Consider the following 144,179-nt stretch of genomic DNA (forward strand, 5'->3'; position numbering starts at 1 on the left):
TAGCATCTATCAATATGTTGTCTGTCTCTGATAGTTAAATGTTCACGCACTGTCTTGTCTGTAACTTTACATCTTAAATACTGATAGCCATATAGTTCTATCATATTGCTCTTTTATTTGGTTTTGACTATAAGAAGGCCAAACAGTATTTAATGAGAGGTCAGTTTGTTCATTCTACTTGGCAGAACAAGTACTGCTAAACATGTACTATCTACCAGACCCTACACTGAATGCCTTAGCTACATTCTCACTGAATTTACCCTTCCATGACCTTCAATAGACTTTATTAATAACATTTTCCAATAACCTACATAATGTCAGAGAGAGAGCTAATTCGAGTATGGTCTGTTGACAGCAGAACCTATACTTTTATTAGCAATTGTTAAAGGCTTGATTCCCAGGTCTCTCTCCAGGTTTCTTTCCTGAGGACCAGAGCAGCAGCCACAAACTGATAGGTTCTTTAATATGTCCTCATAGAAAACTGTGAACTAATGGACTTTATTGCAAATCTTCCATTATGTTCTATCATATTGAATAACAAATTCGACCAAGCCCTACAAATTAGGTTTAAAATTATCCTGTCCTCACATCTTCACCTCATTCCCATCCTATCCTTTAATTACCAGCTACCACATACGCAAACTTACTTCTAAGCTTTTGGCCAATACTCCTTTTCATGTATTCTTGTATGTAAGGATAATCTCTTGTGTACTATATGGAAGCATCACCTGTCAATAAAAATCTGATGGCCTGTCAGCAAAAGGCAGGAAATAGAAGGCGGGGGTTCTGGTGGAGAGATTGGAACTCTGGAAGATAATCAGAGTTGAGAGATTTGCCCCAGACTTGGAGGAAGTCAGATGAATGAAACTGACGAGAGGTAACTAACCAGTCATGTAGCAGGCATAGAACAGTTTAAATGGCTTAAATGAGTTAAGAGTTAGCTGGGGAGCAAGCATAGCTTATGGTCTAGGCATTTTTAGTAAATAACAAGCTGTTATTCAAGAATCAGGGTGCAGGTAGAAAGGTCGCAGTTACATTTATACCCCACTTCAAGCATTGATAAATACTTAACTAGACCCCTTGGTTTTGGTCTTCATGCACACCAGAAGAGCGCATCTAATCCCATTACAGATGGTTATGAGCCCTGTGCTTGCTGGGAATTGAACTCAGGACCTCTGGAGGAGCAATCAGTTCTCTTAACTGCTGAGCCATCTCTCCAGCCCCAATCTTTGGTTCTTGTTCACTGACTCTCCTGATACATAGAAATTTTATATGCCAATAAAATTTTCCTTTTGAAAGTGATAGTGATATTAAATGACAGATATACATTCAATATTAGTGTCACGTTTCCCAGAAAAAAAAACACATTATATTTAAAAATAGTTTAAATATACTTCTATATTACTACTCCTATATACTACTCCTTCAAAAGTACATACTAAGAATCTACAAATTTGAACATATTGATTTTGTTTGTTTGTTTTTATATTTTGTTATTTTGAGACAGGGTTTCTCTGTGTAATAGCCCTGGCTGTTCTGAACTCACTTTGTAACCTTGCTGGTCTCCAACTTATACAGATGCACCTGCCTCTGCTTCTTGAGTGCTGGGACTAAAGGCATGCACCACCATGACCAGTTCAAGCATGTTGTTCTTCATTAAAAGTATATTTAGTTTTTAAAAGTTAACATTTTTCCTTGGAAAAATAACTTGATTTCTAGAAAAATTTTGATTTTAGTTTTATGGGTTAATGAAACAAATGAATCATTACTTTGTGGACAATGAAAGAGCAACTAAGAGATGATTTGCTTATGTTTAAGAGATGACATGTTTGTATATTGTGGTGGTTTGAGTATGCTTGGCCCAGGGAGTGGGTGCTATTAGGAGGTGTGGCCTTGTTGGAGTAGGTGTTGCCTTATTGGAGGAAGTGTATCATTGTGGGCTTGAGATCTTCCTCCTAGCCACGTGGGAGACACGTGGGAGTACTGTTTGCCTTAGGAACAAGATGTAGAACTCTTCTTCGGTTCATTCAGTGCCATGTCTGCCTGGATGCTGCTATGCTTCCTGCCTTGATGATAACGGACTGAACCTCTGAACCTGTAAGGCAGCCCCAGTTAAATGTTGTCCTGATAAGAGTTGCCTTGGTCATGGTGTCTTTTTACAGCAATGGAACCCCTAAAGCATATATGCTATTTGTTTATTTTCTAAGTTAAGCTGAGGCAGGAAAAGAAGGGCCATATCATTATAAATCAAGCAAAAACTGACAATATACAAGTACATATTAGAGCTTTTTGTAAATCAAGGGTTTAAATGACATCAGATGTTACACAGAAAATTCATTGCCTTTCATAACACCAGATATATGTCATGATAGAAAAAGAGACTTATGGTCTGTTATTTTAATACTACCCCCTTAATTTGCTTCTTAATTTACATGAATTTCTCAGAAATAATGTCTGCTAATAAAATAACCTATCCATTCAAAATTAAAACAACGTAAGGCAAATGTTTGTTTAGTAAAAGAAAATATATGTTTATATAGTTCACTTACAGGAAGGTTGGAATCAAAGAGTGACTGCTTTTGTGAAGGGTCTATCTATAGTCAACATTTCTTGAACCATTTCATAACTCCAACAGTACAGGCCTTTCTCTTGATAATCACATTTATTTAAATCAAAACTGTGGGTAAACCTATCTTATATCTAAAAGTAGCAAACAATGCATTCTTTCTGCTTCCTGCATAAACAGACATTGGCCCAAGGACATGGGACCTTGAGCTATGTTCACTCTAACACATCCTGTAACTCTTTTATGTTACTTAGATTTTATTTGCTCTTTCTCTTCCTTAACTTATTTTAATTTCCTTCCAAAGATATTCCTTACAAGGTCAACTCCTGATTGTTCCCTCTCTTGCCTCTTGCTGTGGTTCCCTCAAATAACTTACTCTTTTGTAATAACCAGATTTTTATTATCCCCCTTTCCAATGCTTCCTATAATTCCTAGTTGAAAAGATCCACTGCACACTGCTTTCTAACAACTTATGTTCTGTTCTAAAGGACATTATGTTCATATTCTACTTAATAGAATAGAAAAGGCTCATGACTACAGGACTCTTAGAGCTGACAAAAATAAATTTTTCTTATCTTCAGTAATAGTTGGTTTTGGTCTCTTGATTTCTAAAACACACGTATCTGTCCTCAATTACCAATATAGAATAACAGCATTCCAAGACTGCCATAAACAGCAACCCCCTAATTATGCCCTATTTAGCTACTTTCAAAACCCAGTAAGAGATGAAGCATTTACAAAAGTTGTCAATGGAAGTGCTCTCTACTGGATCCCCTATGTAACCAAAGTTTATTCATTGAATTACATCCTTGGAAGGCTACATGGTTGTACCATATTAACTTACATCTCTTATAGAAGCAACTGCACTAAGGTACAATTTAAACACCCTGGCCTTCAATAGATAATTGCTGTAAGAAGAAAAGAAATCAGAAAATTTAATAATAGCAGTGTAGAGGATTTTCTGGAGTAAGTCTCCCTGTAAATGCGCAAAATAAGACTCTTGTTTTTAAATTAAGTTGCAGAAAGTGGATGGATCTTCCAGAAGCACTGGAGTACTCTTTTTCTGTTAATAGTCAGAAAGTATTGTATCTCTCCCCTATTGATGGCTTATTAATGTCTGCCAGGATGCTAACAGCAAAATCTGATACACAGTGACATGAGCACTTTCAAAAGTTTGATCACTTATATAATGCCTTCATAAATGGAGAGAGTTTTCTAAAGGGAAGGAAGGCTTTGACTAACAGTAAGGAAAATGAATGCTACACAATAAAAAGTGTTATGTGTGGTGGCATTTAGTCTAGGCTCTGCCCACAGTTACCTGGCAACAGCCAGACATGCCTGACTCACTATAAAAGAGGCTGATTGCGTCCCCACCACTCTTGCTCTGTCCTCTTCCCCATCTCTCCCCATTTCCCACCCCCATCTCTATGTGTTCATGGCTGGCTTCTCCTCCTCTCTCTCTGTCTGTCTCTGTTTCTTTCTGTGTCTCTGTGTCTGTGTCTGTCTCTGTCTGTCTGTCTCTGTCTCTCTCTCTGCCTCTCTCTGTCTCTCTCTCTGTCTCTCTCTCTGTCTCTGTCTCTCTCTGTGTCTCTGTCTGTCTGTCTCTCCTCCACTCCCCATGCCCTGAATACTATTCTATACTATACCATTGTATGGCTGGTCGCTCAGGGGGAAGGGATGCCTCAGCATGGGCCCACAGTGACACTCCCTTTCCCCACACCATACCCTACCCCTTCCACTAAACATATTTCTTCTCTCTTTATCTTTTTATAAAACACAACAATGTGTGTATCATAAAACAGGGGTGCCATTGAGAAGAAGAAATCAGGACGCCTAATTTGAATTTCAAATAGACAACAATATAGTCTTTAATATGAAGCATGTCCCCTGCATTGTTTGGGAGAGTGTATACTAAAAAATCATTTTCTATTTATCTGGAATTAAAATTTAATTGGATATTGTATACTTTATGTGGTAGCTCCAAAACTAAGTATATAAGTAAATTCAGTAAGCAAGTTAGAGTAGGTAATTTTTTTCTTTTTAGGCAGCCACCTGGTTCACAGAATTATGACATACAAATATACTCTTGCAATAAAAACAAGTGTTATGTTTATGATTAAAATTCCCATAATCAAAACCAAGAAGTCTGAACTCAATAATTTAAGCAAGTTTTTGGTTGCTAAAATTTAAGTATCTCTGTTTTCTGTCTTTTAGTTTGTCCATCCAATAAAAACCTATTGTAGGAAGACAGGTTCACTACTTTACCACTGGTTATTACATGACACTGTGTAGAGCTCAGGTTACCTTGCCTGGGTACCAGCTTCTATGATGCTGCCTTGATTCATTCTGAGAGCAAGCATCTTGGAATGTTGTTAGGACTCTCGGGATGTCCTTTGCTCATGTCACCTGACAAACTTGCGTAAGGCAGGAGGATTCATCAGTGTGTACCTGCACCACCCTAATCTTATTAGGAACACCGCAGCTGCCTTTGAGGAACTACACTCTCTATTGCATGTAGTTTGTATAGAGGGGACTTTCATCTTTAAATAGGTGGGCATGTGACCTAAGTCAGCCAAGGAGATAACGCTCTATGAAAGTTGGGTTTTACAAAGAGACATTAGTCCATTATCAAAGGAGAAAATGTTTAATTTCAGTGGTAGTTCTCTGGAGATATTGGAGCTCCTTGTGGTTATGATACCAAACAAAGAAAGGAATCCTTATTTCTATTCTAAGGTTTGTATAAAGTTTCCAAGTCTTTTACGAGTTTCCTTTTTATAAACTAGAGTGTTTTTTTTCTTGGCTCATAAGTCTTTCTAAGTATATGCCATATCATTTTGACATTTTAAATTATATGTCAGTATATAAATCCAACAATAACAATCAAGCAATGGTACAGGAGAATTGCTATGACACAGTCACAATGGGGACACTCAATGAAGTTTTAAACCCACATTTGTTTAGTCTGTTTTTTTTTCCCTTGAGGAGAACCATGGGTTCAAGTAAGAGTCTATTCTTTTGTTAGTCTCTCTCACTGAAAAAAGTGTCTACTATGTTTAAACTACAATGTAATGGTTTGGGGAGTATATAATGATTAAGAACATGTTTTTGAACTTCAAAAAGTTAACATAGCAGGTTATATTCCCTAGAAAGTCAATTCTGAGATGGAGTTTCATGGTTAGGCCATCATAGAAAGTGGCTATAAAATCTACACTGTGGAAGAGGCAGAGGTTGAAGCAGGAGGAGGCCAGAGTCAGGCTTGTGTAATGAAGCAGGTGCAACAGTAGTTTTGGCCCATCCAGGGAAATCTCTGAAGACATGATGGTCCTTCACAGCATTCTCAAGACAGTTGCTGTCATTAATGCCTGCTACCAAGACGGGTACAGCTTTGATCAAGGTGGCTGTCTGCAACCTGAAAGATCCTGAAGTTGCTGGCAACTGAAACCTGATTGCTAGTGGTTCTTTAAACAGCTGGAGCAACCAGTTCTCCTGCAGAGAAGAGCTGAGTATGAGTTCCTGTGTCCACTGCAGTTAATCATCTCCTACAAGACGTTCTGAGCTACAGACATCTGACTATACTACAGTTCATAACAGTCCCTTTGCAAATAACCTCCTAGATTACTAGGCCCTACCTATTCTGCCTTCAAATTTTAGTTGAATATTGCATATTTTATCTGGCAGCTCCAACACCAAGTATATAAATATGTTTAGTAAGTCTTAGGACCTCAGCCTTAAGTCCTGAGACCGGGAGGTGGGTACCTCAAATGCATCTAAGAAAAAAGTCTGAAAATGACCAACATAGTCATTAAAGAGACAAGGCTTTGCTAGTAGTATGGAGTGCTTGGGAGGTTGATGCAGGCTACATAGTGATGGAGCAAACACCATCACACCTGCAAACCGCTGTCTTAGAGGTATATTTGAGTAAACAAATAAATCAATCTTTGCTACATGAAACCAAACACAATAAAACAACCCACAAAAGGCTTATTAGAAGAGATGACAATCGGGCTAGACTATTCTGGAAAGAGAGGTAGCATAGTGAGTCAGGGGTTTCTGGGTGAGAGAGGAATGTAGGTAAGGCATAGGGAGCGAGGTGAGCAGGATGTAATGACACAGAGCAGTGTAGCAACCCTGATCACGAGGAACGTAAGTCACGATGTGGTGACTAATGAGTAACTAACAATTGATACTAGAGATCAGGAGGTTCAGGAAACTCAGCACACAATACAGTAGAAGCAGAGACTTTTGAGCAAACACCATTATACACGCTTTAATAAACGTGGTCAATCTTATAGGAAATAATCCACAGGCATCCATTCATTCACCAAACCATTTGTCTCAGACTTGCTGTACGTGCCAATCTGCCAGGAAGTGTGGTAAATAGAGGGTGAACAGCACCCTCCCTCAAAAACCTAGTTCTTGCTCTTATGTTGTGTTCAGGGCTCCCTTGTTTGGACCTCAGTAACTGCTTCCTACACATGTTGGCACTTCCTAGTGGCTTGTGAGCCTTTGTTACCAACAACTGTATTAGATTCCTAACTCTTGTTTTTGGAATACTGCAGCTATTAATTAATGCATCGTTCCTCTTCCCCTGAATCCTACCTAATAGATTCTACAGTCAAAGGAACTGTCTGAGATGCCAATCAGATGGTATCACAGACACTTCAGTATCTTCCATTCCTTTCATGATGAAGCCCAATTCATGGGCATCCCTCAAGTCTTAACTTGTCTTAACTCAGCTCATTTTCCTGATCTGTCTCATCCACACATCACCCTCATACATGCAACACTCTTTCCTCCCACAAACTCTTCAATTCCTTGAACAAGTTTTCTTTTACTTCTGGGTCTTCAGAGGTCCTTTCCTCTGGCTCTTCACTTCACCATTACGGGACTCCTGCTTCCTTTTTCATCCTTTGCTTCAGTGGACTCCAGATAAAACTTAATGTCTTGCCTTAGGTATCTTTGCTTCCAGGAAGCTGTTCCTAGGTTAGATTTCTTATCTTTGTGTATTTCTGCATTAGCATGTCTCTTATTGGTTCCCAAATCTCTCTCTTGAGCATCTTGAGAACAGGAAAGTCTGTATTCCTGGAGTCAAGCTTCCTTCTTGGTACATTGTAGGTGCTAAGGAACTTCAGAGGTGACAGAAGGAAAGAACACATCATGGAGTATTTACGGAAAGTTCCGGTACAAAGCTGGGTGTGGTGGTGCATACCTGTAATCCCAGTATCTCGGAGGTTGGGGCTGGCTGACCTGGAGTTCAAGGCTGTCTTTAGCTGCATAATGGAGTTCAAGGTCAGATCGGCTTACAGGAATTCCTGTCTCAAAATGAAACAAGAACCCACAAAAACCCCAAATAGAAAAACAAAAATAAAACACTTCTATGTCTTTTTAAAATGTCACAAAAGACCATGTTCTCAGAAGTAAAGATTCAAAGTAACCAATGGCTTTATTTTCATTCCTCATTCACGTCTTCAACGATACAAAATATACCAGGCTTATTCTGCTCTGTTTGTACAATTCTGAGAGCAACCAACCTGCACAGGGGCTTAGCTTCAGATTCCTCTATTCAAATCTCAGGGATTTGGTGTGTGTGTGTGTGTGTGTGTGTGTGTGTGTGTGTGTGTGGTGTGTGTCATGTGAGGTGTATGTGTGTGTGTGGTGTGTGTGTCAGTGTGGCGTGTGTGTGGTGTGTGTATGTGGTGTGTGTGTGGTGTGTGTGTGGTGTGTGTGTCAGTGTGGTGTGTGTCAGTGTGGTGTGTGTGGTGTGTGTGCAGTGTGTGTATGCATGTGTTTCCTCTCCACTAACCAAAAAACCAAAAAAAAAAAAAAAATCCAAGACAACAACAACAACAACAACAACAAAACAAACAAAACCCTTACCATGGTAAGCCTTCGAGAACAAGAGATGGAAGAGCTGCTGCTCTGAGGAGTCAGACAGGCCACCATATCTCTTTGGGAAATGAAAGAAATGAAATCAGAGGCCTTCTCCCAGGTGTATCCAGTACTTAATAACCAACAACACATTTTCATAGGTATCGATTTAGACCCTTTCAATTTCTGTAAACTTTTCAAGAAAATGATATACAGTAAGATAAGTGCTACGTGTCTGTATTTTTGTTGCCTCCGCTTAGTCTATTTCCCTGATGGGTCTCTTTAGCAAATTTGTTATTTGACAATTTTAAACCTGCTTCCCTCCTTTAAGTCTTCCCCCTCTCCGAGTTGTGGTGGCTTGAATAGAAATGGCCCCTATAGACAATGCCTTTGAATGCTTGACTCTTAGGGAGTGGCACTATTAGGAGATGTGACCTTGTTGGAATAGGCCTGACCTTGTTATCACTGTGGAGGGGGGCTTTGAGCTCTCCTATGCTGACGCTAAGCCTTCTGTTGCCTGCACATCAGAGAGAGGAACTCCCAGTTCCTTCTGCAGCACCATGCCTTCCCGCATGCCACCACACTTCAAGCCACGATAATGGACTAAACCTGTAAGCCAGCACCAGTGAAATGGTTTCCTTTATAAGAGTTGGTTGTGGAATCTGTGATGGTTTGTATATGCTCTGTCCAGGGAGTGGCACTATTAAAAGTTGTGGCCCTGTTGGAGTAGGTGTGTCACTGTGGGTGTGGGCTATAAAACCCCCATCCTAACTGCCTGGAAGTCAGTATTCTGCTAGCAGTCTTCAGATGAAGATGTAGAACTCTCAGCTCCTCCTGTATCATATCTACCTACATGCTGCCATGGTCCCACCTTAGTGATAATGGACTGAACCTCTGAACCTGTAAGCCAGCCCCAATTAAATGTTGTCCTTTATAAGACTTGCCTTGGTCATGGTGTCTGTTCACAGCAGTAAAACCCTAACTAAGACAGTATCTTTTCACAGCAATAAAACCTGAACTAAGAGACCAACTAATTATCCTGCTTCCTACCAGTCCTTTCTCAACCCATCCAGTTTAATCAGGAACATTCATGCCACTGTTGGACTGGATCTATCCAGTGGGGGACTATTGAGGCCAGCAGAGAACACATTGAATATAATGCTTCCCTATTTACATGAATTTATCAGTGGAAATAGTTCAGCAGTGAGGGGTGGGACCCCTGAGGACCTCCTCCATCCTGGCTATTAACAGGCCCATTCTTGCTCAGGTCCAGTATAGGCCTCTGCAGTTGGTGGGTTTGTGATGCCCAGAAGATGCCATTTCACAGCCCTACTCCCTGTCCTCTGGGTCTAACCTTCCTTCTCAGGCTTCATCTACAGTGTTTCTTGAGCATTGGAGGGAGCAGTCTAAATGTCTTCTTTAGGCTGAACCTTACTTATCCTCAGCACCTTGTTCAGCCATGTGTCCCATGAGTCCTCAGTGCATAAGTGGAAAGATATGCATCTCTGAGTAAGGCCGAAAGCAGATTTGTTTCTGTTGGTAGAACTATGCATATTTAGAAGGCAGTTTGATACTACATCAGTACAGCTAAGCAACACTATTCGGTTCCTTCTATAATCTACCCTGCTATGGAACTCTGACCAGGTTTATAGTAACAAATGATTTTCCCTCCCGAGAGTAGGCCTCAGATCTCTCCAGAGAACAGCTGGCCATTCCTAATAGCAGTAGAGCCACTGTTGTACGTTTTTTCACTGTTGTTGGTCTTGAAGATTACAGGATTCAGAGCTGGGGAAGACCATGATGCCCGTTCTTTCCCAGCAGCCTGCTTACTACCTTCTGGGACTGCGGAAGCTAACCAGTAAGTAGAGATGTCTTGCTCAGTTCAAGCTGAAGTCTCTGTCATGCAATCAAGGCATTTTATAACAGCAAGGTCTTCTTTAGTTCTCTCGGGAAACCAAGGGAAGCCACAAGTGATAGTCTTGTTGAGGGGGCCTATGGGACGTCTCTGACTAATAACCCGAGGGAAGTATTCTACTTTTGGCACTGGGATGTTTGTTCAATAACCCCCAGCTTCCTCGAGCCATTTCTTCTAGCCATACAGGGTATTAGTTTTTGTATTATAAGTTATAATATTAACTTTGGTTACATGATAGTTGGTCTTCACACAGCTTTTCCATACCCACTTCGTTTATCATCTTCCTTCAACTACTTCATCTCCCATTCCCCATTTTACTTAAAGGTTTCCAACCCAGTACTCACAATCTCCACTTTTCTATTACCTACCTGCTATTATTCCTCCTCTGTTACTACATTTCCCTCTCAGTGGCCTCTTTCTACATTTCCTCTTCTACAAGCACTCTGAATTGACCTATATAAAAATAAAGGTTTGAACCCAGGGCCTACATATGAATGAGAACATGCAATATTTGTTTTTCTGTGCCTAGGTTACCTTACTCAGTATAATGTTTTTCCAATTCTCCCTATCTACCTGCAAATTTTACAGTTTTATTTCTCTTTACAGTTGAGTGAAATCCCATTGTGTATTAGGCTATATAGCCAGTTAATGGCTATATAGGGTGGTTCTATCTTACAGTTCTTGTGCTTGGAGTGGCAATGAACACAGATGAGCAAATATCTTTCTAGTAGGATCTGCAGTCCTTTGTGTGTACAGTTACTGGACCATTTTTTGAAAAGTGGCAGGGTATGCCTAGGAGGATAATTTTTGTGGAATAGGTGGAATAAAGATTTTTGTTTGGTCTACAAAATGGCTACGGAGGCTTTGTGCATGGTATCCTGAGATTTAGACATAATTGTGACAGAAGATGACGATGACGTTAGTTCTTCCCTGACCTCATATCAAATCAGAGAGCTTTGGAGAGGTATTTTGGGTAGAAGTGGATGTCAGAGGGCAGGGCCATTGCTCCGTTTGGATCTATGTGTTCTGATGGTATAGAAAGTTGTGACATCTTGTACCGTTTTTGATCCTTAGGATGTCCTCGAGACATAATTTTTATCAGTGATGATGTATGCCTTCAAGGGGCTTTTCAACCATAGTTAATAAAAGGATTGGTTTTATTCACAAGAAAGATCCACAGGAAATTCTGAAAGTGTAATTGTGGTAAGGGAAAATTTTGCAACAGAAATTCCCATAAGATATATTTCTGATGAAATATAAAGGAGCCCATTACATTCTAAGCAACATCTAAATCTCATTTGTATCCATCCGGCAGATAGTTAGACCCTGGGGAATTTGGATTAAATTTATAAAAGGCTGTATGGGTTCAGTTTCTATGACATACACTGTTGTTGTGGAATTTCATGGGAGAATTTTTCTTGTCATTATTCACACTTAATAACTGTAAAATAGTAGGCCCTGGCCACATGTACTTGTGAATACTGAAGATGTGTTTCTTCTGAATAAAGTATAAAGTATAAGTCAGAACTTCAAGTCAGCATAAACATCATGTAAAATAGGAATATTTCTGTATGTATTCAATTTTAAAATAATATTTTTGATATCTTAGTTTATATAAACATACAAATAAATTACTTCAGATGTTTCTTTAGTTTATTTCAATGTGGCTATTAGAAAAATAGAAATTACACATGTGACCTGTGTTAGACGCTTCCATTGGATGAAGCTGATCAATACTCAGTATTTAGGCATCAAATTGTACACACTTATTTTATTTTTAATTAATTAATATAAAATTCTGACTTGCTAATATGAAAATTGTCTTAAGGAAAGGTCCTATGTTTTTATTTTTTTGTTGCTTAAGTGACTGGTAGAGCCTGGTAGATTTCAGCATTTTTATGCTAACTTGAACTTATTTCTATATACCTGGGAGCTACTTTTAGCTTGTGCTTAGCTTTGATTGTAAGTCAAATTTATATTGTTATAAAAAGAATTTAGTTCAGGGAAGGTGCTAATGAGTAACAGAATTATTTTCATTCTACTTTGGGCTCATATTTCCATCTCCTTGTTTTACATTTTTAAAATGGAAAATTGTAGAAAGACAGATGTAGTCAATAATGTTTGCATTTGTTTCTTTAAGTCTTTATCATTTTAATAATAAGGTAAAGTATTAGCTGATTGCTAAAATTACCAATTATTGTTTAGGTATTTTTTAACATATATAGGTTATATATTTAAAAATATATAAGTGTGCATGTATATTTAGGGTCTAGGACCTTATTCTGTAACTCATATGCGGCAGGCTCCTCGTGTCAGCTTCTCAAATAGTGGATCACTGACATAAGCTACTACACCTGGCTTGAAGTAAAATTTCTACTGAAGGCTTAATTTATTACACTATTATTATTACATTAATGTGACAATGGCAAGAAGTTCTTGTAAACTTTTCAAGAAAAAATACCAATTAATCTCTTCTGGACAAATATGCTTTTTTTTTTTTTGCCCCTTCTTTCTTCCTCTCTTTCTTCTTATTGAGCTACCTTCATATTTATGTTTTTGTGAACCACTTGAAAAATAGCTGTGAGTATATACTTCTTTACCTAAAAAAAAAATCAACATTTGCTAAACATAAGAGTCTTCTCTACCAAGTCATTATACTGTGACAAATTCACAAAGCTTAACCCTAACTTAATTAACTATCTGCTGTGGACCACACAGTCAACACTTAACCAAGTGTCTGGCTCTGTCTCAGGAGCACACCAGGCAACACATTCCCTCCAGCTCTCCCAGCTTTCTCTAATCTACACTGGCTTCTGGTCTTCCTTTTCTATTATCCTTCACAACGATACTGATGTTTTTATGTCTAGAACAATGGCTTTACATATCTTTTGAGGCCACTTTGTGAGTGATAAGGTGGCAGTAAGGAGCCTTTTGACAGGATAGCAAAAGCGACGCTGTGACCTCAGTGTGAAGATCACACGGGTGCATGGATCACAGTGTCTTTTTGTCGATGTCTATTTTGGGAAGGTGGAATACACTGGGTTTTGGCAAATAAATGCACCATTTTTTCATTGTAATGAGTCAACAACCAACAGAGAAAACCTGTGTGTCTAATTCCTCATCAAACATGGGCCAATGCTTTCAGCCTGTATATTGATGATGTTTTCTTGAAATTACTCCTTCTCAGTTTTAACAGTATATTCTAACAGATTAAATGCCATGGATACTCCAAAAAAAAAAAAATTGTACTAAGTAAACATTAATGACATTTGAAGAAGTACAAACCAGTTCTATTCAGGAACTTGCTTTTATATTCACAATAAAAGCTATTTATATACAAATATATTATTTATATTAATTTGTACCTGGTTTATGTAAGATTTTGCATTCCATATTTCAACTATGGAATTATTATTATTTAAAAAATGAAACAAGCCGGGCGTGGTGGCGCACACCTTTAATCCCAGCACTCGGGAGGCAGAGGCAGGCGGATTTCTGAGTTCGAGGCCAGCCTGGTCTACAAAGTGAGCTCCAGGACAGCCAGGGCTATACAGAGAAACCCTGTGTCAAACAAACAAACAAGAAACAAAAAATGAAAGAAAATCATTAGCATTAATTTCAGTTTAAAAATAAATATCAGTAGGTATAAACTGTATCAGCCCAACTGAGTGAGCCTCTCAATCAATTTGAGAGCTAAGGTGGGCTGTGGATGTAGCTCTGCAAGAGAGCACTTGCCTACCAAGTACAAGGACCCAAGCTTCAGATCCAGGGCTGCAAACAGAATCTGAGAACAATTTTTTAAGGTCAAATGCAATGCTGACATTTTTATAACCTAGAAATATCTCGGGACAATGGTAATGGAGAAGAACTAAGACTGAGGCTCACAAATTAAGTCAAAGACAAAGCATTGTTTTTCTAGGTTTGAGGTTTTTCCTGGCTATTCCTGTGTTTTAAAAACCAAAATTATAATATTCAGTCATGAGATAATAAAAGAACTTAAATTTGCTTTAAAGTATTTCAGTTGGATGAGGCAGCATAAAAAATGAAATGTCATTTTCCTTTTAATTTTGATGCTACATGGTTCAAATGATCCTTGTTTTGAGTATTAAATGGTTTTAAAGTAAAATTGCTTTATAAGGCTTTATCATTTTTTAATACTATGGAATGAGGAGACAAACAAGCTTTTTTGTTAAAAATTTAAATTAGTCTGTGTTAGACATCATCATGATATTTTTAAAGAAAGTGTGCTCTAATAATGTCAATCAATCTTAACTGCCTGAACTGTCATAATTACCTAAAGCCTGTATTAATTACAGTCCTTTATAGTTTATGTAATGATCTTCTACTGAGTTTAAACTCATTTATCTTGGCTTATTTATCTGAAGTGTGAATACCCACTGTTTATTGATTTGGCCTTTGGGAGAATCTTACAGAAGTTTTCAAAGTGAAAGCAGAGCTAATAAACACACTGATTTATTTAGCTCATTTGTGATGGGTTTCTTGGGAGATTGTTACATTAACTTATTTACCATATTGTTACATTGATGTGATCAGTTGCTCTTGTTAAACAAACAAGCTGCCAAACATTATTTCCACAGTGGATTTGAGCAAGCCAATTGCAGCCAAGAGCCCAGCTTCACTATTCTTCCTCTTACCAACTGCACAGGCTTGCTCTATCTATCTGTGCAGCTATTTGCCCAGGACAAGTTATTGAATCTCTTGAAGCCTTAGATCCCAATTTTACAAGACAGGGAAGAGCACTGCCTCAAAAACATGAGAATCGTATCAAAAGAGGGTTACTGAGGCTAGTAGCTCAGTGGTGCAGGTTTTAAAATGAAAGAACTATATAAAGCAGTGTTTGAGAAACACTCAGTATAGTGACTGTCACTTGGAAAATAAGAAATGTCAGCTATTGTGGGCTTCCTTTTTTTTAAGTTACTAGTAAAAGTTTCCTGAGATTACTGAATAAGAACAAATGAAATCATCTTGATGGCCAGCAGAAAGTATCAAAGGGACTTTCTTTTGAAGACGGTAACCAGGAGACAGGCAGCCAGAACTGTGATGTGCTATACGTGTAAAACGCACACCAAGTTTCACAAGTGTGTCTGAAAAAGAACCTCAAACAGCTCATTAATATTTTTGTGCTGCCTTGTGTCGAAATAATAACACTATGGCGTGCTGATTTAGCTGTTGTTAAAGTAAACTCTCTTTGTTTAAAGAACTTAAGGCGTCTATTGAACATACACTGTTGAGTTGTGCCGCTCCTGGGGTTTCTAGGGACAGTGACTAGCCTGGAACGTGGGTTACCTTTTAAGTGGTGGTTCTGTCATGAGACTTCTTGCACTTCACATCAAAACCTGAGAACTGTTATCATTCCCTCCTTGGACTCATTTACCATGTGCTCTATCCTCAAAACATAAGAGAAAGAAACCATCGTTGATCTTGTAGTCTCAATGTTTTGAGTGGGATGTCTTTCGGGCAAGAAGATAGCATTCTTTATTTATCATCTGAACTGCTAAATGAGTAATTCCATTGTGTGCTATTCTCCCCAGCAGGATAATCTTATCATTCAAATTAAACAGATGAAAGAAAAGAGCTGTATAAATATTGAGGACCCTTGAGTTAAAGTTAAAAAACATACAGCATTAAGTCTAATGTTCTCACGACCATAGCTGTTGCTGTTATTATCACCACAAATACAGATATCGGATATGGATTAGCATAAGTTTTATAACTTGATTACTTTAGTGTGGCTTTTCATAGTCTATTCCAAAGTAAACAGATCTCTTAAGAGCAGAGTTATCTCACATCCTGGTTTCCCTTGCACAGTCTCAGTGTGAAACCGTCTGTCTATCATAATTCATAAGAGTTTTCCCTCTCTCTTAAAATTGTACTAGTATGGACAATAAATTATATTAACATCCTTCACAAGAACCCTCTAGGTAAAAGGACACTGTCAAAAACATCAGGAAATACAACATATTCCACTTACATTCTAGAAATGGGTATGTATTGGCATCAAAGAATTGATAGGCTTGCTTAATTTAGGTTGAGTCTGTGTTTCCTAAGTTTATTTCATGGTGTGATTCTTCTTTCATATAATATTTATTAGTATTCCATAGAACACATTTACAACAGTGCAGAATAAATGTTCTTTAGCTAATGGATTTCTAGTTTAGGCATAGAAGAGCCATATATGAGCCTTTTATAATTAACCTCTCACTTTTTCTAGGGTATGACAATGAGATAAACGTTTACCTGCTTAATAAAAGATCATGGACTTCGAGTTTATCTCTGATATCTAGATTATATTTTTTTTTCAGTAAAAATGTGGTGGTTTGAATGAAAATGGTCCCCCATAGGCCCATAGAGAGTGGTACTTTTAGGAGGTGTGGCCTTGTTGGAGGAAGTGTGTCACTGGGGGTGAGCTTTGAGGTTTCAGAAGACCAAGTCAAGCCACATGTCACTCTTTCTTTCTGGTGCCTGCAGATTAAGATGTAGAACTCTCAACTCCTTCTCCAGCACCATGTCTGCTTGCTTGCCACCCTGTTTCCTGCTATGATGATAATGGAGTGACTCTGTGAATTATAAAGCCAGCCCTAATTAAATGTTTCCCTTTATAAGAGTTTCCTTGGCCACAGTGTCTCTTCACAGCAACAGAAACTCTAAGACACATACCAAACTGAGGGTTGTAAAGAAATCTCTCTCTCTCTCTCCATACACACACACACACACACACACACACACACACACACACACACACACATATATATATATAATGACCTTTATCCTAACTGTGAATTAATAAGAGGGTTGGTTTGCCTCTACTGTGTAATGTCTGTTTCTTATATTTTTTTAATCTTTTTTTTTTTTTTTTGGTTGATTGTTTTCATGGTTGGAATTCTAGACCTCATCAGATTACCAAGTGGCAGAGTGCTAACTAGTAGAGCAGACTGGTAAGGCACACGCTGTGAGGACACGGAATTCTTTGCCATCTGGACCCTCAGGTACGAGAATGTGGACATCAGAAAAGGCTTGCCTTTGGGTCTTCTGGGTGGTGTAAAAGAAAGATTCTGTTTGAATTGCAGTGAGACTGACGAAATCACCAGCTTCAAGTTCTATCAGCAGCCAATTTGGAATCTCATCAGGGATGGGCCAAACCTGTACAAGCCTCTGGCGGTCTATTTCTGGGTTCCACTAAGGACAGGCATGCAGGCTTAGATAAGCAAGGATAACATGCCTGGAAGGAAGATGTGGCTCTCGGTAGGCTAATCAGAGGATACTGAAGGGCTATGACTTACCAGTACCTGTGCCTGAAGGGAAATGACTTCACAAACAAGACAACTGGAGCGTTTTATGGAACACAGCCACAGGCTGAAGGTATATAAGGAGGCTGAAGTTCCTGGCTAACCAGGTGGACACTCCAAGCATCTAAAATCCAGCCACATGGTGAGGAGCCTGTGTCAGTCCCTGAGTCTGAATTACTGTGACTACTAAGTATTTGGGATTAAACAAGCTTAAGGGGAAGAAAGCTTGCCTCACAGTTCATATGGTTTCGGGCCATAGTCACTGAGATCCACTGATTTGGGAAATGAGGTAAAAGAGAACCATAGTGGGGACACTTGATGGAGCAGAGCTGGGTTAGCTAATGGTGGATAAGGCGTGGGGGGGGGGTGGCTTGGGACAATTTATATTCCTTAAAGGAATGTCTCAGTGATCTACTTCTTCCTCTGAGCTCTACCTCCTCATTGTAGCCCATTCAGCTATGAATCCACCAATGAAATTCATGGATGATTCATTGATGTATCTAGCACTCTCACCATCTCATCACTTTGATTCTAATCTAGCTTTAAATACATGGCCTTTGGCAAGAATACTATTGCATACCATAACAGAAGCCTTTGAGGCTAAGAAGGAGAAGAGGAGGCAGAGACCCCGTCTCCTGAGTCTGCACATCATGGCCTTTGTGGTTAGGTAAAGTCAATCGTGAGAAACAGAATAAAACCAACGAACAAAAATAACATTGCATCTGCTAAAATTCAATGCCAAGGCACAGAGATGGGATTATTCTACTAGCTCCAGGATCATTGTGAAATATTTTTTTCTCAGGGGAATGCTAGGTGACAAAAGCCTTGTAGAAAATTAAAATGTCAGCTAACTGAGGTGTTTGTGTCTTCACGAAGAGAACTGTATAGAGCAGCAACCTAAGATAAGTGTGGATAAGCCGTGAGCTGCTGGGGGCAGGTTAAGGAGACAGAGAAACAAAAGGAGACTAAAATCTGACCTCTGGTTTTAACTACTCTGACTATAAGATAGCAGGCAGTCAGTCCATCGTGATATAACACAAAGGGCAGCAAAACCTTTAACAGCTTGAAGAGAAACTTCCTTAGGTGTGCTAACCCTGCACCCGAGAAATAGTGACTCACCACCATGAGCAACAGCCCTTGGACACACCCTTTCAATAAAAGGAGTAGGAGTCTCATAAACTATTTTAGCAAGAACTTCCTCAAGTACAAACTTGGCCACTCTGTGGAGTGTGTGTGTGTGTGTGTGTGTGTGTGTATACGCTCGTGCATTTACATTATAGCAACATGATATTTCTCTAAATAAAAATTCAGTTCTGGCCTTTGAATATCATTTACTTTTCATCAGTAGAATAAGAAATTTTACTGTAGTTTTAGTTCTTTGAAGTTTATCTTTAGAAAATGCTTTCATTTCAGGCTATTTATGACAATAAGTTGTCAGACGCCCTAGTCCAAACTACAAGGTAGCCAGGGCCCCAGTGCAGACATTTTAGCTAGCAGTGACATCACAATTAGGCTTATATACCTTGCTGTGAGGCTCATATAGAACCTTACATTTTTCACTAGCAGGGACACCACTCACTTGGCTCAACTAGAACATGTGCCACAGGCCTCAGTGTGACCTCACTACAGGGCTGGTCAGGGGAAAACAGAAGTTTCGAGGTTTCACAGCTGCTGACAGAGTCCCTGGAAAGGATTATTTTGGAATATTTCTATTTTGCTAAAGAAGGGAAAGAGACCAGTCGGAAATAGGAAACCAACAAGAAAACAAGACTGTCAGCATTCAAAACTGATTACTGTGGAGTTACTTTGTGTCAAGGAAAAAAACAAACAAACCACAGAGTTCCAGAAACTTCTTTAGTGAGGATTCTTTTAAAGAGCTTTTGTTGAGTGTATTTTGCTACAAATGAATATACTTACCTTAACTCTGTAATGAGCCTTGATTTGTTCTTGCCAGTTTTCACTGTGGCTGCCAACTCCATGGGACATAAGGACCATGTTTCCAGGAAACTCTCGCAGTGGCAAGGCAGGGTTATGTGGCCATCATTCTTTAGTGCTGTAAATACTTTAGAATGGAGTCAGCAGCTCCCGAGCTGTGACATCCTCCAATCTGGCGACTAGCAGGCTGTTAATTATGCCCGACTCCCTGAGTTCAGGAAAGGAAGCGTTCTTCTCCTTAGTCCAAACCAGTGGGTGCTTTACTCTCAGTCTATCATTCGCTTAAACAGTTGTGGCGTGAGCATCTATTACATATTAAATGTGTTGGTTTTTTTTTTAGAGTGCACAAAACAAAACAACCTCTCACTGGGATTAGACAGCCACAGTGCCTATTTTATGGGATTGTAGGCAATATGTAAATTGTAATTCAGAAGATTGGCATTCAATTTTCTACTTATTTAGCATTTGATGGCTAACCTACCTTGAGCTGGATAAACTCCTTAGTCTTAGCTTCCCCATCTTTAAAATGGGAACGATGATACTTATATCATAATGATCTGAAGATTGCAAGAGAATGTGGGGCAAAGTATCTCACTGAGGCAACAAGGAGTCCAACTTCTCTTTCCCAAACATACCTCTGCCTCCCCTTGGTCTTTGTAGGTTCTTGACCTCTGAGCTGAATGAAAGTGTGGGGCCATGAAGTACAGAATGCTGACCTACCAAAGTGCTGTGCAGTAGATTAAACTGAAAACGTTGCCAGTATGTGCAGCCTCCGACTGTTATCCTCCAGAAAGCAAAAACTTTCAGTCCCTTGTTTCCAAAAGAGTCAAGTGCTTGCACAGAAATAAAAAGACAAAACAAAGCCATCCTTGCAAGAATCACCTACCTTTTCTAAGCTTTCTTGTATACAAGCAGTTACATAATAGTCCTAATCCCAGGATCTGAAATTCTGTCCTGCAATACTCCTTAACAGGGACAGGTCTCATTTAAACCTTTTTTGAATGAATTTTAACTTATTATTTGACGTTTCCACACATGTGTACAATGTAGCTTGATAATATCCATCCATATTCCTTTTCTCCATCTTAACTTCTCCTGCCTATGCCAATATTTCTTTCTTCCAACTTAATATCCCACACCCCCTTTTAAAAAATAATTCATTGAGTCCAATTCCTGCTGCCCATAGGCATATGGGTGTGGAACCATACACTGGGGTAGGGAAAGTCTACCAGAATTTAAAATTTTAATTTTGGAATATGCTTCTCAATGGTCATACTCCAAACTTGACTATTCCTTGACCAAGAAGAGTCAGGCAGTAAGCGTCTTGGTTTCAAAGCCAATCATCGATTACTGACACTTTGTTTTATATCTGATAGTGCCTATAACCCATGATGGTCTAGATGTCTCTGAGCAGCCAAGGATTTCTTTGTACACTTGATCTTTTGCCTCGGTTCCTGAAGAATATATTACACACATACACCAATATGCCTACTAAATGGGAAATGGGATATGGTCATATATTCTACCGACTTAGCTATAGCCTCAGCTCCTAGAATTTTTATTATGATTTTTATATCCTCTAAATGCTCAACAACTGCTTTGGTTCAATTAGATGCCAGCTTATGTTTACCAACAATGCCCAGGGTTTCTTGTATTCATTATGATTGATTCCATGCGTGCCCACCTCCACACATGCAGGCCTTACTGTGTTTACGATACTTTTCACACAATTAAAAAACCCTCAGCTCTTCTATGATACTACCTTTTCCTCCTATTCAATACAATGAACTATAAAACTATCTGCTTCTACAATAGCAGCCAAGCAAAATAAATAGAATGTTAAATATATGCGTTAGTTTTTTTTTCCTTTACTGTTCAAACTTACATTTTATAAATTGTTTTATTTACATACATTTCAAATATTATTCCTCTTTCCGTTGCCCCCTCCAAGAGTTCTTTATCTCATCCCCTCTCCCCTTTGATCTGAGAAGGTGTTAGCCCTCCACCCCCACCTCCTCAACCCCACACCCACCCCACCCACTTCCATCTCAGACTCCTATTCCCCTACCTGGGGTATCAAATTTCTACAGGATTAGTCATCCTCTCCCACTGAGGCGAGGGCCACAGACCAACTCATGTTTGTTCTTTGGTTAGTGGTTTAGTTTCTGGGAGCTCCCAGGGGTCTGGGTTAGTTGATACTGTTCCGTCTTTCCATGGGGTTGCCATCTCCTTTAGCTTCTTCAGTTCTTCCCCCTAACTCTTCTGTAGGGGTCCCTGATTGCTGTCTAATGGTTGGCTGTAAGTATCCGCATCTGTCTCAGTCAGCTGCTGGTAGAGCCTCTCAGATGTGCTAGGATCCTGTCTGCAAGCACAACATGGCTTCAGCAACAGTGTCAGGGTTCGGTGTCACTCATGGGTTGGATCCAAAGTTGGGCTGGACATTGTATGGACTTTCCTTGGATCTGCTTCATTTTTGTCCCTGCAATTTTTTTTTAAATTTTTTAAATTTTTTTTTATTTTTTAGGCAGGAACAATTCTGGGTCAAAAATTTTGAAGGTAGATTGGTGACCCCATCCCTCCAGTGGGGGCCCTGTCTATCTACTGGAGGTGGTCTCTTCAGGTTCCATCTCCCCACTGTTGGGCATTTTGGCTAAGGTCATCCCCATTGAGTCCTGGGAGCTACTCATTTCCTCGGTCTCTAGGACTCTCTAGAGGTTCTCCCTGTCCCCTACTACTGCAGACTTCTATTTATTCTTCTGGCTCTCTGGGCTTCTCTCCTGTCTCATCCCCCATACCTGACCCTGTCCCTCTTCCCCTCTCTCTCCGCTCTCCCACTCAGATGCTTCCCTCCCTCTGCCTCCTGTGATTATTTTCTTCCCCCTTCTAAGTGAGATTGAAGCATCCTCACGTGGGCCTTCCTTCTTGTTTAACTTCTTAGGGTCTGTGGGGTATATCCTGGGTAGTCTGTACTTTTTGGCTAATATACACTTATCAGTGAATACATACCATGCATGTCCTTTTTTTTCCCCTCTGGGTTTTGTCTGCATGTCTCATTCAGAATGATACTTTCTATTTCCATTCATTTGCCTGTAAAATTCATGATACCCTCATTTCTTTAAAATTTATTTATTTATTTCAGGTATTTGAGGAATACATTGTTGCTATCAGAAGAGGGCATCGGATCCCTGTTACAGATGGTTGTGAGCAACCATGTGGTTGCTGGGAATTGAACTCAGGACCTCTGGAAGAGCAGTCAGTGCTCTTAACCACTGAGCTATCTCTCCAGCCCGATGCCCTCATTTTTAATAGCTGAATAAATAGTATTCCATTGTATAAATGAAGCACATTTTCTATATCTATTCTTTGTTTGAGGGACATCTGGGTTGTTTCCAGCTTCTGGTTATTATGAATAAAGCTGCTACGAACATACTAGAGCATGTGTCCTTGTGGTATGGTGAAATATCTTTTGGTATATGCCCGGTACAGAACTAAACAGAGAATTCTCAACAGAGGAGACTTGAAAGGTTGAGAAGAACTTAAAGAAATGTTCAATATCCTTAGCAATCAGAGAAATGCAAATCAAAACGACCCTGAGATTCCACCTCACACCAATCAGAATGGCTAAGATAAAAAACAGCAGATGCTGGCAAGGATGTGGAGAAAGAGGAACACTCTTCCATTGCTGACGGGATTGCAAACTGGTATGACCACTCTGGAAATCAGTCTGGGGGGGTCTCAGAAAATTGGAAATAGTTCTACTATATGCATTAGTTTTTAAGACATGTTCTAATTATGAAACACTAACATGACCAAATACACCTTACTATGTATATGGAATGATTTTTCTTGTGAGAAATTCTAGCACACAGTATCTTTTCTATTTTAGTATTTATTACAACTATATCCGTATTTACAGATCTAAATCTAATCTAAGTATAAAGGTCATGAATTTGCTACAGTAGGTAATAGTGAAATAGAGATTATTATCACTTTATTTGATAGTATCACAACATGCTGCTTTGAATTCTTTGCTATACTTCCTTAAAATTACTTGATGGAACAGGCAGGCATGGCTCATTCTATATCACCATGGAGAAAGGGTTTTTGAGCTTTTTCCCCTCATTGCTCAGGGACTATACCAACTGCACAAGCCCTATATCCTATTTGGAGACTGGCTGTTTCACTCCTGCACACCTTACCCAGTCCTGGGAGCCTTCATCAGAGCTCATAAAGCTAACACAATTGGGACTCCATAACTAATACATTTCTTTTCATCATTTTACCATGAGTTGGCTCTCTTTTCTTTTAATTTTGTTTTGACTTAGTTTACATAGTATCAAGTTTCCTTATGGCTTTCCCCCTGTAATTTGGGGGACCCAATTCCCTCTTTCTCTTCTTTGCTACTTTCCTGTTTCCAGCCACTTAAACCTCAGAGTGGGGATAGGACTCACCAGTAACAATCCCAGGAACTCCCCTCTAGGACAAGTCAGACCCTACCCGATTCAATTACAAACAGTAACTTCTCTCCACTCCCAGATGAGGAAGTATATAATCTTCAGTGAGGCTGAACAACTTTGTATTTATTGACTAAGTACTGGGGGTAATTGTCAGAAAGACAATGAACTTGATCTTTTTACAGAAGAGGCAGGCAAAGATCGAAGAGCAGGGAAACCAAAATAGCAAGTAGGGAACAGTGATGACATCATAACCGAGTAAGTGTATGTGCCCACTCTTAATAGACAGTCTTGAGCAAGAAGGTGTATTTCTTTATGAATAAGTCCCCAACACATAATACAGTACACACCACACATAATACAGTATACACCACACATAGTACAGTACACACCACACATAATACAGTACACACCACACATAATACAGTATACACCACACATAGTACAGTACACACCACACATAATACAGTACACACCACACATAATACAGTACACACCACACATAGTACAGTACACACCACACATAATACAGTACACACCACACATAATACAGTACACACCACACATAATACAGTACACACCACACATAATACAGTACACACCACACATAATACAGGACACACCATTTACATAATAACTCAAAGAACTGACAGTGCAGCAGGTTATTATTATTCTCTAATAAACTTTTCACAGGAATGTTTAGACTAATTAAAATCTGTAATTAGTTGAACTGAGCTCAAGAACACTTATGCTCTCTTTCTATAACATTTTAGTGCATCCCCCCCACCCCCAGAAGTACAAGGCAAACGTCAAATTGCAACTTTAAAATTCTGAGGTCTAAAATAGCTCTGCTTTTTACCCTGGGAAGATGTTCTATCTTTTGTGCCACATATTGTGAAGTGTTCTGAATTTAGATGACAAGTACACACTGTTCATTTGGGACACAGAAATATCGTTGAAGTTAAATGTTTGGTGGGTACACAGCTCTCGTATTCTGCTTTCGTTACATTTTTAGCAGCCAGTTTCTATCACTGATTAATATCAAGAACATTTCATGTGAGAACCAGGAAGTTCCCTGATTAATGTGGAGTTACCAGTGTACATTTCAAAGCTTGTACTTTAAAAAAATCTACCTCTATTCATAAAATTCCCCCATTTACAATACTCATTTTATTTTTAAATGAGTCAAGCTCATTTTAAGATAGACAAAGTCCTGGGCTACTGATTTCATCATGCCAGTATCTAATCAATAGTCTCCACCAGACTATAATGTATAAAAAATGGCAGTCACTTTAATAGGAATTATGTATAGGATCTACTGTAGCACTGACTAAAGAACACAGCTAAAACTCTGGAGACTTATAAGATCCACCAGCGCTTTCTTACTCAGTACAGGATTATCTGGACATCTTCAACAAAAAGTTGTGGTGGGTTATAATGAGAACTATGATTTATTAGTAAATACTGCCTTCAAGGGGATTGTTATTTCTATGAGTGGAATAATACAAACACACAAATAACTATAATTTAAATTTGAGACAGGAAGTGTTGAATAGTATTACAGGAATAGAGCACAGGAAAGGAAGGAATCATGTTCAGACAGGAATTGGGCATTTTCTTCTTGAAGGGTCGCTGAACTGTGCCTTAGAGAATGGACTACAGCATATTTGGACAAGCACATGACTATGAGGGAAGGTATTGTGATTCAAGGAACACCTTAAACAGATACTCAGACTTAACATGAAAATCAACTACCCCCAATGATGGTAAACAGTCTTCGGTCATCATATTGCCTACATAAAGGAACACCAGATGTGCATTTTTCATTGGGACAATAGAAGTCATCCTTACAAAACATACAGTCTATTATTTTTTATTTATTTATTTTTTTGATGTAAAAGCATAAGGTAGTTTAATGACGGAGCTCCGGGCCAACACATATCTCCCACAGGAGACAGAGGTGTCAACCACATGGTGGAGCCATAATGGCAGAGCTCCGGGTCGAACCGTATCTCACGCAGGAGACAGTGGATTCGACCCCAAGGCTTGGAAGCTAGGGGCTTTTATAGAAAAGGTGTGGGGCTGGGGGAGGAATTGGCGCGGTTTCACACGATTGGTCCATTTAAACATCAACAGACTGTCAGAAGGGCAGGAGATAGGGAGGCACCTGGCCAGTCAGGACATGTAACGATGGGCCTGCCCGGGCATGTCCTGGCCTGTTTTGCTATGTTCTCAGCCCCTGGTTTCAAAGCTCACAAACAACTCTTTGGGCTATTTGACATACATTACATGAATCACAGGTCTCAAGTTTTATTTCCTTTCATTCCCCTCTTCTTCTACTAAGTAATTCTAATCTTAGAATTTCAGAAGTATATATCTCTATGTGGAGAATAGAAATAATAACATGGGCCAAAGGTTAAGAACAAAAACAGAATAAGAAGGGATAGTAAACAGAACTAGGCAGGGACCCTTCTAGTGAGGCTTGAGGGTCTGGGCATGATGTAGGTGTACGTGGATCAGATCTCTGGCTGGAACTGGTGAGATGTCTTTTGTGGTACCTGGCTCATTTGCTGTAGCCAATTGTGACCAGCTTTCGTTTTGCACCACCTGCAAGCCTTTTAACTTAGCATACAGATTATTATTACAATAACATGTAGTTTAAACACATCATTTAAGACAATGATGGGCATGGGGGAGGAGCACCAAGTCTGCACCAGTCTCTTTTAGAATTTTATTTGTCTTTTCTACCCGTCCTGAGCTTTGGAGCCTGTATGCACAATGTAACTTCTAACCAATCTCTAATATCTTGGCCAGTCCCTGATTTACCTGGGCAACAAAGGCAGGTCCATTACCTTGGGAAGATCTTCTTGGCTATCACATTGGTCGTCTCAGTCCTGGTAGGAAAAGCTTCTATCCATCTTGAAAAGGTGTCTATAAACACTAATAAGTACTTGTTTCCATATCTAGCTGACTTAATTTCTGTAAATTCTACCTCGTCATAGCACAGGCCTTGCATCTTTTGACTATTTCTTCTGCCAAGCCAGAGTCCTGTAACATAGTAGTCAAAAGACCTAACCACACCTTTTAATTTCTTGGCCCCCAGGTGAGTCAAATAATGTCCATAACTTGATAGTGTTCAGGGGTGTATCTAAAGCTGGTCTCTCTGACATCATAATAATCTTTAGGCTCCTTGACTGCCAGGATCATTGCTTTTTGGGCCACATGTTTGGCGGTTAGATTTGCCATCTGATTTCCTTTAGCCACAGCATCTTAGGTCCTTCTCTGCAGATGTCAACAGCCCTCTTTGTATCAAAGTCATAAGTTTAGCTTTTTGGGCCAACGTCCCTTCAGGGAGGCTGCTGGCCTAGATCACTTGCTTTCTGTCCACCACTGTACTGCTGTCCCTGCCTCCTGCTTACCTTTAACCACGAGGCTACTGCCATTGGTGTACCAGCTCAAACTCTCAGGCCAAGGCTGATCTGATCCTTCAGATCATTTTAAGTACCAGTTTCTTCTGGCAGAATGTCAGCATAGTGATGAATAGGTGAAGTCGCAGGCAGTAGTGTAGTGAGATTGAGGACAGCAGGTGGAGCGAAGGTCACTCGTTCAGTCAACAAAAAGCTCTGATGTGTCACAGGAGTGTTGGTCGTCATCCATCAGTCAGGGGGCTTTCAGATAATGCTTTCAAGAGTGTGGGATGCCACTACAGTTATTTGCTGTCCCAGAGTGAGCTTATTAGCATCCTTGACAAGCAGAGCTATGGCAGCAATAGCTTACAGGCAAGAAAACCACCTGCTGGCAACAGGATCTAACTTCTTGGATAGGTAAGCCACTGGCCTTTTTCAAAGTCCCAAAGTCTGAGTAAGGATTCCTCTGGCGACCCGTGATCTCTCTTCCACACAAAGAGTGAAAGGCTTGGTTAGGTCAGGCAAAGGCTGGCCATCAGTAGGGCCTTTTTAATTTTTCTAAAGGCTTTCTGGTGATCTGGGGTCCACACAAACACTTCCCCTTCCTTGGTTAGGGGGTACAATGGGCAGCTAAGGTCGCCAACCCAGGTATTTAGAGCCTGCAGAAACCAGTGCTGCCCAAGAATTTTTTTACTTGCCTTGGTGTAGTTGGGGTGGGGATCTGAGTTACAGTCTTTTTTCTGGCTTTCTTTAGCCACTACTTCCCGTCTCGAAGGGTGTATCCCAAATAAGTAACTTCAATTTGACACAGCTGAGCCTTTTTAGCTGAGGCTCGGTCTTCTGTTGCCCAGATTTCCTGTCTAGATCTTGTCTTTTTCTTTCTCTCCTATCACTGCGGCCAAGATTCTAGTCAAATTTCTCTCTTGTCTACGATCCCTCTTGTCTTCTCTTTCTTCTGCCTCTTGCCTCTCTCTCTCTCTCTCTTTCTCTCTCTCTCTCTCTCCTTTCGCCATATACCTTCTCTGCCTCTTACTTACTGGTTCTACTCTAAATATTTCTCATTTGGGGTATCTCTCTCATTTCGGACCTCTCTCATCTCTTTCATCTCTAATTTCACTGTCATCTATCTCTCCTGAGTCTGCTGGAGCTTTGCTCTTCCTTACAGTCTAAGCTCACCTTTTTCTAGACCTCTATACCCATTTGTCAGAGCTTGGTGATTAGACTCGTAGGTGCTCCTTACCTGGGACAGAAGTTTTAAGTGGGCAGATGTCTCCCTCGATGGTTAGCAGCTTAGGGCGGGGCCGCCCTAGAAGAGAAAACATGTGGGGCAGGGAAAGGAAGGCAGCTCTCACAGCTGGCTGCACCAGGCCAAGTGGGGGGGGGGGGAGGCGTCGGAGGTGGCAACTCTAGTCGGCCCTAGGAAGCCAGGAGGGGCCAGTGCGGGCCCTGTGGGCCTCGCCCCTCTTTCTTTTCTTGCCTGTCCCACAGGCGGTGAATCCGTGGTGGTGGTGGTGGTGGTGGGGCAGGCATCCCGGGGGAAACCTCCACATCGGTGTTCCCCTCTGGGCCATGGTTTCCCACGTGGCCAGTGCACGCTGCTGCTGCTGAAGCTGGAAGTTCTCAGTCCGGTCCTGCGGCTGTGTGCAGCCAGTTTTTCTTAACTATCACTGACAAATTCTGTCCTAACGTCAGTCCAAGTCCACAGTTGGCACCACACACACAGTCTGTCCCATGATGAAAACCACAAACAAAAACAAGACAGCAACACAAAAACAAGACAGCAACAGAGAATAAAAGACACCAATATCTAAGCACACTCGTTCCTCACTCTGCCAGTTGTAAAACCAAGGCACGAGGTGGGACTCGAACCCACGATCTCGCAACCCTAAAACCAAGGCACAAGGTGGGACTCGAACCTACGATCTTGCAACCCTAAAACCAAGGCACGAGGTGGGACTCGAACCCATGATCTTGCAACCCTAAAACCAAGGCACGAGGTGGGACTCGAACCCATGATCTTGTAACCCTAAAACCAAGGCACAAGGTGGGACTCGAACTCACGATCTTGTAACCCCGAAACCAAGACACAAATTCACAAACCAAGACACAATTTCAGTGGTGCCACACTTAGACAACAGACAACATGTAAGATGCACACAAACAAACGTACCTCCAAGGGGTCTTTCGGGGTTCCTGGGTGTCACGCAGACCTCACTGGGACCTCCAAATGAAAGAACCTAGTGGGGAAACCCCCACTCAATTCCCGTTTGGCGTGCACCCAAGAATCACGAACAGACGACCATCTTGATGTAAAAGCATGAGGTAGTTTAATGACAGAGCTCCAGGCCGACACATATCTCCCGCAGGAGACAGAGGTGTCAACCACATGGTGGAGCCATAATGGCAGAGCTCTGGGTTGAACCATATCTCACGCAGGAGACAGTGGATTCAACCTATTTGCTGCTTTTTAAATGTTCAAAAATTAGCCAGCAAAAAACATAGGTAATAAATCTTGAAGTCTTCTTGATTGATAGCCTTCAATATTTTCTTATTAATCTAAATTCTTTCTTTAGGAACACTGTTGTATTAGAGTTCTCTAGAGAAACAGAACCACATATAAAAGCATATGTATAATCCTATGTGTGTATGTATGCACATGCGTTTATGTAAAAGTGTTATGAATCATGAAGACATGGCACATGAGAGGAGGAGGAAACAGTTCTTATTTATTTAGCTCATTATGTTTCACGAGCACTTCTGGATATATAATATTAAAGATAGGGGCATATGACTATCATTGGTATTTAAGGGGCTAATTTGAAGCACAGAGAAGTTAGGAATCTTGAAGTTTACGGATCTAGAAGGGGCACAAGAGGTAGCAGCATCAGAAACAGTGTCTTTTCATAGGTCACCTAGTAATCCTGATGTTGCATCTCCATTATTAAACCCTAAGCACCTGCAGCATTTATTGCATTTAATCCTTTCTTGTAATTTTGTTCATGATATGATTGTTTATATATGCTCTATGTCCAACTGATGTGAGGTATGTTTATGTATGAAATATAGTTTTATATATTACATGTAACACCAGTCTGTTTATTTTAAAGGATAGATTCTATTATGCATTTTGGCTTTTTTTTTTTTTTAGGTAATAATTTGTTTATTTGACAAACTTTTTGAATTAGTTTTTAAGGCATGTAGATAATCTGTGCTGTGTTTAATGATGTTGACAACTCAGAACATGCTAAATTGTTCATATTTAGGAAGTCTTACAGCATGTGTGAACATAAGCAAAGAGCTCAACTTTAAGGGATAATTTCATTTTCTGTAAAAAAGAGATAGTAGAACTTTGGTAATGTGTGATATGACTGAATTACTTTGTATATAAAAGTATGACGAACCCCTTGGCATGTAAGATGCAAAGAATTTGTGTGTCTTTGTTTCCTAAAGGAAGCCACCTGCGTTTACAATGCATCAACCTCATTGGTAAGTCCAACATGAGTTATTAACGAGAGTTATCTTCTTTGAAGTTTATGAAATTTGTACACTTATACCACCTTAGAAAGATGGGAGAGTGTGTGGACAAGTATCCCTTGGCTTCATCTGTTTGGCAGAAGGTACACATCTTTTGTAAATATGGGTGGTGGCTTATTCTTTGAAATATACATTACTGCTTGAAATCTGCTTCTATTTGAGACACCAGAGATGACTTCCATGGATTATTATTGTGATGTCCACTCAAAATATCTTTTTTTGGTCATTGTTGTTGTTGACTGCTTAGTCACAGACATTTATACAAGATTTTAGGAACACAGACATTAATAAATAGGCAAGTCTCATCTTTACATATAACATCCCTTTCCATACTAGAATTAACTGCCTCTAAAGTTCTGAGTTTAAGGACCTGAAGAAACCCTACTGTGTGGATTGAGTTTCCTGGAGGAGGTGTGAACAAATGTCTATTCATCCTAGATAGCCAACTAATGACAGACCAAAGAAACTATTCTATCAAAGACACTTGGCAAACCAATAAATTTAGTGGGGTTACTTACCGGAGAATGGATAAGGAGTCACTTGTATAGCATGGATGACTCAAAGGTAGAGTCACTGAAAAGCTCACACCAGTTAGACAACTGTTCATGAACATTGCATTCCTAGAGTTTTCTATACAATGTTCAGTCAGTTTAACAGGTTGGAGCCTTTCACTCTCCAGCATACTATACTGCTTACTATAACCTTAGAGAGAGATTTTGTAAATTTGGTAAATTTTAGGAACTTCCTGAGATTCATGAATTCTTTCCTTCCTAGACCATGAAGTTTTGCTTCTTGATTCTTAAGGATTGAATGTTAAAATTCAAAGAAATTACTACATATTAAACTCACATTCTCCTTGTATTCTCAGCAGTGGAATCAACTCCATCAATAGGCTATTTAGCCCAAACTTATATTTTTATTTTCTTTTTTGGATATAATCCAGTTTTAATTTTTTAATTGAGTGATAACTTTGAAATGAGTCCTTCTACCCTTCCTCTCATGATATGAACAATTAGACCCAGACCATAGAGACCAAGCATCATTCTTTAACTGATAAAAGCACAACAGGAAAAAATGCTAATTATTTTTGCATAAATTACACTGCTGCACAAGCAAACCACATAGCATAGAGTAACTGCTCATTTAATCACCACTGTTGGAACAGAATATAAGTTTTAATTGTTGGGTTTGTCTTTTATTCTCATTGTAAATCTGGATAAAGTGCCTATGTGTCTCTTCTGTAAATGACTTTAGGAATGCAATTATACGCAATCCATATTGTCTTTTTACTGGCCAGAACATATTTCACAGAAATAATAAAGTCTTAAATATAAAGACTTTGAATCCACTCTTACTTTCCTAGTAAAAAATTCAGTCCTTAGGACTGGGCATGATAAGGTTAAACTTTATTAAGCACAGCATACCTTAGTCTGAAGTAGATCAGAAATTTGAGGACAGCCTGGGATACATGACATGAACCCAGCTAAGTAAATAGTAATTAATCACAGAAAGGAATGAGATTACATCCATTCTATACCACGGATGAGTCTGAAAATATCGTGTTAAATTAAAATTGATGTTCACAGGTGAGGCCATTATGCACGATTCCATCCATGAAAATGGATTTCTACCCATACAAAATTTTTAACGTATGTAAATCGATAAGGACAGAACACAGATTGCACAAAGTCAGAGGAAAGGCACCTGTGGGCCGGTAGTTAGGTAACTAGCATAGCCACTCTAACTTAAATTGTCAACAGTGATCAGATACAATTTCAAGATTAATTTCTCAAAGTTTCAACACAAACGTCTGCTAAAGTAATAGAGCGCTGAGACTTTGTATTGTTTTCGTTACAATTGCAGCCACTCTTCTCTAGCATTGGCCAACAAACAGACAAACAAACAAAGAAACAAGCACCGGGTCCCCCTAAAGAACCCCAAACAAAAACCTAAAACCAAACTCAACAACAAAATCCCTCAGGTGTGAAGAGCCCCCTGCTGGCCGTTTCCTAAGAATTCCTGGTTCACCCAGGAATCACACAGACCTAAGGACTTCGGTCTAAATGTAAACTTTCTTAAAAATCAAGGCACTCTGCCGTTTGATAAGAACTATTTACAATTATCCCATCATTACCAAAGCCTGTTTGGATTTACGCGGGATTCACTTTCTATCTATCAGCAGATGTCAAAACGTTCTATACCTTCTATTTATCCTGTTTCTTGAAAAGAGGATTTTGTCTCTCAAGTCTCAATTCTAAAGTTCTCTGAAAGTTTTTAATTTGAAAAAAAATTGTTTATTGATGATAATATGAATCTTAACAAATGTCTAAAATTATACCACCAGATGGCGCTACCTCCCTGCAGTTCCCGAAGCACCATGTTTGAAAGGACATTTTACAGTGAGTTTTAATTACCGTCTGTTAGTACTATTTAAAGTTGCAAGAATCTGTTATCCAAGACTCTGTTGTGCCATAGGGCTTTATAATTGTACACCTGCCAGTGGAAGTTGGCCAGCCAGTAGCAACACATAAAGAAGCTTAGCTTCAGTCTCTCTTGGATTTTTAAAAATTTTACCTTTCTATTTATTTTGTATGTTATTCCTAAGGAGTATAAGAATAGGCATTTTGTTGTGGCATAACAAATCTTATTAAAATATATATCGATAATGACCTCAATCCAATAAAGATTCATAATGATATATTACAATATTAATTTACAACCACAAAAGGTAGAGCTTTTTTTTTTTTTTTATCCAAGGATAATATTTATCTTGTACTTAAAAGCAACGTTGCAAAAGAAAGTTGGAATTAGGAGGCGGCAGGTGGCTGGGTGTGGGAATCATGTTCTTGATTCTGTGACAGATATAAATAAGACATTCCTTTTAGTCTTTTACCTTGCTGGTCCCCTTATAATTACATGGGTATAAAAGGGCAAGTTCTGGCCAATGAAATGATAGTGCAAGTGAAAGTCTCTTTTCCAGATGGAGGTTATAAGGCATTCATGGGTTTCTCAAGGGTTTTTGAACTCAGAGGAATTACAGGAAGGAGAGAAGAATGGGAAGCAGATGTATCTGTGTGTTGTTTTCCCTCATACAGTTTTTGGTTCCACCTGAAATTCTTTAACTAATGAAGAGAACATGGAGAGTGGAGAAAGACTCTCACACTCTGCCACTCAGTATTTGAGATGAGGGAGGAAGCAAATTAGCTGGAATCCTATACCAGTTGGGGCAGTCCTGTGATAGTCAGCCCTGCTCAGGGAAAGGAAAGTCTGCCAATATGGCCTCCCAGAGCAGGTTTTGCTCAGAAGTGATTTAGACTGATCTACAAGTTGTTGGAGCACCAACCAGGAGAGCTTGCTGGCGAAAGTCATCACAGCAGAACAAGATTCCTAGTGATATTTCAGAGGAGCTATATAGCACATGGGAGATATAGCCACATTTTGAATAGTTAGCTGGACCACCAGTAAGTAGGGAACATTCGACCTAGATGTCAAAAGACCATTACCAGGCCATGACTGAGGCAAGAACACACAGTTTAACCTATACATAAACTTTAGTGTGAAATAAAATTAACTTGAGATGTGGGCAAAGAATACTGTATGAGAATATGAATAGGCTAAGAACATTACGCTCAAGACCCTTGATTCTTCCCTGCTCTTGGGACCTCCACTTATTCTACTTAAACAGTTCATCCCTGAGCTAAGGTGTAGCTTCTTTGCAGTGTGTCCAGTATATGTGAGGCCCTGAGTTTAATTTCCAGTACTGTAAATAGGTTGAGGGATCTAATGTGATAAAGATAAAAGGCTTATTTAGTCAGCATTTAGAAGGTGGAGTCAGGGAGATCAGGAGTTCAATGAGATTTTCTCTCAATAGCCAAAAACTTCAGTTACTGCCCCTAGAACAACTGCAGCAGTAGCAATGAATAAACAACAGATTTTATTGAAGAAGGGGCAGAAAAGATCTGAGACCTATGAGAGACCGAACATTTGAATTATATAGAAGTCCCCTTCTATATAATTTGTATTATATATTTGTGTTTATCAAATGCTATTTTAGAATATTTTAAAACAGAATTAGAATTTATTTAATTTTTTTCCCAGGCACCATCTTATTTAATCCAAGATGACTGCCAATTTCTGATCCTCCTGCCTCTGCCTCCTGAGGGACCAGGTTACAGGCTTGTGTTACCATATCTGGCTTTAGTTTTTGTTTTTATCCTATTCATGTATAGAAGATTCAAGCTGAAATGGTAGTAATACAAGCTAGAATGGTTGTATGTAAAATGACACACACGCACATATACACACACATATGAATTCTAATATGTTTCTGTTACATGTCTGGAAGTGCTTGATAAATGCTCAATGAAAAATTAACTTAAAATTTCCAGAATGCCTGACATTGTATCTTAGATATTTTGAAAGCATAAGAAATTTAATATAGTGAATAAAGAATACCCGATTACCCACAGTTTTAACTTTTCCCCACACTCACTTCCATTTTAATAAGTGGCCTCACAATTTAGTTAATTCCCACTGTCTTTAAATCTGTCCTTTCTTTTAACTCTGTGTCTAATGCATCAGGAAATCCTGCTGACTTTCTTATCAAATAGGTGTTTAGTCTATGTCTTTCTATCTCCATCATTCAAACTCCATCAAAAGACAACTCGATGTCTGCATTCAGTTTCCTTGTATCATTGGCATTCTTTTGCTTTTTAAACTAAGAAACCAGTGTTCTGTTTTGAAAACACGAAGGGAATCTTATCTTTCATCTGTTTAAAATACATTGATGACTTTTTGTGCTCTTAGGATAAAGTTGTAGGGTTGGTCATACTGGTTAGAGGTGGAGGGCTTGCCCAGGAGCACAGGCTCTGGCTTCTGGGTCCAGTTCCTAGAACAGGAGTTAAATATATCTAAATCCATTGCTTTTCCTGCTGAGCACTGCTGCCCTAACGGCTGCTGTGTTCCCTAATGGCTGTTGTGTTCCCTAATGGCTGCTGTGTTCCCTTTTCTTTCCTCCCACACCTGAAGCCACACAGGTCTTCCTGATATTTCTCAGGCACAATAGGACATTTGCTCCTATTCCGTGTGTCTGGAACTTTTCCTGTGAGGGTAATAATTGCAAAGCTGCTTCCTTTTCAATCTTCAGATTCCAGTTCAGATGTCACTATAGGAAAGCGTTCTTGACTGTCCCACCTCATCTCTGCCTCCACTATACTTTTCACAGTAATTAATTTGGTTTAAAAAAATTCAGCTTCCAGTATTTTTTCTCACAGCTTCATATAAAGACATAATCTTCCCCCTGAAAGGTGCATTTTCTTTTAATTTTTTGAAAATATTTAAAAATTTCTTTTGATAGATTCCTTTTAGCTAGTGGTTTTAACTCTGCTCTTTTGTTAGCAGGACTCGTTTTAATAAAGATTCTAAAGTATATAATATTTTGAAAACCATTTTAAGTCATTAAACATTTTAGTTAATAGTTTTTCATTTATTAATTTTCACACCATAACTTTTTTCTTCTCAGATATAATTTTCTGCAAAAGAATGTCTTGCTTTTTAAAGCTAGCTAGCTCTCTCTTTGACTTCATGTCTAATATGAGTTTTTTTTCTGAATACATTCTTTGGCTATACAAATTTACTACCAAATAAAAAGATATATGTATTTTCTTCTAGTACTCAACAATCCAAGTAAGTAAGCCATTTACTATAACTTAGTAGAACACAGTCAGTTCCCAATCTTAGCATGTTCAACAAGTCCTGTGAGTGAAACATTTCCTTGAAATTTCAATCCTATTTTGCTATAAAATGTATAATATATAGGGTATAAACGTATAATGTATAAAACCTGTAATGTTATAAAACATTATTTGTGAATCTCTTGAAGAATAGGTGTCATTGATTTTCTGATATGGACAGTAACTCCTTGTTACTTTTTGGATTATATGTATAAAATTAGTTTAGGTACTTTTTATATTTCTCATTCACTTCTTGTTTCTTAACAAAGTACCTGAATAAACTTAATTAAATTTTCTAAAACTTCTTGAAACCACTGTTTTCTAGAGTTAAGTGGAGTTGAGTAGTAGTGATGAGGCACTAATGATCATTAATATCGCTGGGCATGGGGCACACATCTTTTATCCCAGTACTTCGGAGGCAGAGGCAGATAGAGCTCTGAGTTCAAGGCCAGCCTAGTCTACAGAGTGAGTTCCAGGACAGCCAGGGCAACATGGAGAAGCCATGGGTACATGTCTGTTTCAGAAAAACAAAACAAAGCAAAATCATTAATGTATGCCTCTTGTCATGATCTTGTCATTTACATATTTTTATATGTAACAACAATAGTCAATGAAAAAGAGGCCATTGATTTGACAAGGAGAGAGAACAGGCATGAAAGGTGTCGGAGGAGGAAAGGGAAAAGAGGAAGGGATATGATTATACTTCAGTAAAAATATTTTTAAAAGAATTATTAATGTGGGAAATAAATTTTAGGCTTATATATATATGTATATATATATATATATATATATATATATATACCTTTTTTAAAAAAGCTGAAACACTTCAGTATATTCATTAGCTTTAACCAGAGATCCCCTAAAACTCTTATTCTCGTGAAGATCAAGTGTGAGAAAGTCTGTGAGTTTAATAAAGATAACTAGAAATTCTACATTGAAATTGGGTATTATAAGACTATATAATTCATTTGTAACTGTTTTAGACTAATTTGCGCATATAAAGACCAAGGCTAACAAATTAACGAATCATATGTATTTAATAAATGAACACTCTTATTTTGTATTTGATTTTGTGATCTTTTTCCCTCTTTATCGTAATCTGCCATTTTTTAAGGCCAAATAAAAAGCAGCAGGATGTTAAATTCAAGAAATATCAAAAACTTTCCATTTCTATTATTATACACTTTCTGGTTCTACATAGGACAACTGATGATGCAAGGGAAGGGTGAGCACACACATTATGTTGTTGTTTAAATTAGAATTACCTTCTAGGTGGATCTTTGTGCTTTTGAGACCTGCCTGGCCTACAGAGTGGGTTCCAGGACAACCAGGACTACACTGAGAAACCCTGTTTCAAAATACAAAAGAAGAAGGAGAAGGAGGAGGGGGAGGGGGAGGGGGAGGAGGAGGAGGAGGAGAGGTGGAAGAGAATCACTTGCTAATTACCATACGAAGCTGTTGGGTGGAAAACCTCCTCCAAATATGACTCTGCTCATCCTATACACAACTGTAAAGGGAGTATCTCACATGCTTTTTGTCTTAGACAGGAAGAAACGTATAGAACAGTATGCCAGAAACACTTTTGTGTTTTTGTTTTGCCTTTTTTTTTTTTTTTTTTTTTTTTGGCCTGTTTTTCTCAGGTTTTCATAGGAAGTGAAATGACTTGGCTGATCAATGAGTACAGCAGGAGAAACTGAGCATACAGTCCTCAAGTACAACCATTTCCAAAGCAACTGACATAATTCTAGACATTTCTGAAAACGCTTCCCCAGACACTTATAAAAGAATCTGATACTATACGAAAAAAGATAGCCTTTGCTTTCTAGCTCTAAATTTATGTGTCCATATAGACTTGCAGAAAACTAAATTTAAATATAACATCTCACTACTATATTAATCTCTACTACTACCAATCTTTTAAGTAATAGTCTCTAGAATTTTCTTTAAAAATAGAGCACTTTATCTTCATTCTTACATTTCAAAGAATTCCTGAGACTCTTCTGCTTAAATAACGATAATCTAACTTGAATTCTTAACTTTTTTCCATGCATTAACTATGACTCTTTTAAATGCAATCAAGTTCCTACCTACTTTACTTTGTAAATTTTGAGTTAAATTTATTAAGGTAAAATGCAAAATACAAGTATAATTATAAATCCAGATTTGTAATGTTTTTCTTCTTTTAAAGAACTCCATGAAAAAGGGTGTAGATTGAAGATGTGTATAACTTTTGAATGTTGACAGAGTTACATTTCTTACCTTTTTGGAAGAACACCTGGTAGAAACTCCTTAAAGGAGGAAAGGTTTATTTTTGGCTGATAGTTTGAGAAGGCACAAGCCCAGGCATTTTGGGTGGAACTCTGTCTGTCAGTGGTGGTAGGAGCACCAGGCTTGTTACTTGACACACATTGGGAAATAGAGTGGAGCTATAACCATAGCCTGTGTCTTCCAGCTAGTGTCCAACTCTTGATGGGATGGTTCTCCAACCTCCTGAATAACACCACTAACAGGCTACTAAGTGTTAAATGTGTATAGAAGGCATCTCCTATCCATCATAACCAACTCTGTCTTGATCTATGATACCATTCAATTTTCCTTTTAAAGGAAGAAACCAAAGATATCAGAAGCACTTCCAAATATTAACAAATATGCACTTGCCGTTGCTTAAAAATAAGAGAGCTTAATAAATAATTGTGAAAGGTACAGCCACATGCTTAGTAAGATGAGTTTTATAGATAATGAAGCAAGCACATATTGTATTAGTCAGTGTTACTGTCTATTGCAAACTGGTCATGACTGATCTGACTGCCATTTTTGGAATGAAAGACACCAAGCTCCATATAACTCGTTAGTTACTACAGATGTCAGCGTAGCACCACAGTATAGTTTTAGCCATTCAGAGATGAATTCAATTGAGCACCTAGAAGTTGAAAATCCTTGTCACAAAAGATCCCATCTGAGAAAGGAATCCTGTTCCTGCTCTAGCTAAGGGGTCTGCAGGGAGAAATGCAGAAGTCACAGAGACTGAATGCAAGAAGAGGTGAAGCCTTTACTGGACTGATTCCCACAGAAGCCACCTTCTGTGGTGCTTGACCCTCGGAGTGGTGCTATGAGGACATGTGGTCTTGTTGGAGGAAGTGTGTCACTTCCTAGCTGCCTGGAAGCCAGTCTTCTGTTTGCCTTTGGAACAAGATGGAGAACTCTCAGCAATTAATTAATTAATTTGACTATTTACTTTATATCTCAATATCAGTCCCCCCCCCCCACATTGCAGCTCCTTCCTGCATTCCCCCTCCCTTCTCCTCTGAGAAGGGGTAGCCCCTCACTGGCAATTATCACCCCTTACTCCTACAACAGTCTCTGCAGGACTAGGAACATCCTCTTTCACTGAGCCTAGACAAGGCAGCCAAGTTAGGGGAATGGGGTCCACAGGCAAGCAACAAATTTAGGGACTTGCTCCAGTTATTGGGAGACGTGCATGAAGACCAAGCTGCACATCTGCTACATTTGTGTGGGTGGCCTAGGTTCAGTTCATACTCACTCTTTGGTTGGTAGTTTAGTCTCTGAGAGTCCACAAGGGTGCAGGTTAGTTGATTCTGTTGGCCTTTTTGTGGAGTCCCTATCCTCTTTGAGTCCCTTAATCCTTCCCCAGATAATACTCCGACCTCCATCTAATGTTTGGCTGGGGGTCTCTGCGTCTGTTTCTGTCAGATGTTGGGTGGAGTCTTTCCAAGGACAGTTTTTCTAGGCTCCTGTCTGCATGCATAACAGTATCATTATTAGTGTCACGGATTGGTTTTTGCCCATGGAATGGGTCTTATGTTGGGCCAGGCACTTAACTATTCTCTCAATCTGTGCTCCATCATTGTCCCTGCACATCTTGCAGGCAGGACATATTTTAGGCCAAATGTTTTGAGGGTGGGTTGCTGTCCTTATACCTCCACTGGGAGTCCTACCTAGCTACAGAAAGCAGCCACTTCAGATCCATATCCTCCATTGCTAGGAGTTTCTGCTAGAGTCACCTCTATAGGGGTGTCCTCTACTCCCTTTCTAGGTCTCTGGCACATCCTAGAGGAGAAATGCCCTGCCTCCATTTCTGTTCTCTCCTGTTCTCCCTACACATCGATCTTATGCTCATATGTTCCCTCTATTACTTTACGACCTACTGCCAGAATCTGATGAAGATTTTTGTTCTGGCTTTTTCTCAGTGTGACCCCCTAACCTACTTTAGATACTAAATACTAACCCTCTAATTCCCCCAAGGAAAGGTGAAATGTGGTATTGCTCAGTTCTGTAAGTCCACCTTCCAGGGACTACTCCCTCATCTAACAGATGCTTCTGCCAAAACAGCTGTGAGCATCACAGGGCCCTGGAAAGGAAGAGCCACAGTGGGCAGAAGCGCAAGAGTCTGGGCTCACTTCAACAAGTAATAGTTTTTATTTTTCCTACTCCTGCTTACATATTGTTTAGCTATCTAATAGAGATAGCATTACAAGCAGAATTTGAAAGAAAAATAGTATCTTTTGAACACTTTTGTGAGTTGTTCCTTCCACATATCCCTGCAAATCGAGTCTTTTTATCAGCTTATCTGAGTTCTTCCTTTCTCCCTTCCTGCCCATGTGGCCTTGTTTTGCCTGAGAGGACTTTCCTCCAAGGTTTTGTCTCTTGCTTTCAGTTTCTACAGTCACCAGACCACATTTGCGTCAGGGCTGTGCTTTACAAAGGATCTATAGAGCGTCTGGACCCCAAGGAGTCTCAACTGTGACCCAGACGTCCGTAGATTACAGAGAAGCACAGAAAAGTGCCTTTAAGGATGCATGTAAAATATAGTTGAGTAAGGAGGAGAATACTATTAATATTAATTTTGTTTTTGTATTTCTTTATTTCTTAATTTTATAATGTATTAGTTCTTTTCTCTTTTTTAAGCAAAGCAAAGCAAAGCAAAGCAAAGCAAAGCAAAGCAAAGCAAAGCAAAACAAAACAAAACAAAAAAATGAAAACAAAAACCCAGCACTTATTTCACCCTTTCGGGTATAGTACATAGGCCACACATTTCTCTGCCTCATGGTTGCTATTCTGTATACAGAATATGTGATATGTATATGCATAACTCCCACATGACAGATCTTGATGCTTAAGCAGATGATGCCTGTATATTTTTCACGTTAAACACTGAAATTCATGACTGAGACAAACTGTCAAAGAACATTTATTGAATTGTGTTGCATTCAGGTGCTACTGACGGTAAATCTGGGCTACAGGTAAATGTTTACATTGTCCTTATCAGTAAACTCTTTTGAGGGACTTTAAATGTCTTTTTTTTTTTACTACTATGCACAATTATCTCACAGGTTATACATTCCATCTACTCCCACTTCCATCATGGAGGGTGGAGCCAGCTAAGGAAGATCCCTACAACCTCCTCCTTAATCTCCACTCTTCCTTCCCTGCTGCTCCGGAAAATGGAAACATTGTAATTGAATAAAGACAGGGCTGTGTAGTAAAAGAATGGCAGACATGGGTGGACACATCAGAACTCCATTTTGATAAAGATTAATGAATGTCGTCTATGGGGATCTCACACAAGTTTTGAGTATTTTGTTCAACTGTTTTTCCTTAAGCATGGCGGTGACCTTATCAACAGATCTGACTTCCCTACATTAATTTACATACAGCTCTCTGTTAGGCTAGCCTGTTATATAATTCCCAGAATCCTTTGAGTTTGTTATTTATAGAAGTAGTAATGTATAAAAGTGATGGTTTTATTTTTTACCTTTCTCAATTTTACATCTCCAGAGGCCAAGAGAAAAGCAGAAGGACGTTGCCACGATGTCCCTTCACTTGGGAAGCATGGACTGTGGGTGTGAAGCAGGACGCCAAACGGAAACGTCATGTGTCACCCAGGTATCCCTTCCTGAGAACTTGATACTTTTCTTTTAGTATGCAAACTTAGCAAAATCTGAACTGATTTGCCTTTTTTTTTTTTTTTTTTTTTTTTTTTGCATTAAAAGTTGGAAGTCTGGGTGACCTTAAGCACTAAGGTTTGTGGGATCCATCCTGCATTTTATCTTTTTTTTTTTCACTCTATGAGCTTTTTTGTCTCTCTAAAAATCAAAACCATAAAAAATTTTAGATCAAAAGTTCCATAACTGTTTCCTGCCTTCAGCTGAGATAAGCTCTGTGCAAACAAAACCCCTTATGAGAGAAAAAAAATTATCTTTGTCTTTAATACATTAAAAGAAATTTATTCATATGGACACAAACACTTATTTGCTTTATAATTTTGTATTTTACTTCTGCAGACCTGTAACTTTTTTGCAGTATATGGGTTTATGTTGGTTTTGTCATAACATTCCTTGACACGGTTCACAGTCTAATAAATCCAAGTGCATGCATGTGCTATAGATGGGAAAAAACAAAAAAACTTGGTTTCACACTATAAATAACAAAAATGGGTGGAAAGAAAATCATTGGGAAGATTTCATTACATTAAAAAGAAAAGAATTTCATAAATTCATAATACACAATTTTGTTGCTATACTAGAGATTTATTAGAAAAATGTGTGCTGAAAGTCAAAAGAATGTTAAAATAATCAATTAGCTCTGGGTCAGTGACAAAGATAGGGTCTATTCTAATTTATATACTCAGAAAACAAGGTTAAAATTTCCTACAAAAGAAGCTTGAAATTGGATTTTACTAAGGCATATCTTTTATATTTTTGCTGCCTTTCTCTAATATGCTTTATGCAATGCGACATGCAACAGAGGTTTAATTTCCAGGGTGTCCCAGCTTATTAGGCTCACATACCCTTATATGGAGACTGTACATAAGGAAAGTGAAGCAGTCTACCTATGCAGAGTGAGTATACCTACATTCCCCTGAACAATAAAGGTGGAGAAGGTTTACTCCCTCTCCTTCTATAGGGCATTCATATTCACATTAAGATTGAATAGATGGAGTAGAGTGATGGGTAGGGAGCCATCTTTGCTGGCTTAGAGTTCTATCTGGTATCACAATACAAAGTCTATGAAGTCAAGTTAGTCATCTCAGTAAAATTCAGAATATTTGAAAGTAAGCCACTGGTAGCCTCGGATTTGGGAAGTGGCTATATAGAAAGCCCTTGTTTTCTTTTCTTTTCTTTTCTTTTCTTTTCTTTTCTTTTCTTTTCTTTTCTTTTCTTTTCTTTTCTTTTCTTCTCTTCTCTTCTCTTCTCTCTCTCTCTCTCTCTCTCTCTCTCTCTCTCTCTCTCTCTCTCTCTCCCTTCCTTCCTTCCTTCCTTCCTTCCTTCCTTCCTTTCTTTCTTTCTTTCAAACTTTTGGTGCTATGTTGTCAGAATTTACATATGATTTTTGGTTGGTGTATTTTCCAGCATTTGATAGGTTAAATAAGAAAAGATATATACTTAGTAATGTATAACTCCTAAAAACAGACAAACTTTAACACTTCAAAGAAAACCTGCAATACATTTATGTTCTGATTTAATTTTGTGGCTGTGATGAAATATCTTGGCTGAAAACAATGTAGGAAACATTTATCTACCTGACAGTTCTAGGCTCTAGTCTGTCATTTCTGGGAAGTCACATCAGGAACCAGTCACCTCATATCCATAGTCAAGCACAGAGAGAAACAAATGTCTGTTTTCTTAATGCTTAGCTATTTTTCTTTACTTTTGGAGAGGTCAGGGTCCAACCCATGAAATGGTGCAGGCTACAATGGTTTGGCTTTTCCTACACCAATAAACAATCAAGAAAAATCTTCACAGATATAACTACTGACCAATTTTCATGTAGATATTTTCCCAGTAGAGACTCTCTTACCAGGTGATTCTAGATTGTGCCAAGTTAACAGCCCAAACTAACCAGCATAACTTATTTTTAAATACTACATTAAAAAGTAACTTTACTAGACAAGTTCAGCCATATTGCTTTCAGGATACAATCTGATTGGCTGGAATGCCTCACCCCTTAGTCCTTACGTTCTGACAAGATTCTTTGGCAGTTTTTTTGTCTTAACTGACTATGTGTGACTAAAAGGCCGAGTTTTACCTGCAACCCAGCGTCTGAGAATATGGCCCCATCCATCCCTTCATAGAAGAGTAGTGGTCTTAAGGAAATAATAGTATTAAAATGTTTATTTCTATGCCCAAGAAAAGACATTAGCAAAATCTACAGTCAACAACAGATGATTGGCAGCACCTCTATTTCCTGTGTCATGATATTCCCGTGGGAACCCTTCTGTGTTTTGGAAACAATCAAATAAACCTTTGAGGTCAGTATACTTCAAATCCCATACAGGGTACTACTTTTTATTAATACAAGTCATTATTTTTTTTTGTCCTACATAATATTTGTTTAAGTGCCAACATTGGTTAATTTCCAAGTAGCCATGTTTTTAGAATTTCTTTTCTAATAATTAATAGAAAACTGTCACAGTTTATTGAGATGCTCTTTTCCAGTTGGCCTCACACCAAGGGCTTGCTGGTAGATGATGGCTTGGGGCATGTACTCAGAATTATAGGAAATTAAATTCAGAACAAATAGCAAGTTTGCACAGATGAACACAGCATTTGCATAGAAGAGGATCTGTATGAAAATTCTAGTCCGTATTCATTAAGTCTCCATCAACATTTCAAGGGGAAAAACAAGTCTCATTTTTCTTCTCTTGTTGAGATGACACCATGAATAAGTGTGTTAATGATCCCCATACATCTTTGAAAATATTTAATCTACCCTATACAACTAGCCAGGCGTTTGAGTCCTTCATGTGAATGTTTGTTCTTGCTTTTAGCACACTTCCGGCATGCTGAAAACAGCAATCCATGTTTATCCAGTGGGTGACACAGCTTGGTGAACTGGTGCTCTTCGTCCTTCTGGTCGCTCCGGCAGCTCTGAAACCCGCAATGCCTCCTGTGATCAAGGACCATCCTTTCAACGTTTTCTGGGCCGCCCCTACTTTGTTTTGTAAAGATAATTTCAATGTAAACATGAATCTTCAAGTATTTAACATCATTCCGAATCCTTTCGAAACTCAGAGTGGATCCACTATTACCGTATTTTATCCAAAGGAACTCGGGTATTACCCTTATTTCTCTGAAGATGGAACATCCTTCTATGGTGGAATACCTCAGAAAGTGAACCTCTCTGAGCACCTCAGGAAAAGTGCCGGCGACATTGCAGATGCTGTCACTTTGTGGAGATCGGAAGGACTTGCTGTTATAGACTGGGAAGGCTGGAGGCCCCAGTGGGATAGGAATTGGGGCAGTAGAATGATATATAAAAACCACTCGCTAGCCTTCACTCGACACCACCATCCTGACTGGGCAGAAACAAAAGTGAGAACAGCTGCCCAGAAAGAATTTGAAAATGCTGGAAGAAGTTTTATGAATGTTACTCTCACGTTGGCTTTAGAAATGAGACCAAAGCGTTTATGGGGCTTCTATCTCTATCCAGATTGCTACAATTATGATTACCGGATAAATCCAGAGTTCTACACAGGAAGTTGCCCAGATGATGAAATTTTCCGCAATGACCAACTCATGTGGCTATGGGAAAAAAGTGCAGCACTTTATCCTTCCATATATTTGAGTAAAATATTAAAATCAAACTTAAATGCATTGAAATTTGTTCATTTCCGAGTGAGAGAAGCCCTGAGGGTTGCCGAAATGGCTAGAAAGGACTATGTTTTGCCAGTTTTCATTTTTTCCAGACCATTTTATTTGCAAAGTATTGAAGCTCTCTCAGAGGTAAGGAAAAAAAACTATATCAAGTTAATAGAATATATGTTAAGAAAACCAATATGAGGTTAATAGAATATATGTAAAGTTTAGAAAGAAACTTTTGGATGATATTTATTTCTCATTAAAATGTTATTCTAATATTGAAAGGAGTATATTCAGATGTCAACTTAATTCTTAAATTCCAAACAACTGATTAGACATGCTACCTAGAATTTTATAAGATTAAAAAAATTCATTTTAGACAGTGTTACAACAGAGAAACCCTGTCTCAAAAACAAACAAACAACCAAATCATTTAGAACTCACAAGAGTTTCTCATAAGGGTTCTGGCGGTTTTCCAGATTGGAAGTATACCAATGGGGTTTGGGATTAAGGTACTAAGCAACTGAACTTTTCATTATACAGTATTATATTTGCTGCAAAGACGGCATGGATTCTATTGAATGTTTCTTAGGAGTCCACAATATGGACAGTGTCAATGATTGTCTATGAGTATAAGTATAAATATTTAGAAGGAAGTTTGACATTATATAAATGTGACTAAAGAACAGTATCCAATTTTCTCATATAGCCTGATTCTCCTCATCATGGGTTATTTTTTCATATAAAATACTAAAATATTTTTATATCAAATGTATTTATAATTGATTACATTTTTCTTTTTTTCTCTCCAAACCCTTCCATATACTCCTATGTACCCCTCCCCACACTCCTTCAAATTTATAGACTTTTAAAATAATTGCTATTACATGCACATGTATGTGTTTATGCATATATATTTCTAAGTATAACTTGTTCAGTCTGTATCATGCTACCTCTATGTATGTTTTCAGGGTTGAAGTTTGGCACTGGACAACCAATTGTTGTGCTCTTCCCTGGGGAAGGTCCTCTCTCCCATTCCCGGCTTTCCTCAGTTGCCTTCTTCTTTGTATAGAGTTGAGGTCTCCTGGGCTCTTCTTCATCCACTTTGGCATGTTTATTGCCATCATCCTTGTTTAATGTTCCCTGAGCATTAGGGGTGGAAATGTTTTGTGGCTGTATCTCTTGGGACAGGGATCCACAACTTTGCAACTTGGTTAGATGTGGTTGAAGTAAAGCTCTCTGGCAAAAAGAGAAGTCATCCTTCCTTGTTCAATCTCCATTTGGGCAGTCAAGTTGGTGAGACTTCATGGGTATAGATTCTGCTATTGTCAAGAGATGCAATCTCACAGGAAGATTCCTGATCCTCTGGTTCTTACAGCCTTTCCACTCCCTCTTCCACAATGCTCCCTGTGCCTTAGGGGTGGGGATGTGTTGTGGATGCATCTATTAGGGCAGGGATTGGATCTACAGCTCTGCATTTTTGTTGGTTGTGGTTGTAGTAAAGGTCTCTGTTGCAAAGAGAAGTTTCTTTGATGAGGGGTGAAATCTACACTTATGGATGGGTATGAAGAAAAATGTGCATTGGTGGTTGTTAGCTATTATTCTGGTTTAGTAAATTAGTTGGGGAAAGATTCTTGTCCACTAACCATGACCTCACTGTCATTGTCACGGAGTAGTTAGCTAGTTTCTGGTACCAGGCATGGTCTCCGTCTTGTTGAGCTGATGATGAGGTCTTAATTTTAATTAGAGAGATACTGGCTTTTGACCAGGTCTATAGCAGCATGCCTGGATTCTGTTTTTGTGGAACAAGCCTCAAATCCAATCAGACAAAAGCAGTTGGTTACCCCCTTAAAAATGGTGGGCACATCTTGCCTGGTATGTTGGTCTCATAATTTGTACGGTTCACAGATGGAGACGGGTGAGACTACTAATGCCCTTTCTCTCTTAGTAGCCTGCATAGCACATTATAGTACTAGAAAATCTAGCCAATCAAGAGAAAACTTCTAGTTCAGTCTCACTTGATTTCTCTGGATCTTATAACCAAGAAATATGCTGTGTTCATCACTAGGGTCTCCTCAAGTAGTAGGACAGCTAAGAGAGATGGTAAGAGCTGGTTTACAAGGCCTCTGGGAGGGTCTTCCTGACTGATGAGTTATCCCACACCTAGCATTGCAGTTTTTTTCTTTCTTTCTTCCTTTCTTCCTTCCTTCCTTCCTTCCTTCCTTCCTTCCTTCCTTCCTTCCTTCCTTCCTTCCTTCCTTTCTTTTTTTAACACACTATGGATTTTAGGAACATAAGAACTGTCTTAATACCCTCAAGTAGATAAATTTTCATTGCAGTTGGTTCTGTTCATATGCAAGGATTCATATATCTTTAATTCTCTCCCAAATATGGATATTAGTTCATTGTATTGTCTTTACATGTTTTATGTCATTCTTAAACAATATTTTACAGAACTCCAGAGCAAGAATTAGAATCTATCTATCTATCTATCTATCTATCTATCTATCTATCTATCTATCTATTTATCTTTATTTCCTTTTTTATTAGTTTTTTAATTTACATTTCAAATGTTATCCTCTTTCCTTTTTCCCCTCTGGAAAACCCCTAACCCATTTCCCTCCCCCTGCTTCAATGAGGGTGTTCCTGTTCCCACTCACTGTCTCTCGATTCTTCATCCTGGCATTCCCCTACACCGAGGCATTGAGCCTTCACAGGACCAAGGGCCTCTCCTCCTATTGATGTCCAACAAGGCCATCCTCTGCTACATATGCGGCTGGAGCCATGGGTCCCTCCATATGTGTACTCTTTGGTTGGTGGTTTTGTCCCTGGGAGCTCTAGCAGGTCTGGTTGGATGATATTGTTGTTCTTCCTATGGGGTTGCAAACCCCTTCAGCACCTTCAGTCCTTTCTCTTAATTCTCCATTGGGGACCCCATGCTCATTCTAATGATTGGCTGTGAGCATCCACCTCTGTATTTGTCAGGCTCTGGCAGAGCCTCCCAGGAGACAGCTGTATCAGGCTCCTGTCAGCATGCATTCTTGGCATCCACAATAGTGTCTGGGTTTGGTGACTGTATATGGGATGGATCCCCAGGTGAGACAATCTCTGGATGGCCTTTTCTTCAGTCTCTGCTCCTCACTTTGTCTCCCTATTTGCTTCCATGAGTATTTTGTTCCCCTTTCTAAGAAGGACTGAAGCATCCACACTTTGTTCTTCCTTCTTCTTGAGCTTCATGTGGTCAATTGTATCTTGGGTATTCCTAGCTTTGGGCTAACATCCTCTTATTAGTGAGTGTATACCATGTGTGTTCTTTTGTGACTGGGTTACCTTATTCAGGATGATGTTTTCTAGTTCCATCCATTTGCTTAAGAATTTCATGAATTCATTGTTTTTAATAGCTGAGTAGTACTCTACTGTGTAAATGTACCATATATATATTTATTCCTGTGTTGAAGGACATCTGAGTTCTTTCCAGCTTCTGGCTATTATAAATAAGGCTGCTATGAACATAGTGGAACATGTGTCCTTGTTATATATTGGAGCATCTTTTGGGTATATGCCCAGGAGTGGTATAGCTGGGTCCTCAGGTAATACTATGTCCAAATTTCTGAGGAACTGCCAGACTGATTTCCAGAGTGGTTGTACCAGCTTGTAACCAACAATGGAGGAGTGTTCCTCTTTCTCCACACCAAAATACTGGGTCCTGTTTATGTATCCAGTCTGTTAGTCTATGTCTTTTTATTGGGCAATCAAGTCCATTGATGTTAAGAGATATTAAGGAAAAGTGATTGTTGCTTCCTGTTATTTTCGTTGTTAGAGGTGGAATTATGCTCTTGTTGCTATCTTCTTTTTGATTTGTTAAAAGATTATTTTCCTGCTTTTTCTAGGGTGTAGTCCCCTTCCTTGTGCTGGGATTTTACTTGACCTTTTCCCTTACTGATTTTAATATTCTTTCTTTGTTTAGTGTGTTTGGTGTTTTGATTATTATGTGAGAGGAGGAATGTCTTTTCTGGTCCAATCTATTTGGAGTTCTGTAGGCTTCTTGTATGTTCATGGGCATCTCTTTCTTTTCCTTTCTTTCTTTCTTTCTTTCTTTCTTTCTTTCTTTCTTTCTTTCTTTCTTTCTTTCTTTCTTTCTTTCTTTCTTCCTTCCTTCCTTCCTTCCTTCCTTCCTTCCTCCCTCCCTCCCTCCTCCCTCCCTTCCTTCTTTCCTTTCCTTCCCTCCCTCCCTCCCCCCTCTCTTCCTTCCTTCCTTCCTTCCTTCCTTCCTTCCTTCCTTCCTTCCTTCCTTCCTTCCTTCCTTCCTTCCTTTCTTTCTTTCTTTCTTTCTTTCTTTCTTTCTTTCTTTCTTTCTTTCTTTCTTTCTTTCTTTCTGTTTTGTTTTTTGAGACAGGGTTTCTCTGTGTAGCCCTGGCTGTCCTGGAACTCACTTTGCAGACCAGGCTGGCCTTGAACTCAGAAATCCGCCTGCCTCTGCCTCCCGAGTGCTGGGATTAAAGGCATGTGCCACCCCACCTGGCATGGGCATCTCTTTCTTTAGGTTAGGGAAATTTTCTTCTATAATTTTGTTGAAGATATTTACTGGCCCTTTATGTTATGAATCTTCACTCTCTTCTATACCTATTATCCTTAGGCACCCTTTCGTCTTCTCATTGTGTCCTGGATTTCCTGGATGTTTTGGGTTAAGAGCTTTTTCCATTCTGCATTTTCTTTGAGTATTGTGTCAATGGTTTCTATCGTATCTTTTGCACCTGAGATTCTCTTTTTTATCTTTTGTATTCTGTTGGTGGTACTTGCATCTATAACTCCTGATCTTCTTTCTAGGTTTTCTATCTCCAGAGTTGCCGCTCTTTGTGATTTCTTTATTGTTTCTATTTTCATTTTTAGATCTTAGATGGTATTGTTCCTTTCCTCAACATGTTTGATTGTGTTTTCCTGTCATACTTTAAGGCATTTTTGTGTTTCCTCTTTAAGAGTTACCTGTTTACCTGTGTTCTCCTGTATTTTTTTAAATTTTATTAGATATTTTCTTTATATACATTTCAAATGCTATCCTGAAAGTTCCCTATACCCTCCCCCTGCCCTGCTCCCCTACCTACCCATTCCCACTTCTGGCCGTGGCATTCCCCTGTACGGGGGCATATAAAGTTTTCAATAACAAGGGGCCTCTCTTCCCAGTGATGGCTGATTAGGCCATCTTCTGCTATATATGCAGCTAGAGATATGGGCTCTGGGGGTACTGTTTAGTTCATATTGTTGTTCTACCTATAGGGTTGCAGACCCCTTCAGCTCCTTGGGTGCTTTCTCTAGCTTCTCCATTGGGGTCCCTGTGTTCCATCTTATAGATGACTGTGAGCATCCTCCTGTACTTTTTTTTAAGGGAGTTATTTATGTCATTCTTAAAATCTTCTGTTATCATCATGAGATGTGCTTTTAAATCCAAATCTTGCTTTTCTGGAGTTTTGGGTTATCCAGGACTCGCTGTGGTGGGAGCACTGGGTTCTGATGATACCAAGTAGCCTTGGTTTCTGTTGGTTAGGTTCTTGAGCTTGCTTTTTGCCATCTGGTTATTTTTGGTGTTAGATGGTCTTGCTGTCTCTGACTGGTGCTTGTCTCTCCTATGGGCCTGTGGTCCTGTGATTTTAGGTGTGTTAGTACTCCTGGGGAGACCAGCTCTCTCCTGGGCAGTGTTTGAGTGTAGAGGGCTGTGGGACAGCCTTAGCTCCCAGGTCCAGATGATTTTTATAACGTCATTATTTAGAGTATTTCCTGGAATGTTGGAGTAGTATCAGACAATCTAAAATGCCCAAATCACCTTTTCCAGCACTTCGATAATGGTTTCTTTATAGAAAACAACCTTAATGAATAAACAATGCTTAACATGACTTGACAAACATTTCTCCTGGTCCTTCTCTTTATAGGAGGATTTAGTGCACACAATTGGCGAAAGTGCTGCATTGGGAGCAGCAGGAATAATATTGTGGGGAGGATATGAATATTCGGATACAAAGGTCAGTAGTGATTTCTCTGTTAGTGTTACATTCTAGTCAGTGGTTCTCCACCTTCCTAATGCTGTGACCCTTTGATGCAGTTCCTCATGTTCTGGTGACTCCCGGCCACCAAATTATTCTCCTTGCTACTTCATGACTGTAATTTTGCTACTGTTAGGTATAGACATTTTTGGAGATAGTTTACCAAAGGCATAGTGACTCACAGGTTGAGAACTGCTGTCCTAGCTAGTGATTTTAAAAATTTAACACAATTTTAAAACATTTCAAAATGTTTTCTCATATCAGTTGGCTGCTGATTGTTGCTTTGGCTTTAACAAAGTTCAAAGACTGTAGGGATGAACACGGGTCACCCAACTTTATACTACTCTGTGGCTAACAGAAGGGTGGACAAGCATAATCTCCAACTGGGCAGCCTAAAGTAAGAAGCTGATTATTATATTCTAAGGGTATAATTTGGGGTATGTTAAGTAACTGCTCTTAGTCTTACTTTCTTCATTTAAAAAAATTGTACTAGAATGCAGGCATTTTAGTCAAAAAATGCTGTTTTATATACCTAACACAGGTTATTATGAAAAATTGAAAGTCATTTTATTATTATGAAGAATATATTCTTTACAATTATTTTTTAGTTTGATGATAGCTAATATTAAAAGTGTACATGGAAGGAAAATTATATTTATATGACAGTTGATTGATTATTTTTAAAATTTGTAGTTAGAATATTTAACCTAGCATTTATTTTATAAAAAATTTGGAAAGTCACAATTTAGCATTGTTAATTATAGATATCATGTTATACAGCAGATTGGTAACATTTGTTTGTCTAGCACACATGTACCTTTCAGTATATTGATTTGACGATTTAGATAACTCATGTATAAGTGGACTCATACGGTGGTGCTTTTTGTCACTTTTTTTATTACTTAGCATAATATCTTCTGTAGTCACTAGCTTTTTCCCAAATTGCAGAATCTTCTTCAATTTTTAAAGATTAAATTATATTCCATTGTATATATTACATGATCATTATCCATACATCTCCCGATGGACACTTGGATTAGTTACAGTTCTTGACTACAAAGAATAGCCCTTCATTGAATATATACGTATAGATGCCACTTCCAGATCTTAATTTAAACTTTTTTTTGTACATATGCCCATATGTGAGTATATGCACATATATGCATGCATATGGTAGTTCTATTTTCAATCTTTAAAGACCTTCCATACTGTATTCCATACGTCTTGTATCTTTTTACATTTGAATCAGCAGGCTAGAAGCGTTCCAAACAATGTGATTAATACATGTAATCTCTAAATACGTCCTAATAGTAGCCAACCTTATGAGAATGTGGTAATGTCTCATTGTACCTTTGATTTGTACTTTTCTGAGAATTAAAAATATTTATTCATTATTTATTTATAAAAGTGAGTTAGCCAGCTGTTTTTTTTTTTTTTTGTTTTTGTTTGTTTTTTTGTTTTTTGTTTTTTGTTTTTTTTTGTCTTGAGACAAAAATCTCATTATATAACTGGTCTACAACTTTCTGTATAAACTAGTCTGGCATTGAACTCAAAGGGATCTACCTGCCTCTGCCTTCCAATTCAGTACTGGGATTAAAGATGCTTGCCACCATACTCCTGTCTGTTTCCTTATCCATACTTTAGGGACTGAACCTGAGACCTCACACATGCTTGGCAAGGGCTATACCAGCAAGCTATATCCCTGGATTTCATTTTATCTCATGTTTTTATGGTGAGATCTTATTAAGTTGTCTGGGAGGGCCTTGAACTCAACTCCATAGGTCACTCAAACCTGAGACTTGTGATTGTCTTGCCTCACCTCCCAAGTAGCTGAGGCAAAGATTTGGCCTATACCATCAAACCTGGCTACACTGTTTTTTGTTTGTGTGTGTGTGTTTGTTTGTTTTGTTTCTTTCAGTTATTGTGTATGTTATTTTGAGTCACTTACATTCTAGATGTGTAGGTAGTTGCCACAAGAAATAGGGACTTTGCACATCTTTTTTCGTAACTTTGTATATAACTCCTTCTCATTCTGTTGACAGTTTTGCTTTTTCTTTGTATGCAGAAGTGTTTAGTCTGACATAGCTTCTTGTTCCTTTCATCTTCTATCATTGGTGCTTCTGGTCTTATGCAAAAAAGCTGTCACAGTTGACAGGAAGCAGGAAGAAAAGCACATTTTCTGCTTAAGGTTTTTTCAGTTTCTGGTTGTGTTTACATTTAATCCACTTTTTGTTAAGTTTTGTATGTTATACAAGCTAGCGGCTCAATTTTGTTTAGACAATTTTTTTCCCCAATACTATTTGTTAGCAAGTTGGTCTTTTCCATGTTGGGTATTAACACCTTTATCAAAGTTCACTTGATTGTATATGTGTGAGTTTTTTTTTCTCTAGACTCTATTCTGTTCTATAAGCATCTCTTATTTTTTTTTTCCTACAGGAGACTTGCTTATCTGTGAGACAAACTGTTCATGGGCTATTGGGTCCCTATGTTCTCAATGTAACATCGGCAGCAAAGCTCTGTAGTCAAAATCTATGTAACAGTCATGGAAGATGTGTACGGAAGACACCTGAATCTTCCTTTTATCTGCATATGCCTGAGGATAGCCATAAGAATTATGTGTCAAAGAAGGGTTTCAGATTTGTCATTCCCTCCCCAAGTAAGCTGAAGACAATAATGAATATGAAGAATGGATTTGTGTGCCACTGTTACTATGGCTGGCATGGAGACTCCTGCAGATCTCACTCTCCAAATCTCCAAAAGAACAAAGCTCCTGCAAGTGGATTGAATTCAGCAGTTATTGTTGGCATGGCCTTATTTGTGATTCTGATGAATTATTTTCCTATTCCCTACTACAATGGCAATTTTTCCTTGAAACCACTGAAGAGAAGAGAAATTATCTTTCTTTGATTTCAAGCATTTTCTAAAGAATTTTTAGTTTTAAGTTTCATACAAATTGTTGGATGTTCACTTCATGCTGGGCAATAGGAATAGACCTGTCCTCGTGGATCTTAGAAATTAAGAATAAATAAGCAGTAAATAGACACATATGATAGTGACAATGGTTTGTAGAATAAAGAGAAAACAGGTTTAAGGCATTAGGAAGTACTAGAGAGCACTGGAAATTGTATAAAAGATTGTCACATAAGGCCTTTATAGTGAGAAAATCAGATAACAGATGAATTAGGTCAACACTATCAGGGAGCGAGATATTAGTTTCCTCCTATAATCTGAGCACCTGGAAGGCAGAGATCCATTACAAATTCAAAGCCAGCTTGGCTTACAAACTGAGCTAAAGTCAGTCAAGACAACATAGTGAAAGTTTTGTCTTCAAAAAAGGAAAATAGAAGCAAAATAGCAAAGATCCAAAAGAACGAATCTGGGGAAAGAGTTCTTGAAATAAAAAGGAGCAAACCCAGAAGAGACAACTCTGCATTTCAGGGCTTGTAAACTTTTAAATAACAAGCAACACAACAATAGCAAAACAACAGCAGCAGCAGCAGCAACAATGATACTCACCGATGGAGATGAAAATGACTCTTCCAATGGTTTCATCAATGATTAGCTTTATCCAGCGGACATTTGGTTCATCAATACCAAAAGAGAACTCTACCAGCTTCCTACACAATAGGATTTATGTCAGAAATTCTTTTGTTTGATACTCTTTGGTTTATTGACATATACTATGCCCAAACAGTCTGTCAATTGTCACTGGATGGTAATTCATTTGAAAATTTTCATTATGGTGACCTGACTTAACCTAGCTGTATTCCAAATAATTTTATTTCACAAAGACACATTTTCACAAAGACTCAATCGAGTGAGTGTGGTGTCCTAAATATTATTTTCTAAGGCAAGGAAGGGTATTTCCCTGTCTAGTATGTCCCAAACTCTGCAGTATTAGGTAGATATCATCCTGGAGCACACACAGAACTTTATAAAACCTCATATTCAGATTCTTATACTAACATTGTTTCATTAATTAGTTATTCCACCATGTATTCTGGGAAAAAGTAAATAGTAAAGAAGCAGTATCGGAAGCTAGATTGATGGGCATGTAGAAGTTCTCCTGTTTTGTTGGTCTCCAGTAGCACAAAACCTATAGGTACAGGAACTAAAGCCTCCGGCAAAAGCATGCAATGTTTTTCGTAAGTATTCAATTGCCTGCTATGTCATAAAGAAGCAATGACTCCTCCTAATCTTCCAGTGATGAAAACTTACTTAACAACTATTATATCAGGGCTCAGACACTGAACTACTCCTAGTAAAGCAGGAAAGGCAGATATTAAGTATTAATACAATCTTGAAGGTGAAGGAAACGAAGCAGGTAAAGAATAATACATGCTCAGTTGTGTTCAGCCACCAGTGAATAATACAGCAATGGTAGAACCCACTGTTTAAACTGCCCCTGAAATAATTAGGAAAGATGAAAGTATTGGTCTATTAGGGAGAAAGGGGAAAATAATTAGTAAAAGAAATGCTAGTAACCCTAGATAGGCATTTGCAATTTTATAAATACAAACACTATTAAGTTTTACTTCACTAGTATTATAAAATAAAAACAATACCACACTTTGTTTTTTTTTTTTAATATTTACATTATGTGTATGGCTTGTTTTGCTTATATTTAACTATCTACATCACATGTGTGCAGTGCCTTCAGAGGCCAGAAGAGAGTTTCAGGTTCCCTAGATTGGAATTCTGGGCACTGGTGAGGTGCCAGGTGGGCTCTGGGAACCCTATCTAGGTCCTCTTTGAGAGCTAAGTGCGCCTCAGTGTAGAGCCATCTCAGGAGCCCCGGTGGTCACATTTCTAACCGTAGATTTTAAAAACCGTTGTTTGTGAGTCTGAGGTCCAATGCCGATGATGAGGGGTTTTCAGGCCTTGTCTCTTCCTTTAGCTTGCATACACTTGCCCCTCCTCCCCCCGGACTCTGCACCTCATCAGCCACCTCCTGAAAGTGAGAAGTAATTGTGTTTAACTCAAAGCCAAACACACATATGTGTCTTTCATATCTATTTTAGAAATATTTCTAAAGGCAATGAACAAAAGAATCCTCTGTTGGCCCAATGTCTAACAAAGTACTACAAGTGACTTCAGTAAAGAGAAACCTTAGAAGATGATAAAGATTGTGTTAAAAACTTGTGGGAGGGGTTACAAATGACCTTTCCCCCCACTAATTTATTTATTCAATTTACATCTGGGGCTCCATCCCTTCCTCTCACCCCAATCCCACTCTTATAAATTCCTCTCCCTCTTCCCCCTCCCCCCACTTTTGACCCGAGTGATCCCAGCAGCAGCAGTTTATTGTTGGGATAGCACTCTTTACTTTCCATTCATTGTTGAACAGACAAGCACAGCAGTCTTTCTTTAGGTACAAGCGTTTTCGTTAGCCACTTATATTTCTCCCTCACCATTCCACACTGCTCATTCTTCCCAACCAGAAAGAATGTGCATCTTCATCGCACACACAGAATGTTATCGTCACACCCCTTGGCTCTCAGTGAATTTATGTGAACGACTTTCTTCACCATGTCTTTTGAATGTATTTTGTCTTCAAATACAGACTCCTGTCTTTGGCTCAGTCCTCTCTTTTCCTCTGTTCATTTGTGACATTTCCATTGGATTGAGTCCTGGCTCTTCTGTATCAGTCTTGTGTTGCCGTTCTCTCTAGTATTCTAAGCTTTTATGAAACTCTTGCTTTGTATTGTGTGTGTTTTTTTTTTCCTATAGTTTAACCCAGAACTCTTGGTGTGTGTGGGGGTGTAACATGTCATTATTCCTTTCTCGTGGTAGTCTAGTTTTGGTAGCACATTTAGCACCACCTTAAATCTCCGTAAAAATATTGGCCTTTGTTACTGCTTGATTGTTTTCTGACACAGGGCTACAGAGTCTTATTCTGTGCATGCTGGCCTTGAACTCAGGATCCTCCTCCTGTTGACTTGATACTTATGTAGTTTGAATATGCTTGGTCCAGGGAGTGGCACTATTAGGAGGTGTGGCTTTATTGGAGGAAGTGTGTCATTGTGGGGTTGAAGACTTTCATCCTAGCTGCCTGGATTAAGAACTAGCCTTGTCCTAGGCTGGCTTTGATCTGCTTGCCTTAGTCTGCTGTGATTTAAGGCATGCATTAGGTTAGGTACTTGCCCTGGCCTAAGCTTATCATGGCCACTATGCATCAAACTCTACATATCAAGATCTGGGTCAGAAGCCTGTGTCTTCCAGCCTCAGATTTGGGTCACAGGTGTGCTTTCCATTTCTGGATTGTAGTTCATTCCAGATGTAATCAAATTGACAACCAGAAATAGGAATCACAACACTTTTTTTTTTTTTTTTGGCCACAGTTTCATCTTCCCTTCCCTGTTCTCTAGAACCAGTTGTTCACTTTCTTAATTTCTTCTCTTTCACACTGTTGGTTAGTATTATGTGTCTTGTAGTCCTTGGTCATCATATATGTGAAGGACTCAAGTAGTTGAAAAATCTGTCATAAGAATTTAACTCCTGTGCTTGAATTACTTACTCAACAGTATTCTGTACTGCATGGGAGAAGATCTCTGAGATAAAGACTGAGTCATGCAGACAAGTAGCATTCCATCAGGTGCACGTGAGTGAAAAACATTCAGGTTGGTAGGAACTCCCATAATTACCAAAGGAAGGAGGGAATTATCCTGGGAGAAGAGTGCAATTCCCGGAGAGTTCAACAGTCAGTCTCTCCTGCTTTCTGTGCTCACTAGGGAGACCACCTTTCTGCATTTAAACTATGCTTTTGTATTTGGTCCAAATCAAAAGTAGAGCCTTATAGAGGAAGAGCTGTTTAAATATTCTGAGGTCAGATATCAGTCCTGATTGACACTCTACAAATTTTGGGAACGGCACAAAGAGGTCTGGCTATTCTGAGATCTGTAAGCAGTATTTCAACAGATAGCTCTAATAATTGCCTTTCACCTACTCCATGTTTTTTGTATTCAGCTTTGTATTGATTTTGTCTAACATTAGGAACAGAGAATGGCATGTTACATAAAGACAAGATCAACGCGCCACCTTGAGTTGCTAGTTCTGGTTCATTCATACATTTTCTCAGGATAATAAGGAATGCCCCACTAAGGGTCAGTTATTCTGTTGTTGAGACCAGCACATGAGGATCTATTTGTAAAAATAACACAGGGTACACCAAGTCTTTGATTGCCTTTTGCTCTTCATTCTGGAAATCTTACCCACACAGTCCTCTTGACTGTTTCCCACTGGAATCCCAATCCGTTTTCTTTTCTCTCTGGTCAGGTCAGCGAATTTAAGTTGGATATTTTAAAAAAGCCATGCTCATTTTATACTAAGATAGTTTTAAGGGAGACTGAGTTTGATTATAAAGAGATTTACTGCAAGCCTCCTGTTTAGCTTGGAGGACTGAGTCAGCCCTGTAATGACAGGCTTCCGGGAGCAGTGGGGCATCCTTGCTGCTCAACCACTGCTCTGGAGCAGGTGAATAAAGGACCAGCAGGCAAACAAAAGCAAAGGTAAATTATACTTTATGTTCTGTCGGAAAAAATTTTTTTAAAGATTGTTTTTCAAAATGTCTTCTTACAACAGCTAGAAGAAAACTAATCTTCACTTACTTGAATATTTCATTTTCTTATTTAAGCTAACTTTATTGTTCACTGAAGTACTTTCTCAAATATAAACTACTTTTGGGAATTCAGGATCTTAAAAAATGTATTTGTTGCTGGCACTTGGAAATTAAATTTAATAATTTTTATCCATTATATATTTGTATTTGAAAATATTCTCACTTTTATGTTTAGTCAAGCTGGCTTACTTCTCTTTTATGTTTATAGTTTCTCTGAAAAGCAAGATTTTGTAGCATGTATCACATCCTTAAGTTTTGATGTTGTACATGGTTTTCCACAAAGCAGGCCTATTAAACAGCTCTAATACAGATTTATTAGAGAGCTACACACTTTAATCATCTTATAACTAATACTGGTAAAGAGTTCGTCATGCTAACAATTTCCATTACAGTAACAGTATGTTTATTCAATAAAATACTTTTCATAATCTTTAGTAGTGTCTTATAATCTACTCTATAATTATTGTATCTAACATAACGATTAATACCGGAGGGCTGCTGTTTATAGCAAATGTTACATGTAATATTGAAAGGATTCAGAAAATAGATGTTTCTATCATAAAAATAAGTTTAAATTTTATCCAGTTACTGTGAAAGTGACTGGGTAGAGAACAATTTCTGACTGTCTTTCTCATACCATTTTGTACTTTCTTTTGTACTTTTGTCTTTTCTATTTTAGAAAAATATATGTATGTGAGCATGTTTATGTGAACCCTCTTCCTAATTGGTAGGATATTTTTCTAAGACTCTTTCATGAAATGGAATGACAACAACACATGAGGCAATGTTCCTTTGGTAGAGTACGTCAGATGTGTCAAGAACTGGCTACTCCGGTCTGGGACTCCTTCTGTCTTTGGATAGGTATTTCAAAACCACTTACGGTAATGTCAGCGCAGCTCAGAACTGGTGCTCTGTACACTTCTCAATCTCTTCCCCATGTGAGCAGATCCTCTCACATTGTATTGGGGAATTCGAATTCAAAATTACTTTACTACTTTTGTTTTGTTTTGTTTTCTCAAGATAGGGTTTCTCTGTGTAGCATTGGCTGTCCTGAAACTCACTCTGTAGATCCAGCTGGCCTCGAACCACTCACTGAGATTATCTGCCTCCCAAGTGCTGGGATTAGAGGTGTGCACCACCTGCCGTCTGGCAATCTATTTGTTTTCAAGTTGCAAGGCTTGTAACTATCCAGAATGCAATTTGCAATCTATGGGAAATAAAAACTTATTGTAAAAAGTTAAACTCTTTGAAAGGGTATTACTTCCTTTGAATTGATGATTAACTTATGCTTCTATAACTAATATAGAAACTCACTTTCTTTACAAAATGTACAAGTACCAAACCTAAAGTAGAGATCCAGTTATTTAGTGACCTTTAAAAATGTACACAAATTAATAGTTAACTATTTGCTATTTTGTCAGGAGCTTAATTGATCTGGTTATAAGATAGCATAAACTATTTGCAACTACAACTTGGCACATTTTGTTGCAGCATAAGGATTTCTCATTAATCCAAAAAGGATGCTGAACATCTAGGACCAGGAACTTAGACAAAGATGAAATATCCATATAACTAATCCCTTGAGATATAAACCTTAAAAAACTAAGTACATATGGACGTTATTCATTACACTTTGTTTAGGTACCAAAATATTTTCAGACTGAGAAAAATATTTCAGGTAGAAGGTGGTTATAAAGTCGAAGAACACTGTAAGGTCAGACATGCATCAATTACATATGAGCTGCCAGAACATAGCTGTAAGATGCCCACCATCTGTTCAATTCAGTGCGATGACTGTGTGGGCTAAGAAAGCTGTCCCCCCGAGGGAACTCAACCAGGGAGTGTGACACAGCATTTCAGAGGCAAAGAGTGAGCAGGACCCCATATATTTATGCTAGAGAATCAGAGTTTATATTCTCTCTTAGATTGCATTTCTTAAAAACATAAAATAGATCTGCTTCACAGAGAAGTGTGACTTCTCATCCTGAAAAACAGTGAAATTTCCATTTACTAGTATTATGTGACTTATAATGAGGAGATTCATAGAAATGTTGTATTTATTCAAAATAGAGAACACCAACAGACCAAAGACAGGTTCCTACCCAAATCTAGCTTTGATCAACCAATGAGTTTATTGGGGATGCTTATAAGGACAGAGGTAAGGAGTTACCTTCTGGAACATGAATGACTTTTGGGCAGCTGCCTATCACTAGGAAGCTTCCCCCACTCTACAGCCTCCACATGGTGGGTGATTACTCACCAAAGCAGTACAACAAGTTCTTCTGGCAACTTGCATGCAAGTTCACCACTGAGAGGTATCCTCCACAGCCTCGATTTGTGAATTACAGGGCTTTGTGGAGTGGCTTTGCACTTCTTAAGAATTTCTTGTGAAGTTTTGGAGCCTTGTGAGTACCAACACTCCCTCTAAGAGGGCAGGTCTCCACCCAGAGGAAGTAGCTTTGAAACAGGAGACACTGAACTGGTCAACATTTACAAAGTTAAGTTTATTTTTCAGAAGAACAGAAAGGAAGTTTTATAGAACATGGATATTACAATAGTTCTAAAATTTGTTCCAAAGAAGGCATACTGGTGTTCTCTGATCATGATGTGAAATAGATTTATAGTAAATTAAGGACATACTTACAAATTATGGGCCTTCAAGAGACAGTAATAAAATGGATTGTATTATAATACAAATGGTGCTAAATTTTTAATTAAAAATTATGGGGAAAAACTAATTGAGAATCTATCTATCTATCTATCTATCTATCTATCTATCTATCTATCATCTATCTATCTATCTACTACCTATTTTTTTTGAGCAGGCAAAAACCCAGCTCATTAAGCTATGACATTTAAAATGGAAGAAATTCATAAGGAAAAAGCATACCTCTTACAGGCTCTTGCTCCAGTAAACTGTTATTGGACCGTAAGCTAGCACTTACTACTGCAGAGTTGTGGGTGCAGCTTTGAGATCACCAATTCTACTCTGCCTTTCAGTTTGATAAATATTTATGTACTTTATAATGTTCAATAAGACACCACGATGAACTATACTTTCTTTGAGAGTTGAAAGTAAAAATCACACTTGTTGGATTCCCAAGAGACTGGGAACTCTAGGATATCTCTGTTAACCATTATGGATTTCATTTGACATCTTAAAAAGGTATTTAAAAATGAAATCCCAATATCATGTAAAAGAAAAAGAAGGGTTATCAATTAGGACATCAGATTTCTTCTGCAATGCACTACCATGGTGTCGGGAGTGTATGCTTTAAAAAAATCTTTGCTGGGTAATTGCTCTAATCTTAATGAGCACCATCCTTGCTGTATGATTAAAAAAAGAAAAAAAAAAAAAGAAGAAGCTATAGTGAAGACTAAGACATAGTTTAATCCCGGCACTGGGGAGACGATGACAGGAAGATTAGAGGACAGGGTTAACCTTGGTGCAAAGAAAAATCTGGCTTCCCAAACAAAGATAAGACAAACTTTAAACACAACCAAGAAAAAAAAAAACAACAAAAAAAACCAAAGGTAGAAATATAGTTCAGGGGTAGAGTGCTGTTTTCCATGCACATGCACAAGACTCTGGATTTGTTTCTCATCAGAACCAAAGAAAGAAAATATAAATATTCAGTTTTGTTTTTTAAAAAGTTGATAATTGTTAAAAACACCACGAGATTGCTACTTATAATGCTTTGAACCAACAGTCTTTCGGGGTCATCACGAAAACTTCTTTATAGTCATCCTGATTCTTCCAGAACTAGCCTTAGTTTTTCTTATTGAAATATTGTTTGAATGAATGCTAATTTTCTCTGCCTTCACACAGGGTCCAGAGATTCAAAGACCATCAGGCCACACTAGTACTTAATTGGTGTGTGTGGGGGCTTATTGCTTATGCAAGAGACAGAATGTTTATATTTTCAGGCACCATGGGCAAAATGATGTCAGAGAGAACTATTTGTAGGACTTCTACTTTGGTGGGTGACTTGAAGGGAATCTAAGAGTGGGAAGGTGGGAGATAGTCAGAGAGAATAAATGTGTGAATAAACAAGAGTGATTACATGCTGGACTTTGGGTTTCATTCCTGAGACTGCAAACAAGCAAATGAACAGGAAACGACAAGAGCAAAACCATCCCTGGAGTCATTCGTTCCTCTCCAACAGATGTGTTTGGTATTTGTGCATTGCAACCCTGCCACCAACATCTCCCATGCTTGAACAAGATTTAAAGGGGGCCTTATACTGACTCATTTTTATTGTGGCTTGGCAATGAACTAGCATATCTTGGCTAGCCTGTGAAATTACCCCCGTCAGACGTTAAGCTCCATGGTTTCAACAGCTTTTGAGTGTTGGTTTATTCATTTCAGGTTTTTAAACATAGTTTATCACAGCTGTTCTGCTGAGAGGAGAGTGGCTTTTTCACTAACTCCAGTCTATATGTGGCAAACCTGTCTCCACCCAAGGAATAGCTATTCACCTTTTTCGCTAACTGGAAGAGTGAACCAAAGAGGTAAGTAGGACCCAGTTATGGAGAGTCCTAGAAACACATCTCATCTTTCTGTTACCTTCTCAGTGCTCATCTTTTAGTGGGCAACATCAGAAGTGTGAAGCCCAAAATCACAGTGTATCATTTAAGAAAGCACATGCCTTTATTCCCAGCACTTGAGAGGCAGAGGCAGGTGGATTTCTGAGTTCAAAGTCAGCCTGGTCTACAGAGTGAGTTCCAGGACAGCAGGGCTACACAGAGAAACCCTGTCTCGAAAACAAAACAAAACAAAACAAAACAAAACAAAACAAAAAAAGAATAAGAAGAAACTTTCTCTATGGGGTGAAGAGATCTGACAAGAAACCTATTTCCTTTTTCTTTTGTTTAAAGGTCTCCAAAATGTCTTCACAGATGGCTTTCCTATGTTCCAAATAAAACTGGCTCCTAAGCAGAGAAAAACAGATGACAGAATTTAGGGGACGAGCCCAGGTTAAAGTCCCTACTCATCTATACCTTCAATACATTATCAAATCTTCCTCAATTCCACCAATCAAAGATGTGTTTAAAGAAATAGGTCCCCATGAGAGGAGGATGAGGAGGCCAGAAAGCAAAGGCAGGTTGCTATGGGATGCTTATGATTAGGTGTGGTAGTCAGGCAGTGATCTGGGCTTCCACGGGTTGAGATATAGTAGGGCTCAGAAGCAGGGGCTGAGGTTGCATGGATAGGGCGAGGGGAAGGGGACCTGAGGAAATCTGAAGCACAAAGGTCAGTTGTACGTTTGTAGGCAGAGTAGGGTTATTCCTCTTCAGGCTGCATTGGTTTAGCCAATGGATAAAAATACTTAATTAGGGCTGGTGAGATGGCTCATCGGGTAAGAGCACCGACTGCTCTTCTGAAGGTCCTGAGTTCAAATCCCAGCAACCACATGATGGCTCACAACCATCCCTAATGAGATCTGATGCCCTCTTCTGGTGTGTCTAAAGAGAGCTACAGTGTACTTCCATATGATAATAAATAAACCTTTTAAAAATACTTAATTAAAAAATGACATTTGAATGTATCAGTTTACTTTAGGACTTTTAAAATATTGTTTCACTAAATAAGTCCCAAAGTTCAAATGCTTTCCCATCTTTCATGAGGAGCTTTAATGCTGATTTGGACCTCAATAAAACCACTTAGATACATCCTACTCTAGCTTTTGAATTGAGATCTTGGGATTCAAAGAGTCTAAGGGGTGGTGTTGATAATGGTGATCAAATTCCCACCTTGTGGGAAGATGGTCCAGTGAGAAAAACGCTTGTTGCAGAAGTGTGAGAACCCGAGTTTGGATTGCCCAAAACCTACATAAAAGGGGTGCCATGGAACTCACCTGTAACCCCAGCACTGAGGGAATGTAGATGGGTGGAATCCTTACAGGCACTAGCCAGCATTGTAGATGAATTAATGAGTTTAAGGTTCAGAAAGAGGTCCTTACTGTCTTAAAAACTAAGATAGAGAGTGAGTGATAAAGTAAGACATTGGACAGTGACCTTTGGTCTTCACACATTCATGAGTAGGCAAGTGCACTTGCATACACATACACACAGCACACATTTTTCTTTGTCCAGAAGCAGAAGCGACTGGGTTTGGTGGCCATCCAATGTCCATGATTCTGCTGTTTTGTGCCAACATTGTTCCTGGGGTACAGAACTTTTATGTTCACATATGGTAGGTTTTATTTCCAACCAGAAACTGTGAGAGAGGCTCTTCCTATGAATCCTGACTTAGGACAATTTCAGTCATTGTAGGTATTTATCATTTTAACCACCAGAGGTCACCAACCAAAACTCATAGCATTTTTCAGGTCTAGCATACTAAAGTGAAAAAAAGCTCTAAGTAAGCTATCAAACCACTAAACAATAGTTACTTCACTCCACATTTCACCAAAACATGTGGAACAGAATTCACCACAGAGGAAGGGGAAAGAAATCTGTGTCATGGGCACTTAATCAGCAAATGTCCGCTACATGTCTTAACACCATGGTGGTATACTTAAGCAGAAGGCAGACCATTTCCATGGTCCAACAGAACTTTACATCAATCAGGTCTTTGCTGTGGTTACCTAAACGTAATTCTTTTGTAGTTTTTTCCAGAAGACTGAAAAGGAAATATGACAACTCTCCATCTCTTACTCACTCATCCTGAGTGCACCTCCATCGCAGTGTTCTGCGCGACTGACCGCGGTTCTCTTATATCCCTCACAGCCCGAGCAATCACGCTGCTAACCTAGCTAGCATTTTCTCTAGTATTTGTTTGCATAGCCTTGTCTTTCAAGTAAGGGGACATCAATCAGAACACTCCATTTCCGTCTTAGTTTCCTCTTTTGTGAAATAAAAAGTGCAATCACAGATCGTTACATAATTGTTATAATAAAGCAATTAAAGCATTTGAAGTGTAAGGTCTGATACTGGCAAGCTTTCCAAAGTGATTGTAAATATTATTTCATATCTGTTTTTCATCATAAACCTCACATCTTATCCATACTTTATTGTGGACATACCGGCTTTGTAGCCCTTGGACACTTTTTGAATCCTTTTGCTTATCCCCGAGTAGAAACCTGATCATGACACTTGATTTTACATCTCAATCCATTCATCAGAATTTCTTTAACTTTAAAATAAATTGTGCTCTGAAAATATAAATAAATAGTAACAGCATCTCTCCTCTTGGAAGTAATCACTAACAGAAAACTAAATTTCTCCACAGGCCTTTTGGATTACGTTGAAGAAAAGGTAGTGAAGGTTCTATCTTATCATGCAACTATTGCCTGAAGGACAATTAAGACTCTGTGTTTTTCAACCAGTACATCTTACATCGGGGCTGCTCATACTTTTTATCCTGAAGTCTATCTCATCCCTAAAACCTGCCCGACTTCCAGTTTATCAAAGGAAACCTTTTATTGCTGCTTGGAATGCTCCAACAGACCTGTGTTTGATAAAATATAATTTAACACTGAACTTAAAAGTGTTTCAGATGGTTGGAAGCCCTCGGCTCAAAGACAGGGGGCAAAATGTTGTTATATTTTATGCCAACAGATTGGGATATTACCCATGGTATACATCAGAAGGGGTACCCATCAATGGTGGTCTTCCCCAAAACACAAGCTTACAAGTACACCTGAAAAAAGCTGCCCAGGATATTAATTATTACATCCCTTCTGAAAATTTCAGTGGACTTGCTGTTATAGACTGGGAATATTGGCGCCCACAGTGGGCCCGGAACTGGAACACAAAGGATATCTACAGACAGAAGTCAAGAACTCTTATTTCTGATATGAAAGAGAACATATCTGCTGCTGATATTGAATATTCAGCCAAGGCAACTTTTGAGAAAAGTGCAAAAGCTTTCATGGAGGAAACTATCAAATTGGGAAGTAAGAGCAGACCCAAGGGCCTTTGGGGTTATTATTTATATCCTGATTGCCACAATTATAATGTTTATGCCACAAACTATACTGGGTCATGCCCAGAAGAGGAAGTTTTGAGGAACAATGACCTCTCTTGGCTCTGGAACAGCAGTACAGCCCTGTATCCTGCTGTCAGTATTAGGAAATCCTTTGCAGACAGTGAAAACACTTTGCACTTCTCACGATTTCGGGTGCGTGAATCACTGAGGATTTCCACCATGACATCACAGGATTATGCTCTGCCTGTATTTGTCTACACACAGCTGGGCTACAAAGAGGAACCTTTACTTTTCCTTTCTAAGGTAAGACTCTCCTTGCCCCATAGTATAGACTTTCCTCTGTATCTAAAAGAAACATTTCTTTGTTATTTTTTGCCCTTTAAAGAATACCTAGTTAGTGGAAAACTAGCATCTTATTTTTTTCTAGACTACTGATCTGCTTAGACTTTTCCTTCCTGGAATCTAATTTTTTTTTTTATCTTTCTTATTAGCATTCCTTTTAGAGGACACAGAGAGGTAGAAAAAAACTGACATATGATGCTAGCAGCTACTGAATTCCCTATGACTGGTTATTGTGGGAGATTATTAAAATAGTTTGTCACAGGTTAAAAAATTAGAGAGGATGTTTCAAAATGGGATGGTTTGGCCATACATGTAAAAATCTGTAATTTTGTAGACTGATCCACGTTAGATATAGTTGTTTCTCTGACCTGCTAGTGGAAATCTGGCAGAGTAGCGTGGGCTTGGTTGGAAATTCAATGTTAACCATGAATAGTTTTGCAACCCAGGTTAAAACTCTGAGGGGGCTGTCTTTGTGCCTGATTATTTTCACTCAAAAAGGTCCAGAAGAGCAAGCTTTAAACTAAGTGACTTTCAGTCTGATTTTCTCTCCATTTGCTGCTCTAGTCACTTAAATAGTAGCTTCTAGGAAAAAGGGTGGATGTGGGTACTAAGGTTTACATATTTCCTCACCGAGAAGACTTGAAGCCTGTTTCAGCCATTGCATTTATGATGCAATAATAGTTTTCCATTTTACTCACCATCAAAGGGTTTGAGACAGTTCAACAGGGACATTTCTTTTCTCTCCTTATTATAACTTTCAGTTGACCAGCCTGTGCTATAAGATAAAAGATGTTTTGAGAGCTTGACAGCCTCATATGGGTGCTTAGGAAACACTCAGGTATGGGCTTTACCATGCATGCTCATTCAAAGGAGAAGCTGCACATCAGCGGGAGGTAGAGAAAATGCTGTGTTTCCAACACTATGCAGAAGGTGAAAGTCTTCACCCACAGCTGAAACTCACACTAACTCCCAAAATAAGCTACAAAAATTGAATCAAGAATGGCAAGAGGTCACTTTTGGGAGGTTTGGAAAAGCTATCTGAACTTTAACAGAACAATCATGACACTGGAATTAAAATTAAAACATACTATATACATATAATCTTATATATATTATAATATATATGCTAAATATATATCAGAAAGTGTATTTTAACTTTATATCTAAAATAATAATCTCCCTTTTTAAAGTGATGATTCCTTTATTTTTGGAAAAAAGAACTCTAAAATGTAAAGGAACAATGTTCATTTGGAAAGACAGCTTAGTGTGCTGGTACATTCTGCATATTGCACATGGCTCCAGTAACCTTTTTAAAATAGTGATAGCTTAGAAATGCTTCCTTCCCAGGAAAGTATCACCACCAGCATTTAGGCCTCATCTCCTTCTGAAAGGGGAGCACCTTTTTTTTTTTTTTTTTTTTTTTTCGAGACAGGGTTTCTCTGTGTAGCCTCCACTGTCCTGGAACTCACTTTGTAGACCAGGCTGGCCTCGAACTCAGAAATCTGCCTGCCTCTGCCTCCCGAGTGCTGGGATTAAAGGCATGTGCCACTACACCCAGCTTGAAAGGGGAGTTTCTATTTGAGTGTTTAAAAACATCAACATTCACACGACTGCATTCAACCTATCATAAAAAACTTCTATTCATAAATTTAAAAAAATCTGTTGTTCATTTGTTCCAAACTCTGAACGACTATGAAGGGCTTCCATTTTTTTTCTCCAATATGTCTGCATTTTAGAATGCATGCACACATACAGTTAGGATTGGGTAGCATATCTCTTTACCTTCCCAGAACCGAGAGTCTTGGTTGTTAACAACAAACAAAACAAAACAATACAATACAAAACAAAACAAAACAAACAAAACAAAACCCCAACCCCAACCAACAAAACAAAACAAAACAAAACAAAACAAAACAAAACAAAACAAAACAAAACAAAACACCCAGGGAGTAGGTGTGGGGACTATCTACCCCACTGATCTAATCTAACAGAAGTATGATTAAAAAAAAAAAAAGGCGTGTGAAAATTTGAATCACCTCAGAGATACATGTGGAATAACTATCATTTTAAAACAAGTATCAGAGCCTTGAACTTCACCATGGTCTATCTGAGAATCTTAGGCAGCTTGGGAGATCAATACAGAGGCAGTGATATCTCACTTCACTGAGAAGATGGCCTGCACTACCAACATATAAATTCAATCTAGACATAATGTGACGTCATGATTTATAAAAACAATGAAAGGTGTTTCTGAGGCTGAAGATTTAAATGTTTTTCTGTAAGTAATTAGTTTCTGGGTTGTCATATAAAGTAAGTTTCTTAGTGACTCTGTTATTTCATTATGTCTCCTATTAGTACACTACTTTCTAATATAAATTCTGGTAAGCACCAGGGGTCAAAATCTAAGTATCATACCCTTTACTTCTTTTTGCCCCCTTAAATGTATACAATGTGATTTGATTGTATCCACCCTGCACTTTGCCCTTCAAGTCTCCTTGGTCTTCCCTTCAATACATATCCCTCTCATTTCAAGGCTCCTTTTAAATAACACACTTAGCCCAGTCAGTGTTACTGTAGCGCCCGTTTGTGAGCCCTGAAATACCTCTAAGGAGCCAACTCCAATGCAATCACTTTAGGCTCTTTTTATGGGCCATACCTCCATCTGTGACACAGCAGAACAGGAGGGTAAAGTCCTGAGCTCTCAGCCAGGACAAGATTTTATAGGAAATGGTAAGCAAGCAAGGGTGTTTCTAGCCTGGCCCACATCTGGTTGGGGAACTCTTATGGAATTTTGTTGTCTTTTAAAATAATTGGCTGGTGCTGGGAGCCAAACCATAAACTTAACTTCTGCTTTCCTCTTGATAGGTGGTTGTTAGGAACTGAAGCGCCAGGGCCAGGCTTGTAACCTGGAGACCCAGGTTTGTTGGGGAGTAACCTGGAAACTGGTGCTAGAGAGTTCAACCTTAGGTCAGGTTCTCTAAGATGGAGTCTGAATCCAACATCTGGTCTCTCACTATCCGCTTGTCTATGGGAATGGGACCATCCATGGGGTCATTAACAACTTATTCGTAGCTACATCCTCATATTAAAATAATTTCCCATCTCTCCAACAACCACCAACTGCCAACAGCTTCTCAAGTAGGAGTAGAACCACATGGGTGCTCTGCCCCGTTAGACTAGAATTTTAAATAGCTCAGTCTTGTTCAGGAAACCATAGCTGCAGTGAGCTCATAAGTGCAGTAGCCATACCATGTAGAGAGGGCAGCATTTCAAAGCACTCCTTCTCACCTACCAGCTCTTGCACCCTTTCTGTCCCCACTTCCATGGTGCTTCCTAAACCTTAGAATGGTAGATGTGTGGAGGATTGACATAATGTCCCAATTAGGGTTGGACACTCATACATTCTTATTCTCAACGCTGAAACAATTATGGATTTGTTTGCATCACTGCTCACTGCCAAAAAGAGCTCCTCTGACTGAAGTTAAGAATAGCATATATTTATGGATATAATAAATACAGGTGATTAAGGACAGGCTGGCAATATAATGAAAAAGTGCAGTAATAGGTTTATGTCTAAGGCCTAAGACCTCACCAGCCACAGGCCTCTGACCAGGTTTTCACTCCTAGACATGAATTCCCTCCTGTTGAGTGGGCTATAAATCTAAGCACAAAGTGGTTGACTACTCCTCTGACAGATGTGACATTATTGTACTAGTGGGTAGATCTTGCTTGGGTGGTCAGTATTACCCACCACTATAATAGGTCTTTTTTTTTTTTTCTACCAGTGGCCTGCTTGCTATCTTAGCACTATGAAACTAGCTAGCATGAATGGAGGACATTTTCTGATTAATTCCAGACTGGCTTCATTCTTTTTATCCTGTAACCAAAGTACTTATCAACTTCTGAAACAATGATTTGAATCTGAGGATCATGGGCAACAGCACAGAGGCCAGAGGCCAGAGGCCAGAGGCCAGAGGTCAGAGGTCAGAGGCCAGAGGTGATACTGCGACCCAGAGGCTTATTTTTGCTATAACCACTTTGTTCCTTTCTTCTTACTATTTATGAGGCTCCAACTCCTAGGTGGTCCTTGTATCCTGCAAAAGGCATTTTCTTGATGGCTTCCCTAGTCTCTTTGCTTTTCTGATCCCCAGACTTTACCTGGTCCATGATTCAGTTATCAATTTGACCTCTTTCAGATTACAGTGAATCAATATGACAATCACTTTTTAAAAATACTGCCTCCTCATATACCCAGAAGATGTTCCAACTGGTAAGAAGGATACATGCTCCACTATGTTCATAGCAGCCTTATTTATAATAGCCAGATGCTGGAAAGAACCCAGATGTCCCTCAACAGAGGAATGGATACAGAAAATGTGGTACACTTACACAATGAAGTACTACTCAGCTATTAAAAACAATGTATTTATGAAATTCTTGGACACATGGATGTATCTGGAGGATATTACCCTTAGTGAGGTAACCTAATCACAAAAGATGTCATTAGATATGCACTCACTGATAAGTGGATATTATCCCAGAGACATAGATCACCCAAGATACAATTTGCAAAACACAAGAAAATCAAGAAGAGGGAAGAACAATGGGTGGATACTTCATTCCTCCTTAGAATAGGGAACAAAATACCCATGAAAGGAGTTACAAAGTTTGGAGCTAAGACAAAAGGATGGACTATACCCCACCTGGGGATCCATCCCACAATCAGCCACCAAACCCAGACACTATTGAATATGCCAGAAAGATTTTGCTGAAGGGACCCTGTTATAGCTGTCTAGTATGAGGCTATGCCAGTGCCTGACAAATATAGAAGTGGATGCTCACAGTCATCTATAAGATGGAATACAGGGCTCTCAATAGAGAAGCTAGAGAAAGCACCCAAGGAGCTGAAGGGGTCTGCAACCCTATAGGTGGAACAACAATATGAATAAACCAGTATGCCCAGAGCTCGTATCTCTAGCTGCATATGTAGCAGAAGATGGCCTAGTCGGCCATCACTGGGAAGAGAGGCCCCTTGGTCTTGCAAACTTTATATGCCCCAGTACAGGGGAATGCCAGGGCCAAGAATCGGGAGTGGGTGGGTAGGGGAGCAGGGTGGGGGAAGGGTATAGGGAATTTTCAGGTTAACATTTGAAATGTATATAAAGAAAATATCTAATAATAATAATAAATATTACTGCCTCCTTATCTTTGGTCAAGATGAGCTTAAAGACTTGCTTTGTCTTCAATCTGTCCCAGTAAACCTTTTCCTCCTGACACCAAAGGAATGGTACAGTTAAACTAATATAACCTTAGAAGGTATGACTGTCACCACATAATTATGTAACTTCCATATTTAGTGAATATAAATGTATGACTTTAGTACAAGATGTAAATGCTGTGTCCCATCCCTCCTCTGATAATGCCTCCTTAATCCTGTGCAGGCTCTTGGAGACTTCCTTCTGATCATACTGTGTGACTATTGTCTTGCTAGTCTCAAGTTTGTTTCAAGTCAGTGGTCTGCATTTTTCTTACTTCCATCTTTGAGTCAACAGATGTACATCTTGCAGTCTACAATCTGGGCACTGCATGTGTGATTCCTCTTCTGCTTGCATTTACCAGAAGGTTGACAATTTTCCACACCCTTAAATGTACATCATCTCATTTGAGCCCCCAAGGAACCTCCCCTTCCTGTTCTGTGGGCTGTGTGATAATATGGTCTTGGAGAATAGAAATGGATATGAACCAGAAAGGTAAATTAGTTTAAACTTAACTCCCTCTTCACATTTTAAAAATCTCCAGAAAAATGTCTATAAAAAACTTTGTAAAAATGGATATTAATTTGGTTATGTACTGTAGAAGTGTCAGACAAAGAGTAATATCCCAGATATTGAATATTATGATAAGATGGCCAAAGTAAAAACAACAATTTGATATTTTTGCTTGTATTTTTAATCTAGCCATTTTCTACCACTTAGGGAAATTTATTCCTGGAGTAAAAGGTTGTGATTAGTATCCAGAATAGAGAGAATACATTTACAATTTAAAAAGCTAGGAAGCCAACAACATATACCCATCTCTTATTTCTCCCTTATATTTCCTACGTCCACAGTTGTGTTTAGGCACTGAGATAGTCTTTAAATGATAAAACACAAATTCCTCCTTCTGAAACCTTGATATCCTTTATCTTAACCATATTTGGAGAAACACTCGTGGGTTTGTCATTGCTAGGTGAGTCTTAGATAAACCCCATTATGTGCAATACTTTGAAATAAAATATAGTTTCAGGGGCCAAATATAAAGGCTGGACAAAGTCAGAGAATGGAGACATTAAGCTCTGTACATTTTCCTGGATTGAATTCAAAAGGACAAGAAGCCACCTGAGTGACTGTGCTGGTGAAGAAAAGGCGTGTCGTGGGAACAGGAAAATCTTTAGATTCTGTTTATGCATTTATATATTTGATTGTAAGTAAATGCCTCCAGTCAACTTCAAGGAAACGACTTTTGGTGACTATTTCTACACCAATTATTTAAAAATAATACTGCCTATTAAAATATAGTATTTTTTTCTTTCAAAATATTTATATTAGCCAGGCTTGGTAGCATGCGCTCTTAATCCAGGTACTCAGAGGCAGGCAAAGGCAGGACGATCTCTATGAGTTTGAGTTTAGCCTGATTTATATAGGGAGGTCCAGGGCAGCCATGACTACTACCCAATGGGACTCTGTTTATACACACACACACACACAGACACACACACAGACACACACACACAGACACACACACAGACACACACACACAGACACACACACACACACACACACACACACACACACACACACACACACACTGTTGTATGTAATCAGAGAATGTGATTCTAAACATCAGTCTACTTTACATTTATGTTCCTTTAAGGAAACGGGATGATTTCTAGGGAGAATTTGTCTCAGCCTGTAATCTTAATTCCTGATGTGTTGATTTATCTTCCAATGACTGATTAACTCTGTTCTCTTCCATCCAGCAAGATCTAATTAGTACCATAGGAGAAAGTGCTGCGTTGGGAGCGGCAGGCATTGTTGTTTGGGGAGACATGAATTTAACTTCATCTGAGGTAAGTCAGTACCTCAGGGGTATATTGTTCTGTTTCCTGTAGAGATTACTCTAATCAAAGCTCTCTTTATTCCCATGGCAAGCCAGTTTCGGGATAAAAGTTAAAACCGGTACTTAGTACTTAGACTTGTCTAAAAATATTAACTTTGAAAAGATAGAGATCATAACACAAATATTTCTTTGATATTTATCATGTGCTAAGAGAGTAAGGTTTTCTGTTTGCTTTGGATCTGCTTACATAATGGTCATTCCAACTAGTGACTATTCATTCATAGACAAGGAGACAAGAGGGGCAATCAAGCAGGGTGACAGCTAATTAGGCTAGTTAGTAGCAGAACAGTTACTGATCACAACAGATTTCTCTGAAGCTAGATCTATTGCATTGGACCACTGCATGAAATATGTTGTATCCTATCTGGAGAAGTAGAATCAGATAACTTTTAAATGTTCTTATTGAAAGTATTGTTTTTCCCTATAGAGAAGCCAGCTGGGCTCTCTTGAACTCTAGAGTCTAGAGCAACAGAACTTATATAATGATTCTATATGGTCATATAATATATTAATATAGTATATACATATATTCATTGAGTACATATACATGTGTATCTACACATACACACCTATATGCATATATACATATATACATCCATACAACTGAAGTTCACCAATGGCTGTCTACCAACAGAAGATTCAAGAATCCAGTAGTTGTTCAGTTCACGAGGCTGGATGCCTCAGCTTCTCTTAAGTATATATCAGAATCCTGAAGAAGTAGGGCCCCAAAGTCAGTAAAGGAATGGACTTGTTAGTGAGAGCGAGAGCGAGAGCGAGAGCAAGCAGGCAGAGAGACAGCTTGCTCCCTTCTTTCATGTCCTTTATTTAGGCTGCCAGCAGGTGTGGTCCAGATCGTAGGTGACCTTCCCACCTCAAAGATCCAGATTGGAAGTGGATTCCAAATTCAAATGATTTAATTAAGAAAAAAGAAATCTCTCACATGTGTAGGCCCAGCCATTTGGGTTTTAATTTAATTCCAGATTTAGTCAAGTTGATGATGAAGAATAGCTATCACACACATCTATGGGCATTTATACAGAGAGCCAGAGGTTCAACTGTGGACTCAGGGGGCTTCATCAGGAAACAGCATATCTAACCAAGGTGACCTCTAGGAAGAACATGTACTAGAAAACACACACACACACAAATGATCTAGTGTTACCAGCTTTCCTATGTCTAGTTGTATGTAGGGATGTAGAACCTGCCACAGGTTATGTTTAAGTATACTTAACAGAGAAGTCCAGAATGCTACAGGTGGCATAGGAAATTCTCTGCCATCACAGCTAGGTAAATAAATCAGTAAATAAATCAGTAAATGTGACAACTCAGATTCTAACACCACCAGAAAGAACTACTCATTTCTGAGAGATAGCCTGGAGATTCTGCTGTGACGTTGATGCTGTTTTGTGTCTGTTCCTTTCTGTCTCACACTACTCATTACCTTGAGAGCTAGGAAGAGAGAGAGAGAGAGAGAGAGAGAGAGAGAGAGAGAGAGAGAGCAATGTATGACTTGAAAGAAGGCAAGGATCTACATGTTGACTTAGGCTAGCTTGCTGGTTCAGCTACTTTGACTAACTAGGCCATCTTCTGTCTCTAGGGCCTTTCTTGTTTCCGATCTGAGACCTTTGTGTTACAGTAGAACTCAAGAGATAACCTACTTTTGGTAGGACAAAGCCATTCTTTTAGTTCAGTCTAAAGAGCTGCCTCTGGCTCTATAACCTCTGATCCATATTTTTTTTTCCTTTAAACTTTTTCAGGAGAACTGTACGAAAGTGAACCGCTTTGTGAATTCTGATTTTGGCAGCTACATAATCAATGTGACCAGAGCAGCTGAGGTGTGCAGTCGTCACCTTTGCAAGAATAATGGGAGGTGTGTACGGAAGACATGGAAAGCAGCTCATTACCTCCATTTGAACCCTGCAAGTTACCACATAGAGGCCTCTGAGGATGGAGAATTCATAGTGAGGGGAAGAGCATCAGACACTGACCTAGCTGTGATGGCAGAGAATTTCCTATGTCACTGTTATGAGGGATATGAGGGGGCTGACTGTAGAGAAATGACAGAGGCCAGTGGCCCCTCGGGGCTTTCCCTTTCCTCTAGCTCTGTAATAACACTGTGTCTGCTAGTTCTAGCAGGTTATCAAAGCATTCAGTTGTGACATAATTGACTTTAAAGGGAATCGCATCCTTTTAAAAAGGGTGTTAGGGAACAGATAGACACTCTTCTCTCTTAGGAGTTCCTCTGAGAGGCCTTATAAATCAACATATGTGTCACAACATAAATAGAACCTGTTACCTTATTTGCTACACTTTGTTTAGAGCCAGCTTTAAAAGAACAAAGCAATGCACACCATTTTCTTACTTGAGTATTTCAATTACACTTAAATTGAATTTTATTCTCTTTCTAATTATATAAACACCAGTGTATACATGAATACTAAGTTTGTTATTTCAAGCACATTTTCTAGGTAGCAGTTTAAGGACTGGTTACAATGTAACCACCTCATTCAACAGATGGATCAACTCAGCCATGACCCAGTCAACTAATTCATCAGAGAAGGTGAAATGCAGGGCTACTGTGCCAGCCTCCCCTTCACTTGTATCTGTTTCCCTGATGGAGGACAGGGTTACTACCGGTATGGTTTCTTAGGAAAGAGAGGTCAGGGACCTGGTTCCAATTCATCGCAACCATCAACCTCTTCCTTCATAGACCCTACCAGTTTGCAAACCACAAAAAAGGTCCAGGATTCATTGAGCTGTAGATCCAAAAGCTGTAGTGATGGTGACTTTTGAAAGTGAAACCTTTTATTTAATGAAAAGTAAGTTATAAGGAAAATCAGCTACTCTGCCTTCCTCTGCTGCCCATATCATTTTGAGTAGTATACTTGGATTTAGAATCCATTTGAACCTGATTTAAATCATGCTTTCCACAATTTATGTGTGGTATAAATCTTAGCAAATTCTTTATAATCCCCTTTTTCCATCTGAAATTTGGTAGTATAATTTTATCTTAACAAATTAGCACAGGAATTTGCTCTGCACTCCTGGGTTCTTAGTGATGTAAGGGATGCAGGACAATCTCTTGGTCACCAAAGAGAAGTCAAGCTGTTTCCTTCCATGGCCAGGGACCATTTATCATCACTTAGACATTGTGTTGTGGTCTTGAGCGACACTCTCAGGGGATACGGTTTTCACTCCATAAAGATAATTTAGTGGGAAAAGAAGCTCAGAAGTGATATGATGATGCTGTTAAAGAAGGGCACCACCACTTGATGTCTTCTCTTTCTTAACTCTTTCAACTCAGGATCCCTGCTTGCCAGAGGTGACTGTGAAAGCTTAATTCTGAAATGTACGATACAAACAAACAAGGCTTTAATAATACTGTGAATGAAAGTTATGTTTAAATACATAGATTAGCTATTTAGAAATTAAATTAATTTTTATATGAAAGTAGATGTGATTAGCACTATAGAACATTTACACAACTTTAATAATAACCAAAGAAATCACCAACAAACCCCTACCATATGCTGGTAACTTTTGGTGTACTATTTACTAATATTTCTTGTAAAATGATTTTTGTATTATTGTTGTAATTATATTTTATGATCTGTGTTTCAATTTATGATGTGAGTGGTTTTCATATCATTTCATAATATTCATGCATATTATTTAAAAATCTTTTTCTCTTCCAGTAGAGGGATTAAAGGTAAAGATTTATACAAACTAAGAAAGTGCGTTAACAGTTATTTTATTTCGAGTTAGAGTCTGAGTTAGGCAGGCTGGCCCAGAACTTGTTATGTGGTTACGAACTGAAGTGTCCAGAAAAAGCCACATCTATGTCAGAAATTACTACTACTACTACCATTACCACTACCACCACCACTACTACATTGTTCTCTTGAGACTGTTCCTTTTTCTGTGTTGCCCTGGCTGTCCTAGGAATGTACCCTCTAGACCAGGCTGTCCTCACACTCAGAGATTCACCTGCCTCTGCCTCCCAAGTGCTAGGATTAAATGTGTGCACCACCACCAAAAGATTATTAAGAGTCACTGACCGATAGAACTTCTGCGATTGTGGTGATCTGGAATGTGGCAGGGCCAGGATCGTAATATATTGGGCTGTTTTCAGCAGTCTTAGTAGCCATTCATTGACTTAAAATCCTTTCATTTAAAATCCTTGTGACCATCAGATACATCTTCATGGAAGTGATGTATGATGTAGAATGGTAGTAGAACCTACATAAGACACAAAGAAGTGCTGCAGTCTTGAACCTTTTCTTTTGAGGCACAAGAGAGTTATCTTCTCGTCCCATCTCAACAGAAAATACTAAGGCATCTGGACATTTAGTCATTTATTTATTATTATTCTTAGTCAAATTATATAGAAATGTAACTTACAATACTATTTTATCACCATGCATGCAAAAATTATTATTATTGTTGTTATTATTATTAATTCATTATCCTCCTCCTGGTCTTGTATAAAAGCAAAATGTAGAAAAGGTAGCGTGAGGCTGAAGTGATGGCTCATGGGATAGGGTGCTTGCCATCATATACGATCACCTGAATTCCATCCCAGGAATACACATGGTAAAAGGAGAGAACTACCTTTCATGAGCTGTTCTTTGATCTCCATACATATGCTATGTAGCTATGCATAATGGTCAGGCACACATACACAAAATGAACAAGTAAATTCATGAATGCAATAAAATATTTAAAAAAGAAAAATTTTATGTTTTCTTAAAAATATGACAAATAACAATTTATAATCGTCTAGTGATTATACAAAGTGATGTTATGATCCGTTACATAAAATACTAATTTTCATATGATAAGAACATTTGAAATTTACACGTAATCATTTTGAACTGCAAGACACACTTGTCTATTATATTCACGCTGTCAAATAGATTTCAAAATAAAATTTTATGTGTTCTAAGACTTTGTGTTAGCAATTACCTCTCTACTTTCCATATCTTCCTTATAGATTCTAAGCAAGTTTCTATTTTTGGCTTCTATGAATTAAGTTGTTTTGTGTCCCCACTATAACTAAGAAGGAGTGGTAGTTGGTCTTTGCTCATACCACTTAGCATACTTTTCTGCAATTCTACCCATGTTAGCACAAATATAACAGCATTCTGTAAGGCCATTATGCACACACACCATATTTTTCCTCTTTGCTTACCTGTTGGAGAACACTGTGATTGATTTTATATCTTTTAAATTATGAATTGGATTTCAGTGAATACAGAGAAGAGTGTAGATACCTCTTTAACAAACTGATTTCTAAATATCAAAATCATGTTCTACAAACATCATGAAATATTATTGATATTTCTTCTCATTGTGATTGAAATTAGCATTTTCTTTCTTTCTTTCTTTCTTTCTTTCTTTCTTTCTTTCTTTCTTTCTTTCTTTCTTTCTTTCTATTTATTTATTTTTTTACACTCAGTATTCCATTCCCTGCCCCCCCATCTACCCTCTGACTGCTCTACATCCCACACCTCCTCCTCACCCCACCCTGTCTCCACGTGGATGCCCCCACTCCCCACCCCACCTGACTCCATACTCGCTGGGGCCTCCAGTCTTTTGAGCATTAGGTGCAACACCTCTGAATGAACACAGACCCGGAAGTCCTCTACTGTATGTGTGATGGGGGCCTCATGTGTATTTTTGCTATTTTGAAATGTTTAAAATATACTTACTGATAAAATAATTTCTCTCCTAGAAACACTGATAATCTTTTTAAAGTAAACTTATAGTTAGGCAATGTACACAGATATATAATGCATTTCAAATACTCTCTCACTATGTCAGGTGGTATCATATAAGGGCTTTTGAATATATTTCTTAATGATTCATTTTTAATATTTTATGCTCTTATACTATGCTTAATTCCCAAAGAGAATTTTATTTTGCAGATTTTGAAACAATTTAGTATTAAACATTAGGTATAGGATCCTCAGTTATGGATAGTATCAAATGTTCATTAGTGATATTTTTAGAATATGAAAGGATATGAATATAAAAGTTGAAAAAATTTTCATGTATTATTTGATTCTCAAAATACTCAATATTATTAATATGTTTGATATATAAAATGCATTTAAATAATAAAAAATTAAGAAAAACAAAACAAAACAAAGTTATTTCTAATGTCTCAGAAAATAAGTGTGGAATTGCTACATTATATGGCAATTATATTGTAAGTGTTTTAGAAACTGCATAGATTTTCCCATAATAAATCAATAACTTATATTCTCACCGAAAGTGCAGCTTTCATTTTTCTATTATCGTTATGAAATACTTGTCTTTTGTGTTTAACAATAGCCTCTATGGTAGGTAACAGGTGATATTGTGCTGTGATTTTAATTATTTTTTTCTAGAAATATCTGTGCAAGCCTCTTGAAAGTTTGCTACTTGAGTTGTTTTCTTATTACTCTGTTGTTTCAGTTCTTTATCTATATTTCATATATTAGTTCTCCATATTGTATTTATGTATTTAGGAGTTATGTTTATGTGTTCATATTTGTGTGTATGCATGTATGTATGAATATATGTATTTATGTATGTAACAACAATGAATGAAAATCAGGGCCATGAACTGAAAAGAAAACAAGGATGGATATCTAGGAGGGTTTAAATGAAGGAAAGGGAAGAGGGATATGGTGTAATTATATTATAATCTCAAAAAAGTAATTAAAATATTTTCTCTCAATATTTAAAGTGTATGTTTTACATTGTTAATTGTTCCCCTTCCTTTGCATACACATTTTAATTTGATCTTAATTAGTTTGTTTAATTTTTCTGTTAGAAGGGTAATAAAAAATTACATGAAGCATGAAGAATATCTATAGAACCAAAAGGAAATGAAGCGAATTAAAAATTATGTGTGCTTCAGAGGGATAAAGGTAAAGAAAGGGATAGAATACATAATTAGATTGGTGAACATTTCCAAGGAGAAAAGAGATACTCAGATCTTCTGGAACTGGAGTTACAGAGTTGTGAGCCATCATCATGTAGGTGCTGGGAATTGAACCCAAGTCCTCTAGAAGACCATCTGGTGCTTTTAACTGCTGAGCTACCTGGCCAGCCCCCACAAAGGTAATATTTTAATGTTGAGCGTCTCCAAACAAACAAACAAACAAACAAACAAACAAACAAAGCAAAACACAACATAACAATTTATATACTTCCAAAATACAATGGTACAGAGTAAATATTCCAATTCCAAAATGGGGGAGTCAGGGACATAGCAGGGAGAGATTTGAGAAAAGCCAGAAATCATAAATAAAGCTTTATGCCTTTGCCTTCAGGGTACCTTTCCTTTCATCCTTGGGTAAAATCACAATGCTCCTATTTGATGAGGTGTATCTCTGAACAGTTACCACTACTTTGTTTACAGTCACGTTATTTGAAGCTTTGCATTTTCTTACATTCCTTTTTCCATGAGCATTTTCATGTCTTTATGTTCCACGTATTTCTCAAAACTCACAGGAAACTCAGCTAAGAACAGACAGTGGGCAATAATCACTTCACATCTTACAGGTTATGCTGTTTTGAAATATTCTCTACCAAATAATTTAGTCCATTAGTTTTTATCAAATGTTTAGGACATGGGCAGTGTGTGGCCATCTTCTTTGCCATCATATAACAGAAATTTCTTCTAGCCCAGTCCTTGATACCTCCCTTGTTTTCCTATAAAACCTCTTGAGCTAAGCCTTCATTAATCACATTTTTTTTTTTAAAATTGTAAATCTGGAATTTGAGTTTCTTCTAGAATGTCCCATCTGTTGCCATTTATGGAACTTTCAGGCTTCACTGTCCCACTGTCCAAAATTCTTCCATATTCCTCCTGAAGTTCAGAATGCCTTTCAAGAACATGGTTAGGTGTACTGTGACAACCCCAGTTCTTGTTATCTCTTTTCCGTGTGTTACTTTTCTTATCACTATGACAAGATATATCAAATAACATCTGAAGTGTGGAAGAATTTGTTTTGACTCATGGGATACTATCTATCATGGTGGGTACTTTCACGGAAGTGTTTTCTTTTCTTCCTGCTTTTAATATTAGGTGTTTTATTTGTTTGTTCTTGAGGTAGGCCTGCCTTCCTTCCTTCCTTCCTTCCTTCCTTCCTTCCTTCCTTCCTTCCTTCCTTCCTTCCTTCCTTCCTTCCTCCTTCCCCCCTCTCTCTTTCTTTCTTTCTCTCTTTCTTTCTTTCTCTCTTTCTTTCTTTCTCTCTTTCTTTCTTTCATTTTTCAAGACAGAGTTTCTCTGTGTAGCCCTGGTTGCCCTGGAACTTGCCCTGTAATCTGGAGCTGGCCTCAAACTCAGATATCTGCTTGCCTCTGCCTCCCAAGTGCTAAAGATGTTAAAGATGTGCACTACCAGTGTCTGGAGCATGGAAAGTGTCTCATGGAAAGTACACTGGAAAGGAATGTGTATTCTTTGTCTGTCAGATGGATTGTTAGGTGGTGTGTACTCTACTGTATCTATTTGATCTAATATGCTCAAGTACAATGTTTCTTCAATGTTTTTTTCTGTATGATTTATTTTGAAAAGTGTTATGTTGTAGCTTTCTGCAATATCCCTGCAGTACAATTGTTATAAACTCTTAAATCATTTGATATTTGTTTAAGATACATCTGAGTCAGATGTTTGGGCTGTATAAATATACAATTGTTATTTCTTCATGATAAATCTATCCCTTTATCATTCCTAATTATATTCTTCATCATTTTTTGATTTTTTAAAAAGTCAGTTCTTGCTGATATTATTAGAGTCATTCATGCTTTCTTGGGTTTCTACTTGTGTGTTTTCTTGCTCTAGAAATTCCCTCTATTTTAGAGTATTTCATTCATGAATCCAGTCAAATAATATATCTACTCCACATTTCCCCTGTCCAACTCCATCTACTTCCCACCTAACACACACTCATCTTAACTTCATGGCATTTATTTTGTAAAAAATATAAATATTCCATTAATCTCAGCTAGTGCTGTCCATATATACACATGGTGTTCACTGGGGCATGAGAATCCTAAAAACAGTAGCCACATCCTGGAAGGAGAATGATTCTCTACACCAGGGTCAGTAGCTCCTCAGTAAAGAGTCAGGTCCGGAGATCATCTACTCTGCTAGGATTTTGGCTGGCTAGGTCTTGTATAGGTGTTGTGCAGGTAACTACAGTTTCTGTGAGTTCATGTTTGTGATAGCCATGTCACTTCCAGAAGACTAGACCACAACAGTACTCTTTTCTCTCCTCCAGCTTTTACATTCTGTCTGCCTCCTCTGACTTGGTCAATAGAGGAAAAAAAAACTGAATCAAAAAAGAAAGAGGAATAATTAGAATCCAAGGCTCATACAAATGGTTACATAATATTAGGGGCAAATAATTCAGTTTTGTGTTCAGGCAATGTGAAACTATGTATATGTGTGTTTGTATGTGTTACAGTTTGAGTGAAGAAAATTCTAAATTGGGTATCACTTTCCTGAGGACTGCCATTAAAAAGTCATGTATTTTTCAAACTCCCCATTTCTTTTTTTCTAGGAAACCCAGTTTAAGTTACTAAGTATGGAACTGTATACAAAGGCTGAGAAAACTGGTCCCTGTGCTATGTTTAGTACTGATCACTTACTTTATCCGTTTATATGAGACAATTTGGTCAACATGATATGGTTTTTGAAAGTGTAAAACATTATCTACTGGCATGACATCAGTAGACGCTTGCTTCCCAAAGTAAGCTTATGTATGATAGATAACAACTTTATATCTAAAAAGAGAAGTAATATTCATATGTAATTAAAAATGATGAAAAAAGTACCCAAAGACCTCATTTTTTTGCTCTCCACCATAAAAAAATAAAAATGTTAGCTTTGTGTGTGTGTGTGTCTGTCTGTCTGTGTATGTATTTCTGTGAAACCTGGATGATTTGGTTTCAGTTTCAAAGGACATTTTTGTGTTTTAGTGAAAATAGAGTTTAACCCCTTCTCCATGAAGCAATTAAATTAGAAAACAAGGAAAAGTGCTTATTTAGAGTAAGATAAAAGCCTTAGCTTTTGTTAAACCTTCTAGTTCCCTCAAGACTCATATGTATTTAAAAAATGATGTTGTCAGGATTGGGGAGGTGGCTTCCTGAGTTCACTTTCCTGAGGACTGCCATTAAAAAGTCATGTATTTTTCAAACTCCCCATTTCATTTCTTGCTAACAGGAGTGAGGACCTGAGGACTTGCATCTCAGTATTAATTTAGAATGTCTGCAACCTCAGCTGTATCTGAAAGAACATGATTTTTGTTTTGTTTGTTTCTTTCTGGAAGTGAGTGAATGAAAAATTGAATAAAGGGGAAAGGAAAGGACATGATTGGTCCTGGGTTTCAGCACCAAATGAATGAAAAAAAGAAATAAAAAGGTACATGACTGCTCCTATGTACAGTGGAGGAGAAGATTTACAGCTGATTTATGGGAGAGCATAGCCAGATGTCAGAACATCTGGGAGAGTCCAGAGTGGACATGGTCAGACTGAGATGTGCCATGTGGGGACAGAGGGAGGGCAAGGGAGAAGAGAGAGCAGAGGAAACAGGTACAGCAGCCAGGAGGTCCAAAGGTAACCAAAATGGTTAGATTATATAAGGAAGAGCAGCCCAGCACCCCCCACCCCCACCCCATCCCCCATGCAGGAGCATGGAGAGTTCAGGGTAGAAGGCAGGGGTGAGAGTAAGGGACTGAGGGATTGCAGAGAGAACCCGGCAACCAGGTCCGCTTTGGATGTTAAGTAGATACATCACCCATTTGTCTCAGGGTTTGATACCTAACAGGAGTTCTGTTTTGTTTATTTGTTTGAGATAGAGTGTCTTGTAGTCTAGGATGGCCTTGAACTCACTATGTAACAGAGTGTAGTTATCAACACCTGATTTTCCTGTTCTCACCTCCTAAGTATTCAGATTATAGCTACGAATTACCACTTCAGGAGTTTTGTCTATGGTTTTATAGAGTCATTTCATAAGTTGTTACAACTTTTAAATCTGGACTGGAATATCACTTTGTAGCCCAGGTTGGCCTCAAACTCATGGTAATATTCCCGACTCAGTTCCGCTGGATCATAATAGCCACAAGCAAAGTTCCCTTACCGTGTTGCTTTCAACCCTTACAGCCATTGGTGTGATGGAGCTCGCCAGCTGGATTCACAGTTCACAAGTCAAGTCTATTCCTTCCTTTGGAACCCAGAAGAATAGGATTCATGTTCCAGGAGACCCTGTCTTCTAGGAACTGTGGGGAATCCACAGAGAAATTAAAAGACCTCTTTCAGACACAGAGAAGTGGTTCTGTCACCCAAGAATCTCTTCTGAGAACCTAAATGGGCATTCACTCATGGCCTCTGTCTCTTGTGCATCTCAGTCTGTTCCTGACCCATCTTCTTCATGAGCAGACAGAGACTACCTGCCCATAAAGCTCACTGTTTGGCTTGTGCCGCGTTAGCTACCAGGTCTCCTGGAAACCAATCTCTTGTTCTCCCCCCAAATAAACAAAACTGAAAATTTAACAGGCCAATCTAAGTACTGAATATGCCCTCCATAAATGATATAGAAGATGATATTCTTGGGATTCCTGCCATTTTGTTTATGTGAGAACACCTGGTTATCTAATTCAGCCAATCAGACCTTATGATGACTGTGAGTCTTTTGACACCAACAGAGTGAATGATAACTTATGGAAGCGCAAAATGAAAATCAGTCAATCAAGCTTTGCTGTAACAAAACCTACCCCTCAATAATTCTTTCTCAGGACATTCCTGAAATAGGCCTGGGGTATATATCCATACTGTGTAAGGTAACAGACACCTTTACTCCCGTCTCTTACCCATTGCCCCAAGCACAGCTGATGTCTCTGATGTCTCAGTTGCAAATGAACCCAAACTCACAATTATTCTCTGAAATGTTCCATTACTCTATGAACTAATGGTTGTTTTTCAGGTCCATTTATTTTGGGGTACCTGGGACCCTTCAATAGTCACTAAGTTTCCCCCTTAGCCATACATACATACACAAGGCTACAGAGATGTAGAGGAGGAGACAAAAAGTCTTTATTGGAGAATGGACTGCATGATGCTTCTGCGGTCAGTTTCACCAAATACTTTTTGACTGATAAGTATTGGCTTATCAATATGGCTTGCCCCTCCTCTTACACTAACAGCCCTTTTTGATTTTGTATTTCTGGTCCCTATGTACACTTTCAACTAAGCTTGTTTCTTCTCGCTTCCAAGTTATGGAATGGGCACTTTTTTTTGTTTTTTAATTTCTGAGACAAAATACTGCCAAAATATATTTAAAGGGGAGGAGGTTGGTTTGGGCACAACTCTTTGGGGGCAAGGAGTCCATTATAGTTTGGAAGATTTGGAAGGCTTTGGTAGTTTTATCCATAGCAATGAAAGCTCGATTTGAAAACTCTTCACATTTTTGACGTCTCAAGAAACGGAGTTAAGACAGAATAAAAAGTGAATTAGAAGCGCGTCGCTGTGCTGTGGACTCCCTGAGTGGAAACCTGGAGGGCATGATGGCAGACTGGGCTCCAGCTCAGAGCTCTGGTGTTATGGAGGAGACTCTAGACAGAATAAGTGGATGGCTGACAGCCTGGGCTCCAAGGTTACCAGACTTAAATCAATCAGTGGTGGCCCTCTTCCCTTCCATGACATACTTTGCTGGCTTTGGACACTGATAGGGACACAGAAGCCATTTTCAAACATTTTTTTTTTTTCAGAGACAGGGTTTCTCTGTACAGCCCTGGCTGTCCTGGAGCTCACTTTGTAGACCATGCTGGCCTTGAGCTCAGAAATCCGCCAGCCTCTGCCTCCCAAGTGCTGGAATTAAAGGCGTGCACCACCACGCCCGGCTAGTTTCAAACATTTTATAACCTCCCAAGTCTGCAACCAGCCAGGGACCAAGTGTTCAAACACATGACCCTTAGGGGAACATGTCACATTTAGTCTTTAAGAGCTATTAAACACTAACTGCTCTTATTAAAGATGTACCAGTTTCCCCGGGCCAATCTACTGCCTTGCTATACTTAGCATCAGATGGAACCAGACAGGGTTTTTCGAAGTTTTCACACTATATCAGAAATTAGGCTGTAGGACAACTCTCCCAACATCAATTCATGCATTATCAATGAGTATCCCGAGAAACAGGCAAAGGATCTTGGTGCACCGCATGATTAGTAGCACAAGGTGGAGGACTTAATGATAGCACCCACCAAAATGGGAAGGAGACTGTGAGAGACTGCTGAGCATTCTCTTATACAAAGGGGCGGCTGCTCTCTGCCTTTTGTCAGCCCACTTCAAAAGCCTGGGGGACACAAGCTCTGGGGGTACTGGTTAGTTCATATTGTTGTTCCACCTATAGGGTTGCAGACCCCTTCAGCTCTTTGGGTACTTTCTCTAGCTCCCCCACTGGAAGTCCTGTGTTCCATCCAGTAGCTGACTGTGAGCATCCACTTCTGTGTTTGCCAGGCACTGGCATAGCCTCACAAGAGGCAGCTATATCAGGGTCCTTTCAGCAAAATCTTGCTGGCATATGTAATGGTGTCTGTGTTTGGAGGCTGGTTATGGGATGAATCCCCGGGTGCAGCAGTCTCTAGATGGTCCATCCTTTCATCTCAGCTCCAAACTTTGTCTCTGTAACTCCTTCCATGGGTGTTTTGTTCTGAATTCTAAGAAGGGGCGAAGTGTACACACTCTGGTCTTGGTTCTTCTTGAGTTTCGTGTGTTTTGCAAATTGTATCTTGGGTATTCTAAGTGTCTGGGCTAATATCCACTTATCAGTGAGTACATATCATGTGAGTTCTTTTGTGATTGGTTCACCCTTCAGATCCATCCATTTGCCTAGGAATTTCATTAATCCATTGTTTTTAATAGTTGAGTGTCTCTAGCTACATATGTAGCAGAAGATGACCTAGTTGGCCATCATTGGGGAGAGGCCTCTTGGTCTTGCAAGCTTTATATGCCCCATTACAGGGGAACACCAGGGCCAAGAAGTGGGAGTGGGTGGGTGGGTAGGGGAGGTGGGGGAGGTATGGGGGACTTTTGAGATAGCATTTGAAATATAAATTAAGAAAATACCTAATAAAAAAATTGAAAAAAAAAAAAAGCCCGGGGGACACTATCACTTTGCATTGCTAAATCAACTTCTGCCCAAACTGTCTGTACCTTGCTCAAATTCTTTCTTTTGAACTGTTTTCCAGTAGCAACATGACACTACAAATGGAGAATTACAGATCTGGCCACATGTGCTTAGTCAAAATAAATATTGTGTACAATTGTATTCAGCCTATGGCTATTAGGTATATATATGTATATAATTTAAAGTTTACATTTGAGTTTCATCCAAGATATCTCACTGTATGTGTGTAAATACTAAAACAAACAAACAAACAAACCCAAAAACCAAAAACCCTAAAATATAAAGTAAAATCTAGAAACCTAAACATTTTAGATATAAAAACATATGCTATAAATTCTTATGTCATAAAATCTATAAAAGTAGATCAGGAGTTGGCAAAATGGAAAAATACTTGTAATAAATCAGAAAAACCAGACTCAGAAAGATTTAATGAACTGAGATCATGGATATTAGGGGGCCTTGCTTTTGATGTTAGTAGTCCAAATTTGGTTGTATAGATTATGTCTAAAAGGATTCTTAAGGCAGACTGTAGAGGGAATAACAGAATCTAAATCACTCCAGGAAGGGTAGCCACAGTGTTTCATTAAAACCCAGGCCACAGAAAGGAACTGACATCAGGGCAGACAGAGGTGTGAGAAGTCATGATTGGGCAGGAATCTCGAGAGAACAACACATAGGCTGTGGGTGTCAAAGATTTATGGAAAACCCACAGCATCATTTCTAGGTGAGAAAGTAAGGCATTTGATGAACTCGCTACTATAAGTAGGCCTATGGCGGTTTTTCTATCATTCCCTACATTTTCTCTTACTAGAAGTATGGAAGAGGGTAGGCCCTGAGAGAGGGAGCAATCTCTGCTTCCTTTGTAAATATATTCTGTTGAGTCTCAGTGGTTGTCAGAGTTACAGTGGATTGCAAACAGTGATGGTTTCAGACATGAAGATTTCTCGGGCACATCCTGGGTTGGGTCAAACACTTTGGTTCTGTTCCCAAGTTCCATGTCCCACCCCATCCCATTCAATCCTTTCCTTACTCCATGTCCCCACCCTATCCTGTTCGATCCTTTACTTTGGTGCTTGCTGGAGTCCTCTTCCCCAGAGCTTTAAACTTTGCTCTAAAACCTAAAGGTAGCTGAAAACAGTCCCTGTATCATTCAAGACAGCTCATTTGTTTGGACTTTTGATAGAGTCGTGTCCTGTGGCCCTACTTGTATTGGAACTCACTATGTAGAACTAGAGCAGACTAGCTCTTGATTGTCACCCACCCCACTTTCTTTGTTTCCTGAGTACTGGGGTTGTAGGTGTGTACCAACTGGTTCAAGTTGGGCTTTGAAATGGAGAAGATCACTTGAGGGCTCACCTGGCTTGACCCCAGTTGGTTTATCTATCTCACCTGAATTACTGAACTGAGCCTTTTAAGGGATTAATTAGTGGAAGACACGTTGTTCTGATGTTTGGAGACAAAGGATGAGACAGATTTGCTTGCCCCGAGGTAAAACAAAGTAATCCGTTATCTGCAAAGTGTAATAACCCCTGTGTCTACTTTGTGAGGTACTAGGATGTACATAACAATGTATTTTCTGCCATTCAATAGCATTTATTAAGTATAAAGTGCTATTAGATGAAACTTCCAGGATACTGGCTGCCTTGCAACTGTATTTACAATTAAGATTGTGACTTTAGATAGTTTTGGTTTGTTTTACATTCTCCGAAACTTCCTCCATACATGTTTTTTATCTATCTATCTATCTATCTATCTATCTATCTATCTATCTATCTATCTATCTATCTATCATCTATCTATCTACCTATCTATTATTTATTTATTTTAAAGATTTATTTGTATGTACATTGGTGTTTTGTCTGCCTGTATGTCTGTGTGAGGGTGTTGGATCCCTTGAACTTGGAGTTACAGACAGTTGTGAGCTATGTGGGTGCTGGGAATTGAACCCAAGTCCTCTGCAAGAGTAGCCAGTGCTCTTAAGTGCTGAGCCATTTTCCCAGCCCTGTTTTTATTTTTTTTTAACGTATTTTATTTTTGGTGTGCTTATTTTAAAGCAAAGGACTAGCTATTATAAAGCTCTTATCTCTCCTTCATGTTCTTCCATCAGCCTAAACATAACAACATCATGTAAAAATCTCTGGATATTTTCATAGCCAACTTCCCCAGACTGCTCAAAGTTTCTTCCTTCTCTGTCTTCTTCCACTTGGTGAGTTCCAGGGCCACTTGCCTGTTACTACCTCCTCGGATTCTCACCTGTCGAGCCTGTGCTGCTCTCCCTTTTCTTCTGTCTCAAGTGAGAATACCTGGAGGAGGCTTCTGCCCTCTTCCTGCTGAGAAAGAAAGAAAAAAAAACCCCACAACGAAAAAATAAAGTCTTGTGTAGCTTTCTCTTCCATAAGAAACAGGGTCATTCGGTTTTGTGCAGTCGTGTGCAGAGAGAAGTATGAACTTTAAAGCATCCTTAGAAAGGCATTGTGAGGTTGACGCTGTGGTTCATTTTCCTCTTTGTGTAGTGTCTGCTGTGTACTTATGATTTATTCTAGAACGACTGTGCTCCTTATTGATGATAGCTTATATCTATGCATATAAAATATGTTAATAGACAAAGCATATTGGTTGACCTTTTGTGCTGAGGAGCAATTCTAATGATTGCTTTTATGATTTTTGTTCACTGTTTTCCCTTTCCTTTTGTGAAACAGAAGCACGTGGTCATGTCTGCCTGCCTGCCTGCCTGCCTGCCTGCCTGCCTATCTTTTGACCAAATACTCTACTAGAAACAATTCAGGGGTGAATAACTTACTTTATTTACAATTTGGGATGTAATCTATTATGGTAGGGAGGCCTTGTGACTGTTACAACCACATTGTATTCAGAGTCAGGAGGAAGTGAGGAATGCTGGCCTAAGCTGATTTCTCTCTCTCTCTCTCTCCAGTCAAGTACCACCCACCTGCAGGATGAGTCTTTCTATGGCAATTAACCTAAGGAAACTACCTTATCACATGACTATAGATTTATCTCCCAGATGTTTCTAGAAACTGCCATGGTTACAATAAATGTTAGCCACCACAAACCTACCCTTTATCAACTTGACGCTTTTTACAATATTTTATTTATTTATTTATTTATTTATTTATTTATTTATTCATTCATTCATTCATTCATTCATTCATTCACATTCCAGATTTTATTCCCACCTCCAGTCCATCCTCTGACTGTTCCACATTCCATACCTCCTTCCTGTCCTGCCTCCACAAGCACTTTGTCTGTAACTTTAAGCTCTTTGCTTGTTCTATTCAGTTGAGATGATTAGTAATCTTTCTGGTTTACTATTTTCTCTTCTTTCTGTAGGCCCACAAACACTAGCTATGACAGAGCCTGCATATTACCTTGTTTTGAGATTTCAAAGGCAAACAAAACAATCCACTATTTTTTTTTTTAATTCAGCCACACTCAAGTTCTCAGGCCATGTGCAGAATGCACTCATAGTCTTTACCAGAATTCAGTAAGAAGGTTTTTAGTCAAGTCCATGATTGAGTCCTGTTTATCTTCTGGAACCCTACGGCCTGCATCTTTCTTATTGTGCCTGTCTTCAAGGATCTGACTAGAATGGACCATTAGCTCTGCTTACACTATACTAGGGTATCACTAACTAGTACCACATATCAAAGCAACAGTGCCCCAATTCTTGGTACTAGTTTTATGTACTAGTTCCTTTAATTATTTCTGTGATCAAACCTCTGACATGTGCAACTTTAGAAGGATGCCTTTGCTTTACAGTCTGATGGTAGAGTCCATTGTGGGGGAAGGCATGGCAGTGGGAAGCAACATGAGCATCCTGAGATACTAGGTCTGCATGAGGAAAGCTGAGCAATGGATGCCGCTGTGCAGACTGTTCTCTACTCAGGCTCCAATTCTGCCCCACAAAACGGTGCCACTCACATCTACTGTGGGTCTTTCTATCTGCTAGCCCACTCTAGAAACTCCCTCACAAATAAGCACAGAGATTTCTTTATTGGGTGACTCAAGATAATGTAGTTTGGACAATCGGTATCATACCATGCCCTTGTTTGGTTAGGCTAATGTAAAAATACCCAACATTATAAAAAATGTCTGGATTCTGCATCAAAAATACTTTGCTACTATTATTTGAATTTACTTATTCTATCAATCCATGTAAAAAGAACAGATTTATTAAAAGTAAAATTACATCTTAAAGAAGAGAAGACCATTTCAATTGGGTCAAGGGAAGACAACTTAAAGCCCAACCTTGAAGAGGTTCCATCTCAAAGTTGCCAAGTAGTCAAATGAATGCAACACATTCAAAGGTTGAGTCAGTCTGATGTGTTGAGCAAGTCCTGATCCGTGAAGTCTTCCTGATGCAGGTTGCCTCTGAGGATCACAAAGTTTGGTTCTGAGAATCATAACTAGGGCTCAGCCTCATCAGATCTATTCTCTTGTGGCATACATTTCCTGAAGTTGTTAATTTCCATCAAAACAAATTCTTAATGGATTAAGTTAAAAGGTTAACTTTTAAAACATCCCTGAGGAAGATTTACTTTTTTATTTTATTACGTATTTTCCTCAATTACATTTCCAATGCTATCCCAAAAGTCCCCCACACCCCCCCCCCCACTCCCCTACCTACCAATTCCCATTTTTTTGGCCCCGGAGTTCCCCTGTACTGGGGCATATAAAGTTTGCCTGTCCAATGGGCCTTTCTTTCCATTGATGGCCAACTAGGCCATCTTTTGATACATATGCAGCTAGAGTCAAGAGCTCCGGGGTACTGGTTAGTTCATAATGTTGCACCTACAGGGTTGCAGATCTCTTTAGCTCCTTGAATACTTTCTCTAGCTCCTCCATTGGGGGTCCTGTGATCCATCCAATAGTTGACTGTGAGCATCCACTTCTGTGTTTGCTAGGCCCCGGCCTAGTATCACAAGAGACAGCTATATCATGGTCCTTGCAACAAACACTTGCTAGTGTATGCAATGGTGTCATCGTTTGGAGGCTAATTATGGGATGGATCCCTGGATATGGCAGTCTCTAGATGGTCCATCCTTTTGTCTCAGCTCCAAACTTTGTCTCTGTAACTCCTTCCATGGGTGACTGTTTCCAATTCTAAGAAGGGGCAATGTGGCCACACTTTGGTCTTCGTTCTTCTTCAGTTTTATGTGTTTTGCAAATTGTACCTTATATCTCCCTATACTAAGTTTCTGGGCTAATATCCACTTATCAGTGAGTACATATCATTTGAGTTCTTTTGTGATTGTGTTACCTCACTCAGGATGATGCCCTCCAGGTCCAACCATTTGCCTTGGAATTTCACAAATTCATTCTTTTTAATAGCTGAGTAGTACTCCATTGTGTAAATGTACCACATTTTTTGTATCCATTCCTCTGTTGAGGGGCATCTGGGTTCTTTCCAGCTTCTGGCTATTACAAATAAGGCTGCTATGAACATAGTGGAGCACGTGTCCTTTTTACCCGTTGGGACATCTTCTGGATATATGCCCAGGAGAAGTATTGCGGGATCCTCCAGTAGTACTATGTTCAATTTTCCGAGGAACCGCCAAACTGATTTCGAGAGTGGTTGTACAAGCTTGCAATCCCACCAACAATGGAGGAGTGTTCCTCTTTCTCCACATCCTCTCCAGCATCTGCTGTCACCTGAATTTTTGATCTTAGCCATTCTGACTGGTGTGAGGTAGAATCTCAGGGTTGTTTTGAGTTGCATTTCCCTGATGATTAAGGATGTTGAACATTTTTTCAGGTGCTTCTCTGCCATTCGGTATTCCTCAGGTGAGAATTCTTTGATCAGTTCTGAGCCCCATTTTTAATGGGGTTATTTGATTTTCTGGAGTCCACCTTCTTGAGTTCTTTATATATATTGGATATTAGTCCCCTATCTGATTTAGGATAGGTAAAGATCCTTTCCCAATCTGTTGGTGGTCTTTTTGTCTTATTGATGGTGTCTTTTGCTTTGCAGAAGCTTTGCAACTTTATGAGGTCCCATTTATCGATTCTTGATCTTACAGCACAAGCCATTGCTGTTCCATTCATGAATTTTTCCCCAGTGCCCATATCTTCAAGGCTTTTCCCTACTTTCTCCTCTATAAGTTTCACTGTCTCTGGTTTTATGTGGAGTTGCTTAATCCACTTAGATTTGACCTTAGTACAAGGATATAGGAATGGATAAATTCTCATTCTTCTACATGATAACTGCCAGTTATGCCAGCATCATTTGTTGAAAATGCTGTCTTTTTTCCACTGGATGGTTTTTGCTCCCTTGTCAAAGAGCAAGTGACCATAGATGGGTGGGTTCATCTCAGGGTCTTCAATTATTTTCCATTGGTCTACTTGTGTGTCGTTATACCAGTACCATGCAGTTTTTATCACAATTGCTCTATAGTACAGCTTTAAGTCAGGCATGGTGATTCCACCAGAGGTTCTTTTATCCGTGAGAAGAGTTTTTGCTATCCTAGTTTTTTTGTTGTTCCAGATGAATTTGCAGATTGCTCTTTCTAATTCGTTGAAGAATTGAGTTGGAATTTTGATGGGGATTGCATTGAATCTGCAGATTGCTTTTGGCAAGATAGCCATTTTTACAATGTTGATCCTGCCAATCCATGAGCATGGGTGATCTTTCCATCTTCTGAGATCTTCTTTAATTTCTTTCTTCAGAGACTTGAAGTTTTTATCATACAGATCTTTCACTTCCTTAGTTAAGTGTCACACCAAGATATTTTATACTATTTGTGACTATTGAGAAGGATGTTGTTTCCCTAAGTTCTTTCTCAGCCTGTTTATCCTTTGTGTAGAGAAAGGCCATTGACTTGTTTGAGTTAATTTTATATCCAGCTACTTCACCGAAGCTGTTTATCAGGTTTAGGAGTTCTCTGGTGGAACTTTTAGGGTCACTTATATATATATACCATCATATCATCTGCAAAAAGTGATATTTTGACTTCATCTTTTCCAATATGTATCCCCTTGATCTCCTTTTGTTGTCTAATTGCTCTGGCTAGGACTTTAAGTACTATGTTGAATAGGTAGGGAGAAAGTAGGCATCCTTGTCTAGTCCCTGATTTTAGTGGAATTGCTTCAAGCTTCTCACCATTTACTTTGATGTTGGCTACTGGTTTGCTGTAGATTGTTTTTATCATGTTTAGGTATGGGCCTTGAATTCCTGATCTTTCCAAGACTTTTATCATGAATGGGTGTTGAATCTTGTAGAATGCTTTTTCCACATCTAAAGAGATGATCATGTGGTTTTTGTCTTTGAGTTTGTTTATATAATGGATTACATTGATGGATTTTTGTATATTAAACCATCCCTGCATCCCTGGAATAAAACCTATTTGGTCAGGATGGATGATTGCTTTAATGCGTTCTTGTATTTGGTTAGAGAGAATTTTATTGAGTATTTTTGCATTGATATTCATAAGGGAAATTGGTCTGAAGTTCTTCATCTTTGTTGGGTTTTTCTGTGGTTTAGGTATCAGAGTAATTGTGGCTTCATAGAATGAGTTGGGTAGAGTTCCCTCTACTTCTATTTTGTGGAATAGTTTGTGCAGAACTGGAATTAGATCTTCTTTGAAGGTCTGGTAGAACTCTGCACTAAACCCATCTGGTCCTGGGCTTTTTTTTGGCTGGGAGACTATTAATGACTGCTTCTATTTCTTTAGGGGATATGGGACTGTTTAGATCATTAATTTGATCCTGATTTAACTTTGGTACCTGGTATCTGTCTAGAAATTTGTCCATTTCGTCCAGGTTTTCCAGTTTTGTTGAGTATTATAGCCTTTTGTAGAAGGATCTGATGGTGTTTTGGATTTCTTCAGGATCTGCTGTTATGTCTCCCTTTTCATTTCTGATTTTGTTAATTAGAATGCTTTCCCTGTGCCCTTTAGTGAGTCTAGCTAAGGGTTTATCTATCTTGTTGATTTTCTCAAAGAACCAACTCTGCGTTTGGTTAATTCTTTGAATAGTTCTTCTTGTTTCCACTTGGTTGATTTCACCCCTGAGTTTGATTATTTCCTGCCATCTACTCCTCTTAGGTGAATTTTCTTCCTTTTTTCTCTAGAGCTTTTAGATGTGCTGTCAAGCTGCTAGTGTGTGCTCTCTCCAGTTTCTTCTTGGAGGCACTCATTGCTATGAGTTTCCCTCTTAGAAATGCTTTCATTGTGCCCCATAGGTTTGGGTATGTTGTGGCTTCATTTTCATTAAACTCTAAAAAGTCTTTAATTTCTTTCTTTATTCCTTCCTTGACCAAGGTATCATTGAGAAGAGTGTTGTTCAGTTTCCACGTGAATGTTGGCTTTCCTTGATTTATGTTGTTATTGAAGATCAGCCTTAGTCCATGGTGGTCTGATAGGATGCATGGGACAATTTCAATATTTTTGTATTTGTGAGGCCTTTTTTGTGACCAATTATATGGTCAATTTTGGAGAAGGTCCCGTGAGGTGCTGAGAAGAAGATATATCCTTTTGTTTTAGGATAAAATGTTCTGTAGATATCTGTCAGATCCATTTGTTTCATAACCTCTGTTAGTTTCACTGTGTTTAGTTTCTGTTTCCACGATCTGTCCATTGATGAAAGTGGTGTGTTGAAGTCTCCCACTATTATTGTGTGAGGTGCAATATGTGCTTTGAGCTTTACTAAACTGTCTTTAATGAATGTGGCTGCCCTTGTATTTGGAGCATAGATATTCAGAATTGAGAGTTCCCCTTGGAGGATTTTACTTTTGATGGGTATGAAGTGTCCCTCCTTGTCTTTTTTGATAACTTTGGGTTGGAAGTCGATTTTATCCGATATTAGAATGGCTACTCCAGCTTGTTTCTTCAGACCATTTGCTTGGAAAATTGTTTTCCAGCCTTTCACTCTGAGGTAGTGTCTGTCTTTTTTCCTGAGATGGGTTTCCTGTAAGCAGCAGAATGTTGGGTCCTGTTTGTGTAGCCAGTCTGTTAGTCTATGTCTTTTTATTGGGGAATTGAGTCCATTGATATTAAGGAAAAGTAATTGTTGCTTCCTTTTATTTTTGTTGTTAGAGTTGGCATTCTGTTCTTGTGGCTGTCTTCTTTTTGGCTTGTTGAGGGATTACTTTCTTGTTGTGTCGGGCCAGCTGACCACAACCTGGGTTCTAGCCTGGAAAGGCATTTTGGAAACCTGGAAGAGAAGAGGGGCTAGGTGGCGAGTGAAAGGAATGTAGCCAAGACAGTTACTCCGATCAAGGCTCAAATTTTATTGTTGCGACACTAGTTATGAAGGAAGGGGGAGGGGACCCGATTCCCGCCGAATAATCTCTGGTCCAGTAGAAAGGTGCATGTGTGTGGCTCCGCAGGTTCCAGCAGTGGGCGTGGCAGAACGAATGAGCAGGAAGCTCCACCCCTGAGCAAGCAGGTTTCAGGCTGGGGGAGGGGAGACTACATTTTCTTGCTTTTTCTAGGGCGTGATTTCCGTCCTTGTATTGTTTTTTTTTTTTCTATTATTATTTTTTGAAGGGCTGTATTCGTGGAAAGATAATGTGTGAATTTGGATTTGTCGTGGAATACTTTGGTTTCTCCATCTATGGTAATTGAGAGTTTGGCCGGGTATGGTAGCCTGGGCTGGCATTTGTGTTCTCTTAGTGTCTGTATAACATGTGTCCAGGCTCTTCTGGCTTTCATAGTCTCTGGTGAAAAGTCTGATAGGTCTGCCTTTATATGTTACTTGACCTTTCTCCCTTTCTGCTTTTAATATTCTCTCTTTATTTAGTGCATTTGTTGTTCTGATTATTATGTGTCGGGAGGAATTTCTTTTCTGGTCCAGTCTATTTGGAGTTCTGTAGGCTTCTTGTATGTTCATGGGCATGTCATTGATTAGGTTTGGGAAGTTTTCTTCTATAATTTTGTTGAATATATTTGCTGGCCCTTTAAGTTGAAAATCTTCATTCTCATCAACTCCTATTATCCGTAGGTTTGGTCTTCTCATTGTGTCCTGGATTTCCTGGATGCTTTGAGTTAGGATCTTTTTGCGTTTTGTATTATCTTTGATTGTTGTGCCGATGTTCTCTATGGAATCTTCTGCGCCTGAGATTCTCTCTTCCATCTCTTGTATTCTGTTGCTGATGCTCGCGTCTATGATTCCAGATTTCTTTCCTAGGGTTTCTATCTCCAGAGTTGCCTCACTTTGGGTTTTCTTTATTGTGTCTACTTCCCTTTTTAGGTCTAGTATGGTTTTGCTCATTTCCATCACCTGTTTGGATGTGTTTTCCTGTTTTTCTATAAGGAATTCTACCTGTTTGGTTGTGTTTTCCTGTTTTTCTTTAAGGACTTGTAACTCTTTAGCAGTGTTCTCCTGTATTTCTTTAAGTGAGTTATTAAAGTCCTTCTTGATGTCCTCTACCATCATCATGAGATATGCTTTTAAATCCAGGTCTAGCTTTTCAGTTGTGTTGGGGTGCCCAGGACTAGGTGGGGTGGGAGTGCTGCGTTCTGATGATGGTGAGTGGCCTTGATTTCTGTTAGTAGGATTCTTACATTTGCCTTTTGTCATCTGGTATTCTCTGGAGCTAGTTGTTATAGTTGTCACTGGTTAGAGCTTGTTCCTCAGGTGATTATGTTAGCCTCTATCAGCAGACCTGGGAGACTAGCTCTATCCTTAGTTTCAGTGGTTAGAGTACTCTCTGCAGGCAAGCTCTCCTCTTGCAGGAAAGGTGCCCAGATATCTGGTGTTTGAACCTGCCTCCTGGCAGAAGTTGTGTTCCACTCACCAGAGGTCTTAGGATCCCGTGGCGGATCCTGTGTGGGTCCTTGTGGGTGTCCGGAGACTCCCGGCTCAGGGACCCCAGTGCTGCAGTGGGCCGGAAGGGACTTGAGCCCTGGATCAGGCTGGGTTATCTGCTTCCTTAATTAATGCAGTCTCAGTTCCCTCGAGATTGGATTGTAGCAGGCGCTGTGTTCCACTCACCAGAGGTCTTAGGATCCCGTGGCGGATCCTGTGTGTGTCCTTGCGGGTGTCCAGAGACTCCCTGGGCCAGGGACCCAGGTGCTGCAGTTGGCCAGAAGGGCGAAGTTTTACTTTTTTAAAATTAACTTTATTTAACTATATTTATTTACTTTTTATTAAAAATAGTTTTTTTACATAATATATTCTGTTCACACTTCTCTCCCTCCAACTCCTCCCAGATTTCTCATATACCCAACTTCATACCCTTTCTTTTTTTCTCTCTTTAAAAAAAAAAGAAGAGCAAAAAACCTTCAAACTACAACACCACCAACAACAAAAATAACAACAGAAATACACCCCCACACTTAAAGAAACAAAACAAAACAAAACACCAGGGATCATTAAAAGTGAAACCAAAGTATACAAGCAAAAGACCAATAATATAAAAAGTGTTCAAACAAGGTAATTTGAGACTCAAAGTCTACAAAAATTGTACTGAGTTTGTTTAGTGTTGGCCATTTATTGCTGGGTAAGGGCCTTACCCTTAAGTGTGTTTACTATACCTAGTGAGACTCCACTGGAGAAAACTAAGCTTTCCTTTGCTAGTGTTAATTGGAGCTAGCTTCTCAGTTAGGTGTGGGAGCCATTTCTGCTTCCCCCTCTGAGTACTTGGACCCTGTCTGACTTGAACATGTACAGGCCCTATGCATGCTGTCATAGTCTTTATAAATTCATTTGTTTGTCCATCCTGTTGTGTCTGGAAGATTCTATTTCCTTGGAGTCATTCATCCCCTCTGGCTCTTAAAGTCTTTGCATTTCCTCTTACACATAGCTCCTTGACCCTTGAGGGGAGGGATTTTTGATGGAGACATCTCATTTAACACTGGGTGTTTCAAAGTCTCTTATTCTCAGCATACAGTCCAGTTGTGGGTCTTCCCATCTACTATAAGAGGCTTCTCTGATGAAGGTTGAGCAAGGCAGGGATCCTTTACCAGATGTGTAATTGGTAAAGATCTTTTCCCATTCTGTGTCCTGCTGCTTTGTGAGAATGACAGTGTCCTTTGTCATACAGAAGAAGTTTTATTTTTCATTCATGGTACGGTATTATATATAGATGATGGTGGGGTCAAGGGACATTCTTACTAACAATATAATGATTTATTGTTTTATTATATTTATTGTTATTGTTGTTTATTAGACTTATTCAGCACTTTCCATGTGTCAGATATAGGGGAGGAGAATAAGTATTTTTTTAAATACCCTTTTTAGGTTCATCTAGGGAATGAATTGAAATAAGGCAGATTAATAGAAGAAAAACAGGTAAGGTGAGCTACCACTCTGGCCAACTCCAGAGCTTTGATCTTTTAATGTATGTATTTTAGAATTAGGCAGCCTAGTCAGGGGAAGAGCTAAGTTATTCCATGTTATGTGAGTTGTCTGATGTATCTGCATATTTAGCAGAAACATAATACATACACTTTAGAACAACTTGGGTCTTAATCAAGAATTTGAAATACAGCCTGTGAAACCAATCATAGGGTTTTAATTACATTATTGTCCTGCATAATGAAAATAGAAAAGCCAAGTCTATTTTCCATAAAAGCAAATAAAAATCTTTCACTGTCATCTTCTGAACAGGAAACAGACTTGTGTTTCACTGGAGATTTTCCTAGGCATGAAGTTTCAACAGGAGGAAAGGTAGCAGGATGCTACTCTCTGGTCACAAATGCTATCCAGTTTTAATCAAACCATCTTAACAGTAGTTCTACTAGATGCTCACTGTGAGTATCTAGTAGAATTGCAGGGATGAAAGCTAATGACATAATGTTTCATGCTACCTACATGCTGCAATTACTGCAAGGATTTGTTAATATGGCAAGGTTTTGGGTTGTATGATTTTTGTGATTAATTCAGAAAACAATACAGTTAAAAGGAGAGTCACATGTCTGAAAGCTGAATAGATTGAGAAAAGTATATCAGCCAGACTTCATAGGAAAGAAGTGAATCAGGAAATTTTTGTTTCCCCTGAAAGGATGGGAGAGTTGAAGGAAGAGGGAAAGGGGTGGTCTGTGAGCTTGGGAGAATCAGTTCACTTTGTGATGTCATCTGTTCCTAGAATCTTGGAATTTGCTCTGGCTTTCCCCTTGGCTTATTCTAAGAGTGCTGAAGTAGATTTAGATTGACCATGGCTCACATGAATTAAGAAGTGTTTCTTTTGTTATGATGGAGATGCAGATGGTAGGCAGGTATTTTAAGTTTCCAGCAAGGTAACAGTATACATGCTTTTTATAAACTTCTTGATTTTCTCTCTCTTCTTTTTTTCTTTAGGTGAAAGTGATGAAAGAATTGTCACTCAGTGGAAGGTATATTTTCTCACTGATGCCCCTACTGTGTTACAGTTGTCATAATTTTCAAGTGGTAGTGTCAAAGTATCCATTTAAGCCCCTTTAAAATCCATTTAACTCAGGAACTCAAGATTCAAAGATGCTAGGATAGAACCAATTGACTTTCATGCCTTAGCCTACCATGGTTTGAAACATCGTAACAATTTTATGTCCATGTATGATTGGAATATCAGAAGAGATTAGAAATGTATAGGTTTCTAGGTACCAATACCAGCATGACAGACTCTAAAAGTACAGATGAGATAGAACAAGAGGCGAGGGATCCTCTTCAGCAAGTTAGCACGCTCCAGTAACAGCATTGCTTTAACTGTCCATACTCTACAGGCAGAGCACCAGGAGGCTGATGTAGTAAAAGCATCTTGCCTTTTGCTGACTCTGTGTCTCCAAATGTTACCTGTAACTTGTCGAGTACGCAGTCTATCTTAGGCAATAGTAACTCATTTTGTTAGAGCCAAAGCAAAAGAAAGAAGCTTTATCTTGTCTCTGAAATTCTGTATCTGTGGATCATGATAACTTGAACTGACAGGTAAATGGAAGCAAGGCAAAATATTACTCAGTATTTTTTTCCACAGCCATAGAAAACTTGATAGGAAAAAAACCTGTAAAGCTGTGGTTTGCATCCTGTGTAATGCTACAACCTTTTAATTCAGTTCCACATGTTGTGGGGACCCACAACCATGAAATTATTTTTTTTGCTACTTCATAACTATAAGTTTGCTACTATTGAGAATTGTAATGGTTTATTATTATTTTTGAGATAGAGGTTTGCTAGAATGGTTGAGAAACACTGATCTAAAGAAATATCTACAACCAAGATCCTTTTCTTTTAAAGAAAAATTAATTATGAAGATCAAGTGAGATCAGTGAACATTTCTAGAGGGAGGAATGTGTGTCAATGACCAGAAGACATCTGTAGAAACTAACTGACAATATAGGGCATGAAGTGAGTTTATCAGCACTGATTCTCTTTAACAGCACTGATTCTCTTTAACAGCCACCCAGTCTCCACTTACGAGACATGTTCTTAGTACAAAGAGGAGAGCCCCTTTATGATAGATATTTTGCTCTGGGATAGATCAGAAAGCCCCTATCATACGCATTTGATCAATTCTCATTAGCTTAAAATGCCACATCATTATGTTTTAGGGTGTTGTATTATGAATTTCTTCATAGCCATTACCCCAAGAGGTTTATATACATTCTTATAATATAAGGGATCTATACACATAGTTCTTTATAATCCATATACCTATATATGCATGGATTATATATAATCCATAGATATAGTTATTTAAAGTCCATATATATTATATATGCATATATATAATACATAATATATGTATATATACACATAATATATATAAACCTATGCATATAGTTCTTTATAATCCACATACACATGGATTATCTATATAATATATACGATTATATATAACTTGGCTTTTATATATTTTATATATTTATATATTTTATATATTATTTAGTTTATATATACAAATATACACATATTTTAAAAACATTTATTTATTTTATGTATATGAGTACACTGTCGTCTTCGACACAACAGAAGAGGTCATCAGATCTCATTACAGATGGCTCTGGGAATTAGACTCGGGACTTCTGGAGGAGCAGTTAGTGCTCAACTGCTGAGTCCTCTCCAGACCCCAGTATAATATATATAAAATTATATATAGTTTGGTTTTTCAAGACAGGGTTTCTCTGTGTGTAGCCCTTGCTGTCTTAGAACTTGCTCTGTTAACAAGGCTGGCCTTGAACTCCTAGAGGTCTGCCTGCCTCTGGATCTCAAGTGCTGAGATTAAAGGTGTGTGCCACCATTGCTCAATATTTTGTAGTTCAAGATGTAAGTGAAAACATTTGTAAAATGCAGCAAAGTTGAAAAGTATGGGTAAGCTGACTTTGAGAATTGAGTCCAACTATATGTTTCTTGATTCTTCCTAGAAAATTCAACTGCTTAGTACAGTACAGGAATTATAGATATTAGTTAAGGAATACTTAGGCAAGAGTTATTTTCTTGTTGTTAAAGAGATTAAGTTGAAGACAATAAATAACCTTCCTGTGAATTATTAATTACAGTGGCTTTTTTTTTAATTCAAATTCAAATGTTTCTGGTACCAAAAATATTGTCTATCAAACTGGTTTATACAGTTTGATATACCAAGCTGGTTTATACTGAATATACATTCACTTATACTCAGTATAAACAAATTAATATATAAATATGACATTGTTGTACATAAATTGTTATTTTTCAAACTTTTGTTCCTGGTTCATAATTTTTCCCTGGTATCAAAATTTTCTATTCCTTCTTGAAAGTCATAGAAACTTTCATTTTTCTGGATTTTGCTTTTGAATATGTCATATATCCCCAGAATTCCCCTTCTTTGATAGAGAAAGATAACTCTTTTTTCCAAAGGTGTTGTTCCATACCAAGTATGATGGGAATGAGTTCCACCAAGAGATAAAGGGGAGTGTCAGGCCTTGCCACCAGTTCATAGACAATTTTTAGGTATTTTTTGTCTGTTCTCATTTTACATAGTTATTATCAATGCTTCCACCATGCCTATGCAATAAAGTCACTATAAAACCTTGAAAGAATTAAGGAATTCTCAGGTCATAGATCTTGTGAAGATTTCTGGATCGAGGTTCACCTGGGGAAGGTTTGAAGCTTTAACTAGCTTCTCTTACAAACTGATCCTATGTATCTCCCTACTCTTGTAATTTGCAGCATCGATTACAACAATCTGCTAAACCTGTCTCCAGAAATTCTGTGTTTAAGGAAAGTAATAAAGCCCGAAGAGAGGGCTGGGGGAAACTTAATGTTTACCCAGCTGATCAAAATCTGCTGGACTCAATGATGGCCTCTTGATATGGGAAAGAGAAATATTGTACTGAGCTGTCAGCTCATGAGCTCTGTGTCTATGAGGATCAGGTCAGAGTTACATTGGATTTGAGAATACCTAGTCAATGTTGTAGAATTCATTGTAGGTAAAGAGAAACCTTCATACTCTTTAAAGTCACAGAAGTCTTCTGTGTTGGATGTGATATGAGAGCAGGGGTTCAACTCTACTTCAGCTATTTTTTTTTTCACACATTCATTAAGAGGTATGCAACTGAATTTTGGCAGGCAGATAACTGACTTTTGAAAAAGTGCAAAGGGTAAGACTTACTATCACTTTCGTAGGTATGTATGTATGTAGGTATGTATGTAAGTAATGGTCTTCTAGTTAGATTCATCCAGAAATATTCTCAGGTTCAGGGGCTGATTGAGCAGTTGAAAAGGTTACCCCATCGTCCTAGTGTCTGCCCACATGAAACATATGACCTTTGATAAGGTTAAGATGAAGCAAAGTAATAGTCTCTTGTTGGCAAGATTAAGGGACAATTTAACTAATGTAGAACTCCTTCTGTTTTAATCTCTGATTCTTACCTCAGGCCATTTCATTGCGGTCACACTTCAGTATGTCATCAATCAGAATGACAACATAGTCTTGCTTTTTGAAACAGTGTTTAAAGATCAGAATTCCTATCATGTTTACTTAACAAATCTAGAGTCAATTGATATATAGTCATTTGTTAATTTTAACAGTAAAATCTCTGTAAGATTTGATTTGGCAATGTTCTAAGAGGATATTCAACTTATATTCAATCATTACATTACCTGTGGAAAAAGTGACTTTTCCTTTCTCTCATACTGTCCACTACAGAAGAGTAATAATGAAGTGGGAAAGAAAGAGCAAGTAATAGAAGTGGCGATGGTGGTACACAAATAATCCCAGGGATTTGGGAGGCTGAAGTTCAAGAATTATAAGTTCCAGGACACCCAGGGAATTTAACAATACCATGATCCAATAAATGAGTCAACGAACAATCAAACAAACAAATTACTGGGAATTTAACTGATTGAATATTTGCCTAGCATATGCAAGGATTTAGGTTCATTTCCCAGTGCCACCGTCATGTTCATATATACACACACATAAAAGAATTACAAAATATGGATTTTTTTTCAAATTCTGAGACAGGTTGTTTTCAAAAATTGGCAGATCATGACAGAGCATATTTTCACAACCAGTAAATACAAATTTGTATTCCTCTAACTGGTATTTTCTAAAATACTGATAGATACAGGACCCTATATATCTGGGAATGAAGTAAGAAAAATAACTACATTCAGTTTTCTGTGGGATTAGGACTGATGTTGGAAGATGAACTAAGTGTTGATGGTTACAGAGTTTTATCAACACAAGGGAAAAAACGTATTGTTTTAAGTACTTCAAATAAAGTCTCCTGTCTTTTGAAATTAATTTAAACTCCTTGCATGAAATTAGAATTGGTAAACCTCTCCTTGTGACTACAGTGAATTCCATATTTGTCTCTTTTCAGTTCTGGATGATTTAACTTGCTCCAAGATATTCCTGAAATGTAACACAGGAAGAAGAATCTTCAGTGTAAATCAGTCACCATACATTCATCTCCCTCAGTAGCCTCATGCCACAGTCTTTCTAATCTTTTGCATCAAATACTGGACAGACCACAGTGTGTAAGAAGGAATAAGTGCCTACTTAGTAATTATTCTCTGTGATGGGAGAGTTGAGATTTAAGCACCTCTTTTGGGGGAGCTTTGTTGAATCTGGGGGCACATTCCAAACAGTGTTAATCTTCCTTTTGATTCCATGCTCCTTGACTGTGGATTATAGGGCAGCACCAATTTTATCAAATACAACTTTCCTTTGGATTTGGAATGTCCCAACTGAACGTTGTGTAGGAAATGTTAATGATCCAATAGATCTGAGCTTCTTCTCTTTAATTGGAAGCCCCCGGAAAACTGCCACAGGGCAACCTGTCACATTATTTTATGTTGATCGACTTGGTTTGTATCCTCACATAGATGCAAACCAAGCAGAACATTATGGAGGAATACCTCAGAGGGGCGATTATCAAGCTCATTTGCGCAAAGCTAAGACTGACATAGAGCATTACATTCCAGACGACAAATTGGGCTTAGCTATCATTGACTGGGAAGAATGGAGGCCTACCTGGTTGAGAAACTGGAAACCTAAGGATAACTACAGGAATAAGTCTATTGAATTGGTCCAATCAACTAATCCAGGACTTAGTATCACAGAAGCCACCCAGAAAGCCATACAACAATTTGAAGAGGCAGGAAGGAAGTTTATGGAAGGAACTTTACACCTGGGGAAATTCCTTCGACCAAACCAGCTATGGGGTTATTATCTATTTCCTGATTGTTATAACAATAAGTTTCAAGACCCTAAGTATGATGGGCAGTGCCCTGCTGTGGAAAAGAAAAGAAATGATAATCTTAAATGGCTATGGAAAGCAAGCACCGGCCTTTACCCATCTGTCTATTTGAAGAAAGACTTGAAGTCCAATCGACAAGCTACCCTCTATGTCCGCTACCGAGTTGTGGAAGCTATCAGAGTGTCCAAGGTTGGGAATGCATCGGATCCAGTCCCGATTTTTGTCTATATCCGTCTTGTTTTTACTGATCGTACCTCTGAATACCTTCTAGAGGTAAACAAGCATCTCTGACCTAGTATCCATAAATACAGTTTACTGAAAATTAATGTTTTGAAAGGACATGAATTTAGATTTGTATATCACTTAAGAATGTAAACAGGGCTTGTTCTATATTCTCCCAAACAGATAGAATTACTACACTTTTAGTGCTTATTGTAGTTATATGACGTGTTAGCAGCCATGGAGAACCATAAAATGCTGACAATATTTTAACCGTTTTATTTTTATTTTATGGATATTGCCAGAAGAAATAATTATAATAGCCTCTTTTTTAATAGTAAAGGAATGCCCAAAGAGTCTGATTCACAAACCAAAGAACATACAGGGCTGGACCTAGGCCTCCCCGCATATATGTAGTAGATGTGCAGCTTGGTCTTCATGTGGGTCCCGAACAACTGGAACAGGGGCTGTCCCAAAAGCTGTTGCCTGTACATGCAATAAGTTCTTCTAGCTGGGCTGCCTTGTCTGACCTCAGTGGAGAGGAAGCACCTAGCCTCACAGAGACTTGAAGTACTAGTGTGTGTGTGTGTGTATGTGTGTGTATGTGTGGAGACCCAGGGGGCTCACCTGCTCAGAGGATAAGATGAAGGGGAAATGGGTGAAGGATTGTGGGAAGGGGTGATAAGGAGCGGGCAGTCAGCAGGATGAAAATGAATAAGCAAAAAAAAAAAAAAGTAAAAGATAAACATTTAAAGTATTATTGATGGGTTAGCGTGCTTGCTTTGTTGGTGTTGTCCTGTGTAAATGCTTCCAATTATTACTTCCTGCTAACTCTATCTCCTCTGCCAGGATGACCTTGTGAATACAATTGGTGAAATTGTTGCTCTGGGTACCTCTGGAATTATAATATGGGATGCTATGAGTTTAGCACAACGTGCGGTAAGTTGAATTGGTTGGAAATAGATAAAAATAATTTTATACTTAAAGTTTTTGGAGATCGTATTTAGAAAAGTACTCTGTTAAGTATTAAGCACTATATTAAGTACTGTGGTGGGCAAACAGTAGATGCGCAGAATCTGCCCAGTCACGTTGTGTTGCATCTTTTATTATGAAGTAGAAAATGTATTTGTCTTCCTGTAGTGAGAAAAAGCCAGCCTTATCAGCCCAACCTTATAAAACTTGATTTTTTTTTAATATTCAGGAGTTTTGTTAGTCACTTGTAAAATACCATCATTATTAAAATTAAAGAATAAAAAGACATAATAAGATATATTGTGTCAAAACTCCAAAGAAATAATGCTCAAAATAAGCCAGCTGTTTCCCTTCATGTGTACCTCCATGCCTGAGGCTGTATATATCTGTTGTATCTGCACAGGTGGAACACTCTAGAATAGATGCTACTCACTTTACATGCTCATGCTGTATAATAGTAGTGTGCTCCGCTCCCAACTCTGCATTTAGTGCAATTGATGGATAACATGAAGGTGACCACTGAAAGTTTAATTATATAGTGGTTTTGTTTTAGATTGAAAGTATAAATCTTTCCAAAATGTACATATAAAACTATCATCAAATCATTTTCTCTAGTTTGCTTTTTGTTTAACCCTTGTCTTTCTGTTCACTTGACTGATAGTTTCTGAGGATCATTTCTATCTTCTAGAGGTCTTGGACTTCTTAAGGTTCTGGATCTTCTGTTACAGTGTTAGTAGATTCATTTTACTTTTATTTACTTATTTATTTTAGATTATACTATATAAATTTAGAAAGAATCTATATAGAATTTTTTAGATTATATTATAATTTTATTTCTACCTTCCCTTTCTTCCCTGTAAACTCTCCAAAATACTCTTTCCCATTCCTTAATATTAATGACCTATTTTTCCATTAATTGTTACTACATACATGCCTATATACATACATATTCCTAAATATCACCCACTCAGTCTATATAATGTTACTTGTATATATGTTTTCCGTCTTATGTGGCATATGTTGGTTGGCCATTATTTGCTGTGTTGCTGAGGCTGATCTTGAACTCCTGTTCCTTTGTATTCTCTTAGTATTGCTGGAGTGTGACACTCACACACATATACACACACACACACACACACCTCTATATCTATATCTATATCTATATCTATATCTATATCTATATCTATATCTATATCTATATCTATATCTATAATCTATGCTCTAGGGACTAGAGGGCAGATATATTTGCCAGGCAATTACTGACTCAACAATAGAGAATGTCAACGCAAGGAGAATATCAAGTAGTGTATATTCACACCAGAGCTGCCAGTATTCGCTCTCTTTTTTTCCAAATGTGCTACCAAACTCAGCCCATTCACTAGAACTGTTCATCCTGAGAGACTATGACTGTCTCCTATCTATTTTAAAGGCTAATTTCCAAGTTGTAGAACATGGTACTGTGAAGATGGATTACTTCTGCTTCTCCTCACTGTAATCCACACTTTGTCAAAGAACTGTCATTACAAACGTTTGACTAGGAATCATTTGAGGCATCAGCTTTGGAGCCATATTTAATGATATATAAACTCATCTGACAAACAAGAGTTTTTGCTTCAACTTTTTATGATTGAGAGTTAACTGAAGAAATGTTAGATACCATACCCATTTGTCATTTATCTTCACAATGACTCTATGAGACAGGCTTCAAAATTGTCACTAATTTAAAAGAGATGGAACTGAAGCATAACCAAACAACCAATTTTCCTGAAGTGATCCAGATAATAAACTAAGATTTAGAAAGGTTGTGAGATGATGCACCCAACTCAAGAGACTGGAGACCCCAGGGAGTTTAGAGGTCAGAAAGGGTGGGTAGTGAGGGGTAGGGGGTGGGAACATCCTCATGGGGACAAGTGGGCAGAGAGGAGGTGTGGGATGTGGAACAGTCAGAGGGTGGGTGGGTGGGTGGGGGGCGGGAAGTAAAATCTGGAGTGTAAAAAATAAATAAAAACATTAAAAAAAACCATTAAAAAAAAGAAAGGTTGTGAGATATCCTAGGTTGGTAGACATGGCCATTAATGAAGGTGGTACTATTATTGGGCAAGTTAACCTGAAAGTCCATAGTCTTAACAACTATAACACTCCATTCTTTTGATTAACTTATGAATTATTGCAGAAAATTAAGGCTAGGATAAGTTAAGCCTTAACTAAAAAATTCTCCAGTAGCCTGATAAACTTACACATTACAAAATTGTTGCTTGTTAAAGTGAAGTATTTCCTACCACTTGTTAGGCCCAATGTTTCATTCATCCTTAAGACTTACTATAGTTTAACTGTTCATATAAGAACTTGTGCCTTATTATGCTGACTGTCTTATTATTTTACAGGCAGGTTGCCCAATCCTACATAAATACATGCAGACGACCCTGAATCCATACATAGTCAATGTTACCCTAGCAGCCAAAATGTGCAGCCAAACACTTTGTAATGAGAAAGGCATGTGTTCAAGAAGAAAAGAAAGTTCAGATGTATATCTTCACTTGAACCCAAGTCATTTTGATATTATGTTAACGGAAACTGGAAAGTACGAAGTTCTTGGCAACCCCAGGGTTGGAGACTTAGAATACTTTTCTGAACATTTTAAATGCAGCTGTTTTAGCAGAATGACATGTAAGGAGACATCTGATGTAAAAAATGTACAAGACGTGAATGTGTGCGTCGGTGACAATGTTTGTATAAAAGCCAAGGTAGAACCCAACCCAGCCTTCTACCTCCTACCTGGCAAAAGCCTTCTATTTATGACAACACTTGGTCATGTGCTGTACCATCTGCCACAAGATATTTTTGTTTTTCCACGGAAGACACTAGTCAGTACTCCTTAGTTTTCTCTACCCACAGCGTTTGATGTATTATTATTATTATTTTTGCAGGCCTCAGTAATTTGGGATTATGAATGGGATTCTATTTTACCAAAGTAATTCAATTTTTATAATCAAGATTCTATTTTTGAGTTTCAAAGAGAAATTATATATTCTTCTACCAAAGATTGATTACAAGCAAGGCTACTTAGGGATTAGTTTTGGTTTAAAGAGAATGAAGACTGAATAAAATAAAATCACTAGAAAATTAATGTGCTTTCAGTAGTTTGTCATTACTTTCAATATGATCAAATAAATATGAAGATAAAAACTTCTTTTTTAAAAAATGGAATGCCTCAAGTCTGTTAGTTTACATGTAGAACTGTTTTTTAGTTACTTCATGTTGAAAAAATTTTATAACTTTTTAACAAATAGCTCAAGTTTAAAATGATAATTCTATTTTTGTATGCGATTTAATATATTTTCAGTATTTAGTTTTATAAAGTATTCTAATTTTCTTTTCATTCCTGGTTGTCAAACTTAATTTCTATACCTGAAAATGCTTATTGCATCAATCCCCTGCCTGCCTTATGGTATTTATGAAGCATTATCCTTCAGATGTGCTGGGAAGATCAGTGGGTTAACTTTGAAACATTTTGTTCCAGTCGATGATGGCAATGATAGTGAATGTGTTCCCTTACCACCTGGGCTTTCTCAAAATCTGCAGTCCCTGTCATCTGATGGCAGAAATATCACTGTTCATCTAATAGCTGGAATGACATCTCATGTCTTATCCACTCCATCCTCAAATACAAATTCAGTATTCATATTCAGTATTACCGAGTCCAAGTGAAGTAGTGTATTTTTACTATCAGTGAGTTTGATATACATTTGAAGATGAAAGAAAAGAATGTTGGAAAAATGACATAGTGTGTTTTCCATATTATGACAAATTTAAAGGGCTCTAATGTGTAAAGAAGAATTTGGTGTTATCAGAGATTCCTAAAGGACATGATGTCAAAATTATTTTTACAAGGTTAATAGTTACTAGGCCATAGAGAAGGAATACATGGAATGCACTGTTAAGTGTGGTATAAAGCAAATATCTAAACAATGTAACTTTTGGGACCCACAGAGAATTTAGAACTTTACAGTGAAGGTAATTCTACTTCTGTAGGTGTGTTCCATTTCCTGGACCCACACACAACATTGTGTATCTATTTTTACCCCCTCTACTACTGTCCATGAGGACATGGATATTATCTACTTATTACACTTATATCTATATTGTGATAAGCAGTACCTGGGATTCGACACTAGTCTGCTGAATATTTATTGACTGAATGAAAGCTAATGGGGACTTAACACAAGATTTTGAATTTGGGATTGACTGTGGCCAATTTACATGACTCAAAGCTGTAGCTTCCACTGCTGTTACAATTCTACTATTAATTTTAATTTTTTATTGTTTAATAAATTTTATTTTAAAATGTACAACTCAGTATTCTCAGTATTGACATTTTAAAAGTCATCAAAAATAATTTATAATAGTGAAATGCCTCTTAAAATCTATTTGGAACATTAAACATGATAGAAGTAGAAAAAGATCTCTTATGAAGTCCTCTATGAAAGGAAATTGTGACAAAGTTCCTGATTAGACAAAAAAAAATGTTCCATGTCCAAAGGGGACTACTCAGTGTAACTCTGGCTTCATATAATGAATTGGGTAGTATTCCTTCTGTCTATTTTGTGGAATAGTTTGAAGAATATTGGTAATAAGGTCTTCTTTGAAGGTCTGATAGAATTCTGAACTACACACGTCTGATCGCAGCCTTATTTTGGTTGGGAGACTTTTAGTGACTGCTTCTATTCTTTAGGGGTTATGGGACTGTTTAGATGGTTTATCTGATCCTGATTTGACTTTAGTATTTGGAATCTATCTAGAAAACTGTCCATTTCAACTAGATTTTCCAGTTTTGTTGAGTATAGGCTTTTGTAGAAGGGTCTGATTTTTTTTAAATTTCCTCAGTTTCTGGTGTTATATCTCTTTTCATTTCTGATTTTGTTAATTTGGATTCTGTCTCTGTGCCTGCTGGTTAGTCTGGCTAAGGGTTCATCTATCTTGTTCATTTTCTCAAAGAACCAGCTCCTGGTTTTGTTGATTCTTTGTATAGTTCTTTTTGTTTCTACTTGGTTGATTTCAGCCCTGTGTTTGATTATTTCCTGCTGTCTACTCCTCTTGGGTGTATTTGCTTTTTTTTGTTCTAGAGCTTTCAGGCTGTGTTGTCAGGCTGCTAGTGTATGTTCTCTCCAGTTTCTTTTTGGAGACACTCAGAGCTTTGCGTTTTTCCTCTTAGCACTGCTTTCATTGTGTCCCATAAGTTTGGGTATGTTGTGCTATCATTTTCATTAAATTCTAAAGTCTTGAATTTCTTTCTTTACTTCTTTTTGACCAAGTTATAATTGAGTAGGGCATTGTTCAGCTCCCATGTGTATGGGGGCTTTCTGTTGTTTTTGTTGCTATTGAAGACCAGCCTTAGTCTGTGGTGATCTGATAGGATGCATGGGATTATTTCAGTCTTCTTGTATCTGTTGAAGCCTTTTTTTTGTGACCAATTATGTGGTCAATTTTAGAGAAGGTACCGTGAGGTGCTGAGAAGAAGGTAGATTATTTTGTTTCAGGTTGAAATGTTCTATAGATATCTATTAAATCCATTTTGTCAATAACTTCTGTTAGTTTCAATGTGTCTCTGTTTAGTTTCTGTTTCCAGGATCTGTCCATTGCTGAAAGTGGGGTGTTGAAGTCTCCCACTATTATTGTGTGAGGTGCAATGTGTGCTTTGAGTTTTAGTAGAGTCTCTTTTATGAATGTGGGTGCCTTTGCTTTTGGAGCATAGATGTTCAGAATTGAGAGTTCTTTTGTTAGATTTTTCCTTTGATGAGTATGAAGTGTCCTTCCTTATCCTTTTTGATAACTTTTGGTTGAAAGTTGCTTTTTTTCAATATTAGAATGGCTACTCCACTTGTTTCTTGGGACCATTTGCTTGGAAAATTGTTTTCCAGCCCTTTACTCTGAGGTAGTGTTTGTCTTTGTCACTGAGGTGCATTTCGTGTATGCAGCAAAATGCTGGGTCCTGTTTATGTATGCAGTCTGTTAGTCTGTCTTGCTATTGGGAAATTGAGCCCCTTGATTTTAAGAAATATTAAGGAATAGTGATTGTTGCTTTCTGTTATTTTTGATGTTATTTTTATGTTTGTGTGGTTATCTTCTTTTGGGTTTGTTGAAAGATTACTTTCTTGCTTTTTCTAGGGTGTAGTTTCCTTCCTTGTGATGGTGTTTTATATCTATTATCCTTTGTAGGGCTGGATTCATAGAAAGATAGTGTGAACATGTGTTTTTGTCATGGAATATCTTGGCTTCTCCATCTATGATAATTGAGAGTTTTGCTGGGTATAGTAGCCTGAGCTGGCATTTGTGTCCTCTTAGGGTCTATATAATATTTGCCCAGAATCTTCTAGCTTTCATAATGTCTGGTTAGAAGTCTGGTGTAATTCTGATATGTCTGCCTTTATATGTTACTTGACCTTTTCCCCTTACTGATTTTAATATTCTTTTTTTATTTTGTGCATTTGGTGTTTTGAGTATTATGTGACTGGAGGAATTCCTTTTCTGGTCCAATCTATTTGGAGTTTTGTAGACCTCTTGTATGTTTATGGGCATCTCTTTCTTTAGGTTAGGGAAGTTTTCTTCTATAATTTTGTTGAAGATATTTAAGTTGGCCCTTTAAATTGGGGATCTTCATTTCTTCTATACCTATTACCCTTAGGTTTGGCCTTCACATTGTGCCCTGCATTTCCTGGATGTTTTGGGTTAGGATATTTTTGCATTTTTCATTTTCTTTGACTGTTGTGTCAATGTTTTCTATGTTTTCTTCTGCACCTGAGATTCTCCCTTCTAACTCTTGTATTCTGTTGGTGATGCTTGCATCTATGTCTCCTGATCTCTTTCCTAGGTTTTCTGTCTCCATGGTTGCCTCCCTTTGTGATTTATTTGTTGTTTCTAGTTCCATTTTTAGATCCTGAATGATTTTGTTCAATTTCTTTAGCTGTTTGGATGTGTTTTCCTGCAATTCTTTAAAGGATTTTTGTGTATCATCTTTAAGGGCTTCAAGCTCTTTACATGTGTTCTCTTGTATTTCTTTAAGGTAGTTATTTATGTTCTTTTTAACCTCTGTCATCATCAGCATGAGATGTGATTTTTCAATCAGAGTATTGCTCTTCTGGTGGGTTGGGGTATCCAGGGCTCACTGTGGTGGCAGAACTGGGTTCTGAAGATGCTAAGTAGTCTTGGTTTCTTTTTCTTATGTTCTTACCCTTGCCACTTGCCATCTGGTTATCTCTGCTGTTAGCTAGTCTGGCTGTCTCTGACTATGGCTTTTCCCTCCTGCACGACTGTGTGTCAGAACTACTGGGAGACCAGTTCTCTCCAGGAGGAATTTAGGTATGGACAGTTGTGGCAAAAGGTCACCTTGGGGGTGCAGATGGAAACCAGAAGGATCCTGTCTTTGGCTGTTCCTTGGCTTCTGTGTCCTGATGGTTCAGGGCGGGTCCCTCTTGAGCCAGGAATTTGAGCAGAAGTGGTGGTCTTACCTGTGCTCACAAGCTTGTCAGCACTCCTAGGAGACCAGCTCTCTCCTGATTGTATTTTAGTATGGAGCGCTGTGGCCCAGTATCTACAATTCTTTTTTTTTTTTCTTTTCGGTTTTTCAAGACAGGGTTTCTCTGTGTTGCCCTGGCTGTCCTGGAACTCACTCTGTAGACCAGGCTGGCCTTGAACTGAGAAATTTGCCTGCCTCTGCCTCCTAAGTGCTGGGATTAAAGGTGTGTGCCACCACGCCCGGAAACTGATGTATTTAACGGTTTGTTTTTGAAGAGAAAGGATTTGATAATATCTGGGAGAGGACAGGATATATGGATTGGCTTATCATAATGTGAAGTAGGATGGAATTGCAAAAGCAAAATGAATGGTCCCAATTATTATGTTCTTAAGCTTTTTTATTATTAAAAGTAGATTCTCTCATAAAATACATTCCAAGCAGTAGAAGTTTGGTCTGGTTTTACCTCCCAGACCTATGCTCTTAAAAGTAAGGCTCATAATATATTTACAAATATGTTGGCCATATAGCTAGGCTCTTTTCTGACTAGATCATAACTTTTTTTTTTTTTTTTCTGAGACAGGGTTTCTCTGGATAGCCCTGGTTTTCCTGGAACTCACTTTGTAGACCAGGCTGGCCTCGAACTCAGTAATCCATCTGCCTCTGCCTCCCAAGTGCTAGGATTAAAGGCGTGCACCACCACCGCCCGGTTTAGATCATAACTTTAAAAATCACCAATTTATTTTAATCTAAAGTTTACCATGGGGTGGGCTACCCGTGGTCAGGTCACATGTACCTGTCTCCATACATTTTCCAGGGTGAATCTCCAGCTTGATACTATCCCAGAATCCTTTCTGCCTTCCAGATATTGTGCCTTCTATTTCCTGCCTAAGTCACAGGCCATCAGCTTTATTATTTACAGGTACCACATCCATAAAGACATAAGATATTCTCTCTACAGGTATATGGAAGTGTATACCAAAAATATAAATTAGGATGGGGAGGCAATATGAATGATCCAAATTATGTTCTTAAGCTTTCTTATTACTAAAAATAGAACCTCTCTTAGAATACATCCCTGCTACAGTTCCTCCTCCCTATACTTCTCTTTGCTTCCCTCCCCACCTCCTCTCCACCAGATCCAATCCCCCCTCCATTTTTCTCCCGAAAAAGAGCAGGCCTCTAAGAGACAACAACCAAACAGGACAAAAGAAGACACAACAAGACAAGGCAGAAGCCCTCAAAGAGAGGCTGGACAAAGCAACCCAATAGGAGAAAGAATCTCAAGAACAGGCAAAGGAGTTATAGATACATGAATTCCTACTTTTAAGACAAATGGATGGACCTGAAGAACCTCACAGAAACATCAAGCTAACAGCTATAACATATATGTATCAAGCCGGCCCCATGCTTGCCATTTCAATCTCTGTGAGTCCATGTGAGCTCTGCTTAGCTGATTCAATGGGTCATGTCTCCTGGTGTCCTCCATCCCCTATGACTCTTACAGGCACCTCTCCCCTCTTCAGTACAGTTTGCTCAGTCTCTGAGAGAAGGGACCTGGGAGAGACTTCCAGTTTAGACTTTCCCTTCACATAATATCTGGTTGTGGGGCTCTGCACTTGATTCCATCTGTTGCCTGAGGAAGCCACTCTGGTTGGAAAAGCAACTGATCTATGAGTATAGCAGAATATCATTAGGAATCTGTTCATTAATATTTTTTTGCCACTTGTGTTTGATTCTACCACTTTTCTCCAGGGTATCCAGCTGTAAGTTCCTGGAAAGCCAGTATAGGAGTGTGGCCTCATTCGCATAGTGTAGGCCTCAAGTTAAATTAAATATTGGTTGGGCACTCCTACAAGTTTTGTGCCACTAATGCCCCAGCATATCTTACAGGCAGGAAAGGCTGTAGACGGAGGGTTTTGTGGCTGTGTTTGTTTCCAGTTTTCTTTCCATAGCCTTCAGAGTACTATCTCACACCAAAGAGACTAGAATGAAGGCTCCATACATTCATCCACTGGACCCCTCTACATTCAGTGAGCTGAGTAGAAGTTGCCTTTGGCCCCAGTGACAGTTTCCAGGGAGTAACCTACCAACCTGGCATCTGCTTAGATGCTTAAGATGGCTTAGATCTCCATGGGACCTCCTTATGCAAGAACACAACCAAATCTAACCCAGTCCCACCACTGGAAGCCTTGCCTGACTACAAAAGATGGCCACTTCAGACTTCGTACTCTCTAACGATAGGAATTCTCACTAGGGTCCACTGCACAAGGTTCCCCTCCCTCAATGCTTCCCAATTCCAGCTGTCTCTCCCTACACTCTCTTCCCCCATTTCCCTCATCTGATTTCTCCTGTTCTTGTCCCCCACGTATGATTTATTTTCTAATTCCAACCAAATCTGTAAATTTAATGAGGTGATTTTTTTCAACATCTGAGTAATACTCCATTGTGTAAATGTACCACATTTTCCTTATCCATTATTTAGCTGAGGGACGTCCAGATTGTTTCTAATTTCTGGGTACTACAAATAAAGCTGCTATAAACATAGCTGGCCAAGTGTCTTTGTGATATGGTAGAGCATGCTGTATGTATATGCTCAGGAGTGTGTGTATCTGGGTCTTAAGATCTATTTCAAAAATTTCTGGAAACTGCCAAATTGACTGGTTATAAAAGTTTTTACTTCCACAGGTAAGTAGAGTTTTCCCCTTGCTCCACATCCTTGTCAGCATGATCTGTCACTTAAGTTTTTTCTTTTAATTAGATATTTTCTTTATTTACATTTCAAATGTTATTCCCATTCCTAGTTTTCTCTCTGAAAATCCCCTATCCTCTCCCCCTTCCTCCTGCTCCGCAGCCCACCCACTCCCATTCCTGGTCCTGGCATTCCCCTATACTGGGGCATAGAGCCTTCACAGGACGAAGGGCCTCTTCTACCATTGATGACCAACTAGTCCATCCTCTGCTACATATATAGCTAGAGCCACTAGTTCCACCATGTGTTTTTTTTTTTTGATTGGTGGTATAGTTCCAAGGAGCTCAGGGGGTACTGGTTAGTTCATATTGATGTTCCTTCTATGGGGATCCAGTACCCTTCAGCTCCAGGGGTGTTTCTCTGGCTCCTTCAGTGGAGACCTTGTGCTCTGTCCAATGGATGTCTGTGAGCATCTATTTCTATATTTGCCAGGCACTGGCAGAGCTTCGCAGAAGACAGCTATATCAGGCTCCTCTCAGCAAGCTCTTGTTGACATCTGCCTAGTGTCTGGGTTTGCTGGTTGTTTATGGGGGGGATCCGCAAGTGGGGCAGTCTCTGGATGGTCCTTCCTTCAGGCTCAGCTCTGAACTTTGTCTCTGTAACTCCTTCCATGGGTATTTTCTTCCCCATTGTAAGAAGGAATGAAGTATCCACACTTTGGTCTTCTGTCTTCTTGAGTTTCACGTGTTTTGTAAATAGTATCTTAGGTATTCTAAGTTTCTGGGCTAATATCCACTTATCAGTGAGTGCATATCATGTGTGTTTTGTGATTGGGTTACTTCACTCAGGATGACATCCTTCAAATCCATCCATTTGCCTAAGATTTTCATACATTCATTGTTTTTAATAGCTGAGTAGTATTCCATTGTGTAAATGTACAACGTTTTCTATATCCATTCCTCTGTTGAGGGACATTTGGGTTCTTTCCAGCTTCTGGCTATTATAAATAAGGCTGCTATGAACATAGTAGAGCATGTGTCCTTATTACAAGTTGGAGCATCTTTTGGGTACATGTCCAGGAGAGGTATAGCTGGGTCCTCAGGTAGTACTATGTCCAATTTTCTGAGGAACCACCAGACTGATTTCCAGAGTGGTTGTACCAGCTTGCAATCCCACCAACAATGGAGGAGTGTTCCTCTTTCTCCACATCCTTGCCAGCATCTGCTGTCACCCGAATTTTTGGTCTTAGCCATTCTGACTGTTGTGAGGTGGAATCTCAGGGTTGTTTTGATTTGCATTTCCCTGATGATTAAGGATGTTGAACATTTTTTTTTCAGGTGCTTCTCAGCCATTCAGTATTCCTCAGTTGAGAATTCTTTGTTAGCTCTGTACCCCATTTTTTAATAGGTTTATTTGATTTTTTGGAGTCCAGCTTCTTGAGTTCTTTGTATATATTGGATATTAGTCCCCTATCAGATTTAGGATTGGTAAAGATCCTTTCCCAATCTGTTTGTGGCCGTTTTGTCTTATTAACAGTTTCTTTTGCCTTACAGAAGCTTTGCAGTTTTATGAGGTCTCATTTGTCAATTCTCAATCTTACAAGCACAATCTGTTCAGGATTTTTTTCCCCTGTGCCCGTACTTTCGAGGCTTTCCCACACTTTCTCCTGTATAAGTTTCAGTGTCTCTGGTTTTATGTGGAGTTCCTTGATTCACTTAGAGATGAGCTTTGTACAAGGGGATAAGAATGGATCAATTCACATTCTTCTACATGATAACCACCAGTTGTGCCAGCACCATTTGTTGAAAATGCTGTCTTTTTTCCACTGGATGGACTTAGCTCCATTGTCAAAGATCAGGTGAACATAGGTGTGTGGGTTCATTTCTGGGTCTTCAATTCTATTCTATTGATCTACCTGTCTGTTGCTGTACCAGTACTATGCAGTTTTTTTTATCACAATTGCTCTGTAGTACAGCTTGAGATCAGGCATGGTGATTCCACCAGAGGTTCTTTTATCATTGAGAAAAGTTTTTGCTATCCTAGGTTTTTTTGTTATTCCAGATGAATTTGCAAATTGCCCTTTGTAACTCCGTGAAGAATTGAGTTGGAATTTTGATGGGAATTGCATTGAATCTGTAGAATGCTTTTTGGCAAGAAAGCCATTTTGACTATATTAATTCTGCCAATCCATGAGCATGGGAGATCTTTCCATCTTATGAGATCTTCTTTGATTTCTTTCTTCAGAGTCTTGAAGTTCTTATCATACAGATACTTTACTTCCTTAGTTAGAGTCATACCAAGGTATTTTATATTATTTGTTATTATTGTGATGAGTGTTGTTTCCCTAATTTCTTTCTCAGCCTGTTTATCCTTTGTGTAGAGAAAGGCCATTTGAGTTAATTTTATATCCAGCTACTGCACTGAAGCTGTTTGTCAGGTTTAGGAGTTCCCTGGTCTAACTTTTAGGGCCACTTATATATACTATCATAACATCTGCAAATAGTGATATTTTGTCTTGTTCCTTTCCAATTTGTATCCCCTTGATCTCCTTTTGTTGTCTAATTGTCCGGCTAGTACTTTGATTACTACTGGGCAGCCTTGTCTAGTCCCTGATTTTAGTGGAATTGCTTCAAGTTTCTCTCCATTTAGTTTGATGTTGGCTATTGGTTTGCTGTATACTGCTTTTATTTATGGGCCTTGACTTCCTGATCTTTCCAAGACTTTGATCATGAATGGGTGTTGGATTTTGTCAATTGCTTTCTCAGCGTCTAATGAGATGATCATGTGGTTTTTGTCTTTGAGTTTGTTTATATAATAGATTATGTTGATGGATTTCCATATATTAAACCATCCCTGCATCCCTGGAATGAAGCCTACTTGATCATGATGCATGATCATTTTGATATGTTCTTGGATTTGGTTAATGAGAATTTTATTGAGTATTTTTGCATCGATATACATAAGGGAAATTGGTTTGAAGTTCTCCTTCTGTGTTGGGTCTTTGTGTGGTTTAGGTATCAGAGTAATTGTGGCTTCATAGAATGAATTCAGTAGAGTACCTTCTGTGGAATAGTTTGAGGAGAACTGAAATTAGGTCTTCTTTGAAGGCCTGATAGAATTCTGCACTAAACCCATCTGGTCCTGGGCCTTTTTTGTTTGGGAAACTACTAATGACTACTTCTATTTCTTTAGGGGATATGGGACTGTTTAGATCATTTATCTGATCGTGATTTAATTTTGGTAGCTAGTATCTGTCTAGGAATTTGTCCATTTTATCCAGGTTTTCCAATTTTGTTGAGTATAGCCCTTTGTAGTAGGATCTGATGATGCTTTGGATTTCCTCAGGTTCTGTTGTTATGTCTCCCTTTTCATTTCTGATTTTGTTAATTAAGATATTGTCCCTGTGCCCTCTAGTTAGTCTGGCTATTATTTATCTTGTTGATTTTCTTAAAGAACCAACTCCTGGTTTGGTTGATTCTTTTTGTTTCCACTTGGTTGATTTCAGCCCTGATTTTGATTATTTCCTGCTGTTTACTCCTCTTGGGTGTATTTGCTTCCTTTGGTTCTAGAGCTTTCAGGTGTGTTGTAAAGCTGCTAGTGTGTGCTCTCTCTAGTTTCTTTTTAGAGGCACTCAGAGCTATGAGATTTCCTCTTAAGAATGCTTTCACTGTGTCCTATATGTTTAGGTATGTTGTGGCTTCATTAAACTTTAAAAAGTCTTTAATTTCTTTCTTTATTTCTTCCTTGACCAAGGTTTCATTGAGTAGAGTGTTGTTCAGCTTCCACATGAATGTTGGCTTTCTATTATTTATGTTATTGAAGATCAGCCTTAGTCCCTCGTGATCTGATAGGATGCATTGGATAATGTCAATATCTTTGTATTTGTTGAGGCCTGTTTTGTGACCAATTATATGGTCAGTTTTGGAGAAGGTACCATGAAATGCTGAGAAGAAGGTATATCCTTTTGTTTTAGGGTAAAATGTTCTGTAGATATCTGTTAAATTCATTTGTCTCACAACTTCTGTTTCAAGGTGTCTCTGTTTAGTTTCTGTTTCCAGGATCTGTCAATTGATGAGAGTGGGGTGTTGAAGTCTCCCACTATTATTGTGTAAGATGCAATGTGTGCTTTGAGCTTTACTAAAGTTTCTTTAATGAATGTGGCTGCCCTTACATTTGGAACATAGATATTCAGAATTGAGAGTTCTTCTTGGACAATTTTCCTTTGATGAGTATGAAGTGCCCCTCCTTGCCTTTTTGATAACTTTGGTTTGGAAGTTGATATTATTCGATATTATAATGGCTACTCCCCTTGTTTCATTGGACATTGCTTTGAAAATTGTTTTCCAGCCTTTTAGTCTGAGGTAGTATCGGTCTTTGTCCCTGAGGTGGGTTTGCTGTATGCAGCAAAATGTTTGGTCCTGTTTGTGTAGGCAGTCTGTTAGTCTGTTTTTTGTTTTTTTAATTGGGGATTTGAGTCCATTGATTTTAAGAGATATTAAGGAAAATTAATTGTTGCTTCCTTTTACTTTTGTTGTTAGATTTGGGATTCTGTTCTTGTGTATATCTTCTTTTAGGTTTGTTGAATGAGTAATTTCTTGCTTTTCTAGGGTGTAATTTCTGTCCTTGTGTTGGTGTTTACCCTTTATTATCCTTAGAAGTACTGGATTCGTGGAAAGATATTTGTGAATTTCGCTTTGTCATGGAATACTTTGGTTTCTCCATCTATAGTAATTGAGAGTTTTGCTGGGTACAGTACCCTGGGCTGGCATTTGTGTTCTGTTAGGTTCTGTGTAGCATCTGTCCAGGATCTTCTGGCTTTCATAGCCTCTGGTGAAAAGTGTGGTGTAATTCTGATTGGTCTGCCTTTATATATTACTTGACCTTTTTCCCTTACTGCTTTTAATATTCTGTCTTAATTTAGTGCATTTGTTGTTCTGATTATTATGTGTCAGGAGGAATTTCTTTTCTGGTCCAGTCTATTTGGAGTTCTGTAGGCTTTTTGTATTTTCATGCGCATCTATCTTTAGGTTAGGTTAGTTTTCTTCTATAATTTGTTCATAATATTTACTGGCACTTAAGTTGAAAATCTTCATTCTCATCTATACCTATTTTCCTTAGGTTTAGTCTTCTCATTTTTCCTAGATTTCCTGGATGTTTGAGTTAGGATCTTTTTGCATTTTGCCTTTTCTTTGAGTGTTGTGTCCATGTTTTCTATAGAATCTTCTGCACCTGAGATTCTCTCTTCCACTTCTTGTATTCTGTTGCTGATGCTCACATCTATTGTTTGTGATTTCTTTCCTAGGATTTCTATCTCCAGAGTTGTATCCCTTTGTGATGTCTTTTTTGTTTCTACTTCCATTTTTAGATCTTGGATGGTTTTGTTCAATTCCATCACCTGTTTGATTGTGTTTTTCTGTTATTCTTTAAAAGATTTTTGTGTTTCTTCTTTAAGGACTTCTACCTGTTTAGCAGTGTTTTCCTGTAATTCTTTAAGGGATTTTTGTGCTTCCTCTTTAAAGCCTTCTACCTGTTTAGCCATGTTCTCCTGTATTTCTTTACATGATTTATTAATGTCTTTCTCAATATCCTCTACCAGCATCATGAAATATGATTTTAAATCTGAATCTTGCTTTTCAGATGTGTTGGGGTATCCAGGACTCTCTGTGTTGGGAGTGCTGGGTTCTGATGATTCTGAGTGGTCTTGGTTTCTGTTAGTAATGATCTTAGGTTTGACTTTTGCCATCTGGAAATCTCTGGCATTAGTTGTTATAGCTGTCACTGACTGGAGCTTGTTCCTCCTGTGATTCTGTTAGCCTCTGTCAGTACTTCTGTTAGTCCAACTTTCTCCGGAGTCTCAGTTGTCAGAGTACTCTCTGCAGGCAAGTGTGAAGAGTTCTGGAGCTCAGCTCAGCCTCCTGGTTGAATATGAAGGCCCGAAAGGGACCCTGTCCCAGAAGCTATGTTGCTTCTGCAGCCAGCATGCTCTCCTGTGTAGACTGGTCTCTTTGGGACCCGGGATACTAGAAGTTGGTCAGGTGAGTTTTTGATCTTAGCCATTCTGACCTTGATCAGTATAAGATGAAATCTCAGAGTTATTTTGAATTGTATTTCCCTGTTAGCTAAAAATGTTGAACATTTTTAAATGCTTCTCAGCTAGTAGAGATTCCTTTGTTGATAATTCTCTGTTTAGATCTATACTTTATTTTTAAATTGGGTTATTTGGTTTGTTGATGTCTAGTTTCTTATGTTATTATATTTACCTTGAGGTTTTAAAAATATCTTTTGGATATTAGCTCTCTATCAGATGGTTGGTAAAATGTTGGTAAAGGTCTTTTCCCAAAGGTCTTTTTGTCGTCTTGATGGTGTCATTTGCCTTATAAAAGCTTTTCTGTTTCATGTCATTCCCATTTATTAATTGTTGATCTTAGTACCAGCATGATTGGTGATTGTTATTCTTTCAGGAATTTGTCTCCTGTGCCAATGTGTTTGAAGCTATCTTTCACATTCTCTTCTATCAATTATTAGTGTGTCTGATTTTATGTTGAGGCTTTTGATCAATCTGTACTTGAATTTGCACAGGCTGATAGATATGGATCAATTTTCTTCTACATGCAGACATCCAGTTGGACCAGCACCATTTATTGAAGATGCTTTCTTTTATGCATTGAATAATTTTGGCTTTCTTTTTGTTTTGTTTTGTTTTGTTTTGTTTTTGGTCAAAAATCAAGTGCCCATTGATTCAGATTAATAAAAACCTCAAAACAAGACACAAATCTAAATATTTGTGGGAATGCCTCTTACCAGTAGCAGGGTCAATGAGAAAGCTATTGGTAAGCTGTTGACTTGCAATGAGTTATTCCTTCTCTTCTCCCCCCGCCCCCCAGAAACAATGGTAACAATCTTTTGGCACAACAACTAAAACCTTATCTTGTAAGATCTATAAAATCTGATTCCTCTGGTGGCAAATCCTGATGGATCTGCCATGATACTGAGGAAACTCTAGCAGCTACATCTTGCCCTTATGCTAGACCCATTCTAAAAGGCCCTAACTCTTTCTTCCTTTCTTCTTATATTTAACCTGGAAGTTCCTCCTCCTTTCCCAGTCATTGGCTCCTTTTTTATTAGGAGATTGGTTCACAAGAAGTCACCTGGGTACATGACTCACTCCTTGTCCTCAGCTCCGTCCAGGAGAGCAGAACTAGTGTCAGAATACAAACAGCACCAGGCCCATCCACAACACTTCCCCCTTTCTGTTCTAATAAAAGACAAAACAAAACCTTTCTCTCAAATATAAATTGAACACAACTATTTACCATTTTGTAATTATAAGGTATAAGATATACCTAACACCCAGTCTATCATTTGTGTCACTAATATAGAACACTTTCCTCTATCCTAACTTAAAGGACTTATAACTTTTCACCTGACTTATATCCCAGCTTAAGATTGTATGCCATCTGAAAACCATCTTCTCAAATCTGATCTCTCAATGTAAATAGCCTGGGTTGGCTATGAGACTATGTAGTTTTTCAACCCCATCAGAAATCCCAGAATGACTAATATTAACTGAAAATATATAGGAAGCCTAATACAACTTCCAGAACAAGGATAAATTGTAGAGACAGCTGACTACCTATACAGCCCCAGTAAGTCAGTAAGATGGAACATGTCTTCTGCCTTCTGGCCCAGGATCATCTGACAGAACCCGAGAAACAGGAAATTAAGGACTAGCCTATTCTGTCTCAACAGAACTAAGCTGTCCCAACCTGTAAATTATGTCCCTTTTTTTGGACAGTACAGGTCCGCAGGAGAGATTGGCAATTTTCTGCCCAGTGGTGACCTAGTCACAAATGTACAGCCTCACCTGGAAATAAGATGCTCAGTTGCTTCTTTGAATCCACTAATGGGAAGCTGTTAGGAGCAGATTTGTCTCAACAAGAAGTGAATAAATAATATTAAATGTCACATTCTGTGGGTTTCTGACATATTTGAAAACCAATCTATCCATATAAAGTAATCTGGACTGTTCTCTGTTAACTACTCTCAGCCATTTCTAATTAACATAACCCAAAACAACCTAGCAATAAACTCAGAGCCTTGAATTTGCTATTTGGCCCTTAACTCACAAGCTTAGTTGTCTTGGACCATTTTATAACAGTAATACAAGGACTGGGTCTAAGCTCTGTACTTCTAAATTTTTAGTATCAACAGAAGAAATTTATACCAATGAAAACCTTGATTTTGTATCAAAATAAATTCTGTATCAAAATAAGAAATTATGACATCAGCTTAGTAACAATTAAAAAGGTTTCTACCAAATGAGATTATGGCTATGCAATCAATTCTAGTTATTCCTCCCTGTTCCAATTATGACCATTTCTACATTCCCTAAAAAGACAACCTATAATAACTCTCTCCAGCCCCAAAGCTCAGGGAACTGGGCCGACAACTTTTTATAACTTCTTCAAGCTGAACATGGGCATTGAGATATTTTGAAGGGGGTAGGGAAGGGTAGGAAAAATAGGATTGATTAATCTCTGATGTCTGTGCCTTGACTGAATCTGTTTGAAAGTCTAGGACATCAGGAGTTCAATCAAGTTAATTCAGCATGTCTGACAAGGAGATTCACCAAGGCTGTATATTCTGTAATATACAAATCTCAAAACAAAATTTTAGTATCATCAAGATATATTTTTTTTGTTTGATTCTCTGGAATCTAGTCCTCTGGGGGTCACCCTTCATCATATTTGATCCATATAACCCTGGAAGGTGTAAAGACCCTAATTACCTTTTCTGTTTTTTCGAGACAGGGTTTCTCTGTATAGCCCTGGCTGTCCTGGAGCTCACTTCGTAGACCAGGCTGGCCTTGAACTCAGAAATCTGCCTGCCTCTGCCTCCTGAGTGCTGGGATTAAAGGTGTGCGCCACCATGCCTGGCTCTAGTCACCTTTTCTAAACACGCAAAGACAAAACCTTTTTCCCAAAATAGCATATCCTTCCATTGGCAACCAGGAAAGCTTGTATCCTGCCCCCTCTTCCAGAGGAATAATAAATCTACAAAACTCAAAATCACACCCATTTTGAAAGTTAAAACAATCCAAAACAAGTGAAGTAAATTTAAATATTGTATGTGCCTATTCTTAGGCCTCGTCTATTTTGCCAAGCAGGATAAAAACCCCAAGATTCCCATGGAGGCCATGTTAGACAGAATTTAAGTATCCCATGAGGCATATAAAGCATTCTTATGCTATCTTATTGTTCAGCTCTCTGCCTGGAGCCACAGACATTTTTTATTAATACCCGTATAATATCTATCTGTTGATCTCTCTACTTGGAGCCACAGACATTAATAATTAATACCTGATCAAAGCAGGCAATGATTATCACTGCACTCTGTACTCTGGAGTCAGTGACTAATTTTCCCTATCCTAGTTCTGTACCATGGGTGAAACTCCTCATGTGATTCGTACAGAATCTGTATATGAATCTATCCTAAAAGCAAATAACCCCAATTTAAAAGTCACAGTTCAAGCCATCTCTGCCCTAAGAAGTATGCAACTTCATTCTTTTTCAGAGCAGCATGCAGCTCCCCACAGCAGGGGACCTAGAAGCTGCTTTCTTTGTTTCAACTTCCGACCTTGAGTACACATGACTTGCGACTTGTCTCAGCACTCTCTTAACAAAATAAAATAAATAAGTAAATAAAATAAAACTCGAACTCTCAGGCTAATAATCTTAAATTTCTAGTGAATTCTTGCCCAACACGTTGGTTTGCCACCTGTTAAGGGAAATATTACAAAATGACCAGCAAGCTTCCTGCACTACTGTTGGGCACCGGCAACTCTCTGCCCATGGGGCTGGTTGGAGACTCTGACTCAGAACTCAAAAATCTCTCCACCCAGTTCGATAGGTTCCCACTAGCGGGTCGTTATCAAACCAGCCCCATGCTTCAAAGCTCCAGCCCCATGGTGCACATCAGAAGAACCCACTCTTTGCTGTCATACCTTTCTCTCTGGAACCCAGCTTAATTTCCGTGAGAAGAAAAACACCACACAAACTTAGCTCAGAAACAATGGTAACTCCATTTCGGGGCACAACAACTAAAACCTTATCTTTTTTTTTTTATTATTATTAGGTATTTTCCTCGTTTACATTTTCAATGCTATCCCAAAGGTTCCCCCATACCCCCCCCCAATCCCCTACCCATCCACTGCCCCTTTTTGGCCCTGGCGTTCCCCTGTACTGGGGCATATAAAGTTTGCAAGTCCAATGGGCCTCTCTTTGCAGTGATGACCGACTAGGCCATCTTTTGATACATATACAAGAGCTCCCGGGTACTGGTTAGTTCATATTGTTGTTCCACCTATAGGGTTGCAGTTCCTTTTAGCTCCTTGGGTAATTTCTCTAGCTCCTCCATTAGGGGCCGTGTGACCCATCCAATAGCTGACTGTGATCATCCACTTCTGTGCTAAAACCTTATCTTGTAAGCCCCATTAAATCTGATTCCTCTGGTGGCAAATCCTGAGGGATCCACCATGATACCGGGAAACTCTAGCAGCTACATCTTGCCCTTGTAGTATCCCCATTCCAAAAGGTTATTCCTCCTCTTTTTTGACTGTTTAATTCGTTAATTCTTTCTACGAAAGATCAGGTGTTGAGTAGATGAGTGAAGATCAGCCAAAATCAGCTGTTACACCAGGCACACAGAAGGAGTTTCCCAAGAAACAGCAGCAATTTTGAAGGCCTTGATCTGCTTCCTAATGTTCTTTCTATAGACGAACTGAGGTTTGCACTGGGTAATGACTATTAGTGGTTGTCAATTTGACTATATCTGGAATGAACTGCAATCCAGAATGGGAGGGCACAACTGTGAGGCTGGAAAACACAAATTTCTGACCTGGATCTTGGCATGGAGATTTTGAGGCATACTGGCCATGAAAAGCTTAGACCCAGGCAAGGTAGTACATGCCTTTAATCCCGGGAGACTAAGGCAAGGAGATTTTTGAGTTTAAGGTCAGCCTGGGACAAAGCAAGGCCCAGATCTAGGCATGGTGGTCCACGCCTTTAATCTGGACCACACCTTCTGCTGGAGGCCTACATAAGGACATTGGAAGAAGGAAGATTTGCTTTTTTAAAAAATATATTTTATTACATATTTTCCTCAATTATATTTCCAATGCTATCCCAAAAGTCCTCCATACCCTCCCCCCCACTTCCCTACCCACCCATTCCAATTTTTTTGGCCCTGGCGTTCCCCTGTACTGGGGCATATACAGTTTGCATGTCCAATGGGCCTCTCTTTCCAGTGATGGCTGACAAGGCCATCTTTTGATACATATGCAGCTAGAGTCAAGAGCTCCGGGGTACTGGTTAGTTCATAATGTTGTTCCACCTATAGGGTTGCAGATCCCTTTAGCTCCTTGGGTACTTTCTCTAGCTCCTCCATTGGGAGCCCTGTGATCCATCCAATAGCTGACTGTGAGCATCCACTTCTGTGTTTGCTAGGCCTCGGCAAAGTCTCACAAGAGACAGCTACATCTGGGTCCTTTCAACAAAATCTTGCTAGTGTATGCAATTGTGTCTGCGTTTGGAAGCTGATCCATCCTTTTGTCTCAGCTCCAAACTTTGTCTCTGTAACTCCTTCCATGGGTGTTTTGTTCCCAATTCTAAGGAGGGGCATAGTGTCCACACTTCAGTCTTCATTCTTCTTGAGTTTCATGTGTTTAGCAAATTGTATCTTATATCTTGGGTATCCTAGGTTTTGGGCTAATATCCACTTATCAGTGAGTACATATTGTGTGAGTTCCTTTGTGAATGTGTTACCTCACTCAGGATGATGCCCTCCAGGTCCATCCATTTGGCTAGGAATTTCATGAATTCATTCTTTTTAATAGCTGAGTAGTACTCCATTGTGTAAATGTACCACATTTTCTGTATCCATTCCTCTGTTGAGGGGCATCTGGGTTCTTTCCAGCTTCTGGCTGTTATAATTAAGGCTGCTATGAACATAGTGGAGCATGTGTCCTTCTTACCAGTTGACATCTGGATATATGCTCAGGAGAGGTATTGCTGGATCTTCCGGTAGTACTATGTCCAATTTTCTGAGGAACTGCCAGACTGATTTCCAGAGTGGTTGTACAAGCCTGCAATCCCACCAACAATGGAGGAGTGTTCCTCTTTCTCCACATCCTCTCCAGCATCTGCTGTCACCTGAATTTTTGATCTTAGCCATTCTGACTGTTGTGAGGTGGAATCTCAGGGTTGTTTTGATTTGCATTTCCCTGATGATTAAGGATGTTGAACATTTTTTCAGGTGCTTCTCTGCCATTCGGTATTCCTCAGGTGAGAATTCTTTGTTCAGTTCTGAGCCCCATTTTTTAATTGCTTTATTTGATTTTCTGAAGTCCACCTTCTTGAGTTCTTTATATATGTTGGATATTAGTCCCCTATCTGATTTAGGATAGGTAAAGATCCTTTCCCAATCTGTTGGTGGTCTTTTTGTCTTATTGACGGGTGTCTTTTGCCTTGCAGAAACTTTGGAGTTTCATGAGGTCCCATTTGTCAATTCTCGATCTTACAGCACAAGCCATTGCTGTTCTATTCAGGAATTTTTCCCCTGTGCCCATATCTTCAAGGCTTTCCCCACTTTCTCCTCTATAAGTTTCAGTGTCTCTCATTTTATGTGAAGTTCCTTGATCCACTTAGATTTGACCTTAGTACAAGGAGATAGGTATGGATCAATTCGCATTCTTCTACATGATAACAACCAGTTGTGCCAGCACCATTTGTTGAAAATGCTGTCTTTCTTCCACTGGATGGTTTTAGCTCCCTTGTCAAAGATCAAGTGACCATAGGTGTGTGGGTTCATTTCTGGGTCTTCAATTCTATTCCATTGGTCTACTTGTCTGTCACTATACCAGTACCATGCAGTTTTTATCACAATTGCTCTGTAGTAAAGCTTTAGGTCAGGCATGGTGATTCCACCAGAGGTTCTTTTATCCTTGAGAAGAGTTTTTGCTATCCTAGGTTTTTTGTTATTCCAGATGAATTTGCAGATTGCTCTTTCTAATTCGTTGAAGAATTGAGTTGGAATTTTGATGGGGATTGCATTGAATCTGTAGATTGCTTTTATCTGACTGCTTGCATTTACTTGCCAGCATATTTGTTAGGACCACTTCAACAGAAGACAAGCTGACACAACTACCCTTGTGGGACTGAGCAACTACTAGATTCTTGGACTTCCCATCCCCAGATGCCCATTGTTGTGCTAGTTGGACTACAGATGGTAAGTCATCACTATAAATTCCCTCAGTATAGAAAGATATTTCATAAGTTCTGTGACTTTAGAGAACCCTGACTAATGTATACTCAGAATACAAAATTTGCTTCATTATTTCATTTAGAGGGATAGGATACTAAGTGAAATGCATTTATAATGTGCTTACTTAAACTAAAGCTATAAATTAACATTGGCAGTGTGCTATTATATTGATATATCACATGTGTGCATTGTTATCTGAAAAAAGTTGGCTTCTTGCAGAAGTCTAGTGACTGATGTGCACATCTGTGGTCAAACTGTATAGAAGTTAAATATTATGGCCAATTTTCTTATCTACTTGATCTTCAATCACTTCAGTACTATATGCAATACCAAGGTAGAACAGAGTCATGTTATGAATGGATTCTTCTACCCTGTAATGAAATACAATTTACTAGAGTCACATAACACATACAGAGATAAGATAGGGCGTGGATCAATATACACTTTAGTTTTTAAGGTGTAAAAGTTTGCAAAGAATTGTGTTTTTTTAAACTAGGTTTTGATTAAGCATGGAAAGAAAAAGTGACTTCCGGGTATAAATTTATGCTCTGAGGAACCCTGGTATATTAATTTTACTAGCCCTGTCAAAATCATCTGACAGAAATAGATTAAGGGAGGGATGTATTCTCTCTCAGGATTTCAGTGGGCACTGTTATCACAAGTGGCAACAACAAAGGGTCTGTTTATGTGAAGTGAGCATGTGGCTGATGTATGCTCATGTGAGCCAGGCGGGATAATAAACTTTGAAAGGCTGTCTCCAAGTGACCTATCTTCTCTAGGCAGCCTCCACAACACGGTGGTGTGACAACCTTTAAACCAGTGCCACCTACTGGGGACCAAATGCTAAGACCTCTGAGTTTGTGGGGCTATTTTACATTCAAGTCACAACACCCATTGAGGGTCTAATATGCAGTACATAGATGCATGTGTTATTCTTGTTTTCTTCAGACTGAGAACCACATCTAAGGTTCTGTCTACCAAGAAATATTCCAAAAACTAGACCATTAGAAGTACAGCTATTTGTGGGGAAACTAAGTTTATATATACTTTCAATGAGAAGAGACACACACACACACACACACACACACACACACACACACACACAGTGCAGTGAGGCTCTGTGTACAATTTTTTTGATATGCAAGCAAAAGTGGGATTTACAAGACAAGAATTTGTTCTAGAAACAGCTGTCCATTCTACTGAATAATGCTGATGAACTAGTAACTATTTTATTATTAATTTTTAGTTTTTATTGGTTATTTTCTTTATTTTCATTTCAAATGTTATCCCCTTTCCTGGTTCCCTCTCACTCACAGGAAAACCCCTATCCTATCCCCCTCCCTTCTGCTTCTATGAGGGTTTTCCTCCACCCACTCACCCACTCCTGCCTCTTCACCCTTGCATTCCCCTACATGGGGCATCAAGCTTTAAAGGGCACCATTATTTTAAACACCATGAAGAGAATACCAAGAACAAATGCTCACAATTGAAGTATAAAAATAATCCATTGTAAAATACATAATATAATAAACAATTAAAACATAAATTTCTTGAAATCTTTGAAATGTAGTTGTCATTATTTCTATTTCTAAATGAGTCATCATCCCTCAAAAGACAAAACAAAATACAGGTCCAAGTGTCTCACGGGGCTTCCGGTTGTTTTGTGCTATTTAGATGGAAATCACTGGTTGGCAAGAAACACTTCCCACCCTTCCGGTCCGACCAGCACCTGAGTAGCTAGGGCACAGAGTCGGCTGACACCCACCAGCTACCCACAACACCCTCCACGGGATCTTAAGACTTCAGGTGATCCGGCCACCCTCCCGGCCAGAGGACAGGTCTCCGCCCGGCCCTGGAGCCCTTTGCCTCAGGATCAGCGGGAGCCATCTTAGTTCCGGGACTCCATCGAACATAGTCTGCACAGGTAAGAATGTGCACCACACAAGCTCACAGCTTCTGTGACCCGCCAAAGCAACACAGCTTCTGGGAAAGGTCCTGTTTTGGGCCTTCATCTTCGGCCAGGAGGAAGTCCAAACACCAGATATCTGTGCACCTTCCCTGTAAGAGGAGAGCTTGCCTGCAGAGAGTGCTCTGACCACTGAAAATCAGAGGAGAGAGCCTGTCTCCCAGGCCTGCTGATAGAGGCTAACAGAATCACCAGAAGAACAATCTCTAAACAGAGACAACTATAACAACTAACTCCAGAGATTACCAGATGGCGAAAGGTAAACATAATAATCTTACTAACAGAAACCAAGACCACTCACCATCATCAGAAACCAGCACTCCTACTTCGCCCAATCCAAGTAACCCCAACACACCGGAAAAGCTAGACCAGGATCTAAAAGCATATCTCATGATGATGGTAGAGGACATCAATAAGGACTTTAATAACACACTTAAAGAAATACAGGAGAACACTGCTAAACAGGTAGAAAACATTAAAGAGGAAGCACAAAAATCCCTTAAAGAATTGCAGGAAAAACAGACCAAACAGGTGATGGAATTGAATAAAACCTTCCAAGACATAAAAAGGGAAGGAGACATAATAAAGGAAACCCAAATTGAGGCAACGCTGGAGATAGAAACCCTAGGAATGAAATCTGGAACCATAGATGCAAGCATCAGCAACAGAATACAAGAGAGAGAAGAGAGAGTCTCAGGTGCAGAAGACTCCATAGAGAACATCTGCACAACAATCAAAGAAAATACATAATCCAAAAAGACCCTAACTCAAAACATCCAGGAAATCCAGGACACAATGAGAAGACCAAACCTACGGATAATAGGAGTAGATGAGAATGAAGATTTTTCAACTCAAAGGACCAGCAAATATCTTCAACAAAATTATAGAAGAAAACTTCCCAAACCTAAAGAAAGAGATGCCCATGAACATACAAGAAGCCTACAGAACTCCAAATAGACTGGACCAGAAAAGAAATTCCTCCAGACAAATAATAATCAGAACAACAAATGCACTAAATAAAGATAGAATACTAAAAGCAGTAAGGGAAAAAGGTCAAGTAACATATAAAGGCAAGCCTATCAGAATTACACCAGATTTTTCACCAGAGACTATGAAAGCCAGAAGGGCCTGGACAGATGTTATACAGAAACTAAGAGAACACAAATTCCAGCTCAGGCTACTATACCCAGCCAAATTATCAATTACCATAGATGGAGAAACCAAAGTATTCCACGACAAAACCAAATTCACACATTATCTTTCCACAAATACAGCCCTTCAAAGGATAATAACAGAAAAAAACCAATACAATGACAGAAAGCACGTCCTAGAAAAAGCAAGAAAGTAATCCCTCAACAAACCAAAAAGAAGACAGCCACAAGAACAGAATGGCAACTTTAACAACAAAAATAAAAGGAAGCAACAATTACTTTTCCTTAATATCTCTTAATATCAATGGACTCAACTCCCCAATAAAAAGACATAGACTAACAGACTGGCTACACAAACAGGACCCAACATTTTGCTGCTTACAGGAAACTCATCTCAGAGAAAAGATAGACACTCCCTCAGAGTGAAAGGCTGGAAAACAATTTTTCCAAGCAAATGGTAGGAAGAAACAAGCTGGAGTAGCCATCCTAATATCTAGTAAAATCGACTTCCAACCCAAAGTCATCAAAAAAGACAAGGAAGGGCACTTCATACTCATCAAAGGTAAAATCCTCCAAGAGGAACTATCAATTCTGAATATCTATGCTCCAAATACAAGGGCAGCCACATTCATTAAAGACACTTTAGTAAAGCTCAAAGCACACATTGCACCTCACACAATAATAGTGGGAGACTTCAACACACCACTTTCACCAATGGACAGATCATGGAAACAGAAACTAAACAGGGACACAGTGAAACTAACAGAGGTTATGAAACAAATGGATCTGACAGATATCTACAGAACATTTTATCCTAAAACAAAAGGATATACCTTCTTCTCAGCACCTCACGGTACCTTCTCCAAAATTGACCACATAATCGGTCACAAAACAAGCCTCAACATATACAAAAATATGGAAATTGTCCCATGCATCCTATCAGATCACCATGGCCTAAGGCTGATCTTCAATAACAAAATAAATAATAGAAAGCCAACACACACATGGAAACTAAACAACACTCTTCTCATGATACCTTGGTCAAGGAAGGAATAAAGAAATTAAGGAATTTTTGGAGTTTAATGAAAATGAAGCCACAACATACCCAAACTTATGGGACACAATGAAAGCATTTCTAAGAGGAAAACTCATAGCTCTGAGTGTCTCCAAAAAGAAACTAGAGAGAGCACACATTAGCAGCTTGACAACACACCTAAAAGCTCTAGAACAAAAGGAAGCAAATTCACTCAAGAGGAGTAGACAGCAGGAAAATAATCAAAATCAGGGGTGAAATCAACCAAGTGGAAACAGGAAGAACTATTCAAAGAATCAACCAATCGAGGAGCTGATTCTTTGAGAAAATCAACAAGATAGATAAACCCTTAGCCAGACTCACTAGAGGGCACAGGGAAAGTATTCTAATTAACAAAATCAGAAATGAAAAGGGAGACATAACAACAGATCCTGAAGAAATCCAAAACACCATCACATCCTTCTACAAAAGGCTCTACTCAACAAAACTGGAGAACCTGGATAAAATGGACAAGTTTCTAGACAGATACCGGGTACCAAAGTTAAATCAGGATCAGGTTAATGATCTAAACAGTCCTATATCCCCTAAAGAAATTGAAGCAGTCATTATTAGTCTCCCAACCAAAAAATGCCCAGGACCAGATGGGTTTATTGCAGAGTTCTATCAGACCTTCAAAGAAGATCTAATCCCAGTTCTTCACAAACTATTTCTCGTTAGATGCTGAGAGCGCATTTGACAAAAATCCAACACCCATTTATGATAAAAGTCTTGGAAAGATCAGGAATTAAAGGCCCATACCTAACTATGATAAAAGAAATCTACAGCAAACCAGTAGCCAACATTAAAGTAAATGGTGAGAAGCTGGAAGAAATCCCACTAAAATCAGGGACTAGACAAGGCTGTCCACTCTCTCCATACCTATTCAACATAGTACTTGAAGTCCTAGCCAGAGCAATTAGACAACAAAAGGAGATCAAGGGGATACAAATTGGAAAAGAAGAAGTCAAAACATCACTTTTTGCAGATGATACTATAGTATATATAAGTGACCCTAAAAATTCCACCAGAGAACTTCTAAGCCTGATAAACAGCTTCAGTGAAGTAGCTGGATATAAAATTAACTCAAGCAAGTCAATGGCCTTTCTGTACACAAAGGATAAACAGGCTGAGAAAGAAATTAGGGAAACAACACCCTTCTCAATAGTCACAAACAGTAAAAATACCTTGTCGTGACTCTAAGGAAGTGAAAGATCTGTATGACAAGAACTTCAAGTCTCAGAAGAAAGAAATTAAAGAAGATCTCAGAAGATGGAAAGATCTCCCATGCTCATGGATTGGCAGGATCAACATTGTAAAATGGCTATCTTGCCAAAAGCAATCTACAGATTCAGTGCAATCGCCATCAAAATTCCAACTCAATTCTTCAACCAATTAGAAAGGGCAATCTGCAAATTCATCTGGAACAACAAAAAAACTAGGAGAGCAAAAACTCTTCTCAAGGATAAAAGAACCTCTGGTGGAATCACCATGCCTGACCTAAAGCTGTACTACAGAGCAATTGTGATAAAAACTGCATGGTACTGGTATAGTGACAGACAAGTAGACCAATGGAACAGAATTGAAGACCCTGAGATGAACCCACACACCTATGGTCACTTGATCTTTGACAAGGGAGCAAAAACCATCCAGTGGAAAAAAGACAGCATTTTCAACAAATGGTGCTGGCACAACATTCGGTTATCATGTAGAAGAATGAGAATTGCTCCATTCCTATATCCTTGTACTAAGGTCAAATCTAAGTGGATTAAGGAACTCCACATAAAACCAGAGACACTGAAACTTATAGAGGAGAAAGTAGGGAAAAGCCTCGAAGATATGGGTACAGGGGAAAAATTCCTGAATAGAACAGCAATGGCTTGTGCTGTAAGATCGAGAATCGATAAATGGGACCTCATAAAGTTGCAAAGCTTCTGCAAAGCAAAAAACACCATCAATAAGACAAAAAGACCACTGACAGATTGGGAAAGGATCTTTACCTATCCTAAATCAGATAGGGGACTAATATCCAATATATATAAAGAACTCAAGAAGGTGGACTCCAGAAAATCAAATAACCCCATTAAAAAATGGGGCTCAGAGCTGAACATAGAATTCTCACCTGAGGAATACCGAATGACAGAGAAACACCTGAAAAAATGTTCAACATCCTTAATCATCAGGGAAATGCAACTCAAAACAACCCTGTGATTCCACCTCACACCAGTCAGAATGGCTAAGATCAAAAATTCAGGTGACAGCAGATGCTGGCGAGGATGTAGAGAAAGAGGAACACTCCTCCATTGTTGGTGGGATTGCAAGCTTGTACAACCACTCTGGAAATCAGTTTGGCGGTTCCTCAGAAAATTGGACATAATACTACCAGAGGATCCAGCAATACCTCTCCTCGGCATATATCCAGAAGATGTCCCAACCGGTAAGAAGGACACATGCACCATTATGTTCATAGCAGCCTTATTTATAATAGCCAGAAGCTGGAAAGAACCCAGATGCCCCTCAACAGAGGAATGGATACAGAAAATGTGATACATTTACACAGTGGAGTACTACTCAGCTAGTAAAAGGAATGAATTTATGAAATTCCTAGGCAAATGGATGGACCCTGAGGGCATCATCCTGAGTGAGGTAACACGATCACAAAGGAACTCACACAACATGTACTCACTGATAAGTGGATATTAGCCCAAAAACTTAGGATACCCAAGATATAAAATACAATTTGTTAAACGCATGAAACTCAAGAAGAACGAAGACCAAAGTGTGGACACTGTGCCCCTTCTTAGAATTGGGTACACAACACCCATGGAAAGAGTTACAGTGATAAAGTTTGGAGCTGTGAAGAAAGGATGGACCATCTAAAGACTTCCATATCCAGGGATCCATCCCATAATCAGCATCCAAACACTGACACCATTGCATACACTAGCAAGATTTTGCTGAAAGGACCCAGATATAGCTGTCTCTTGTGAGACAATGCCGGGGACTAGCAAACACAGAAGTGGATGCTCACAGTCAGCTAATGGATGGATCACAGGGCTCCCAATGGAGGAGCTAGAGAAAGTACCCAAGGAGCTAAAGGGATCTGCAACCCTATAGGTGGAAGAACATTATGAAGTAACCAGTATCCTAGAGCTTTTGACTCTAGCTGCATATGTATCAAAAGATGGCCTAGTCGGCCATCACTGGAAAGAGAGGCCCATTGGACTTGCAAACTTTATATGCCCCAATACAGGGGAACGCCAGGGCCAAAAAGTGGGAGTGGGTGGGTAGGGGAGTGGGGGGGTAGTGTATTGGGGACTTTTTGGATAACATTGGAAATGTAAATGAGGAAAATACCTAATAAAAATTTTATTCTAAAGAAAAAAAAAAAACAAAGGAAAAAAAAAGACAAAAAAAAAAAAAAAAGAAACACTTCCCTTTGGATGACATAGCTGAACACTTAAAGCCAACATCTTTGAACCTAGGCTTTGAATAATTATTATTCTAGGCTCTTGACTTTTAACAATTCTCAGCTCCCCCAGTATCTACACAGCCATGGCTGAACTACATAGCCCATATTGTGTAAGTCAGTTCAATAGGTCCTATTTGTCATGTATGTATTCATTCCATCTGTCTAAATGTTTTAGAGAACTTGAGAAATACAGTGTACAAACTATTATTTGGAAGGAACAATGATATATGACTGCCCCAAATACCCCAAATATGGGTGGACTATAGATTTTGACCCCACTAGAGTCTATCTGCCTTCCCAAAGACATGGCAGTAGTCCTTTGCAGAAAATTTTATGGTGAATAAGATGAGGTTCTAGGAGAGTAGACAAAACACCACAGATCAACAAAATCCAGAGGTCCAGTCACTGGAGTCCTTGCTCCCACCTTGCTTCCCAACGTTCTTTGTAGTCAAGTATAGTTTGGGGGTCAAGGAATAGGACATCAGAAATGGATATACAGACCAGATGTGGTGAGCCATGCCTCTAATCCTAGCCCTTCAGAGGCACAGTCAAGAGGATTGACATGCATTTCAGAGAAGCATTGACTGCTAAGTCATTTGCTTGTAAATAGCTATCTAAAGGTTTTGTGTAGATTACCCCTTCCAAAATGAAAAGAATTATTGAAGAGTTAGTAGTCTTTCAATGGCCTGCAGCATACCATTCTGCATGGTTTTGAATTGTGTGTGTGTGTTACTGTGTGTAGAAATCAAGGAACAACTTGGGATGTCATTGCCTGCTTTTCACAGTGTTGGAGACAAGGCCTCTTATTTACTGCTATTTACAACAAGCTAACTGCTGACAGATTTCTGGGATTCTATTGTCTCCATTCTGAAATTACAACAGAAGTACTGGAATTGCCAATACATGTTATCATGCCTGGCTTTACATGTGTTCAGGGATTGGAATCCAGACCTGCATACTTGCGTGGAAAGAGCTTTACATTCTGAGCTATCTCCTCAGACACACATCCACTTTTCACACAGATATTCTCTGATCACCAGTTACAGGTCATAGGGTATACCTATCATGTACTAAATGTATTGATTTTATCAGGTGAATTGTTGCTAAAGCTATTCTCTGTTTTTTTCCAAGCAGAAGGTTCCAGGACATTTTGAGGATCTGTAAAACTCTGCTAATACACAAACACCCTACTGTAAAAATTTTGGATCATCATAATGATTCTGAATCACTGATATATCTAGAGTAAACCATATCTTATAGTGGCCAATTCTATGGATGGGGTCACCAAATATGAGGAGCTTTATGAAAGTGTTACAACATTAACAAGGTTGAGAACTACTGCTCTATGTGATATAAATGCCTTTTGTAGTTAGATGTCCTTGAAGGCACTGTTAGATTGTTCCTACTACATTAGAAATTTAAACTCTAGGACTCTTTCCCAGTGGTCATACATGCACACCAATGAATATTATGATAGGATGGGAAGAAAACTCACAAATCTACCTTGGTTCTAGAGAAACTGTACTTTTGTGGGATAAAATAAAATTCACTCAAAATTATTTCTGTTTTGTCTCCTAGATGGTTCTAGTTCTCATAAAGTTGAAAGTCAATATTATTCATCATTCAAATTGTCTGGCTAGATCAATACATAACATAATATAAAATACATGCATTTTACACCAATATTTTGCTACTATTTGTTTAAATATTACTCATTAAAGGAACTAATTCTAATAATCTATTTAGAAAGAATAAAACATTTTGATATAAATTGCATTTTACTAGCAAGAAATTTATTTCAGCTCTGTTGAGGGAAGGCAACTTAATGCTAACCTTGAATATGGTGGGTGCTCTCTTAGCATGCTCATATCTCATAGATACAAAGAAGTAGCCAAATGGAGGTAACCCACCGAGAGGAAGAGTCATTCTGTTATGCTGATAAAATCATCAGTAAGGCTAAGCATCATAATCTGAATTGTTCTGTGGCATGAATTTCTTCAAGTCTTTCTTTCCCATCAAAACAATTTCTATCATTCACTATAAAAAAACTTAATTTAAAATATTCTGAAGAAACCTTTGCTTTTCATGCACATATAGAAGGGAGTGTAGACAAGGGAAAATATTGTTATTAACAATTAGGAACAAAGTAAATTTATTAAGTGCTTTCTACCAAATACAAGAAGCAAAGAAAACACACTTCCCTCTCTCTAAAAAATCTGTTTCTGTGAACTGATTTGACAAGTGATAGATTAACAGAAGAAACCAGATAAGTTGAGCCATCTTTCTGGTCTGTTTCAGTTCAGATTTCAGTATTAGAAGTACTTAAAATTTTTATTGAGAAGTTGGGACAGTTCCTATGAAGCGATTCACAAGTTTTTCATTGCAATGTTGAACTAAGGAAAATCCAATATCATGTCCATGCTAAATAAGAGGAAAAATGAACTTCCATTGTGTCTTTCTAATCAATAGACAGTCGTTGAGCTTTCATGAAGTTTTCCCAAGGCCTGAAGAGATCTCACCATAAGGAAATGTAAAAGGATGTGCTCTGTGCTATATTGTTTCAGTCCTTAGTACTTTACTGTAGGTCTACCAAATGTTCACCTTTATTTATCAAATTGACAATTTAATGGAATATGAGCTTTGGAAACTGATGCAGTCTGTCAATTTCATGCTTGACTAAGAAAAAAAATAAAGTTAATAGGAAAGTCCAACGCCCAGATTTGAACCCGTAGTGGAAGAACTTATGAAAAGCTTAGTAGATTGAGATGCATAGTTATCAGTCAGGCTTTCAGAAAAATTAAAAAAATAAAGCCAGGGAGACTTTTATTTAAAAATATTTTTCCATGAAAGATGGGAAAATTGAATGTAGGGGAAAGAAGTAGAAATAAATTATCTTGGGAAGATCTGTCTACTTTGTGATGTCATCTGCTTCTAGGACCTTGGAATTTGCTGTGAAATTCAAATTATGAGGTTATATGTAGGTATGGGTCTTGTTTAAGGAGTGCTGGAGTTGATTTAAATTGGTTATGATTCACATGAATAAAGAAGAGGGTTTTGTTGTTGTTGCTGTTGTTATGATGGAAATGCAGATGGTGACCAGGTGTTTATACGGTTCTTTCCACCAAGGTAACAGTGTTTTTAGTAAACTTCTTGATATTCACTTGTCTCTTCATTGAAAGTGATTAAATAAATTATCCTTTAATGAAGGCTATGCTTTCTCCCCCAATTATTGTAAGCTTTGTATACACTAGTAAGAAGTTATTATATATATATATCATATAGTTAAGTCACACCATCAAATTACCCACCCAGGTTCCTGAAAAGTTCACTTAATCCAAGAAAGGTTTGGAGATACTGTCAATGTGGTCCACAACTAGCATGACAGTGCTTATCCCTCCCAACTGAAGCCTTATAAGAGCTAAGGTGGAATTTTCAGTCTAATTTCTTGCTTGGGCTTTTGAAACCTAATTCTAATTTATGGTCTACTAGTCCTGATTATTAATGTTGTTATAAGATATATAATTAGTATCAGTCTACAGATTACTTTGGGTGCAAGTGGTTTATACAAATTCAATCCACAAAGAATGTCAAAGTGAGTACTGATCTAA

At 38.6% G+C, this 144,179-nt stretch overlaps 3 protein-coding genes and 1 long non-coding RNA gene across 6 annotated transcripts; 3 read left to right on the forward strand and 1 right to left on the reverse strand.

The window, feature by feature from the left end:
• Positions 1–44,712: 44,712 nt before the first annotated feature.
• Positions 44,713–56,920, forward strand: Hyal6 (hyaluronoglucosaminidase 6). The gene is made up of 4 exons (NM_028920.2): positions 44,713–44,987; positions 45,507–46,461; positions 52,242–52,331; positions 54,789–56,920. The coding sequence occupies exons 2-4, from the start codon at positions 45,538–45,540 to the stop codon at positions 55,257–55,259; spliced, it is 1,485 nt and encodes a 494-aa protein (NP_083196.2). The 5' UTR covers positions 44,713–44,987; positions 45,507–45,537; the 3' UTR covers positions 55,260–56,920.
• Positions 56,921–59,834: 2,914 nt separating this feature from the next.
• Positions 59,835–77,987, forward strand: Hyal4 (hyaluronoglucosaminidase 4). The gene is made up of 5 exons (NM_029848.1): positions 59,835–59,860; positions 64,340–64,482; positions 67,205–68,206; positions 75,264–75,353; positions 77,161–77,987. The coding sequence occupies exons 3-5, from the start codon at positions 67,253–67,255 to the stop codon at positions 77,560–77,562; spliced, it is 1,446 nt and encodes a 481-aa protein (NP_084124.1). The 5' UTR covers positions 59,835–59,860; positions 64,340–64,482; positions 67,205–67,252; the 3' UTR covers positions 77,563–77,987.
• Positions 77,988–78,575: 588 nt separating this feature from the next.
• Positions 78,576–86,714, reverse strand: Gm38776. The gene is made up of 3 exons (XR_868821.3): positions 86,539–86,714; positions 79,462–79,642; positions 78,576–78,745 (listed from the first exon to the last, which is right to left on the reverse strand). It is a non-coding gene; the product is annotated as a predicted gene, 38776 (long non-coding RNA).
• Positions 86,715–102,655: 15,941 nt separating this feature from the next.
• On the forward strand, positions 102,656–112,516 carry Spam1 (sperm adhesion molecule 1). 3 transcript variants are annotated; one of them, NM_001079875.2, is made up of 5 exons: positions 102,656–102,750; positions 102,841–102,875; positions 107,322–108,473; positions 109,269–109,358; positions 111,776–112,516. In NM_001079875.2, the coding sequence occupies exons 3-5, from the start codon at positions 107,520–107,522 to the stop codon at positions 112,268–112,270; spliced, it is 1,539 nt and encodes a 512-aa protein (NP_001073344.1). In that variant the 5' UTR covers positions 102,656–102,750; positions 102,841–102,875; positions 107,322–107,519; the 3' UTR covers positions 112,271–112,516. The 3 variants fall into 3 exon arrangements, with proteins under 3 accessions (NP_001073344.1, NP_033267.2, XP_006505088.1); NM_009241.3 differs by lacking the exon at positions 102,841–102,875 and having other exon boundaries at positions 102,656–102,779; XM_006505025.3 differs by lacking the exons at positions 102,656–102,750; positions 102,841–102,875 and adding an exon at positions 103,360–103,443 and having other exon boundaries at positions 111,776–112,514.
• The last annotated feature ends 31,663 nt before the right edge of the window (positions 112,517–144,179 follow it).

The sequence above is a fragment of the Mus musculus genome, chromosome 6 (assembly GCF_000001635.26).
Source record: "Mus musculus strain C57BL/6J chromosome 6, GRCm38.p6 C57BL/6J".
NCBI classification, from domain to species: Eukaryota; Metazoa; Chordata; class Mammalia; order Rodentia; family Muridae; genus Mus; species Mus musculus.

Coding starts and splice junctions, on each gene's coding strand:
- Hyal6 (NM_028920.2), top strand. CDS start 45,538: ATGTTTATCCAGTGGGTGACACAGCTTGGTGAACTGGTGCTCTTCGTC. Junction 46,462..52,241: donor GTATTGAAGCTCTCTCAGAG/GTAAGGAAAAAA, acceptor TTCTCTTTATAG/GAGGATTTAGTGCACACAAT. Junction 52,332..54,788: donor ATGAATATTCGGATACAAAG/GTCAGTAGTGAT, acceptor TTTTTCCTACAG/GAGACTTGCTTATCTGTGAG.
- Hyal4 (NM_029848.1), top strand. CDS start 67,253: ATGCAACTATTGCCTGAAGGACAATTAAGACTCTGTGTTTTTCAACCA. Junction 68,207..75,263: donor CTTTACTTTTCCTTTCTAAG/GTAAGACTCTCC, acceptor TCTTCCATCCAG/CAAGATCTAATTAGTACCAT. Junction 75,354..77,160: donor TGAATTTAACTTCATCTGAG/GTAAGTCAGTAC, acceptor AAACTTTTTCAG/GAGAACTGTACGAAAGTGAA.
- Spam1 (NM_009241.3), top strand. CDS start 107,520: ATGGGAGAGTTGAGATTTAAGCACCTCTTTTGGGGGAGCTTTGTTGAA. Junction 108,474..109,268: donor CCTCTGAATACCTTCTAGAG/GTAAACAAGCAT, acceptor CTCCTCTGCCAG/GATGACCTTGTGAATACAAT. Junction 109,359..111,775: donor TGAGTTTAGCACAACGTGCG/GTAAGTTGAATT, acceptor ATTATTTTACAG/GCAGGTTGCCCAATCCTACA.